The sequence below is a fragment of the Cupressus sempervirens genome, chromosome 4, assembly GCF_028749045.1.
Source record: "Cupressus sempervirens isolate cs-2001-9-10 chromosome 4, ASM2874904v1, whole genome shotgun sequence".
Taxonomy (NCBI): domain Eukaryota; kingdom Viridiplantae; phylum Streptophyta; class Pinopsida; order Cupressales; family Cupressaceae; genus Cupressus; species Cupressus sempervirens.
In genome coordinates this window covers 45,654,890-45,799,068 of record NC_143121.1, presented here as the reverse complement: position 1 = coordinate 45,799,068, position 144,179 = coordinate 45,654,890, and positions in this window count along the sequence as shown.

Here is a 144,179-nt window from a genome sequence, read left to right as displayed (position 1 = left end):
AATTCAATTTTGTGAAGAGTCAAAGGTTCAAATTTCCACTATTGATTATTTAAAGTCACATCCTTCTAAACTAAAGAGATTAGTGGATAAATGTAAAGGAGGTATATCAGACTTGAATCATAATGTGACTATTGAAATTAAAGATGAAACCTTAACATCTGGCTTGTTTAATCAAGAAGATTCTACTATTTTAGCAACCTTCCTTGGATAGAAGCCTGAACCTTTTTATATCTCATTGTATATTAATGGATGTAAACTTAGCAATTGCATAATAGATTCAAGTGCATTAGATAATATTATGCAATACTCCATAGCTAAAGCCTTGGGGTTGAATCTTACTAAAGTGCATGGGAGATGTTATTCTATGGATGCCAAACAAGTCTCTTTGCTTGGACAAATTAAAGATGCACAAGTAGCTCTAGCTTCATTACCAGAAAAGAAACTCATGCTAACTATTCTGGTAGCTGATATTCCTACCAGTTATGGACTCCTTTTAAGTAGAAGTTTTTTCTGAGACTTAGGAGGAGAAATTAAGCTGGTCTGGTCCCAAGCTGTAATACCTATTGGTAATAAAAAGGTCAAGTTAGAACCTGAGGAAAAAGAAAAATTCATAATCTTGAAATCAGATGATCCCAAAGCTCAAATTTTATATCAAGAATTGGAGTTTGGTAATTATATGTTATTTACTGAAGAAGACTCAATGAAGCAAATAGATGAAAATCAAGATGATAAAACCCCCAATGAAAAAAAAGATGTATTAGGCATATGGAAACTTGAATTTGATGGAAGTTGTGCTTCCTTAGGATCTAGAGCTGGTGCAGTATTGATATCCCCAGATGGAAAAGTTGAACCCTTAGCTTTCAAATTAGAATTTGGTAATACAAACAATATAGCAGAATACAAAGCTTTAATATTGGGGATAGTCACAAAAAAAGAAAGAGGGATAACAATCTTAAAGGTACAAGGTGATACTGAGCTTATTGTGAGAAAAATCAAAGGAAAGTACTTAGTGAAGAATCATAAACTGAAGAATTATAAGAACAGGGTGTTGGATGAGATAGAAGGTTTGGATGCCTTCTCCATTAAAGTAGTGCCAAGAGAAATGAATACAAAGGATGAATCACTTGTAGTCTCTGCTTCTTTGTTACTCCCACATCCAGATTTTAAAGATAAGAAATATCAAATTGAAATTATATATCGATCTGCTGTCCCAGATAATGTAGAATCCTAGCAAGTCTTTAATGATGATAAGAGTTTGCAGCTTTTTCTTGAAAATGATAAGGCCAATTTTGAACCTGAGTCTCACGAGGATGATGAAAATAAAAAAAGTGGTGAGGTTCAACTGAAAGGCAATACTATTCCCCCTTATTTTGTAGCTTTGGAAAAGTTATTTAACAGACATGATGCTTATGTTAAGCAGAAAAGAACAGAAAAGGGACCTACCACAGGTGAATATGAGGGATTGAAAATTGGGGATATCCATGGTCCCAAAATGATTAATATTGGAAAATGTTGTTCTCCCGAAGAGAGAGAAACCACAAAGCAATTATTCAAAGAATATAGAGATGTTTTCGCTTGGAGCTATGAAGTCCTAGAGAGTTACAAAGGAGGAGAGGTGAAACATGAGATTCCTCTCAAGCCAGATGCAATACCTTTTTGGCAAAAGCAAAGAAACTATAATCCGAAGGTTGCAGATGCCATTTTTTGAGAGGTTGATAAAATGTTAAAAGCGAGAATCATTTATCCTATCCATCACTTGACCTAGATAGCCAACATAGTACCTATTAGGAAGAAGAACAGAGAGATAAGGATTTGTGTAGATTTTCATAATTTGAATAAAGCATCTCTCAAAGATAATTTTTCTCTCCCAAACATGGACCATTTGTTACAAATAGTTGCAGGACCTGAGATGATGTCTATGCTCAATGGCTTTTTAGGATATAACTAGTTCCAAGTAGAAAAGAAGATCAACATAAAATAACGTTTGCAACTCCTTGGGGTACATTTTCATATCATAGGATGACTTTCGAACTGATCAATGCTGGGGCTACATTCCAAAGATGTATGAGTGAGACCTTCATTGATATGAAAGATCAAATAATAGTCATATACCTGGATGATATCACTGTGTTCTCCAAAAAAAGGAACGACCATATGGAGGATTTGAGAAGAGTGTTACAAAGATGCAGAGAGCATGGGATTTCTCTCAACCCAAAAAAGTTAGTTTTCTATGTAACTGAAGGAAAACTACTTGGACATATAGTGTCACGAGAAGGCATTAAAATTGATCCTGATAGAGTCAAGGCCATCCAAAGACTAAGCCTACCTATAAACAAAATAGGAGTTAAATATTTCTTTGGCTAGGTGAATTTCCTTAGAAGGATTGTTCCCAATTTTGCAGAAACTACTAAACATATAATAGATATGATGAAGGGAAATTCAAGTTTCAAATGGAGTGAAGAAGGAAATCGAGCTTTTCAGAGTATAAAAGCTATTATTACTAATGCCCTTGTGCTATTTCATCCAAATTACAAGCAAGATTTTATTATTTATTGCTATGCTTCGGAACATACATTATCAGCTATCCTTGTGCAGGAGAATGTTGAAGGAATACAAGCTCCCATTGATTTTATGAGCATACCTTTGAAAAATCATGAACTAAAATATTCAAAAATTGAAAAGCATGCTTATACAGTAGTCAGAGCACTTAAGAATTTTCATTTCTATATCTTACATTCATGCTCTTTTGTCTTCATCCCAAACATAGCAACAAAAAGTGTACTAACACAACAAGAATTAGGTTGCAATGTCAGAGGAGCATGGGTGGAAAAGATATAGGAATATGATATTGAGATTAAACCTACCAAGCTAATAAGAGGAAATTCTCTATGCAAAGCAATTGCGGAAAACAAAACTACTGGAGGATTAGAAGAATTGAATGAGAAGCAACTGGTGCTAGCAGTAGGTCTCTATGATTCATGGTTTGAAAAAATTTATTACCTTTTAACATATGGAGAATGTCTAGAAGGTTTGAATACAAAACAAAGAAGAGATCTTAGATTAAAAGTGGCCAAGTATGTGATTTGGGATGGCAAGCTTTTCAAAAATGCTATTGATGGTACATTCCTAAGGTGCGTAGACAAGCCACAACAAGAAAAGTTGTTGAAAGCAAATTTGACTTGGACTTGATTAGGAAGGTTTTAAGCTTGCTTAGGCTTGTGCAAATGATTAGAGGATGGATTAGGATGGTTTAGGATTAGCTTAGGGATAGGCAAGTGGATGGCATTTAATGAGGGTGGGTGAAGGAGGAGATATTTGTTAGCTTTGGCTTGGGTTAGTAAGTCTTAACCCATGTTTAGGGAATGTGACAAGGTTAGGAGGGGATTAGGATTAGGTTTAAAGACATCTTCTAGAAGAGTCTAGACTTTGGATGAGGATAAAGACTTTCTAGAATAGTCTAGAATTTCCTAGGATGAGGATGAAGACTTTCTAGAAGAGTCTAGAACTTCTTAGGGTGAGGATAAATTAGATTTTTAGGAAATAAATAAAGTTTTATTTATTTCAAGGGTTTGGGTTGAGGAGATATTTATTAAAACTTTTTTAATAAACATGAGGATTAATATTTAATCTTAGTTAAATATTTTGAGTTGGGATTAGGGGTAGGAAATGATGGGATTAGCCTTTAATCAAAATTAAAGAAGGATTAGAAGATTTTGGAAGAGGTTATTGGTCATAAGGAAATTGGCCAAGTTTTGGGCAAAAAATAAATTTATTATTTATTTTAGGATTTTTGGTCAATTTATTAATTAAATAATTAATAAATAAGGAAATAATGTTTAAATAAGATTTAAACATTTTTGGGAGGGATTCCTTAATTAAATATTTTTAATTAAGATAAAGGGATTTAATGGCATAAAAATTAATTAATTAATTAATTAATTAATAAATGATGATGTCATCAGGACTTTTTCAGAAAATAAAAATACTTTATTTTCTAAAGGTTTTTAGGTGTCTACATTTTGCCCCTCTTTGATGTGATGACGCAAGTGGCATGGCATCAAAGATAAGAAAATAAGATGCCCAAGGCTAGAGCAGAAGAGGAGAGAATGGACTGTGAGATGCCCCCTCAAGAAGGCAGCGGGGAGAGAAAGCGAGGCTTGGTGGCTTCTTGAAAAATACAAGAATCTGGGATGAGCAAGGAGACTCAAATTGGATTAAGAGAAGAGGTTTAGTTAGCTCAAACTCTTACTATGGGAGATTGATAAAGGGAGAATCAGAGGCACAAGAGGAAGCAAGCTTAAGATCTCAGGGATTGCAGAGGATGAAGGAGCGGAGCGCTATAAAAAAGAATCCAGGATAGGGAGATGGATGAGGGGATTATAAGGATGATGCAATAGGATTTCAAAGAGTTAGATTGGGGGAAGATGGGTTTCGGAGATCCCTAGGACTAGGATTGTGGATCGCGAAAGATGAGGCTTGGTGGGTTGATTTGGATTGGTGGATCCCTAAGACTAGGATTGTGGATCAATAAAGCTAAGAGTGATGAGTGATTCAAAGAGATACTGATGCATCAGCTGGGGTAGGAGAGACGGATGCTGGATATGGATGGGGGATAATGGAGATGAAGGAAAACCATTGAAGCTTTTTGAGCGGGGGGATACTTCAAAGAGAAGTACCACCATGTAGTTGAGCACTAGATTTGCTATAGGACTATTGGTTAATTGCCAAGGTTACCAAGAACATCAAGGCCTTTTCACCAACTATCCAAAGGACTGACAAACTAACTCAAAACAAACACACAAGGAGTGCCCCAGCATCACACATGAATCCTAAAGGAAGCAGTGTGGAAACGACACTGGATAACCCACAAGCAGAAAAGAAAAACAAACGAAAGACCTGATCAAGACCTTACGCTCTAATTGCCCCATTCGCAGCATACCATGATATGGAAGATTGTGGCAACCTTGAGGAGGGAACAAGGAGATTGCTTGGAAAAGATACTTCAAGACCCAAAAGGGAAGATCCCAAATCAAAAGAAAGTGAAAATCCAAAAGAGAACCGTTTGCCAACGAGATGGGTAGGATGAGGTACTAACGGACCAAGATCAGACATGAGGAAAGCTATATCCTGCAAGGACCTATCGGAGAGCACCTAAGCTGGTGGATTTGGATGAGTGATGCGTCTGGCAAGCTATGCGTTGGAATAGCTAACCAAGATGTGTGATGGGTGCAAGATGCTGATCAAGGATGAACTGACACGAACGTTGGATAGATACAATGGTACTAAGCTAAAGAGGATGTACAAGCTGATGGACCAAGATATTGACAAGCTAAAGTTGACCAAGATAGTTACAAGCAGGCAAAAGCTCAGGATGATAGGATAGCAGGATGGTTCGATGTTGTGCAAGATGTGAAAGCTAAGAGTGGGGTGATAGAAAAAGATATGGATTTGGCAGGATGCATCCAATGATGATGAGAGATTTTGTGACCAAGGATAGCTAGAGGAGCAGTATGAGATGGCTGGATAGGATGGTAGATAGCTAGGATTATGATGGATATAAAGAGATCACATTGGGTTTGCATGAGGATAGCCTAGAGCTAGATACCAATGACAAGGGAAGATGGACAAGACAAGATCTCCAAGGAATATAGTGCCCCCAATCAGAAGATAACATGCGGAAGGAAGTCTTATGATGGATGTGATAGGATTGAAGCTAGGATGGAAAAAGCTGAAGGGGCTAGGGAGATGGATGATAGCTGAGATGATTGGCTGAAGCTGCATAAGATTAGTGGATGGTGTGAGATGGAAGCTGGAGGATGGAGGATAGGTGGATAGATTGGAATATGGAGGTGGATGTCAAGAGATGACCAAAAGCATGAGGGTGATAGGCTAAGCTGGGGATGGCAGGATTACGCATGACGCTTGTTTGCCAAGTTTTCATCATGGTACTTGTCCAAGGCGCTTGAATTGCCAATTTTTCACCAGTGGACGCTTTATTTTTCTTTACTTTTTTTTTTTTTTTGACTTTTTGACTTTGGACTTAGCTAGAATGATTTTGGCTTTCTTCAGCTATTTTGGCTTTTTTGGGATTTTTCACTGGTTGTTGGAATGTTCAATTTCGTTGCTAGCTATTGGTACACCGGATGTGTGATTTATGCAATAGATTGGATTAGATGGGGTTGATGGTAGGAGATGGAGGGATGAAAAGGTTGGAAAGGAGCATGAGATGGGTATGCTTGCAAGAGCAACATTGGCACATGTTGGGATGGGTGTGAAAAGAGTATATGGGGGATATATGGTAGATGCAAGCGTGATGGAGGATTTTTGGAAGCGTGCTTGGGGATATAGGCACCCAAGATGGAGTTAGGAGATGGGGGACATGAGTCACTATATGGGGGATTAGCAATGGTGAATGCCATTATGCATTGGGTTTCAACTTTTTTCTTGGGGATCCACATGGTTTTGGATTTTCTTTTCATCGGCTTTTGCATTGTTTTGCATTCTTTGATTGGATTTTGCCTTTTTGGAGTATGTCTTTTAGAATAGACATATGATTGCCTAGGATGTGGATTTTTAGCTTTATGCATTTTGAAGTTGGCATTCACATTGTTGTGGTAAGCTTTGGGAAGATGGTTAGGAGAAGCTTTGTGAGATGGAGAGGATATGAAAGAGCATGTAGGGGGATGATGATGGATGATGTGCCCTGATATGTGCCTTTGTTGATCTTGCATAGGAATGGATGGAATAGGCTTTTTATGATGGCTGATAGGAGGATGGAGGATGGTAGATTTTGGGACATAGGGACCCAAAATGGATTTAGTGGATGAAGGGGGGATATGGTAGGTTGTTTTGGGTTGCAAAGATTGTGGAGGGGGGATGACATAAGATTTCTTGAAGGAGTGATGGGAGGCTGGCATGGTGGGCTTGGAGATAGGCTTGGTTTGGGGGTGTGGTGTATCAAAACCTTTAGATGGTGAGCCTTTGGATACATATCCAAGACCATGAAATCCTAAATTTTTTTGTGCAATAATAGGCTCTCTGATTCCTTGCTCTTGTAGTCCTAAACCTTGACCTTGATAATGCCATCGATTGAGCATTTGAACAAGCTGAGGAAACTTTTTGCTTGCAGAAAATGGTAGAAGTGATTTATTAGGTGTATTGCAAAGGGGAGATACTGTTCTTAATTCTTCTGCTGAGAGAGGGCCACCATGGATGAATGTAAGTGAACCAAGAGGGTAGATTATAGATGGTGGAATAGCTTGGATGGGTGGTAAGATGGAAGCATGGAGCGGGGGAGATGGAAGGATAGGATCTTGATGTAGCTGGTGGGATGACAAGTTATCTTGTAGTGGAGGAGATATGGCTTGAGGTTTTGGATATGGAGGAGATGGTGACTGCACTATGGATGGAAGACATGGTACGATGATATCTTCATTTATGCTTTGGGGGATGTCAACATGCTTTTGGGCAGGATCTTGATAGGATTGGTTTGGAGTGGATGGTGCGATAGGAGGTGAAGGGATGGATTCTTCAAAGGCAGCAGACGGATAGATGGGAGATTCAGTAGTGGAGATGGGGGACATGAAGATGGATGCATAAGGGTCATTACAAGAGATTTGGGAAATGCTTGGAGGCGATGTGGATAGGATTTGGAGGGATTTGACAGGTGATGGGATTTTGATGCTTGCAGGAAGTGGAAGGATTTTAAGCAATTTGATGGATGGTATGGGGATGATAGCTATGGGAGATGGAGGTGATATTATAGATGGGGAAGCTTCATCACTGACTACTTCACATGGTTGGATTAGATGACATGGCTTATCAACTGTTGGAGGCAACTTTTCTTGTATTTCCTCTAGGAGATTCCTTGGAGACTCATGTGTCGAAGGTGGAGGTGGATTGACAGGAATAGCTAGTGTGATGGGGGTGGAAGATTGGAAGCTTGGTTGATGGGGAGATGGAGGGGAAGCTGGAATATCAGATGGCATGACTAGATAGTTTGGAATAACTCTTGGATTTTGGGGGATGCTTGGGGGAATGTTTCTAAGGCTTTCAATATACCCGTCATAGTCAACAAGATTTTCATCATCATTGGAATAGGAGGTGGCGGGAGCAAGGACAATGCGACCAAACACATCATGATAGGATTGGTACTTCATGATTTGATGATGAGTTTGATGGGGATGGGGTCTTGCATATGGATGAACACGAAAGCTCATGGTTGGATTTGGGTTAAGCACAAATTTTGGATTGGCTGATGAAAGATTTCCTAGGGAGAGTCAAAGTTGCATGACAGACCCAAGGAGGATTGGCTGGAGATTTTTGGCTTCCCTGTGGATGGAAGACTTCAAGGGCATGCTGTCAAAAAGTGAGTTTTGCTTTCCTATGCGCTGGATTGGTGGAGATTGTGTCAACTTAAGGATAGACTAATGATCCTATGGGCATGACACGAGATTGACCACTTGTGGATCCCAACCTTTAGCTCAAGGTGATGAGGGATAACAAGTGACAAAGCTAGATTACCCTAGACAAAGCTTTGTCAAAGGGATAACCTTGGTGAGGCTGGTGGATTGGTCGGATTGATTGGATAGCAAAATCTAGCAAAGTGACAACAACTCTTTAAAGCCTTGGGTGATTTTGGATTGGGTTGCTAGCTGGCTGGGGGGATGATTTGGATGGACTTTGGATTTGGGATTGTTCTAAGGCAAAGAACTAGATAGATTCCATTGCAGCGGGGGAGCTTGGATGATTTTCTGATAAGGCAGTGACTACGCTAAGTATGCCTTGAGTTGGGAGATTTTTGCTTTTTTGGGATTTTGACCAAAGTTGGCAAACATTCATTCAAAAGCTATGAAATAACAAGCAGACAAAATTTTGGAGCAAGCACGTCAAACACACCAACATCCTAGGAAGCTTTCTACAAGGATGAAATTTGGTTTAGCTAGGGAGTCCTCGATATACGCAAGGTACGTGAGGCATAAATCCGTAGATGAAACCAAAAAGATGTCACATAGCCGAGAGGAGCGGTAACCCACTTCTCCTCTTTCACTTCTCAAGGGTATAAAGTTCCTTGAGGCTTAGCCCGAGTGACAAAATTTTGATCCCAAGAGAGGTGTCTTTGGATTCACCTCCCGATCTTTATACTCCGTCGGAATGCTGGAGTTGAGGTCATCCCAAGGGGTGATGAAATCCCCAAGCAGGCCTCCTAAAACTAAAAACAAGGTTTTGGATCCTAGTCTTATGCACCCAAGATGGCCTGCAAAGGCGACAAGGGGAGAGAAGATTCAAATAACCTTGGGCTAAAAAGCAGAGTTCTTTTCCAATTGATGATTTAGATTTTTTAAGCTATGATTGAAGACACTTGTGATTATGGCATACAATGTTCATTCCAACTTGATAGCATCGTTAGCATAATGGAAGTCGAGAGATCGTCAACATAAGAAATGCGAGCGCCATTGAAAATGCGTCAAGACCATGCGATGTTCATTGATTGTTAGGCATTCAAGATTGAGTGTGAGTTTGTTTTAATCATGCATTCATAAAAAAACAAAAACTTGATTTTAATCCATGGCACTCAAGAGTGATTTTAGCAACATGCATTCAAAGACAAGTGATTAAACATTCAAGTTTTTTCCTTTGAGCATTCAAGATTGAGATTTTGTGTGTTGTTTTAAGAACTTTGAAGTGCTTTGTTTTAACCTTAGACCATTCAAGATTGTTTTTAGACTCAAAAGTGAAAATGACTCTTTGGACTTTGCTTTTCATTCAAGATTTTGTGTTCTAGTTTGCATGTTTTAAGCCCAAAAATGATATTTCTAGATTGTTTTGATGCATGAAAAACTTAAGAAACATTCAAGATTTTGCAATAAGACATTTGTTTGGAACAAAGCTTTTAGGACAATTTTTTGCAACCATTTAGGACTCTTAGTGTTCATAAGATTTTTTAAAAGAACTTTAGTGTGCACTTAGTGTTGATTTTGAACCTTTTGAAATGGAAACTTAAAGTTCTTTTTAAATTCCCAAAAATAAAGTGTTCCTAACATTGCATGAATGCATCTAAAACCTTGATGTTGCAAAGATGAAAATGATTAGATTGGTTTAGTTTCACTTGTTAAAAGATTTTTTCTTTTTTGCAAATTTTTTATTTTTTAATGAATTTAAGTATGATTTGGGGGTTCATTTTAAGCACTAAAAAGAAGTGTGTATGATTTTGGTTCCTTAAAAAAAAAATGGCCAAGATCTCCCACAAGAAGAAGAAGAAGAAGTAGATGGAATAAGAAGAATATAGACAAGAAGAGGAAGAAGAATTCCCAGTGCTTTGTCCACCTATAAGCTTGAAAAATCTGCAAATACTATGAGATAGACTATGAGTTCCTTTGTCTTCTTCATGCTCATGTGGACCTACAAAACCAATTTATACAATCCTACCAATCACAAAAACAAGAAAAATTAGCCAAAATCAGCAAATGACATACAAAACTTGACTAAAAAAGCTAATGAAGATGACCCATGCGGGGTCCCACCGGGCGTGCCAAAATGTATATGAGCAACGTTAGTATGCTAATAGAAACTAAATTTAAATAAAGCTTCTACAAACTAAACAAAATTCATAAACTTAAAGATAGACTAAGATGAACTCTCAATTGAGAATATGAGCCATTAATGGACTCTCTCAATGAGAAGCTCTCTTGTTGAGTGGCTTTGTCTAAATAGATAGGATGTATGCTCAATATGCTTCCAAAGGCTTCAATGGATGATTGTGGATTTTTGGTGTGGATAGATGGCTTTAGTATGGATTTGGCTCTCAAAATAGCATTATAACTTTACTTCATGGATTGTGTTAAAATGGCTTGGGAGAGGATTCCTTAAATAGGCAAAGGGCTTGAGGGATCAAGGGCTAGGATGCAAGGATGGGAAAAAGCTCATGGAGGGCTTAGATTGCATGAGAGGAGAGCACATGGATTGTGCTTCTTTACAACCAATCAAAGAGTGACACATGTCACATGGTGAGAGGATGGAGGAAAGGGCAAGGATGAGTCAACAAAGGAGGCTCAAGAGATAAAATCTTCATAAAGACCCTCATAATGACTTGTAAGAGCAATAAAAGGGCTTGTAAGAGTCATTTATGACCTAGTGGACTTCATAAAGTTTTATGGTTGAGATATTTTGAGGGTGATGAGAGCAAATTTGACTTGGACTTGATTAGGAAGGTTTTAAGCTTGCTTAGGCTTGTGCAAATGATTAGAGGATGGATTAGGATGGTTTAGGATTAGCTTAGGGATAGGCAAGTGGATGGCATTTAATGAGGGTGGGTGAAGGAGGAGATATTTGTTAGCTTTGGCTTGGGTTAGTAAGTCTTAACCCATATTTAGGGAATGTGACAAGGTTAGGAGGGGATTAGGATTAGGTTTAAAGACATCTTCTAGAAGAGTCTAGACTTTGGATGAGGATAAAGACTTTCTAGAATAGTCTAGAATTTCCTAGGATGAGGATGAAGACTTTCTAGAAGAGGCTAGAACTTCTTAGGGTGAGGATAAATTAGATTTTTAGGAAATAAATAAAGTTTTATTTATTTCAAGGGTTTGGGTTGAGGAGATATTTATTAAAACTTTTTTAATAAACATGAGGATTAATATTTAATCTTAATTAAATATTTTGAGTTGGGATTAGGGGTAGGAAATGATGGGATTAGCCTTTAATCAAAATTAAAGAAGGATTAGAAGATTTTGGAAGAGGTTATTGGTCATAAGGAAATTGGCCAAGTTTTGGGCAAAAAATAAATTTTTTATTTATTTTAGGATTTTTGGTCAATTTATTAATTAAATAATTAATAAATAAGGAAATAATGTTTAAATAAGATTTAAACATTTTTGGGAGGGATTCCTTAATTAAATATTTTTAATTAAGATAAAGGGATTTAATGGCATAAAAATTAATTAATTAATTAATTAATTAATTAATTAATAAATGATGATGTCATCAGAACTTTTTCAGAAAATAAAAATACTTTATTTTCTAAAGGTTTTTAGGTGTCTACAAAGTGAACCATGCTAAGAAAAGATTGTTCAAGTGATGTCATGATCTCACAATGAGAACCATTTTAAAGCTTGGAAAATGATTGCGATAAGCATCAGCGGAAAACCAAAAAAGAGCTTCTTTGAGGTAGACTTTGAAGTCAGTAATCAGTTTTCCAAAAGGGTATATATAAAGGGATTGAGAAAGCCAATGGGCCCCACCCCTCACTTTTGAAGTTAGTTTTGCATTTTTTTTGGAGGCTTAAAATAAAGTGAATAAGGCGGAGGAAGTAAAACAATGAGTATTGGTAGAAAAACAAGTTTCTTCTTCTCCATTGTAGGTTTTTGCACCCAGAAGGTAAAACTTCGCAGAGATCCATAACTGCTACTTATAGGCTGAAACAAGAGTATGTAAGCTGCGTAATGGTTAGATCATTCAAATATCATTGAGTTTGCATAGTGGAAATTACTCAGAGCTCATTAGGATGAGAAGAATAAGCATCGGTGGAAAATTCAGAAGTAGCTTCTCCTCTAGCGAATTTCGAACCAAGAGTTAAATTTTTTGCATAGGCCCAAATAGAGAAGTAGAGTTACTAAGCGGGCCCCATTTTCCACCCACGAAGCCTCTTTTATATTTCTTAGAATTTTTTAGTAAAGTGCTTACGGCTGAAAGGTAAAAGTGAAAGCTTAAGGGGAAAATCTAAAATCTGCTTCTCCACTACAGGTTTTCTACCCTCGAAGACCATTTTCCGCATTTTAAAGAAAGTCATTCTTGCAAGCATGGTAGGTATGTGATTTGATTGCAGATTATTTATGGGCAAGTAAATAGAAATAAATCAGTGGATTGATTAGGTTTTTGCAAGCAGAATTTACCTAAGTGAATTTTTCCCAAGGAAGTACTCCATTCTTGTTTTTCCAAAAGATGGATGAAACGAGAAGTAAATCGGTAATTAATGAGAGTTACCATTGAGCCAACGGAAATAGTGAAAAGACAAAGATAAATCTGTTAGAACCTTTACATCCACCAATCCAATAGATTTACCCTTAATTTCACTCATGTGGCATGATTTATGAAATTCAATGGGCAAATCTAAGGTTAATTTATAAAGACGAAAGTAACAGATTTTCAAACTCCCATTTCACTATTATACTGTTGTACTAAATAGTGCTTTCAAGTAAATTTCGAGTTACAAAGTTTGTTTCTTGTATCAGTTATGACTATTTGGGTTTGTGTTATCATACATCAAATAAAATGGCAACAAGATTTGTGGGCTTCAATGTATTGCGCAAAATTAAGTCAGTGTGGTCGACTAGCACAGATACTTCACTCCATTTCTATGATATGCAAGATTTTCAAAGGAGATTAAGAGTAGAACCAGTTCATCCCATAATGGAGAAACTTCAAGTAAGTGGATTAGTGGAAGCAACTGGGTTTCCTATAGTAGTACAAGCCTCGAAGTTGATTTTGGAATGCATCAATCATTACAACCTAGATACAAAGCAGATCCTATTCCCTGACCAAACAATGTTGATTTCAATTGATCGTCAAGTAGTAGTGAATTGCTTGTGAATTCCAAAATGGGAAGAGTTCTCAAATTTAATGATGAGTAGAGCCATGACTGAGTACTCTTTAAAGAAGATTGTTTGGAGGAGGGAGATCATGCAGTCTTGGGTTTAGAAACCAAGGGGAGCTAAGAGTAAAGTCCCTAAAACTCTTTTTGACACGAACCTCAAACCAAAAATTGTTGACATTTTGGTTCTATTGCATCGACCCAAAGGTGAGGTAGAAGCTTTTAATTTTGAAGAACAATACTTATTTTTGGTGCAAGTTATTTTCTCAAACACATAGTATATTGACTGGGTGTATGAGGTCAGTGAGCATCTTTCTAAGGCTCTCAGTGCAGCCAAGTTTTATAATTCATTTTATATGTCCTCTTTCTTGATATACATGTTGCCTTCTCTTCAATTGTGGTGAGGACTCCCAAGAATTGAGAATTTTTCTGATAATGTAAAAGGTTATGAGTTTTACCCATGCTTGCAATTATAGAATAGTTATGTAGAATACATTCGAGTAAATGATGCATTCACCATGAGGATATCCAAGGAGCTCCAAGGGTGTCTAGAGTGGAGATTCAGTCTAGAAGCAATGGCGACCATTGGTCAATTTGGCAGTTATTTTATTCAGTTTTCATCATTTTCTTATTTGCATCTTGTGGCATTCGATGGATTCCCACTGAAGCTGCCCAGGTATCCAGATGATATGATCATGGTCATGGAGATCATGGGGCAAGTAGTACAAGTCAATGTGTTGAGTGCCAGCCTGAAGAAGAAAGGGTATGAATTCCCTATAAAAGTTGGAGCATATAGTTGTGAAACTAGATCAGATGCAAAGAATATACTCAAAACATTTGAGAGTAAATACAAATTGGAAGAGTATGGAGTAGTAAGGCCCCTGTTTGATCCTAATGGATATGCCAAAGATGTGCTCCAAGTTGGAAGCGTAATCAAACATGTGACAACCATGGAATATTATTGGGCAGATTGTAAGAATGAACCGGAGAGTCGAGATCATGCCTTTGCCAGATTTACAATTTATTAGGTAAAGATGTATGGTATAAATTTAGACATGGAGGGATTGGAAGATAATGGTAAAAATATGTACAGCAATACATATTTGACTAAGTTGAGGAATACTCCCATTAGTTTCAAACCATATGTTTACATAGAAGAAGATTTCAATGTCATGATGGAAAGAATAATTGAAAGGACTAGAAAGTAGGTTGAATGGATAGCTAAGAAAGGTCAGAGTAGAAGTAAAACTACTCAAGCTTCCACACCTACAACTACCATAGCTTCCTCTCAGAGTGCAATTATCGGTGCTACTGCCACAACTGCTCAAGCTCCAGCTCAATCTGCAAGCGGAGGTGATCAACCCTCAGAGAGGAATGTTCCAATAACCCCAACCTATCAACAAGGATCACTACTAGTAGTCGAGACTCAAGCTAAAGCTTAAAAAAAATGGAGGAAAAGAAAGATGGATCTCTTGCTCCAGTCTCACCTCCACATTCTACTCTCCCCCCATCTCCTCAAGCTTCTTGAACTCCATCTCTTCATGTTGCCCCTATCTTATCCCCCCATCGCAGCTCTACTCTATCTATAAGTGCTCCTATTCTTAAGCCTTTTGGTTCTCCTATTCAAATAGTAGAGATTGGAGATGATAAAAGTAGTAGTATAAAATCCACTAAGTTTGATGAAGTTTCCAAGAAAGCTAAAGAAGAAGAGAAAGCTCCAAGTTCATCTTGGCTCCTTTCTTGAGATCCAAAGACCCCCTTTTTTGCAACTACAACAACAACGACTCTAGTAAAGAAGAAAATGTTTAGCATCGAATCACTCAAAACAACCTTCAAAGTGATTAATATAGAGTCTTGGCTTGAGGATACTTTGGACAAGTAGAGGAAAAGAAGAATTGAAAATTTTCCTTCAAAGGATGTTGTATCTCAAGTGGTTCACTCAGGATCTGCCTTAGTAAAAATTAAAAAGTAGAAGGCCTTGTCAATATTGGGACAAGATCCAAAAATAGGGCACCTAAGTATGGAGGCAACAAAACCAAATAAGGCAGGGAGAATTGAAGATATGAAATGAAATGACTTCACTCTGCACTCAATTGACCTTGGGGAAGCTAGACATGATACAAAAGTAGGCCTATGGAAATCGAGTAATGAAGTGATAGAAGAGCAACTGGAGGATCTCAAGTCATCAAAGGTTAGAATGAAAGTAGAAATAGAGGAGTTAAGAAGGTTCATCTGAAAATTAGTTGTTCCATTGGCAACTATCACTGGTGTGCCTACCACTAAAAAATCCTTCAGCAGAAGAGGTACAAGCCTTCATATCACAGCTCCAAAAAGAGAGGCATTTTGGTTAGATTGGAAAAGAATGGATTGACAAGCTTAGTATAGATGGAGCTGTTTTGATTGATCAAATTGGGAATGTTATCCTTCGGTTAGAAATTGAGAAGGGTAATATCACTTCTAATCACAACACTTTGGTCGTAAAAAAGGCAAGGTGCTATGAATGCATTTCTCTCCTAAATATGATCATCAAAATGAAGGCAAAAGAGGTAGTTGAAGCAAAGATTTTGAAGAAGGGAACTGAGCCTCTGCTCAAATGGCTTCAAAACAAGAAATTCAAGCAGGAGATGATTCAAGAGGTAGAGGAAGGACTCAAAGAAACAAAGGAAAAGGTGAAGAAGATCCAAGATAGAGCATTTGAACTCATGTGAGGATTACACACTAACCCACAAAGTAGTGGGCAAGGAAAGGCTCTCATTGAGATAGAAGTAATGAAGAATAACTTCTCCACATACTTGAGTAACCTATCTGGGATGACTTCAAGCAGTCAAAATAGAGTGGTAAAGTTGCAGACACTGAGTGGATTCATGCATGTGGTAGCTGGAGAATTAACAAGTTAGTTGGGTATAGTAAAGGAGTTGGCTCAGGAGCATTCAAAGTGGCTCTTAAGATTCACCAATGTACATGTTCCTAGTCATGAGGAGATGATCCCAATTATAGTGGCTACCATAACATATAGGGAAAAAACTAAAAAGGGAAAGAAGTCTAAATGATTTATTTAACACTCCTTTTCTATTCTCTGAAGTAATTGTTGCAAATTTTTATAAATTTTGAAATCCAACAAATTGGTATCTTGCCATTTGTCATATTCAGAAGATGAACCAAATTAAATTCCCATTGTAACGGTCACTCTCATATCATATATGTATGAAATTCAATGATTAATCAAAGGTTGGAAAATTTTGGTGTGAAGTACTATCTATTGCAAAGACAATTGAATGGCACTTCATTTCAATGATTTTCCATTCTAGTAGGCACTTTAATTAGTTAGTATTTCCTTTCTACATTACAAAGAACTAAGAAAGAATAGAGTTTCATTTCTGCTATTTTTTGGAATTCAAATGGATGTGATAAGTATTGTTATATTTCATTTGATGAAAGGATTCTATTAGTTTTCCCGATTCATCAGTTGTAGTTCAGATTTAGATTTCAACCTATTTTAGTCTTGTGCAGATGGACTTATGAATTCATAAGAAGTGTGGATACAATGAATCCTGCCTAATCCATACAAATTAAAATCAGAATGAAGGAAGAATCAAGCAGGAAAAGAACTCCAAGACTTCTATTTAAGGAGTCACAAAACAAGAAGCAAATGTTGTTGATGCTACTACTACCAAAGACTCAAATTGCAAAGTGGTTAGAAGGGTGTCAAAGAGAAGACATCTAGAAGAAGGAAGAGCACAGAGGCTCTACTTCTACAAGTGGTCAAGAAGAGATAATTGCATTGGTACATTGAGCATGGAGACTCAAGGAGATTAAGCTTGAAAGGAGGATAAGCTATCAGAGTTGTAGAGATTGAAGGCCAAGCAATGGTATGAGTTGAGATGTGATTTGAGATCTGCAAGTTAAGTTGTATGTTGTAGTTAGGTCAAATATTTTCTAATACTCTCTAGAAATTGTATTGGATATGAAAATCCTATGGATTTAGGTTGGTTTAATAGCCATTTGTAAATCCTTTAATAGAGTGGCATTCCAAATGAATGTTCTAAAGTCCTCCAACCATACCAACTTCTAACAGGGTGGTTAAATCCTCTAACAAGGTCACATTTAACAATGTGTTGTAAGCCTTTAATAGGGTAGGCCTTTCACAAGGCATCACTTTAGAAGTGTGAATTGAGTAGTATGTTACTGGTGGTTTTTCCAAATTTGGTTTCCACGTAAATCATTGTGTTATGTGTTGAACTTTTATGTGTTATGCTTGCATGTTGATTTACAATAACTTGCTAATTAGGAGAGTTAAAGCTTGGATGAATGAATTATTGAATGGGCTTCAATAGAGATTGAATCCTTCAATAGCTAACAATAGATGTCCTTGAAGAATTGTATCTTGAATGACCAAATGCTTGAATTCTTGATAATGTCTACTCATGAAAAGTAGATAATTACTTCTCTCATAGATAGTTTGTGTAAACTTGATAGATTATATATGTCAAAATGAGGGGAAAATGCTTCTTTATATAGGGATCTAGGGCACAAACTTCTAGAGAAGGTGGACATAGGAGAATTAAATCCCAATTAATCTTAACTCCTAGAAATAGACTTAAATTAAATGAAATTTAAGATTGTACCATTTTGAAACTTGAAATAGTCAACCTAGAAGTGAGAAAATGAAACTTTCTAAAGATGGATATCTCGAAACTCCTAGAACATGAAAACTAGACTTGGGGTTATAGACGAGGTCGACCCTACCCTAGGTTAGGGTGGAGGTCTTCCTACACCCTTCACGTCATCCTTCACCTAGAAAGTCAAAGTCTTCAATTTTCATAGATAAAGTTGTCAGAAAGAGGCTGAAAATAAGGAGAGAGAAGCATAACAGGGGAAACAAATATATCCATGCAATGACCTATTCAAGGCACTTGACATGACCTAGACCATTTATTCAAAGGGCTAAACACTCTTATCATGGAGGTTATTCCATTTTAAGATGATATAAAACCATATAAATCCTTCCTTAATTTACAAACCAAATGTTCTTTTCCTTGAATTTCAAATTCTTGTGGCTAAGTCATATAAATCTCTTCATTAGTTTCACCATTTAAAAATGCATTCTTAATATCCATCTAGTGTAGAGGCCACTTAGAATGTATTGCAAATACTATAATAGTCCTCACTAATCTTTTCTATTGGAGCAAAATTTTATGTGTAATCAATTCCCTCTTTTCATTAATACCTTTGGCCACTAGTCTTTCCTTAACTAAGCATGATTAGTTAGTGCTAGCTGAGAATTCAAGGGTTGAAGACCGAATTTAGCTTCTTTCACCTACCTAGGTAAGGAGCATTTAATGAAGACCTAAAATTAAAAATTGATAAAAGAGATAATCATAGTTTCATTTTCACTACAAATTTAGAATTTTCTATAGAGTGCAACATTTCCCAAAGCTATTAGGCACAACTTTGTTGAAGGAAACTCTTAGTCAAAGAAAAAAATTTCAAGTCCTTCACCAACCAAACAATATGAAAATATCTTCTAGTTCAAAGGTCAAGAAGGGATCAGAAATGTTGGTAAAGAGTTTGGATTGCATTTCTCTAAAATTCTAGCTATATCTTGCAATTGTCAAGGAAAAGGATCCTCAAGGTGCTCACTCGTCTATCCCTCCAAAGGTAGTTCTTAGTCATGACATTAGGTCATATTATCATTTCTCTATTCAAGATCTAGGGAATATTAATCTAGAATAGGCATATGGTGTGTTGTGCAATAATGATGTGTTGAAGCTAGAGCACAAACATCCAGAGGTCAAGGGTTTGACCCACATCATCTACATGCCAAGGAAATTCTGAGTCAAATGGATGAGGCTCATACTTATTTGAGTTCATGACATGTCATTCTAGTTAGAGTAGACCTATCCCATCATAAAGAAGATGATTCAAAGGATAACATGATATCCAAAGAAAAGAAAAGCTAAGGCTACTAAACCCTAGGTTGATAAGACTTGACAAAACTAACCCTAGCTAAATGGGATGGAAGAGGTATGGAGATGAATAATGTGTCTAACATGGAAATCAATTTTGGCATCCATGTCATTGCACACAAAATCTATAGTTCAAGTATTTCAAATAATGTGTCATGTGAGGTAGTAGACTTGGCATGCAAGGTTGTCAAGAAGAATCTATCATTTGACCTAGCCTATCTTCAACACACCCAATTGAGAAAGAATATGGAGAGTTTTCAAGCTTCGAAGAATAATTCATGTATTTCAGTTCACTCTGCTTCTTTTTTTTCTTTTATGTAGATAAATTATTTCCTTCAAAGGGAAATGTTATTCGGAAGAAAGATACCCCAATTCTATATCAGATTAATGAATTCATAAATGAGATGGGTGAGAACTTTGAAAGCATCATGGATGTATACTTTGATAATTTAAAGAAAAGGATGTAGTATAGGATTAGGATCCCTAAGAAGTTGATACAAGATTATGAGCAGGATATATGCTTCCTAGTTGACTATGACAGAGTTCACATATAGGCAGTCAAACCTAGGATTGCATGGGTAAAACCTGTTAGAAACAAAAATCCACAAAGATAACTGGGGAACTAGAACATTTATCTTCTTTAAAAAAACTTAACCATTCAACCAAAGTAAAAAACAACCATAATAAGATGCACATAGATAATTACACCAGATATGTTGACTAGGGAAACTGTTGATCAGTGGGAAAACCCTAGTGGGAATGATGACCATAAGTTGATGTACTAATATAAATATTCCTTGTTAGAGAATGGACCCTATTAAGAGTCTATTAAAACATTTAGTACATAGAGTCCCTTTAAGGAGACTTTGAATCCCTATTAGGAGATTCCAACTTTGTTAGGAGTTGTGCCAATCTTGTTTGGAGTTGTAGTACAATGTATGCAAGATGAGCTCACTACCTAAACATATAATTTCAACTACAAGAAGAGCTCACTACTCAAACATGCAATTTACTATTATGTTCTTCTTTCCTTTTTTTTTCAACCAAACCAATCAGTTTTGGACCTTTTAGACCAAGTCATGAGCCTTATATCCAAATATCAAACCTTGGATCACTTAGCAAAACCTTGGAAATGAAGTTTCCTTCACCTCTACTCTGCTCTACTCAACTTCACATTCTACTCTTACTCTTGCTTATAATATTTCACATCCATAATATTCCATAACATACCATATACTCATGATAAAGGAAAATTTCCTTTCTTTATATCGAGTCCTCAAAACAATTCCCTAAGTCAGCTATTAGGCCTTATCAATTAATAATTATAGGACCACATTAAGAACATGTTACACTTAGTGATAACATTAATCTTCTACCTTGCAACATGAATAACTTTCTATATACATAATATTATGATGATTGAACTTAGCCACATCATCACCGACATGTCGTGTTCACATCCTCAACCTTAATTGTTAGAATATCAACTCTGATAAAACATATAACAAGTTTACCTAAACATTCCTCCATAAACTCTATCTCAAAATAGACATCACTAAAACTTACATAACTTCTTTCAGATTTATCATTTTTTTTTGACATTAACTGCATATACTAGATACATAGAAATATCTCCCATAACCTCAAGTAGTTAGAATACTCAACTAGTCATGTATACCAACTTGATCTTTCTGATGTTCTTCTATCAAATACCATAGAAAAATACTATATTGACATCAATGACAAACTGAACCATGAATGCAACATATCATCATAGTAACATGTTTTCAATACTCCCCCATAGGAATATCATTAGCATTCATGCTTCAAACAATCTCTAAACAATCTCTCCCTTTGACAGTGATGCCAACATAGATAAAAAACATCTAGTTCCAAGAATACAAAAAGACTATTCATCTTATATTTCAAATCCTCTTCATCAATCATTCTCCCCATTGATATACCTCAATGTGCTTTCTGTCAAACTATGATTCCATGCTGTACTTCTTTCAAAAATACTATACCCATGCCAAACTTCTCCCAACTGTCATGCTATACATCTTTCAAACATGTTTTTTTTCATGCCAAACTTCTCCTCCATTGAAATCAATGTTAAAGGTTTCAACAGCCAACTTTATTCCATCAAAATCTGTGACAGCTAATTCTTACTTAGCTCAAATGTCTAAAGACACTATTCAAAAAAACATCTAACAAGAATCCTAGATGACTCTTTCCATCACAAATACTCCCCTATATAGGAAGCATCAACATTTAGTCCAAATAATAATGGTGTTCTATTACATTGGACTGATGTACTCTTGCATCTTCTACTCTGATGTAGGAAGGGGCATTACCACAAGCATACCTCACAAATACTCAAAAGTCTCTTTGGGAAGAGGCTTAATGAATGTATCTACAATCCACTCTTTAGTGCTCACATACTCTAATCTGATTTTCTTTTTTACAACTTTCTCTCTCAACATGTGATACTTAATAGAAATGTGCTTTGTGTTGATCTCATATTGGTTTTGACAATTGAGTGTTAACACACTTAAGACATTTACTTAGTTGATGCTGAACTAGTAATGCATGCCGAGTATAATATCTAAATATAAGACCATGCTGAGTTGCAATGAGTGTCAAGTCACTCATGTGCCAAGTTACTCAAGTGTTGAGTAGATAGACCATGCCAAGTGATTCAAGTGCCAAATGAATAGTAGATGCCAAGGAGTTTAGGCACCAAGTCAAAAATAGAATTATAGTACATGCTAAGCATCAATAACTTCAAGTGTCAAGTAACACAAATTGGACATATTTGTTTGTGATTGCACAAAAAACCATGTAAACCATTTTCAAGCTGACCTAAGGATAGATTACAATCTTTTGGAGATAAGGACAAATCTATTTGTAGAATTCTTATGTATTTGCATGCAACCAATCATAAAATAGGAAGGATTAAGTGGCAAAAATGGATGAATCTCAGTTGTAGATTCATACCTAACCCTAAGCCACCTAAGTTTTTTTAAGGAGGGAAAAACCCTAACTTTTTATGAGAGATAAGAGAGTTGAGAGCATTGTGAAGGGGTGAATGATCGAAGGTGCAAATAAGATAGTTTGTAGAGAATTCAAGGTGACTTAGCAGTGAGAGTGAATTGTAAAATCAGTTAGAGAAGAACAAAGGATAGATAAAGATACAACATTGATACATCTACTCATAAAGGATCAAGAAGGATATTGTGTGGATTTGATCTTTAATTAAGCAATCTAGAGCCAATCACAAGATCTATGGTGAGACATTTTGATAGGTGATTTTAGTTAAATCTCCTAAGTAGAGTGGTTCTCAAAAGCCTTATCAAATCCTTTAATAGGATGACATTCCAAGTGAGTGATCTGAAGTGCTTTAACCAGGCACACTTCTAATAGGGTGTTGAAATCCTCTAACAAGGTGGGACTTAATAGTCTTTATAAGCCTTTAACAGGGAAGGCCTTTTCATAGGGTAAATCAAGTTTCATGGTCAAACCATTGTAACCTTAATTAGCTACACTTTATTGCTACAATAGTGAAGATATGTGGGTGTCATCCCCACCCTAGTTTTATCTTCTCATTTAGAGGGTTTTTGGGTAATCATATCTGGTCTCAAAGAATGTGTGTTTAATTGCTTACATGTTTTAGATGCATTTACTTTACTTGTTATTTTAGTATGTTAATGCATATGATGTATGAATGGGAAAAGTTTTATGGGTGAAAGTTTAAACTTCTAATTCACCCCCCCAATTGTTTACCTTCCCTTCTTGTAATTCCAACAATTGGTATCAGAGCCTAGTTCTTAGAAGTAAAAGCTTTGTAGCTTAGAGGAAAGATCTTGAAATGGAAGTCTACAAATTGGGAAAGACCATTGAGAACCTGGAGATTGAGATACATCTTATAATACATCAACTGAATAAAGCCAGAGATGCCTTGAAGAGTTCATTGAAGAGAAGGAAAGAGATTGCTATAGCAAAAAATGACACACAATACAAAGAGATTGACACCACAAAGCTATTTGTAGATGGTAACTCAAGTGAATTTGATGTAACAATTGTAGATCTAATGGAGAAGAATAGAGCACAAGCTAAAGAAATTAGAAATCTCAAGTTGGAGCAAGGATCACAAGCCATACTACTATGTGAGGTGACTGAACAAAAGACTAAAGCCATAGAAGGAAAGGGCATGATTGAAGAAGAAAAAATGATTCTGGCAAATGGATTGGAAGAGAAGTCAACAGAGCTATCTAGGATCTCAAACATGCAATTGGATACCTTGAGCCAAATGATGAATGCTCATCATGAGTTGAATGTCAAGGTGGAATGACTTGAAAAGAGAAAAGGAATTTTTTGAAAGTTTCAACAAGCCAAATGAAGCCATCAAGCACTTTAAGCAATTACTAAAATCCCCTAGATCCAACAAAGATACATTAGGATTGGACTACACAAGCACTGGAGAAGGAGAATCATCCAAGGCTACTGAATAAAAGAACAACAAAAGTAAGAATTCCAAACCTACTTGTCATAATTGTGGTAAGAAAGGGAATACTACTAATGTGTTTAGGAGCAAGAATGAAAATTAGAATGCTAAGCCTAAGAACATGGTCCATTGTCATAAGTGTAATAAACAAGGTCATAAGGCACATGAATGCAGAACCAAAACTACGCTTGCACCAAAATTTGAAGGATATTGCTACAACTGTTAGAAGTATGGACATAAAGCCTTTGAATGTAGATCCATGTCCATGGTCATCAAGCAAGCCAACAAAGGTAGAAGCTATGGAAATTCTTATAACGAGGTTTACAATACAAGATATATCTGTAATTATTGTCAAGAATATGGACATGTACTTGAGAATTGCATTAGGACTCACTTTAGTGGTAATTACAAGAGGTGGTTGAGTCAAACCACATTCTTTAGGTATTTGAAGACTAGTCATATTAGTTAACATTTTCCAACTAGGCCCAAGGCAACAAGTTGTGAATTTGATAAAGGAAAAGGTAGGGAAGATGTTGAACACATCAAGAATGAGATGAATAAGACATGGAAAAAGAAGGATGTTTTTAGTACATCAAATGCAGAAGGGATCACTTCACCAAATGGGTCAAGTGGTCACAACCCATAAAACTAAGCAAACAAGAGGTATGTGGGACTGATACTTAAAGTGTTGTCTCATACATCAGTTCCAAAAGAAGTAGGTACTAAAAGGATTACATTAGCATGAATGAAGAAAGTTAAATCTTTTAGTTTTCATGTTGTTGTTGAGCATGAAAAGTTTTCAATATATGCCAAGAGAAATACTAGTTAGTGCTAAGCTGCGAAACTAAGTCAATTGATACCGATCCTATAGTAGATTTTTGAAGGGTACATATCACTTTTCTCTCATTTCTCATCATTTCAAATTCAAGAAAGAGCTAAACGTTTAGAAGGAATTTCAAAAGTTTGTTTGAAGTGACTACAAAGATCACAATGATGATTGCACTCACATTCTTCAAATCTCAAAGGTATTTATTCATAGCTCAAGCTAAATAGTTTTAAATTTTTATAAACCCTGGTTTGTCAAATAGCATCCAACTTAAGGAACGTAGAGAGACAAGAAGTTTTAAATGTTCAATTCATTAGCAATGAAGTGAAGCAACTAGATTTTAGAGCAATTCTAGATGTTGCATATAAATAAGACCCATTAGGAACATTATCCATGATTCCCCCTAAAGTTATTATGGTTCAAGATGTTAGAAAATGTTATGACTGCAACATAGGTGGAATTAGAGATATGGAGCTAAGGGAAGCATATGAAAAATTGTGTGAAAATGACATCTTAAAAGAAGAGTTCAAAATCCTAGGAAGAAAGGGTTTGATGTGTGCCTTAGAATTCCCCACTATTTTCAAAACTGATTGGATAAGAATAGTTTTGAGCATAATTTATAATGGATCCTTGATGTAGGAGCATCCAAAGGTATAAGGGCAATCTTGTGTCACCCAAAAAAAATCTACTTAGACTTAGTTTTTGTTTCATGTGTTTTCATTTCTGGATACCCATTTGGGTCAAATAAAGGTTCCAACTCTCACAGTTCAACTACCAGTGTTCTAGGATAGAGTATTTGAACACCTTGGGATATGTGTAAATGCCAAAAAAATAGGAGTATGTAATTGAGCCATCATTTTGGTGAACTAGGAGGTGTAAATTGGCCAGATGAATGTAATTGTAATTTAGAGCATTCCAGAAAAAGAATTAGGATAAAAAGGCCCCACGGTTTCAAAGTTATCGTAGTTTTTCGAGTTTTGGAGACCTCTTAAGAATGCTTCAAAGTTAGGTAAGGGGAATTAAATGACCTCAAAAAGGGCCAAAAAATAGGGGATGAGTGAAGTTGGTGCATAGGGCTATAGAGCACTTTGAGAGCTTTCTGAAAATGTAAACAGTTCATCAATCGAAGCTACAGTTCAAAAGTTATGCCTCCCGAAAGTTTGGTTACCATTTTTGGATTCTTCTAGATTTGCACCAACTTCTAACGCAGCTTTTAGACCCTTCTTCTTGGTCGATGGATGCCTACTAGCACTTTCTACAATGTATTCCTAGTCCTTAACCCTTCGGGGTCTATTTAAGGACATTTTTGGCATTGTAAAAGGTAGTTCGGAGTGGAGTTTGAGAGGAGGTACTAAAAGGAGAAATTATCTCTAGATTTATGTTATTGTAAGCCCATAGGGCATGTTATGAAGTCTATTCTCTTTGTATTGAATGTACTAGCTTATTTTCACACTTAATACAATTTCCCTTTTCCTGTTGTGTCCATTCTATGCTTGGGTTGTGTCTCTGTCAAGTGGTATCAGAGCTGGTTTTTCTGAGTGTGTAGATAGAGCACCGACTGTGATGCAGTTTACACCAAGACAGTGTGGTTGTGGGTTTGAGTTAAGAAGATGCCTCCATGAAGAGAGCATGGTGGAAAGGCAAAAGCTATTAATCTTGAGGAGGTTAGAGCCCTCCAAAGGTAGGTACAAGCATTGCAAGAGGAGCTTCGTAGAAGAACAAATGTTGTTGCAAGTGACGACAGTGAGGATGACAATGAACAAGAAGAAATTGGACCAGAAGGGGAATTTGACGAGAAAGTTCTAAATCAGGCAGAGGAAAGGCTTTTTAGGGCCATTAATGAATTTGGGAAAAGACCTACAATTGATGTGGGTGTATTTTTAGGAAATCTGAAACCAGATGAATTGATCGACTGGAAGAATACTTTGAGTATGAGGATATAAGGGACCCAGATAGGGTTAAGTTTGCAAAGGCTAAACTGAAAGGTCATGCCAAAATCTGGTGGCAAGAGGTTCAATTGGAAAGAAAGAGAAGAGGAAAGGAGAAGATCACAAGGTGGGATCGCATGGTGGACAAATTGAAGAAGCAGTTCATTCCTATGGACTACGAGCTTGATTTGTTTAAGAAGATGCATGGGCTAAAGCAAGTAGGAAGATCAGTCCAAGAATATATAGAGGAATTTTATCAACTTTTGATTATAGTAGTTCATGCAGAAGAAAATAAGGAGAAGGTTACTCGTTATATCAGTGGGTTGCGACCTAGCATCCAGGAGGAATTAAGTCTTGTAAGAATGACCAACATTGAAGAGGCATACCAGTTTTCCCTATGAGCTGAAGAGAAGCTGAATAAGAGGTTTGAAGGGAGATAAAGAGGGTGTGGTCAAGGAGGAAGGGGAAGTGGTATGTCATCTCGAGGTCAAAATGAAACACAAAAAAAAAATGAAGATGTGGGTACTAGCAGGAACCAGAGGAATGAGGGTTTCAACCACTCTCATGATCAAGACTCTGGAAATCAAAGAGGAAGAGGTAGAGGATGTGGACAAGGAAGAGGAGGCTTTCATGGTACCTATTTCCATTGTAATTAGGAAGGTCATCAAGCCTTTTAATGCCCTTAACGATAAGGATAGACAGATAGGAGAGCTGACGGCCAAGCTAGGAATGCTCATGTGGATGAGGATGCAAAAAGAGGAGAGACCTTGGTAAATGAAAGGGTCCTACTAAGTGGTGAGATTGAACTAGGACCAAGGAGGAGTTTGTTCCATACCAGATGCAAGTGTGAGGTTAAATGTTATGACATGATCATTGATGGTGGTAGCACTGATAACTTGTATTAAAAGAGATGGTCTCTAAGCTGAAGCTCAAGAGGGAGAGACATCCTCAGCCCTATCAGATTGCTTGGGTGAAAGATGATCATAAGGTCCTGGTAAGTGAACAATGTCCTGTGAAATTCAAAATTGGGAGTTACCATGATGAAGTTCTCTATGATGTTATTCCAATGGATGTTTGCCATCTATTTTTGTGTAGACCATGGAAGTTTGATAGACATGTAGTACATGATGGTCATGCAAACACATATTCTCTAACAAAGGATGGAGTTCACCACAAACTGAAGCCCATGAAAAAGGAAGGTGAAAAGGTATGTAGCAGTGCTAGGATTTGTCTTGTTGATGGAAGGAAGTTTTTAGATGGAAAGAAACATCAGTGTATGTGCTATGCTTTGATTCCTAGGAAAGATAAAGAAGGTAGTAGTGAAATACGACTTGAAGTTTCAGATTTACTAGGTGAATTTAGAGATATTATCTCTGATAATGTTCCAGAAGGATTACCACCAGTAACAAAAATTAGTCATCAGATAGATCTGATTCTAGTAGAAAGTTTGCCTAACAAGGCTGCTCATAGGATGACTCCTACTAAAACAAAGGAGCTAAACAGACAGGTTCAGGAGCTGTTGAGGAAGGGCTTGATTCAGGAGAGCCTAAGTCCTTGTGTAGTACCTATAGTATTGGCACCAAAGAAGGATGGATAGTGGAGGATGTGTAGAGAGTCTTGAGCTATAAATAGGATAACCATAAAATACCAATTTCCTTTGCCAAGGATGGATGATCTCATGGACTACTTGAGTCAAGCTCAGTACTTCACAAAGATAGATCTCAAGAGTGGCTATCATCAGATACGGATACAAGAAGGAGATGACTGGAAAATAGCCTTCAAGACCAAGGAGGGTCTTTATGAGTGTTTAGTCATGCCCTTTGGATTGACAAACTCCCCAAGCACCTTCATGTGACTTATGAATGAGGTACTTAAGAAGTTCTTGGGAAAATTTGTTATTGTCCATTTGGATGATATTTTAATTTTTAGTAAGACTTTGGAAGAACATTTACGGCATATTCATAGTATCCTTGAAAGGTTAAGGGAAGAGAACCTGTTAATTAATTTGAAGAAGTGTATCTTTGCAAAAAAGGAGTTAGTCTATTTAGGGTTTGGTATATCACCTGAAGGTCTCAAAATGGACCCAGAGAAGGTAAAAGCCATCTTGGAATGGCCTACTCCAAGGTCTGCTACTGAGGTAAAATTATTTCATGGTCTGGTTAGTTTTTACAGGAAGTTTATTAAAAAATTTATTGGCATATGTGCACCCCTAACTGACACAGTTAGAGGGGATAGAAAAGAGTTCAAATGGACTGCAGCAGCTGCGAGAAGTTTTGAATTGCTAAAGAAGAACGTGATAGAACAACCTGTGTTGGCACTTCTAGATTTTAGAAAGGTGTTCCAAGTGGATTGTGATGCTAGTGGCAGTGCTATTGGGGCTATATTAAGCCAAGAAGGTAAGCCTATCGCATATTTTATGGGAAAATTGAATGATGCAAAGAAGAAGTACTCTATTTATGATCAAGAGTTCTATGCAATAGTTTAGGCCTTAAAGAAATTGAGTCCTTATTTATTGCCAAAGGAATTTTTTTTGTATACTGATCATCAAGCATTATAGTACCTAAATAGACAAGGTAAATTGAATCAAAGGCATATGAAGTGGGTAGAGTTCTTGCAGAGTTATACATTTGTGTTGAAGCATAGACGTGGAAAATCTCACAGGGTTGCAGATGCACTAAGTAGGAGACAATTGTTGCTTATAGTAATGCAGGTTGAAGTAGTTAGGTTTGATGAACTCAAGAATTTGTACCCTGAGGATCCTGATTTTTTTGAATCATGGAAATCTTGTAAAGAGCCTATTGTTGTAGATAGAACCAAGTGGTTATACTATTTGATTCAGGATGGCATGTTGTTCAAGGGTAGTCAATTGTGCATTCAAAGGAGTTCCATGAGGGAAAATCTGATTAAGGAGAAACATAGCAGAGGGATGACAGGACAATTTGGTTGAGATAAAACCATTGCCATTCTTAGAGAACGTTATTTTTGGCCTCAGATTTCACAAAATGTGAAGAAGTTTGTACAGAGTTTCCAGGTTTGGCAAGTTACCAAGGGATTTAGTCACAATACTGGACTATGTCAGCCATTGCCTATTCCATCAAGGCAATGGGAGGACATAAGTATGGATTTTGTTCTTGGATTGCCAAGGACAGAATGTGGTAATGACTTAGTATTTGTGGTGGTTGATAGGTTCTCCAAAATGGCACATTTCATTCCATGCCACAAAACTCATGATGCTATCCATATTTATGACTTGTTTTTCAGAGAGGTGGTAAGACTACATGGTCTTCCAAGGAGTATAGTTTCTGACAAAGATACTAAATTTATGGGGTATTTTTGGAGGATGTTGTGGAAGAAGTTGAGAATAGACTTAAAATTTAGTTCAACACATCACCCATAGACTGACAACCAAACAAAAGTGGTAAACATAAGTCTGGGTAATTTGCTAAGATGTTTAGTTGGAGATAAGCCCAAGCGCTGGGATTTGATTGTACCACAAGAAAAGTTTTCTTACAATAACTCTATAAATAGGAGTACTGTAAAATCACCATTCCAAATTGTATATGGAAGTAGCCCAAGGACTACACCAGAATTGAGGAAGATAGAGCAAGGGGAGAGGACAAGTGTTGAAGCTAAAGTATTTGTTGAACATATCAAGCGTCTACATGAGGAGGTTCAAGCACACATTACCAAGATGAATCAAGAGTATAAAGCTAGGGCTAATCAAAGGAGAAGACATAAGGAATTCCAAGTAGGGGATCTAGTCATGGTACACTTACAAAAAAGAAAGATTTCTAGCCGGTACTTACAACAAGCTAAAAATGAAGAAATTTGGCCCCTGCAAAATTCTGAAGAAACATGACTTAGCAAATGCATATGAGGTGGACCTGCCAGATGGTGTTCACATTTCTCCTATTTTCAACATTGTAGACTTAATAGAGTATCATGATGATGGTGCAGATGAGGAGCTGGTGTTAGAGCAATGTCCAATTCCTGCTTCTAAGAAGGAGGAGATAGAAGACATTCTGGATCATCGTGTGGGTAGAAGTACCAGAAATAGGCAGTATGAAGAGTATTTGGTGAAGTGGAAAGGATGACCAATAGAGGAATCAACCTGGATTTCAGCAGCTAAGGTTTCCCTTTTGGGATTTCCTCTACCATTCATAAAGTGACAGGGTCACTTTTCAATCTACCCTGGGTGTCTAATGCAGGAGCATCCAGAGGTATAAGGGCAATCCTATGTAACCCAAAAAAAAAGTACTTAGACTTAGTTTCTATTTCATGTGTTTTCATTTTTGGATACCCATTTTTGTCAAATAAAGGATCAAACTCTCACAGTTCCATTATCAGTGTTCTACGATAGAGTATTTGAACACCTTGGGATAAGTGTAAATGGTGAAAAATAGGAGTATCTAATTGAGCCATCATTTTGGTGAACTAGGAGGTGTAAATTGGCGAGATGAATGTAATTTTAATTTAGAGCATTCTAGAAAAAGAATCAGGTCAAAAGGCCCCACGATTTGAAAGTTATCACAATTTTTCGGATTTTGGAGACCTCCTAAGAATGCTTCAAAGTCAGGTTAGGGGCATTAAATGACCTTGAAAAGGGATGAAAAATGGGGCTTTTGGAGCCTTCTACTTTTTTGGTGGATGCCTAATAGCATTTTCTACAATGTATTCCTAGTCCTTAACCATCTAGGGTCTATTTAAGGACATTTCTGGCATTGTAAAAGGTAGTTCGGAGTGGAGTTTGAGAGGAGGTAGTAAAAGGAGAAATTATCTCCAGATTTATGTTATTGTATGCCCATAGGGCATGTTATGAAGTCTATTTTCTTTGTACTAAATCTACTAACTTATTTTCACACTTAATACAATTTCCCTTTTCCTGTTGTGTCCATTCTGTGCTTGGGTTGTGTCTCCATCAAGTGGTATTAGAGGTTGTTTTCCTGAGTGTGTAGACAGAGCACCGACTATGAGGTAGTTTGCACCAAGACTATGTGGTTGTGGGTTTGAGTTAAGAAGATGCCTCTATGAAGAGAGCATGGTGGAAGGGCCAGAGTTGTTAATTCTGAGGAGGTTAGAGCCCTCCAAAGGCAGGTACAAGCATTGCAGGAGGAGCTCCATAGAGGAACAAATGTTGTTATAGGTGATGATAGTGAGGATAACAATGAAGAATAAGAAATTGGACTAGAATGGGAATTTGAGGGGGAAGTTCTAAATTAGGCAGAGGAAAGGCTTTTTAGGGCCATTACTAAATTTGGGAAAAGACCTACAATTGATGTGGGTGTATTTTCAAAAAATCTGAAACCAGATGACTTGATTGACTGGATCAATGAACTAGAAGAATAATTTGAGTTTGAGGATATCAGGGACCCAAATAGGGTTAAGTTTGTAAAGACCAAACTGAAAGCCCATGCCAAAATCTAGTGGCAAGAGGTTCAATTGGACAGAAACAGAAGAGGAAAGGAGAAGATCACAAGGTGGGATCGCATGGTGGACTAATTGAAGAAGCAGTTCATTCTTATGGACTACGAGCTTGATTTGTTTAAGAAGATGCATGAGCTAAAGCAAGAAAGAAGATCATTCCAAGAATATATAGAGGAATTTTATCAAATTTTGATTAGAGTAGGGCATGCAGAAGCAAATAAGGAGAAGGTTGCTTGTTATATTAGTGGGTTGCGACCTAGCATCTAGGAGGAATTAAGTCTGGTAAGAATGACCAGCATTGAAGAGGCATACCTATTCGCCCTACGAGTTGAAGAGAAGCTGAATAAGATGTTTGAAGGGAGACAAAGAGGGCATGGTCAAGAAGGAAGGGGAAGTGGTAGGTCATCTGGAGGTTGAAATGAAACCCAAAAGAAAAATAAAGATGTGGGTACTAGTAGGAACCAGAGGAATGAGGGTTTCAACCGCTCCCATGATCAAGACTTTGGAAATCAGGATGAAGAGGTAGAGGATGTGGAAAAGGAAGAGGAGGCTTCTGTGGTAACTATTTCCATTGTAATAAAGAAGGTCATCGTGCCTTTGAATGCCCTCAATGACAAGGAAGGACAGATAGGAAAGCTAAGGGCCAAGTTAGGGTTCCTCATATGGATGAGGATGCACAATCATCACATTCAGAGGATGCAGAAAGAGAAGAGACCTTGGTGAATGAAAGGGTCCTACTAAGTGGTGAGATTGAACCAGGACAAAGAAGGAGTTTGTTCCATACCAGATGCAAGTGTGAGGATAAATGTTGTGATGTGATCATTGATGGTGGTAGCACTGATAACTTGGTATTAGAAGAGATAGTATCTAAGCTGAAGCTCAAGAGGGAGAGACATCCTCAGCCCTATCGGATTTTCTCGGGTGAAAGATGATCATAAGGTCCTGGTAAGTGAAAAATGTCTCTTGAAATAAAAAATTGGGAGTTACCATGATGAAGTTCTCTGTGATGTTATTCCAATTGATGTTTTCCATCTATTGTTGGGTAGACCATGGTAGTTTGATAGACATGTAGTACATGATGGTCATGCAAACACATATTCTCTAACAAAGGATGGAGTTCACCACAAACTAAAGCGCATGAAAAAGGAAGGTGAAAAGGTATGTAGCAGTGCTAGGATTTGTCTTGTTGATGGAAGTAAGTTTTTAGATGGAATGAAACATCAACATATGTGCTATGCTTTGATTCCTAGGAAAGATAAAGAAGGTAGTAGTGAAATACGACTTGAAGTTTTAGATTTACTAGGTGAATTTGGAGATATTATCTCTGATAATGTCCCAGAAGGATTACCACCAGTAAGGCAAATCAGTCATTAGATAGATCTAATTCCAAGAGCAAGTTTTCCTAACAAGGCTGCTCACAAGATTACTCCCACTGAAATAGAGGAGCTAAATAGATAGGTTCAAGAGCTATTGAGGAAGGGCTTGATTCAGGAGAACCTAAGTCCATGTGCAGTACCTACAATATTGGCACCAAAGAAGGATGGAGAGTGGAGGATGTGTACAGATTGTCGAGCTATAAATAGGATAACCATCAAATATCGATTTCCTTCGCCAAGGGTGAAAGATCTTATGGACTACTTGAGTGGAGCTAAGTACTTCACAAAGATAGATCTCAAGAGTGGCTATCATCAAATATGGATATGAGAAGGAGATGAGTGGAAAACAGCCTTCAAGACTAAGGAGGGTCTTTAGGAGTGGTTAGTCATGCCCTTTGGATTGACAAATGCCCCAAGCACCTTCATGCAGCTTATGAATGAGGTACTTAAGAAGTTCTTGGGAAAATTTTTTATTGTCTATTTGGATGATATTTTAATTTTCAGAAAGACTTTGGAAGAACATTTATTGCATATTTGTAATGTAAAAGCCATCTTGGAATGGCCTACTCTAAGGTCTGCTACTTAGGTAACATCATTTCATGGTCTGGTTAGATTTTACAGGAAGTTTATTAAGAATTTTGGTGGCATATGGGCACCCCTAACTGACACAATCAGAGTGGATAGAAAAGAGTTCAAATGGACTGCAACAGCTGCGAGAAGTTTTGAATTGCTAAAGAAGAAGGTGAGAGAACAACCTGTGTTGGCACTTCCATATTTAAAAAGGTGTTCCAGGTGGGTTGTGATTCTAGTGGCAGTGCTATTGGGGCTGTATTAAGCCAAGAATGTAAGCCTATTGCATATTTTAGTGAAAAATTGAATGATGCAAAGAAGAAGTATTTTGCTTATGATCAAGAGTTCTATGCAATAGTTCAAGCCTTAAAGAAATGGAGGCATTATTTATTGCCAAAGGAATTTTTTTTGTATACTGATCATCAGGCATTATAGTACCTAAATAGCCAAGGTAAATTGAATAAGAGGCATATGAAGTGGGTAGAGTTCTTGCAGAGTTATACATTTGTGTTGAAGCATAGAAGTAGAAAATCTAACAGTGTTGTAGATGCACTAAGTAGGAGATAGTTATTGCTTACAGTAATGTAAGTTGAAGTAGTTGGGTTTGATGAACTCAATAATTTGTACCCTGAGGATCTTGATTTTTTTGAAACATGGAAAGCTTGTAAAGAGCCTATTACTGTAGATAGAACCAAGTGGTTAGACTATTTGATTCAGGATGGCATGTTGTTCACGGGTACTCAATTGTGCATTCCAAGGAGTTCCATGAGGGAAAATCTGATTAAGGAGAAACACAACGGAGGGATGGTAGGAGATTTTGGTTGAGATAAGACCATTTCCATTCTTAGAGAACATCATTTTTGGCCTCAGATTTCACATGATGTGAAGAAGTTTGTACAGATTTGCCAGGTTTGTCAAGTTGCCAAGGGATTTAGTCAAAATACTGGACTATATCAGCCATTTCCTGTTCCATCAAGGCCATGGGAGGACATAAGTATGGATTTTGTTCTTGGATTGCCAAGGAAACAATGTGGTAATGACTCAGTATTTGTGGTGGTTGATAGGTTCTCCAAAATGACACATTTCATTCCATGCCACAAAACTCATGATGTTGTTCATATTGCAGACTTGTTTTTCAAAGAGGTGGTAAAACTACATGGTCTTCCAAGGAGTATAGTTTCTGACAGAGACACAAAATTTGTGGGGTATTTCTGGAAGACTTTGTGGAAGAAGTTGAGAACAAACTTGAAATTTAGTTCCACACATCACCCATAGACTAACGGCAAATCAGAAGTGGTAAACAGAAGTCTAGGCAATTTGCTGAGATGTTTGGTTGGGGATAAGCCCAAGGGATGGGATTTGATTCTACCACAAGAAGAGTTTTCTTACAATAACTCTATAAATAGGAGTACTAGAAAATCACCATTCCAAATTGTATATGGAAGTAGCCCAAGGACTACACCAAAATTGAGGAAGATAGAGCAAGGGGAGAGGACAAGTGCTGAAGCTGAAGAATTTGCTGAACATATCAAGCATCTACATGAGGAGGTTCAAGCACACATTACCAAGATGAATCAAGAATATAAAGCTAGGGCTGATCAAAGGAGAAGACATAAGGAATTCCAAGTAGGGGATCTAGTCATGGTACACTTACGAAAAGAAAGATTTTCAGCCGATACTTACAATAAGCTAAAAATGAAGAAATTTGGCCCCTGCAAAATTATGAAGAAACATGACTCAGGAAATGCATATGAGGTGGAGCTATTAGATGGTGTTCACATTTCTCCTATTTTCAACATTGAAGACTTAATAGAGTATCATGATGATGGTGCAAATGAGGAGCTAGTGTTAGAGCAATATCCAATTCTTTCTTCTAAGAAGGAGGAGATAGAAGACATTCTAGATCATTGTGTGGGTAGAAGTACCTAAAACAGGCAATATGAAGAGTATTTGGTCAAGTTCAAAGGATGGCGGATAGAAGACTCAACCTAGATTTCAACAGCTGAGGTTTCCCATTTGGGATTTCCTCTACCATTCATAAAGTGACAGGGTCACTTTTCAATCTACCCTGGGTGTCTGATGCAGGAGCATCCAAAGGTATAAGGGCAATCCTGTGTCACCCAAAAAAAATGTACTTAGACTTAGTTTCTATTTCATGTGTTTTCATTTCTGGATACCCATTTGGGTCAAATAAATGTTCCAACTCTCATAGTTCCACTATCAGTGTTCTAGGATAGAGTATTTGACCACCTTAGGATACTTGTAAGAGTCAAAAAAATAGGAGTATGTAATTGTGCAATCATTTGGTGAACTTGGAGGTGTAAATTGGCAAGATGAATGTAATTATAATTTAGAGCATTCCAAAAAAAAAATCAAGTCAAAAGGCCCCACGGTTTGAAAGTTATCGCAGTTTTTGGGATTTTGGAGACCTCCTATGAATGCTTCAAACTTAGGTTAGGGGCATTAAATGACCTCAAAAAGGGCTAAAACATGGGGGATGATCAAAGCTGGTCAATAAGGCAATAGAGTGCTTCAAGAGCTTTTTAGAAATGTAAACAATTTGTCAATCATAGCTACGGTTATAAAGTTATGCCTCCCAAAAGTTTGGTTACCATTTTTGGATTCTTCTAGATTTGCACCAACTTCTAACACAGCTTCTGGAGCCTTCTACTTGGTCGGTGGATGCCTACTAGCACTTTCTACAATGTATTCCTAGTCCTTAACCCTCTAGGGTCTACTTAAGGAAATTTCAGGCATTGTAAAAGGCAGTTCGGAGTGGACTTTGAGAGGAGGTACTAAAAGGAAGAATTATCTCCAGATTTATGTTATTGTAAGCCCATAGGGCATGTCATGAAGTATATTTTCTTTTCACTGAATTTACTAGCTTATTTTAACACTTAATAGCTTATTTTCACACTTAATACAATTTCCCTTTTCCTTTTGTGTCCATTCTATGCTTGGGTTGTGTCTCCATTAAGTGGTATCTGAGCTGGTTTTCCTAAGTGTGTAGATAGAGCATCGACTATGAGGAGGTTTGTACTAGGACTGTGTGGTTGTGGGTTTGAGTTAAGAAGATGCCTCCATGAAGAGAGCATGGTGGAAGGGCTAGAGCTATTAATCCTAAGGAGGTTAGAGCCCTCTAAAGGCAGGTACAAGCATTGCAGGAGAAGCTCTGTAGAGGAACAAATGTTGTTGCAGGTGAGGACAGTGAGGATGACAATGAAGAAGAAGAAATTGGACCAAAAGGGGAATTTGATGGGGAAGTTCTAAATTAGGAAGAGGAAAGGCTTTTTAGGGCCATTACTAAATTTTGGAAAAGACCTACAACTGATGTGGGTGTATTTTCAACAAATCTGAAACCAGATGAGTTGATCGACTTGATCAATGAACTCGAAGAATACTTTGAGTATGAAGATATCAGGGATCTAGATAGGGTTAAGTTTGAAAAGGACAAACTGAAAGGCCATGCAAAAATTTGGTGGCAAGAGGTTCAATTGGAAAGAAACAAAAGAGGAGAGGAGAAGATCACAAGGTGGGATCGCATGGTGGACAAATTGAAGAAGCAGTTCATTCCTATGGACTATGAGCTTGATTTGTTTAAAAATATGCATGGGCTAAAGAAAGTAGGAAGATCAATCCAAGAATATACAGAGGAGTTTTATCAACTTTTGATTAGAGCAGGGAATGCAAAAGCAAATAAGGAGAAGGTTACTTGTTATATCAATGGGTTGCGACCTAGCATCTAGGAGGAATTAAGTCTGGTAAGAATGACCAGCGTTGAAGAGGCAACTAGTTTTCCCTATGAGTTGAAGAGAAGCTCAATAAGAGGTTTGAAGGGAGGCAAAGAGGGCATGGTCAAGGAGGAAGGGGAAGTAGTAGGTCATCTAGAGGTCAAATTGAAACCCAAAAGAAAAATGAAGAAGTGGGTACTAGCAGGAACCAGAGGAATGAGGGTTTCAACCACTCCGGTGATCAAGATTTTGGAAATCAAAGAGGAAGAGGTAGATGACATGGAAAAGATAGGGGAGGCTTCTGTGGTAGCTATTTCCATTGTAATGAAGAAGGTCATCGTCCCTTTGAATGCCCTCAATGACAAGGAATGATAGATAGGAGAGCTTAGGGCCAAGCTCGGGTTGCTCATGTGGATGAGGATGCACAATCATCACATTTAGAGGATGCAAAAAGAGGAGAGACCTTGGTGAATGAAAGGGTCCTGCTAAGTGGTAAGATTGAACCAGGACAAAGGATTTTGTTCCATATTATATGTAAGTGTGAGGATAAATTTTGTGACATGATCATTGATGGTGGTAGCACTAATAACTTGGTATCAGAAGAGATGGTCTCTAAGCTGAAGGTCAAGAGGGAGAGACATCTTTAGTCCTATCAGATTGCTTGGGTGAGAGATGATCATAAGATCCTATTAAGTGAACAATGTCTCATGAAATTCAAAATTGGGAGTTACCATGATGAAGTTCTCTATGATGTTATTCCAATGGATGTTCGCCATCTATTGTTGGGTTGCCCATGGTAGTTTGATAGACATCAGCTAGGATTTGTCTTGTTGATGGAAGGAAGTTTTTAGATGGAATGAAACATCAGCTTATGTGCTATGCTTTGATTCCTAAGAAAGATAAAGAAGGTAGTAGTGAAATACCTCTTGAAGTTTCAAACTTACTAGGTGAATTTTGAGATATTATCTTTGATAATGTTCCAGAATGATTACCGCTAGTAAGGCAAATCATCATCAGATAGATCTGATTCCAGGAGCAAGTTTTCCTAACAAGGCTACTCATAGGATGACTCCTACTAAAACAAAGGAGATAAATAGATAGGTTTAGGAGCTTTTGAGGAAGGGCTTGACTTGGGAGAGCCTAAGTCCATGTGTATTACTTGAAATATTGGCACCAAAGAAGGATGGAGAGTGGAGGATGTGTACAAATTCTTGAGCTATAAATAGGATAACCATCAAATACCGATTTCCTTTTCCAAGGATGGATGATCTTATGGACTCCTTGAGTGGAGCTCAGTACTTCAAAAACATAGATCTCAAGAGTGGCTATCATCAGATATGGATACGAGAAGGAGATGAGTTGGAAATAGCCTTCAATACAAAGGAGTGTCTTTATGAGTGGTTAGTCATGCCCTTTGGATTGACAAACGCCCCAAGCACCTTCATGCGGCTTATGAATGAGGTACTTAAGAAGTTCCTGGGAAAATTTGTTATTGTCCATTTGGATGATATTTTAATTTTCAGCAAGACTTTGGAAGAACATTTATTGCATATTCGTAGTGTCTTTAAAAGGCTAAGGGAAGAGAAACTGTTAATTAATTTGAAGAAGTGTATCTTTGCAAAAAGGGAGTTAGTCTATTTGGGGTTTTTTATATCAGCTGAAGGTCTCAAAATGGATCCAGAGAAGGTAAAAGCCATCTTGGAATGGCCTAATCGAAGGTCTTCTATTGAGGTAAGATCATTTCATGGTCTGGATAGTTTTTACAGGAAGTTTATTATGAATTTTAGTGGGATATGTGCACCCCTAACTGACACAATCAGAGGGGATAGAAAAGAGTTCAAATGGACTACAGTAGCTGCGAGAAGTTTTGAGTTGCTGAAGAAGAAGGTGATAGAACAAGCTGTGTTGGCACTTCCAAATTTTAAAAAGGTGTTCTAGGTTGATTGTGATGCTAGTGGTAGTGCTATTAGGGCTGTATTAAGCCAAGAAGGTAAGCCTATTGCATATTTTAGTGAAAAATTGAATGATGCAAAGAAGAAGTATTCTGTTTATGATCAAGAGTTCTATGCAATAGCTCAGGCCTTAAAGAAAGGGAGGCATCATTTATTGCCAAAGGAATTTGTTTTGTATACTAATCATGAGGCATTATAGTACCTAAATAGCCAATGTAAATTGAATCATAGGCATATGAAGTGCGTAGAGTTCTTGTAGAGTTATACATTTGTGTTGGAGCATAGAAGTGGAAAATCTAACAGTGTTGTAGATGCACTAAGTAGGAGACAGTTGTTGTTTGCAGTAATGCAGGTTGAAGTAGTTGTGTTTGATTAACACAAGAATTTGTACCCTGAGGATCCTAATTTTTTTGAAGCATGGAAAGCTTATAAACAGCCTGTTGCTGTAGATAGAACCAACTAGTTAGACTATTTGATTAAGAATGGCATGTTGTTCAAGGGTGGTCAATTGTGCATTCCAAGGAGTTCCATGAGGGAAAATCTGATTAAGGAGAAACAGAGTGGAGGGTTGGCAGGACATTTTGGTCGAGATAAGAATATTTCCATTCTTAGAGAACATTATTTTTGGCCTCAGATTTCACAGGATGTGAAGAATTTTGTATAGAGTTTCCAGGTTTGTCAAGTTGCCAAGGGATTTAGTCACAATACTGGACTATATCAGCCATTGCCTATTCCATCAAGGCCATGGGAGGACATAAGTATGGATTTTGTTCTTGTATTACCAAGGACACAATGTGGTAATGACATAGTATTTGTGGTGGTTGATAGGTTCTCCAAAATGGCACATTTCATTCCATGCCACAAAACTCATGATACTATCCATATTTATGACTTGTTTTTCAGAGAGGTGGTAAGACTACATGGTCTTCCAAGGAGTATAGTTTCTGATAAAGATACTAAATTTGTGGGGTATTTCTGGAGGACATTGTGGAAGAAGTTGAGAACAGACTTGAAATTCAGTTCAACACATCACCCATAGACTGACGGCCAAACAAAAGTGGTAAACAGAAGTCTGGGTAATTTGCTAAGATGTTTAGTTAGAGATAAGCCCAAGCGATGGGATTTGATTCTACCACAAGAAAAGTTTTCTTACAATAACTCTATAAATAGGAGTACTAGAAAATCACCATTCCAAACTATATATGGAAGTAGCCGAAGGACTACACCATAATTGACGAAGATAGAGCAAGGAGAGAGGACAAGTGCTGAAGCTGAAGAATTTGCTAAACATATCAAGCATCTACATGAGGAGGTTCAAGCACACATTACTAAGATGAATCAAGAGTATAAGGCTAGGGCTGATCAAAGGAGAAGACATAAGGAATTCCAAGTAGGGGATCTAGTCATGGTACGGTTATGAAAAGAAAGATTTCCAGCTGGTACTTGCAACAAGTTGAAAATGAAGAAATTTAGCCCCTGCAAAATTATGAAGAAACATGACTCAGAAAATGCATATGAGGTGGAGCTACCAAATGGTGCTCACATTTCTCCTATTTTCAACATTGCATACTTAACTGAGTATCATGATGATGGTGCTGATGAGGAGCTGGTGTTAGAGCAATGTCCAATTCCTACTTCTAAGGAGGAGGAGATAGAAGACATTCTTGATCATCGTGTGGGTAGAAGTACCAGAAATAGGCAGTATGAAGAGTATTTGGTCAAGTGGAAAGGATGGTCGATAGAAGACTCAACCTAGATTTTAGCAGTTGAGGTTTCCCATTTGGGATTTCCTCTACCATTCATAAAGTGACAGGGTCACTTTTCAATCTACCCTAGGTGTCTGATGCAGGAGCACCCAGAGGTATAAGGGCAATCCTGTGTCACCCAAAAAAAATGTACTTAGAACTAGTTTTTGTTTCATGTGTTTTCATTTTTGGATACCCATTTGGGTCGAATAAAGGTTCCAACTCTCACAGTTCCACTATCAGTGTTCTAGGATAGAGTATTTGACCACCTTGGGATATGTGTAAATGTCAAAAAAATAGGAGTATGTAATTGAGCCATCATTTTTGTGAACTAGGATGTGTAAATTGGCCAGATGAATTAATTGTAATTTAGGGCATTCCAAAAAAAGAATCAGATCAAAAGACCCCACAGTTTGAAAGTTATCACAGTTTTTCGAGTTTTGGAGACCTCCTAAGAATGCTTCAAAGTTAGGTTAGGGGCATTAAATGACCTCAAAAATGGCCAAAAAAAGGGGTATGAGCAATGCTGGTCCATAGGGCTATAGAGCGCTTTGAGAGCTCTCTGAAAATGTAAACGGTTCGTCAATCGGAGCTACGGTTCAAAAGTTATGCCTCCTGAAAGTTCGATTACCATTTTTGGATTCTTCTAGATTTGCACCAACTTCTAATGTGGCTCTTGGTGCCTTCTACTTGGTTGGTGGATGCCTACTAGCACTTTCTAGAATGTATTCCTAGTCCTTAACCCTTAGGGGTCTATTTAAGGACATTTTTGGCATTGTAAAAGGTAGTTCGGAGTGGAGTTTGAGAGGAGGTACTAAAAGGAGAAATTATCTCCAGATTTATGTTATTGTAAGCCCATAGGGCATGTTATGAAGTCTATTTTATCTGTACTAAATGTACAAGCTTATTTTCACACTTAAAACAATTTATCTATTTCTATTGTGTCCATTCTATGCTTGGGTTGTGTCTCCATCAAGTGGTATTAGAGGTTGTTTTCTTGAGTGTGTAGACAGAGCGCCGACTGTGAGGCTAATTGCACCAGGACTATGTGGTTGTGGATTTGTGTTAAGAAGATGCCTCCATGAAGAGAGCATGGTGGAAGGGCCAGAGCTATTAATCCTGAGGAGGTTAGAGCCCTCCAAAGGTAGGTACAAGCATTGCAAGAGTAGCTCCGTAGAGGAATAAATGTTGTTGCAGGTGATGATAGTAAGGATGATAATGAAGAAGAAGAAATTGGATGAGAAGGGGAATTTGATATGGAAGTTCTAAATTAGGCAGAGGAAACACTTTTTAGGGCCATTACTAAATTTTGGAAAAGACCTACAATTTATGTGGGTGTATTTTCAAGAAATCTTAAACCAGATGAGTTGATCGACTAAATCAATGAACTGGAAGAATACTTTGAGTATGAGGATATTAGGGACCCAAATAGGGTTAAGTTTACAAAGGACAAATTGAAAGGCCATGCAAACATTTGGTGGCAAGAGGTTCAACTAGAAAGAAATAGAAGATGAAAGGAGAAGATCACAAGGTGGGATCGCATGGTGGACAAATTGAAGAAGCAGTTCATTCCTTTCGACTACGAGTTTGATTTGCTTAAGAAGATGCATATGCTAAAGAAAGCAGGAAGATCAGTCCAAGAATATACAGAGGAGTTTTATCAACTTTTTATTGGAGTAGGGCATGTAGAAGAAAATAAGGATAAGGTTGCTTGTTATATCAGTGGGTTGCGACCTAGCATCCAGGAGGAATTAAGTCTGGTAAGAATGACCAGCGTTGAAGAGGCATATCAATTTTCCTATGAGTTAAATAGAAGCTGAATAAGAGGTTTGAAGGGAGACAAAGAGGGAATGGTCAAGGAGAAAGGGGAAGCAGTAGGTCATCTAGAGGTCGAAATGAAACCTAAAAGAAAAATAAAGATGTGGGTACTAGCAGGAACCAGACTAATGAGGGTTTCAACCGCTCCTGTGATCAAGAGTTTGGAAATCAAAGAGGAAGAGGTAGAGGATGTGGAAAAGGGAGAGGAGGCTTCCATGGTACCTATTTCCATTGTAATGATGAAGGTCATCATGCCTATGAATGCCCTCAACGACAAGGAAGGACAGATAGGAGAGCTAAGGGCCAAGCTAGGGTTGCTCATGTGGATGAGGATGCACAATCATCACATTCAAAGGATGAAAAAAGAGGAGAGACCTTGGTAAATGAAAGGGTCCTACTAAGTGGTGAGATTGAAATAGGAAAAAGGAGGAGTTTTTTTTGTACCAGATGCAAGTCTGAGGATAAATGTTGTGACATGTTCATTGATGATGGTAGCACTAATAACTTCCTCAGCCCTATCAAATTGCTTCTGTGAAAGATGATCATAAGGTCCTGGTAAGTGAACAATGTCTCGTGAAATTAAAAATTAGGAGTTACCATGACAAAGTTCTCTGTGATGTTATTTCAATGGATGTTTGCAATCTATTGTTGGGTAGACCATGGCAGTTTGATAGACATGCAGTACATGATCGTCATGCAAACACATATTCTCTAACAAAGGATGGAGTTCACCACAAACTGAAGCCCATGAAAAAGGAAGGTGAAAAGGTATGTAGCAGTACTAGGATTTTTCTTGTTGATGGAAGGAATTTTTTAGATGGAATGAAACATCAGTGTATGTGCTATGCTTTGATTCCTAGGAAAGATAAAGAAGGTAGTAGTGAAATACCACTTGAAGTTTCAGATTTACTAGGTGAATTTGAAGATATTATCTCTAATAATGTTCCAGAAGGATTACCTCCAGTAAGGCAAATCATTCATCAGATAGATCTGAATCCAGAAGCAAGTTTTCCTAACAAGGCTTCTCACAGGATGACTCCTACTAAAATAGATGTGCTAAATAGATAGGTTCAGGAGCTGTTGAGGAAGGGCTTGATTTGGGAGAGCCTAAGTCAATGTGCAGTACCTGTAGTATTGGCACCAAAGAAGGATGGTGAGTTGAGGATGTGTACAAATTCTAGAGCTATAAATAAGGTAACCATCAAATATTAGTTTCCTTTGCCAAGGATTGATGATCTTATGGATTTCTTGAGTGGAACTCAGTACTTCACAAAGATAGATCTCAAGAGTGGCTATCATCAAATATGGATACGAGAAGGAGATGAGCATAAAATAGTCTTCAAGACCAAGGAGGGTCTTTATGAGTGGTTAGTCATGCCCTTTGGATTGACAAATGCCCCAAGCACCTCCATGCGGCTTATGAATGAGGTACTTATGAAGTTCTTGGGAAAATTTGTTATTGTCTATTTGGATGATATTTTAATTTTTAGCAACACTTTGGAAAAACATTTATTGCATATTCGTACTATCCTTGGAAGGCTAAGGTAAGAGAAACTGTTAATTAATTTGAAGAAGTGTATCTTTGCAAAAAGGGACTTAGTCTATTTGGGGTTTGTTATATCACCTGAAGGTCTCAAAATGGATCTAGAGAAGGTAAGAGCCATCTTGGAATGGCCTATTGCAAGGTCTGCTACTGAGGTAAGATCATTTCATGGTCTGGTTAGTTTTTACAGGAAGTTTATTAAGAATTTTAGTGGCATATGTGCACGCCTAACTGACACAATCAGAGGGGATAGAAAAGAGTTCAAATGGACTACAACAGCTGCAATAAGTTTTGAATTGTTGAAGAAGAAGGTGACAAAACAACCTGTGTTGGCACTTCTAGATTTAAGAAAGGTGTTCCAGGTGGATTGTGATGCTAGTGGCAGTGCTATTGGGGCTATATTAAGCCAATAAGGTAAGCCTATTGCATATTTTAGTGAAAAATTGAATGATGAAAAGAAGAAGTATTATGTTTATGATCAAGAGTTCCGTGCAATAGTTTAGGCCTTAAAGAAATGGAGACATTATTTATTGCCAAAGAAATTTGTTTTGTATACTGATCATCAAGCATTACAATACCTAAATAGCCAAGGTAAATTGAATTAGAGGCATATGAAGTGGGTAGAGTTCTTGCAGAGTTATACATTTGTGTTGAAGCATAGAAGTGGAAAATCTAACAGGGTTGCAGATGCACTAAGTTGCAAACAATTGTTGCTTACAGTAATGCAGGTTCAAATAGTTGGGTTTGATGAACTCAAGAATTTGTACCCTGAGGATCCTAATTTTGCTAAAGAATGGAAAGCTTGTAAAGAGTCTGTTGCTATAGATAGAACCAAGTGATTAGACTATTTGATTCAGGATGGCATGTTGTTCTAGGGTTGTCAATTGTGCATTCCAATGAGTTCCATCAGGGAAAATCTGATTAAGGAGAAACACAACGGAGGGATGACAGGACATTTTGGTCAAGATAAGACCATTTCCATTCTTAGAGAACATTATTTTTGGCCTCAGATTTCACAAGATGTGAAGAAGTTTTTACAGAGTTGCTAGGTTTGTCAAGTTGCCAAGGGATTTAGTCACAATAATGGACTATATTAGCCACTGCCTGTTCCATCAAGGCCATGGGAGGACATAAGTATGGATTTTGTTCTTGGATTGCCAAGGAAACAATGTGGTAATGACTCAGTATTTGTGGTGGTTGATAGGTTCTCCAAAATGGCACATTTCATTCCATGCCACAAAACTCATGATGCTGTCCATATTGCAGACTTGTTTTTCAGAGAGGTGGTAAGACTACATGGTCTTCCAAGGAGTATAGTTTCTGACTGAGATACTAAATTTGTGGGGTATTTGTGGAGGACATTGTGGAAGAAGTTGAGAATAGACTTCAAATTTAGTTCCACACATCACCCAGATTCTGACAACCAAACATAAGTGGTAAACAGAAGTTTGGGCAATTTGCTGAGATGTTTAGTTGGGGATAAGCCCAAGGGATGGGATTTGATTCTACCACAAGCAGAGTTTTCTTACAATAACTCTGTCAATAGGAGTACTAAAAAATCACCATTCCAAATTGTATATGGAAGTAGCCCAAGGACTACACCAGAATTGAGGAAGATAGAGAAAAGGGAGAGGACAAGTGCTGAAGCTGAAGAATTTGTTGAACATATCAAGTGTCTACATGAGGAGGTTCAAGCACACATTACCAAGATGAATCAAGAGTACAAAGCTAGAGCTGATCAAAGGAGAAGACATAAGGAATTCCAAGTAGGGGATCTAGTCATGGTACACTTATGAAAAGAAAGATTTCCAACCGGTACTTACAACAAGCTGAAAATGAAGAAATTTGGCCCTTGTAAAATTCTAAAGAAACATGACTCAGGAAATGCAGATGAGGTGGAGCTTCCAGATGGTGTTCACATTTCTCCTCTTTTCAACATTGCAAATTTAACAGAGTATCATGATGATGGTGTAGATGAGGAGCTAGTGTTAGAGCAATGTCCAATTCCTGCTTCTAAGAAGGAGGAGATAGAAGACATTCTAGATCATTGTGTGGGTAGAAGTATCTGAAACAGGCAATATGAAGAGTATTTTGTGAAGTGGAAAGGACAGCCGATAGAGGACTCAACCTAGATTTTAGAAGCTAAAGTTTTCCATTTGGGATTTCCTCTACCATTCATAAAGTGATAGGGTCACTTTTCAATCTACCCTAGGTGTCTGATGTAGAAGCATTTAGAGGTATAACGGCAATCCTATGTCAACCAAAAAAAATGTACGTAGAAATAGTTTTTGTTTCATGTGTTTTCATTTTTGGATACCCATTTGGGTCAAATAAAGGTTCCAACTCTCATAGTTCCACTATCAATGTTCTCAGATAGAGTAATTGAACACCTTCGGATACGTATAAATGCCAAAAAAATAGGAGTATGTAATTGAGCCATCATTTTGGTGAACTAGGAGGTTTAAATTGGCTAGATGAATGTAATTATAATTTAGAGCATTCCAGAAAAACAATCAAGTGAAAAGGCCACACGGTTTGAAAGTTATCGTAGTTTTTTAGATTTTGGAGACCTCCTAAGAATGCTTCAAAGTTAGGTTAGGGGCATTAAATGACATAAAAAAGGGCTTCATAATGGGGGAAAAGTGAAGCTGGTCCACAGGGCTATAAAGTTCTTTGAGAGCTTTCTAGAAATGTAAACGATTCATCAATCAGAGCTACGGTTCAAAAGTTATGCCTCCCGAAAGTTTGGTTACTGTTTTTGGATTCTTTCATATTTGCACCAACTTCTAACGTGGCTTTTGGAGCCTCCTACTTGGTCAGTGGATGCCTCCCAACACTTTTTAGAATGTATTCCTAGTCCTTAACCCTCTGGGGTCTACTTAAGGACATTTATGGCATTGTAAAATGCAATTCGGAGTGGAGTTTGAGAAGAGGTACTAAAAGGAGAAATTATCTCCAGATTTATGTTATTGTAAGCCCATAGGTTATGTTATGAAGTCTATTTTCTCTGTACTAAATGTACTATCTTATTTTCACACTTAATACAATTTTCCTTTTCCTGTTGTGTCCATTCTATGCTTGGGTTGTGTCTCCATCAAGTGGTATTAGAGCTAGTTTTCTTGAGTGTGTAGACAGAGCGCCGACTGTGAGGTAATTTGCACTAGGACTGTGTGGTTTTTGGTTTGAGTTAAGAAGATGCCTCCATGAAGAGAACATTTTGGAAGGGCTAGAGTTGTTAATCCTAAGGAGGATAGAGACCTCCAAAGGCAGGTACAAGCATTGCAAGAGGAGCTCTGTAGAGGAACAAATGTTGTTGCAGGTGACGACAGTGAGGATGACAATGAAGAAGAAGAAATTGGACCAGAAGGGGAATTTGATGAGGAATTTCTAAATCAGGTAGAGGAAAGGGTTTTTAGGACCATTACTAAATTTGTGAAAAGACTTCCAATTGATGTGGGTGTATTTTCAAGAAATCTTAAACCATATGAGTTGATCGACTGGATCAATGAACTAGAAGAATACTTTGAGTATGATGATATCAGGGACCCAGATAGGGTTAAGTTTGCAAAGGCCAAACTAAAAGGCCATGCAAAAATCTTGTGGCAAGAGGTTTAATTCGAAAGAAATAGAAGAGGAAAGGAAAAGATCACAAGGTGGGATCGCATGGTGGACAAATTGAAGAAGCAGTTCATTCCTATGGACTATGAGTTTGATTTGTTTAAGAAGATGCATGGGCTAAAGCAAGCAGGAAGATCAGTCCAAGAACATACAGAGGAGTCTTATCAACTTTTGATTAGAGTAGGGCATGCAGAAGAAAATAAGGAGAAGGTTTCTCATTATATCAGTGGGTTGCGACCTAGCATCCAGGAGGAATTAAGTTTGGTAAGAATGACCAGCGTTGAAGAGGCATACCAGTTTGCCCTACGAGTTGAAGAGAAGCTCAATAAGAGGTTTGATGGGAGACAAAGAGGGTGTGGTCAAGGAGGAAGGGGAAGTGGTAGGTCATCTGGAGGTCGAAATGAAACCCAAAAGAAAAATAAAGATGTGGGTACTAGTAGGAACTAGAGGAATGAGAGTTTCAACTGCTCCTGTGATCAAGACTTTGGAAATCAGAGAGGAAGAGGTAGAGGACATGGACAGGGAAGAGGAGGCTTCCATGGTACCTATTTCCATTGTAATGAAGAAGGTCATCATGCCTTTCAATGCCCTCAATGACAAGGAAGGCCAGATAGGAGAGCTGAGGGCCAAGCTAGGGTTGCTCATGTGGATGAGAATGCACAATCATCACATTCAGAGGATGCAAAAAGAGGAGATACCTTGGTGAATGAAAGGATCCTACTAAGTGGTAAGATTGAACCAAGACAAAGGAGGAGTTTGTTCTGTACAAGATGCAAGTGTGAGGATAAATGTTGTGACGTGATCATTGATGGTGGTAGCACTGATAACTTGGTATCAAAAGAGATGGTCTCTAAGCTGAAGCTCAAGAGGGAGAGACATCCTTAGCCCTATCGGATTGCTTCGGTGAAAGATGATCATAAGGTCCTGGTAAGTGAACAATGTCTCATGAAATTCAAAATTGGGAGTTACTATGATGAAGTTCTCTATGATGTTATTCCAATGGCTGTTTTCCATCTATTTTTGGGTAGACCATGGTAGTTTGATAGACATGTAGTACATGATGGTCATGCAAACACATATTCTGTAACAAAGGATGGAGTTTTCCTCAAACTGAAGCCCATGAAAAAGGAAGGTGAAAAGGTATGTAGCAGTGCTAGGATGTGTCTTATTGATGGAAGGAAGTTTTTAGATGGAATGAAACATCAGCATATGTGCTATGCTTTGATTCCTAAGAAAGATAAAGAAGGTAGTAGTGAAATACCACTTGAAGTTTTAGATTTACTAGATGAATTTGGATATATTATCTCTGATAATGTTCTAGAAGGATTACCACCAGTAAGGGAAATCAGTCATCAGATAGATGTAATTTCAGGAGCAAGTTTTCCTAACAAGGCTTCTCACAAGATGACTCCTACTAAAATAGAGGAGCTAAATAGACAGTTTCAGGAGCTATGTAGCAAGGGCTTGATTCAGGAGAGCCTATGTCCATGTGTAGTACCTACAGTATTGGCATGAAAGAATGAAGGAGGGTAGAGGATGTGTACAGATTCTCAAGCTATAAATAGGATAACCATCAAATACCAATTTCCTTTGCCAAGGATGGATGATCTTATGGAATGCTTGAGTGGAGCTCAATACTTCACAAAGATAGATCTCAAGAGTGGCTATCATCAGATATGGATATGAGAAGGAGATGAGTGGAAAAAAACCTTCAAGACCAAGGAGGGTCTTTATGAGTTGTTAGTCATGCCCTTTGGATTGACAAACACCCCAAGTAGCTTCATGTGGCTTATGAATGGGGTACTTAAGAAGTTCTTGGAAAAATTTGTTATTGTCTATTTGGATGATATTTTAATTTTTAGGAAGACTTTGGAAGAACATTTACTACATATTTGTAGTGTCCTTGAAAGGCTAAGGGAAGAGAAACTGTTAATTAATTTGAAGAAGTGTATCTTTGCAGAAAGAGAGTTTTTCTATTTGGGGTTTTTTATATCAGTTGAAGGTCTCAAAATGGATCCAAAGAAGGTAAAAGCCATCTTGGAATGGCCTACTCCAAGGTCTACTACTAAGGTAAGATCATTTCATGGTTTGGTTAGTTTTTATAGGAAGTTAATTAAAAATTTTGGTGGCATATGTGCACCCTTAACTGACACAATCAGAGGGGATAGAAAAGAGTTCAAATGGACTATAGCAGCTATAAGTTTTGAATTGCTGAAGAAGAAGGTGAAAAAACAACTTGTGTTGGCACTTCCAAATTTTAGAAAGGTGTTACAGGTGGATTGCGATGCTAGTGGTAGGACTATTGGGGCTTTATTAAGCCAACAAGGTAAGCCTATTGCATATTTTAGTGAAAAAATGAATGATGCAAAGAAGAAGTATTATGTTTATGATCAAGAGTTCTATGCAATAGTTCAGGCCTTAAAGAAATGGAGGCATTATTTATTTCCAAAGGAATTTGTTTGGTATACTGATCATCAGGCATTACAACACCTAAATAGCCAAGGTAAATTGAATTAGAGGCATATGAAGTGGGTAGAGTTCTTGCAGAGTTATACATTTGTGTTGAAGCATAGAAGTGGAAAATCTAATAGGGTTGCAGATACACTAAGTAGGAGACAGTTGTTGCTTATATTAATGGAGGTTGAAGTAGTTAGATTTGATGAACTCAAGAATTTGTACCCTGAGGATCTTGATTTTGGTGAAGCATGGAAAGCTTGTAAAGAGCCTATTTCTATAGATAGAACCAAGTGGTTAGACTATTTGATTCAGGATGGCATGTTGTTCAAGGGTAGTCAATTGTGAATTCCAAGGAGTTCCATGAGGGAAAATTTGATTAAGGAGAAACATAGTGGAGGGATGGTAGGACATTTTGGTCAAGATAAGACCATTGCCATTCTTAGAGAACATTATTTTTGGCCTCAGATTTCACCAGATGTGAACAAGTTTGTACAGAGTTGTCAGGTTTGTCCAGTTGCCAAGGGATTTAGTCACAATACTGGACTATATCAGCCATTTCCTATTCCATCAAGGGTATGGGAGGACATAAGTATGGAGTTTGTTCTTGGATTTCCAAGAACACAACACAGTAATGACTTAGTATTTGTGGTGGTTGATAGGTTCTCCAAAATGGCACATTTCATTCCATGCCACAAAACTCATGATGTTGTCCATATTGCAGACTTGTTTTTCAGAGAGGTGGTAAGACTACATGGTCTTCCAAGGAGTATAGTTTATGACAGAGATAATAAATTTGCGGGGTATTTTTGGAGGATATTGTGGAAGAAGTTGAGAACAGACTTGAAATTCAATTCCACACATCACCCACAGACTGACGGCCAAATAGAAGTGGTAAACAAAAGTCTAGACAATTTGCTGAGAAGTTTAGTTGTGGATAAGCCCAAGGGATGGGATTTGATGCTACCACAAGAAGAGTTTTCTTACAATAACTCTATAAATAGGAGTACTGGAAAATCACCATTCCAAATTGTATATGAAAGTAGCCCAAGGACTACACCAGAATTGAGGAAGAGAGCAAGGGGAGAGGACAAGTGTTGAAGCTGAAGAATTTGCTGAATATTTCAAGCGTCTACATGAGGAGGTTCAAGCACACATTACCAAGATGAATCAATAGTATAAAGCTAGGGCTGATCAAAGGAGAAGACATAAGGAATTCAAAGTAGGGGATCTAGTCATGGTACACTTACAAAAAGAAAGATTTCTAGCCGATACTTACAACAAGATGAAAATGAAGAAATTTGGCCCCTGCAAAATTCTGAAGAAATGTGACTCAGGAAATGCATGAGGTGGAGCTATCAGATGGTGTTCACATTTCTCCTATTTTCAACATTGAATACTTAGTAGAGTATCATGATGATGGTGCACATGAGGAGCTAGTGTTAGAGCAATGTCCAATTCCTTCTTCTAAGAAGGAGGAGATAGAAGAAATTCTAGATCATCGTGTGGGTAGCAGTACCAAAAATAGGCAGTATGAAGAGTATTTGGTCAAGTGGAAAGGATGGTCAATAGAGGACTCAACCTAGATTTTTGCAGTTGAGGTTTCCTATTTTGGATTTCCTCTACCATTCATAAAGTGATAGGGTCACTTTTCAATCTACCCTGGGTGTCTGATGCAAGAGCATCCAGAGGTATAAGGGAAATCCTGTGTCACCCAAAAAAAATGTACTTAGATGTAGTTTTTGTTTCATGTGTTTTCATTTTTGGATACCCATTTGGGTCAAATAAAGGTTCCAACTCTCACAGTTCCACTATCAGTGTTCTAGGATAGAGTATTTGAACACCTTAGGATACATGTAAATGCTGAAAAAATAGGAGTATGTAATTGAGCCATCATTTTGGTGAAATAGGAGGTGTAAGTTGGCCAGATCGATGTAATTGTAATTTAGAGCATTCCAGAAAAAGAATCAGGTGAAAAGGCCCCACGGTTTGAAAGTTATCGCAATTTTTTGAGTTTTGGAGACTTTCTAAGAATGCTTCAAAGTTAGGTTAGGGGCATTAAATGACCTCAAAAAGGGCCAAAAAAAGGAGGACATGTGAAGCTTTTCCATAGGGCTATAGAGTGCTTTGAGAGCTTTTTGAAAATGTAAACAGTTCGTCAATCGGAGCTACGGTTTAAAAGTTATGCCTCCCAAAAGTTCGGTTACCATTTTTGGATTCTTCTAGATTTGCACCAACTTCTAACATGGCTTATGGAGCCTTCTACTTGGTTGGTGGATGCCTACTAGCACTTTCTAGAATGTATTCCTAGTCCTTAACCCTCTGGGGTCTATTTAAGGACATTTCTGGCATTGTAAAAGGTAGTTCGGAGTGGAGTTTGAGAGGAGGTACTAAAAGGAGAAATTATCTCTAGATTTGTGTTATTGTAAGCCCATAGGACATGTTATGAAGTCTATTTTCTCTGTACTGAATGTACTAGCTTATTTTCACACTTAATACAATTTTTCTTTTCCTATTGTGTCCATTCTATGCTTGGGTTGTGTCTCCATTAATCCCTATGGCTAGAAGGGGGGCCAATAAATATTTAAAAGAGAATAATTCGTAGGGTGACTGGTTTTCCAACCTTAGATCAGCCAAAGACTCTACAAAGTGGCTCTAAAGAAGTAATAGAGAAAAATATAGGTGCAAAGTGGAATAAGCATGGAATGAAAATAGATACCATAATTGATCCACTAAAAAACTTTGTAGTAAGGTTTATTTATTATAAGTTTTCTCAATGAAGAAAATTGAACAATGTACCCTACATTGCAATGGATGTGAGATATAAAATTGTGAAGAAAGATCATACCTATTATCTAGCTGAACTTCAATTGCAACAAATAATGGAGAACCTAGGAGCAATTAGGAAGAGTAAGAGTGCTCAATGAAAATTTGGATCAATCCTAATTTTCATATTTTTCTATGTACAAAACACATTCCCATATTTTGGTTGAATAGGATGGAAGACAAACATGATAGTTGCTGCCTAGATAAATGAATACATTGAGTAGATGGGTGAGAACTTTGAAACTATCATGACAAGCTATTTTGAAGACTTTAAGAAATCTATGAAGAAAAGGATGAGAATAACTATTTCCTTGGTTGAACAATATTACAATGACATATGCTTTCTTGTTGATATTGATTATACTTATGTACAGGCAACCATACATAGGGTAACATGGCTAAGATCCTTAGGATGTGAGGTTAATGTTGATGAAGCTTTGAAGAAGTTGATAAAATAGCCAAAATATTTTGAAATTATGATGTGATGAAGTGCAAAGTAGAAATGGAGTTGAAGATAGCCTCCACACTGAATAAGAAAGAGAAATTGGTGAAGAAATTAAAGGCCAAATTTGGTGAAGATGTTGAAGGAGATGAAGAGGTTGAAGAGGAAGAATAAGATAAAATTAAAGAACCTCTTACATTAGCCCAAGGCATCGATGAGGATAAAAAAGAAGAGGGTGTTGAGGAAGAGGAAGTAGAGGAAGTACCAATACATGCCAAGCCTAAAAAGAGAAAGGCCAAGGGACAACCTATGACCAAAGCAAAGAAAGTTGCCAATCCAAGACCAGCAAAGCCAATAGCACTAGCCACCAGAGTAAGCAAAAGAGCCACCACTCAAAAGGCCAAGGAGAAATTTAAAAAAATAGAACAAGGAGGTTAGGATCAAAAGAAGTAAAGAAGAAAATATACTGCTCAACCATATTTAGATGAAGAAAGAATTGAATCAGAAGATACTGGGCAATTCAAAGTGGTAAGTTATACACCACTTTCTGATCTTGAAAATATCTAAGAATGTCAAGAATAATGTAGATTTCTCTAGTTTGAAAATTTTTTATTTTGAAAAACTTGGAGGGGAAGAAAAGACTTTAGTTGAAGAATCAATATATGCAATGATGTCCAAATTAAAGAATACTCCACTCGAGTTTGACAATACTCTACCAAAAGGTCTATATAAAATTGTTGAACAAAAGTGACATTATTGTCTAAAGTTGGAGAAACAAATTAGACAATCTAAATTAGCACAAGTTATGCCAAAATTGGAAAAATGACAGATTATCAAGGAAAACAAGAAATATGATGGAAGATTTGCACCTAAATATAGAGCCTTCAACATTCTTCAAAAAAACATTGAAGATGCTGTGAAGAAATCCACCCAAATGTGGAAATTGATTTATGGGTTAACAAATATCAAACAAGGAGAAGAAGATCCCTTTAAGGGAAGAAAGAATGGTGATGAAAATGATGATAAGGAGGATGACAAGGATAAAGAAAATATTGTTGAAAAGTTAACACAAAAGAAAGATGAATAAATGGAAATAGCTGAAGAGAAGCAAGAAGAACAAAGTATGTAAGACACACAAATGTTGAGTGTTAGCCCTCTACATGACACCAATTTAACTGTAGAAACTTAAATTTTCAAGGATTTTCTTGACATTTTAAATCAGAACATCAATCCTTTAACTATAGAAGATCTAAAAAAGATACTAGACCAATCTACACTTTCGGAAAGTTTATGTGAAAACCCAATATTGGTTAGTGTGGATGAACTTCAAAAGGCAAAGGATGACATCACAAGGGATAAGATGAATACACAAGAACCACCTACTACCATCCCTTCATCTACTAGTGATCAACCTTTGATTCAAACATCAGTAGACACATCTACAAAGGTTGACTCAACTGTTAAAAGTGATTGGTTGAATAGAGAGGGACTGCAATAGAAGAGAAAGAAACAACAAATGATCAACCTAATGCACAAATGCAAGGTGCAAGTCCAATCATTGTGATTGACCAAAGAATATTTGAAGAAATTAAGGATGCACCAAGGGAAAAGGAGCAAGAAACCATACAAGCATTGGTAACTTTACCAACATTTGACACTCCCACAAAAGTCCTTCAAAAGTCGAGCATGAAACCTCTACCCCTACTAATTTTAGCACTAGGCTCAAGCTCCTCTAAGATTCAAAAGTTAATTCACTATGGAGATGTAACTTTAGATGAAGAAATAGTGACACTAGAACAAATAAACATCTTGCAACAAGCTTTAGAAAGAAGAAACACCAAGAAATTCTTAGAAAGGAGTATAGAAAAAAGCAAGCATTACAAGAAATTAAAGACATCTTGTTAGATGCATTTGAACATCTTGCCTACTCTAGAAAAAACCAAGCCACTAATGGAATAGTTGTCAAAGATTATGGAAAAGGTTAATGATGAAGACCTACATACAAATGCCAAATTTTTTGAATGGTCTGAAAGAAAGTTTCAAGGAAAAGTGAATGAAAAGATATCTGGTGATATAACATTGTCAAAAATTGCTTTGGAAAAGAAGGTCGAGGATGTGAAGAAGGTACTTGAGAATATTTGTTAATTATACACCAAACTATGTAATCCAACACTCTTCACCCAAGATACTAGACATAGAATATTGAGCCTAGAGAGGAATTTAAGCACATCTGATACACAGCTATCTAAGAACCCAACTCATAGTGAGAAGCATTTCCACGCATTGCTATAGAGTCAAATAGTTGTGTTAAAAACAAAAGAGGCTAATATAAGAGCCATATTAACACAAATTTAGGCCTCTCTCACCCTACACATGGAAATCCTCCAAAATGAATTAGGCTATGCAAAAACTTTGTTGAAGAAAGATCTCAATCTTTCTACATTAGATGACCTAGTACACCTTGCAACTAAGCTTGTAATCCAAGTGAAGTTATTAGATGTTGCATGTGACAATTGCGATGCAACTCTAAAAATAATCATGGAAGTCCATAAAACATTTTTGGACAAATACATTATAAATGTATAGATCTTTTTGACATAAGTGTCAAAAAAGGGGGAGATAAAATAAGCAAGGTGGAGATAAATAAGCAAGGGGGAGATAGATTACAAGGAGGAAGTAAACATGTAAGAAGAAAGGGGGAGAGATACAATTGAATTGAACAAAGAGATGAATAGAGAAAAAGAGGAAGCATGAACAAAGGGGTAGCTAATTAGATTTTGACCCCAGTGATATACATTATGAGAAATACAATTTAGAAATAGAAATAGAGTAGATAAGATATCAACTAAAGGCAAAGCATAAAGAGTATAAGTGCATTGAAGACAAAGAGTATCAGTCAATAGAGACAAATCTACTCAAAATGGAGAACAAATTATGGATACAAAATAGACACATTAACATAAAGGGAGTTACACATTTTTGAGGTACATAAGTTATTGCAAAATTTTGAAAATTTTGAAGTTTTGTATATAAGTCGAGTCATGGTTATGTTATACTCAAGAATAATAGATCTTTTTTATATATTCAAGTGTTTTTTCTTGGAAATCTCATTGAAAAGATCATTGTTGAAGAGTGAAGGAGATTGATTGCAAAAAAGGGAGATCGTTGTTAAAGAATATTTTCAATCATTGTTTTGTCATTGATGTAAAACCTACTATTTGTTGGAATGATAACTACTTATAAGATCCAAGTACTATCACTTAGTTGATTGATGAAGAGGATTTAATTAATAAGATGTAATAAAAGCACCTAAGGGAAAGGTTGAGTTATGGTATTGTAATGAAGTACAAGAATTAGTTAAGACAATGGTTAAATTATGTATTGATAATATACTTGGAGAAAGAGAGATTGGTCACACTTAGAAACATTGGAGGAATAAGTTGAAACAAGGTTCACTGCAAAGCTTGACTAAGTTCAATAGTGAGTGCCAAGTAAGCTAGTTTAAGCCAAGAAATTTTTAGTTAGTGCTAAGAAAATGGAAAATCTAGTGTGTGCTAAGTGATATAGAAGGATTTCAGCATGTTAAGGTATCGAGGGAAGTAACAGGTGCCAAGCATTAGAAAAACTTAGTGGATGTCAAGTGAATCCACAATAGGTGTTGAGCATCACTAAAATGTAGTTGATGTTAAGTAACACAGTATGTGTCGACCACCAAAATTTCAATAGTGTCAAGCTGTTGCATTATTGAAAATGTTAAAGATTCACCAAATCTAAGCCAAAAAAGTTAGTACATTGAATTTTGTGAACCAATTGGAGGATAAAGATGATGAGATGGTGGCACAAAATTATATGTAAACCATTTTTTAGCTAATTCAAGAGAATTCTTCATAATGTTTCTAGAAGGAACAAGATGTCGGTTAGATTCAATGAATCCTACCTAATTCATATGAACCAAAATTAAAGGAGGGAACAATTGAGTGAGAAAAGAAATTCTAGACTTCTATTTAAGGAGTCCTAGGCCAAGAAGAAAAAGTTGTTTGTGTGCCAAATTATGAAGTGGTTGAAGGGTGTCAAGGAGAAGGCATCTAGGAGAAGGAAGAATAGAGCACATAGACTCTGCTTCGCTAAGTGGTCAAAAGGAAGATTGCATTGGTACATTGAACAAGAAGACTCAAGGAGACAAAGCTTGAAAGGAGGGCAAGCTGTTAGAGCTGAAGAGACTGAAAGCCAAGTAATGTGAAGAGCTAAAGAAGTGATCTAAAATCTGAAAGATAGGTTGTCAAATATTATCAGATCAAAACCCCTTATTGTTACTCTCTAGTAATTGTACCAGTTAGGGTAAAAATCCTATAGACTTAGGTTGATTTAACAACCATTTGTAAATCCTTTAATAAGGTGGCATTCCAAGTGAATGTTCTAAAGTCCTCTAACTAAGACCACTTCTAATAGGTTGGTTAAATCCTTTAATTAGGTCGCATTTAATAGTGTGTTGTAGAATTTAATAGAGTAGGCCTTTCATAGGAAATCACTTCCAAAGAGTGCGAATTGAGTAGCATGTTACTGGTGTTTTTTCCCAAATTTGGTTCCATGTAAATCACTATGTTATGTGTTGATCTTTTCATGTTTTAAGCTTGCATGTTGATTTACAGTAACTTGCTAAGAAAGATAGTTTAAGCTTGGATAAATGAACAGTTTAGAATTCTCACTTTATTTGGCAAAAAAGTTTTTATTGGAAATTTGGACCTTGAATAATTGATTCACCCCCCTGTTAGTTATTCTAAAGCATTTCTAACAATTGGTATCAGAGCCATCTATTGATTTAGTTTAAAGTTACTAGAAGTAGAAAGGTCAAGATGTCCAAGAGAGAAGTTCCCAAGCTTAATAAGATAACTTTTCTGGATGGAAAACCTTAATGAAATTGCACCTTGGATCAATAGGTGACTATGCAAAAACCTCAATTTGAGTAAAACATGTAGACCCAGCTGGAAACTCTCTGTAGATGATTTGAACAAAAGGAAGGAGCATAATTAGACAATGCTAGAGATTGCCTCTACACTCAGTTATGCTGAATTTGATGACATCAAAGGATGTGATACTCCATTCAAGATGTCTAAAACCCTTTCAGATATCTATGAAGGAGATCAAAATGTTCAAAGGGAAAAGAGAGAAAGCCTCAAAGGAAAGTTTGATGACATGAAATTGGAAGAAGGTGAAAATGCAGCTCAATATGTTTCCAGAATGAAAGAAGTGGTAAGTGCAATAAGGAGATTGGGTGGTCAATTGGAAGATGATACTATTAATAGAAAATATTTAAGAACTTTTCTCCCCATTTATACTATTATATTTTCAGCTATCCAAGAGCTAAGGCGTGTACCAGGAAATACACTAACCTTTGAAGGTATAGTGGGAAGACTCACTACTTTTGAGTTGTCCAACTTTGATAACTACAAGCCTGAGAATCTTGAATCTTCTTTCAATGCCAAGATGATATTGAGAGACACTTAGGAGGTGAAATCAAAGAAGAAGAGTGGAAAATAAAAACATGCATCCAGTGATAGCAACACAGAAAAAGAAGATGTGGAACAATTAGAAGCACTGTTGTCTAGAAATTTCCATAAAGGCAAAGATAAATTCAAAGGTAGGCTCCCTATCATTTGTTTTAATTGAAATGAAGTAGGACATATTGCTGCAAGGTGTACATGAAAGAAAAACTACAAAGAGGGAAACAAGTACAAGAATAAAAGAGAAGATGATAGTAGAGATTACAAGGGCAAAGGCAAAAGATGTTATATTATTGAAGAGGATTCTAATGAAAATGAAAATGAAATAGTCTATGTAGCCATGAAGGATGAATTAGATGAAGATGAAGCAACAACATTGGTAACTTGTGTGAAAAATAATGACAAGAGACAAAAGTAAGTTTATTGCCTTTACTCAGTACGATGGACATAGTGTTAGATTTGGTAATGATGCTCCATGTCAAATCAAAGGAAAAGGTTCTATTAAACTTATAGAGAAAATTTCATGTGATAATGCATACTATCTTGAAGGATTGAACTATAATTTGCTGAGTGTGTCACAGTTAGGCAATGTAGGTTGCAAAGTAGAATTTGGAAATAAAACTGCCAAAATCTATGATAGTGATGGAAATTTGATAGGAAAATGTGAACAAACTAGGAGTAATCTATTTTACCTAGATATGGAAGATGCAGCCTATCTTATTGTTAGACTTGATGATGTGTGGTTATGGCATACAAGGTTGTGTCATGTTAACTTTGACAATCTGATTAGCATTAGCAAAAAGAAGGAAGTAAGAGGTTTGCCTAAGCTAAAGAAACCTGAAAACACAATGTGAAAACAATGTCAATTAGGGAAGATGACTAAGTCAAACTTCAAAAGCAAAATCTATACTTCCAAAGAAGTACTAGAATTAGTGCATACAAACTTATGTGGCCCAATAGAAGTAAAAAGCTACTAGGAAGATAGATACATAATGCTATTTGTAGATGACAACCATGTTCTTAAAGAAAAAATCTAATGCATTTCAAATATTTGAGTGGTATTTGGCCAAAGTTAAGAAGGAAACAAGAAAGAGTCTAAATTTTCTGAGATTGGATAGAGGAGGAGAGTTTACACCAAAAGAGTTTGAGATATTTTGCAATGACAAAGGAATCAAGAGAAAAACATCAACACCAAGAACTCCCCCATAGAATGGCATTGCAAAAAGAAGGAATAGATCAGTAATAGACTATGCCAAAACATTGATGATGGAAAAAAAAGTTGCTTTGAAGTATTGGAGAGAAGTTGTAAGTAATACTATATACACCTTGAATTGAGTACAAGCCAAGAAAGGTACCAATGCAACAACTTTTGAACTATGGTATGGTCACTCACCTAATGTAAAATATTTCAAAGTATTTGGTTGTAAATGCTATATTCTTAAAGATATTAGAAATGGCAAGTTTGATGCAAAGAGTGATGAAGGCATATTCCTTGGATAATCCACTAGAAGTAAATCATATAAGTGTTTGAATACTAACAGATACAAGATTCTGGAGAGTGCAAATGTAAATTTTGATGAGCATGTAGAAGTCCAAGTTGATGAATCCAAGAAACCAAAAGATTATAGATCAAATGAGTTGATTGTTGTCATATTACACATTGATGTAGAGGATATTAACTTTAGGTTCATGCCTAAAGTAATCAAAAGTACTATAGTTCCAAATCAATCACAAGCAAGGTGACAGAGGGAGAAAATGGAGTACCTACTAATGTTACACTTGCATATTAAGATGTTGATATAGTATGTCTTTAGCATTGTTGTTAAAGAGGGAGAAGAATGAAGAAACTAATCAACAACATTTAATCAACAACATTCAATTAGATAGAGGGAGAAGAAGTAGAACATGATCAATACATACAAAGGGAGAAATAATGTAAGAGGGAGTTAGGAGTAGCAGAAAGTAAAGATATGCAAAAGGAAATAGCAGCTCAAAGGGAGAAAATAGAGCAAACAAGAATCAATTAGAGGAATCAGAGAACAAAGAGGGAGAAGATAGTTTATCAAAATAATAATTCAAAAGGAGTCATAAGTTAACTAATGTTGTTGATAGAATGAATAGTTTTGAATATAGTTTTCTTTTTGGAATTTGACTTACTATTCCAACCTAGTTAACATTTTGGTAACATGGTTGAATAGTTTAGTTTGATGGTTGATCAGTTTGGTTTTCCATCAATGTCAAAGAGGGATATTGTTGGAAATCTAAATGAAAAGATCATTGTTGAAGAGTGAAGGAGATTGATTACAAAGAGGGAGATTGTTGTTAAAGAATGTTTTCAATCATTGTTTTGTTAGTGATGTCAAACTTTCTATTTTCTAGAATGACAACTACTTATAAAATCCAAGTACTATCACTTAGTTGATTGATGAGGAGGATTTAATCAATAAGATGTAACAAAAGCACCTAAGGGAAAGTTTGAGTTATGTTATTGTAATGAAGTACAAGGATCAATTAAGACAATGGTTAAATGATGTATTGATAATATACTTTGAGAAACAAAGGTTGGTCACACTTATAAACACTAGAGGGTTAAGTTGAAACAAGGTTTACTATAAAGCTTGACTAAGTTCATTAGTGAGTGTCAAGCAATCTAGTTTAAGCCGAGCAAATGGAAAATCTAGTGTGTATCGAGTGATATAGAAGGAGCCAAGCATGTTAAAGTGCCAAGTATTAGAAAAACTTAGTGGATGCTCAGTGAATCCACAATACATGTCAAGCATCAGTAAAATGTAGTTGATGTCGAGTAACACAGTATGTGCCGAGCACCAAAATTTCAAGAGTGTCGATTTGTTGCATTATTGGAAATGTCAAAGATTTTCCAAATTTGAGCCTACAAAGTTGTTACCTTGAATTTTGTGAACTAGTTGGAGGATAAGGATGATGAGTTGGTGGCACAGAATTTTATGTAAACAATTTTTGGGCAAATGCAAGAGGATTCTTCATGATGTTTCTAGAAGGAACATGATTTGGGTTAGATTCAATGAATCCTACCTAATCCATATGAACCAAAATTAAAGGAGGGAAGAATCAAGTAGGAAAAGCAATTCCAGAGTTCTATTTAAGGAGTCATAGGCCAAGAAGCAAGAGCTACTAGTGTGCCAAATTGTGAAGTGGTTGAAGGGTGTCAAGGAGAAGGAAGAATAGATTATAAAGAATCTACTTTGATAAGTGGTTAGAAGGAAGATTACACTAGTAAATCAAGAAAGAAGACTCAAGGAGAAAGAGCTTGAACGGAAGGCAAGCTATCAAAGCTGTAGAGATTGAAATCCAAGAAATGTGAAGAGCTGAACAAGTGATCTAAAATCTAAAAGATAAGTTGTGAATTGTAATCAGGTCAAAACCCCTTATTGTTACTCTCTAGCAATTGTATCAGTTAGTATAAAAATCCTATGGAATTAGGTTGGTTTAAAAGCCATTTGTAAATCCTTTAATAGGGTGGCATTCAAAGTGAATGTTCCAAAGTCCTCTAACTAGGCCCACTTGTAATAGGGTGGTTAAATCCTTTAACCAAATCACATTTAATAGTGTGTTGCAGCCTTTAACAGGGCAGGCCTTTCACAGGGCATCACTTCAAAAGAGTGAGAATTGAGTAGCATGTTACTGGTGGTTTTTACCAAATTGGGTTTCCACATAAGTCACAATGTTATGTGTTGATCTTTTCATGTGTTAAGCTTGCATTTTGGTTTGCATTAACTTGCTAAGTAAGAAAGTTTAAGCTTAGATGAATGAACAGTTTAGAAGACTCACTTTATTTGGTGAAAAACTTTTAATTGGACATTTAGACCTTGAATAACTGATTCACCCCCCCTCTTAGTTATTCTAAAAAAATTCTAACATTTTTGACACTCATGTCAAAGGGTGAGATTGTTGATCTTAGATTGGTTTTGACAATTGAGTGTCAACACACTTAAGACATTTACTTAGTTCGTGCCAAAGTAGTAATGCATGCCAAGTATAATATGTAAATACAGGACCATGCCAAGTTGCAATGAGTGTTGAGTCACTCATGTGTTGAGTTACTCAAGTGTCGAGCAAATAGACCATGTCAAGTGATTCAAGTGTCAAGTGAACAATAGATACTGAGTAGTTCAGGTGTCGAGTCAGAAACAAAATTATAGTACATGTTGAGCATCAATAACTTCAAGTGCCGAGTAACATAGATTGGACATTTTTTTTGTGATTGTACAAACAACTATGTAAACTATTTTCAAGCTGACCTAAGGAAGATTACAATCTTTTGGAGATAAGGAATAATCTATTTGTAGAATTATATGTATTTATAGACAACCAATCAAAAAATAGGAAGGATTAAGTGGTGAAATGAATGAATCTCAGCCATAGATTCATACCTAACTCTACACCACCTAAGTCTTCTTAAGGAGGACAAAGCCCTAAAATTTTTACGAGAGATAAGAGAGTTGAGAACATTGTGAAAGGGTGAATGATTAAAGGTGCAAAAAAGACAGTTTGCAGAGCATTCAAGTTGACTTAGTAGTGAGAGTGAATTATAGAATCAATTAGAGGAGAGCAAAGGATAGATAAAGATGCAACATTGATAAATTTGATCATAAAAGATCAAGATGAATATTTTGTGGATTTGATCTTTAATATGAAAATCTAGAGTTAATCAAAAGATCAATGCTGAGACATTTTGAGAGGTGATTTCAGTTAAATCTCCTAAGCATAGTGGTCCTAATAGGCCTTATCAAATCCTTTAACAGGGTCACATTCCAAGTGAGTGATCAAAAGTCCTTTAACAAAGCATACTTCTAACAAGGTGGGACTTAATAGTCTTTGTAAACTTCTAACATGGCTGGCCTTTCATAAGGCAGATCATGTTTCATGGTCAAACTATTATAACCTTAATTGGCTATAGTTTATTGTTGCAATAGTGAAGATTTGTGGGTGTCATCCCCACCCCAATTTTACCTTATGTTTTGGAGGTTTTTTGGGTAATCATATCTGGTGTCAAAGCATGTATGTTTAATTACTTACATGTTTTAGATGCATTTACTTTACCTATTATTTCAGTATGTTAATGCATGTGATGCATGAATGGTGAAAAGTTTTATGGGTGTAAGTTTAAACTTATGATTAACCCCCACTAGTAGTTTACCTTTCCTACTTGTAATTTCAACACTTTTTCCTTGAATGCAACACTAGATTCTTAGACATATTTATCATGCTTGTGTTGTCACAATGTATGACAATAGGTTCACTAATTTCTATCCTTATATCCTTCAACATTTGCTTCATGCAAACAACTTGATTGCAATTGTTTGCTACTACAACATATTCTACTTCTATTGTACTTTGTGATGTATAATCCTATTTCTTGGTTAACCAAGAAACTAATCTTCCTCCAAGAAAGAAGGCTCCACCACGAGTGCTCTTTCTGTCATCCATATTGCCCACCAAATTAGCATCAGTATAAACACTTAGAGTAAAATCATTATATCTATCATACCACAATCCAAACTCATATGTTCCTTTTAGATATCTAAATATCCTTTTGACTACTACATAATGTGCTTCTCTAGGATTAGCTTGAAATCTTCCAACAATTCCAACTACATTTACTATATCCAGCATTGTGTGAGTTAGATATTACAATCCTCTAATCATATATTTGTACTTTTTTTTCTCTATAGTAGGTGTATAATCCTTTGTAGATAGGTTGTGTACAATTATCATAGGTGTTCCAATGGGTTTTCATGTTTCCAAACCAAACCTTTTCAGTAATTCCTTCAAGTACTTGGTTTGAGAAATAAACATTCCTTCTTTATTCTGTACAATTTGTGATCCTAGAAAATATTTTCCTATTATACTCATTTCAAATTCTTTCTTCATCTCTTCAGAAAATTTTTCACTTTGATCATCATTTCCTCCAAATATAATATCATCAAAAAATATTACCAAAATCATCAAACCATTATAAATTTCTTTCCAACATAGATTACTGTCTACCATACCTTTGCTATAGCCAAGCTTTGTCAAATGCTTGTCCAACCTTGCATACTAGGTTCTAGGTGCTTGCTTCAAGCCATACAATGCTTTCCTCAATTTTCATACTATGTCCTTGTCATTTGTAAAAGGATAACCATCAAGGTACTCAATGTACACTTCTTCTTAATGCTATCCATTAAAAAATGCTGACTTGACATCGATCTGATACACTTTGAATTTATTCTGTGCTACATAGGCTAGGAATAATCTTACTACTTCTATTCTAACCACTAGAGCATAGGTCTAATCATAGTCTATCACTTCTTTCTATTAGTAATCTTTACATACCAATAATGCCTTGTTTCTTACAAATTTTCTTTGTTCATTCATCTTGTTCTTCGAATATCCATTTAGTTCCTATCACATTCTTATCAACTAGTTTGGGGACCGATTCCCATGTCTCATTCTTTATAACCTAATCCCCTTCCTCTTTCATAGATTGTTTCAAATAATCATCTTTACATGCTTCATCTACATTCTTAGGTTCAACTTGAGATAAAAAACATAGTTCTTCATTGACTCTGGTTCTTATCATCACACCTTTATCTTTGCTTCTGATGATTTTCTTAGATGGGTGATTCTTTATCATATTCTTTCCTGAAGTATGAGTTTCTATCTCAACTCTTGGCTCTAATGAAGGTTCTAAGCTTTGTTCCTATCTTGGTTCTCCTTCATTTTAAAAATCATTGTTAGTCTCAAGAAATACCTCATCATTCCTTGGCTTAATAACAATGTCATCATTTGAATTGTAATCAATTGTTCTCTCATGTATCCTAAATTTCTCATCAAATCTCACATTTGCACTTTCCATAATAGTCTTAGTTCTCTAACTATAACATCTATAAGCTTTTATTTTTAATTAATAACCAAGAAATATACCTTCATCACTTTCAGAATCAAAATTACCAATATCATGATTTCTTTTGATATAGCAATTACTAACAAAAATTTTGAAATACTTAATGGTAGTTGAGTGACCAAACCACAATTTATAAGCAATCTTGTTTGTGTCTTTCTTGATTTGCACACTATTCATAGTGTAGATTTTTGTATTCATAGCTTCTCTCCAAAACATCTTAGATACATCATTCTCAACTAACATAGCTCTTTCTACTTTTGTGACTGACCTACTCCTTCTCTTTGCAATGCCATTCTATTCAGCGGTTCTTGGAATTGATAATTGTCTTTTGATTCCATTTTCTTCACAAAACATGTTAAACTCATTTGAAGTAAATTCTCATCCACTATCGAATATTAAACATTTAAGATTCATCCCATATTCATTCTCAACTCTATTCTTGAATATCTTAAACTTATCAAATGTCTTAGGTTTCTCTTTAAGAAATGCAACCCACATCATTCTAGAAAATTCATTAACTAGAATCATAAAATACCTTTCACCATAGAATCCTTTAGTCTTTTTATGACCACTAGGATCTATGTTTATAATCTCCAATTTTTTTGTACTAGTAAACTTCTTGCAAGGAAAAGAAGTTCTATTATGCATTGCCAACACACATTCCTTGCAAATTGTGTTAGTAGGCTTTACAATCTCAGGAAAATCTCTAACTACAAACATACTACTAATATTCACAATAATTTTAAATTTTATATGAAAAAATCTCTTGTGCCATAACCAGCTATTATCTACCTTTGCAACCAAACATATCATTTTAGTAGGATTCAACTAAAATACATTACCTCTAGATCTAGTTCCTATTCCAATTACCTTTCCATTTTTATCTCTGATCATGCATGTCTTGTATATGAAATACAAATAATAACATTTTTCCACTAGTTGTCCAATACTCAAAATATTGTGCTTTAAACCATCAACAAAATATACATCCTCAGTGTTAGTTTTACAATCAAGAGTTATAGATCCAATACCTTTAACTTGGCAAGCTGCATTGTTTCCAACTCTAACAATGCCTCCATCTTGACTTTCAAAGTCAAAAAACTTGTTCATATCACCAGTGATATGATGCAAAAAAACATTGTTAATTATCCAATTAGATTTCTTCTCAACCTATGACACCAATGCTACTTTCTCTAGACTTTCTTCTTTAATTGCTAGAAATCCAATTTCATCATCACTAGCACTTAATGCTTGTTCATCAGAATCATTTTCTTCATTTGCATAAAAAAACTCTCTATCTCTTCTATATTTTTAATTTCTTTTATAATTTCTCTCTCTTTTAGGACACTTAGATGCATAATGACCATATTCATCACAAGTCCAACATTTAAAGATTTTCTTAACTCCTTTTTCTCTTCCTACCAGAAGGGGTACTCCTTCAATCTTTCTGTCTTCCTCAGATTTGTTGATGCTAGGAAAATATCCTCTAGCACTTGTCCTCCTTGATAAAATAGGTCAAATATTTAAGGCATTGAAAGCTATCTCTATTCTGGTCAACTCTTTGGACTATCTAAACTCATTCTAAACTGCTTCAAGTCTTCAATATCCTCCACATAACATCATCATCTTCTTTGGTTCCTCCTTGAGATTTAATATCTATAGTAATTTTTGATATCCTACCTACATATGTTCTTACAAATTCATCTTCTATTATTTTAGCATCTTGAAATGCACAAATCCAACTTTGTAGTCTCAACTTCTTAGAATGTGCATCACCTTCAAAACTAGTTTCCAAAGCTTTTGAAATCAAATGTGTAGAAGCAAGTTATTTTACTAGATTCTATTCAATTTCAAAAAGTGTAGTAAATAATTATTCTCTAGCTCTCATATCACACATAAAAAGATCTCTTTCATCCTCAATACAATTTTCCAATTCCTTTTCAACAATGATTGTCTTCACTGATTTTGTAAAGATCCAATATCCCGAACCCATACAAAATAAATGTGTCTTCATCTTTTCCTTCCATCTATCATAATTGGTTCCATCAAAATTTAGGCTATCTTTCTTGAAAATTCTCGCCATGGCTCTCTAAAGTTGTTAAAATTTAGCTTCAAGGACTTCAAGCTTTGATACCAATTGTTAGAAATGATAGTCCACCAAGCTAACTAAGAGAGGGGGGGGGGGGGGGGGGGAGGTGTTGTGGGGGGTGAATCAGTTATCCAACAATTAAAATATTTATCTTATTTAAAAAAACTTAACCATTCAACTAAAGTAAACAAAAACCATAATAAAATGCACATAGACAATTACACTAGATATGTAGACTAGGGAAACCATTGATCAAAGGGAAAACCTCAGTGGGAATGATGCCCACAAGATGATGTACTAATATAAATACTCCTTTTTAGAGATTGGACCCTATTAGGAGTCTATTACAAAATTTAGTACATAGAGTCCCTGGTAGGAGATTCCAACTCTTTTAGGAGTTGTATTACAATGTATGCAAGATGAGCCCACTACCCAAACATGCAATTTCAACTACAAGAAGAGCTCACTACTCAAACATACAATTTACTATTATGTTCTTCTTTCCTTTGTTCTATGAACCAAACCAATCACTATTAGACCTTGTAGACTAGGTCACAAATGTTAGATCCAAATATCAAACCTTAGATCACTCAGCAAAACCTCAACAATGAAGTTTCCTTCACTTCTACTCTGCTTTGCTCAACTTTGCATTCTATTCTTACTGCTGCTTATAATATTTCACATCCATATAATTCCATACCATACCATATACTCATGATAAAGGAAAATTTTCTTCCTTTATACTGAGTCCTCAAAACAATTCCCTAAGTCAATTATTAGACCTTCTCAATTAATCATTATAGGACCTCATTAAGAACATGTTACACTTAGCGATAACATTAATTGTCTACCTTGAAACTTGAATAGCTTTCCATACACATAATATTTTGATGAGAGAGAACCTAGCCACATCATAACCAACATCTCTTCTTCACATCCTCAACCTCAATTCTTAGAATATCAACTCTGCTAAAAAATATAACAAGTTTACCAGAACATACCTCTTTAAACTCTATCTTAGGACAAACATCACCAAAACTTACATAACTACTTCTAGACTTATCATTTCTTTTTTCAACATTAACTGGATACACTAGATACTTAGAAGTATCTCCCATAACCTTTAATAGTTAGAATACTCAACTAGTTGTGCATACCAACTTGATCTTTATGTTGTTCTTTCGTCAGATACCACAGAAAACTGCTATGTTGACAGAAATGAAAAACTTAGTCATGAATGTAACATATCATCATAGTAACATGTCTACAATACACCCCTATAGGAATATCATCAACATTAATCCTTCCAACAATCTGATGTAGAAGCATCCTAGTTTTCTTTGTAATCCTGCACTCTTTGTTCATTTTGCTTGCTGGTACCGAGTTCTTGTTGGTGCTGAATGATTTTCTTTAGGTGTCAATTTCCTATTGATGCTGAGTATTCCTTTGGGTACTTAGTTCTTATTGATTCCAAGTGATCCTTTGGATGTTGGGTGCTAGGCTGATGCCAAGTGATCCTTTGGGTGTTGAGTGCCAGTTTGCTGAGTAGTTTGCATCTGGTTCTTGTTTGAGCCAACTTTTCTTGGATTTAATTTTGGTATAGGTAGTTAATATCCAGTGTGAGCTAACTTGTGGCTATACTTGTAAGAGTTTATTAGTTGGTATTTTGAGGAGGCCAACTTGTGGCTTTCTTGTTCAAGAATCTTCTATAAGCCATTTTGGCAAGTATTTAAAGGGGTCTAGGATAGAGTTTATGGGGCTAATTTTGGAAGTCAGTTAGAGGGAGCAAGTTTAAGGAGATTAGAGAAAAGAGACTTGAAGATTAGATTGTGAATATCTGGGATCTAATTGTATCTAGCCGTAACCCAGAAGGCCTTACAGCTAGGCATGTATGCTGAATATTTGATGAATCAATAAAGATTCTAGTTCTCTCTTTCCTTGGTGCTATTATTTGTGTTGTATTTTCCACTGTGTCAACTCTCTTAGGGTGGTTTGGATAGTTGAGTGTGCCCTAGGCCATAGCCATTCACCTCCTCCTTACATCAGGTGGTATTAGTGCTTGAGGTTCATCCTTGTGGTGATTGGATCATGTAGAACCCTCAGTGAATTTGGGTTGTAGGGTGGCAGATCTGTAGATTTGACTTATAGCTTGTAGAGGGTTACGTTCTTGTAGGAACCTGATTTGTGAAGATGGTTCAAGGTAGAGTAAATTTTGATAATGCTATATTGGATCAACTGAGACAAATTGTAGCTAGATTAAGAGTTGTGGAGATAGCCTAGAGGAGAGGAGCACATCTTCATGATATAGGTGTTGATGAAGCAATTGTAGAAAACACTAATCTAGAACATGAAAAGTACCAAGATGAAGAAAGGTTGTTGATAGTGTTGTCTAGAGATAATTCAAAGCCTATTGTGGAAGTTGTTCCTTATGATGGGAAGTTAGATACCAATGTTGTATTGGATTGGATCTCAGATATGAGGAGGTTCTTTGAATATGAAAATATTCTTGATAATAGAAATGTGAAGATTGTAGTCACTAGGTTGAGAGGTCATGCCTCACTATGGTGGGAGCATTTGCAAACTAATAGAAAAAGGAGAGGAAAGGAAAAGATTAGAACTTGGGTAAATATGGTGAACAAGGTAAAGAACAAATTCCTTCTTGCTGATTACCAAGTTAACTTGCTAAGAAAGATGCAAAATTTGAGACAAAAGGAAATTACTGTGAAAGAATATACTGAGGAATTCTATAGATTGGACATCAGATCTAGACATGTGGATGATTATGTTGAGAAAATTGTGAGGTATATAAATGGATTAAGATCTAGAATTCAAGATGAAATAAGTTTTATGAAATTAGAGAGTGTGGAAGAAGCATATCAATATGCCTTGAAAGCTAAGGATATCTTGACAAAGAAGCATGAATAAAGAAAAAGAGGTAGAGGTGGTAGATTCTAGAGAGGCAGAGGTAGATCTTATGGAGAAAGTAGCAAATTTGACAATTTTGTGCAAGAAAAAGGTAAATTTGAATGGAAGAATGAAGAAAAAGGAAAGACCGAGTAGAAAGGTGTTAATTCATACCAAGGAGATACTAATTCTTACCAAGGAAGAGGTAATTCTTATTCTAGAGGTGGTTTTCATGGTAATTGTTTCAGATGTGGTAAAGAGGGACATAGATCTTTTGAATGGAGATCCTCTGAAAGTGGGCAAGGTAATAGAAATGTTGTGATTCAAGGAGATGATGAGGGTTCACCAAGTGGACCTAAAGCTAGAGAAAATTTGATGGTGAGAAGAACCTTGTGTGATAAGGGAAGTGATGAGGAACTTGTTTTAAGGAGAAGTCTTTTCAAGACAAGATGTAAGATGGTTGGAAAATAGTGCAAAGTGATCATTGACAGTGGAAGTTCTACAAATTTGGCATCAGAAGAGTTGGTTGTAAAGTTGTAGTTGTAGAGACTGAAACATCCTAAACCCTATCATGTTTCATGGATCAAAGATGAGCATAAGATATTGGTAAGTGAGCAATGTATTGTGAAGTTCAAAATTGGGCATTACTTTGACGAAGTTTTGTGTGATATTATTCCTATGGATTGTTATCATATTTTTTACCTTGGAAATATTATAGTTATGCTATACATGATGGAATATTGAATCAATATACTCTTTGGGTAAATAGGAGGAAGCAAATATTGCTGCCTTTGATTGGAAGTCAAGATGAGGTAAATTTTACTACTGTGAAAGTTTGCATGGTTAATGGAAAACAATTTGAAAAGGAAATGAAAAAGAATCAAGTTTGTTTTGCTTTAATTCCAAGGAAACTAAGTTGTGTCAATAATAGCCGAGTGCTAGAAAATAGTGTTAAAAGAGTACTAGTCCATGGTGACTGAGTGACAACGTAAACTAATGGAAGCCAAGTACTAGAATTGTTGAATTGCTGAATGAGTATAAAGAGATTGTTGTAGAGGATATTTCTAATGGTTTACCTCCAATGAGAAGTATAAGTCATTGTATGGATCTGATTCCTAGAGCTTGTTTGCTGAATAAAGCACCATATAGATTAACACCTATAGAGAATGAAGAACTTAACAGACAAGTGAATGAGTTATTGGAGAAAGGTTTGATCAAAAAAAGTTTGAGTCAATGCAATGTACCTACTATATTAGCACTTAAAAAGAATGGAGAATGTAGAATGTGTACTAATTCTAGACCTATTAACAAAATCATAGTGAAATATATGTTTCCTATACCAAGGATGGATGACATAATGGATTTTTTGAATGGAGTAAAGTATTTTACCAAGATTGATTTGAAGAGTGGCTATCATTAGATTAGAACTAGAGAAGGTGATGAATGGAAGATTACTTTTAAGAAAAAAAATGGTTTGTATGAATGGTTGGTTATGCCTTTTGCTTTGACTAATGCACCTAGTACTTTCATGAGGTTGATGAATGAAGTTCTCAAAAGATTCTTGGGTAATTTTTTGATTGTTTACTTGGGTGATATTTTGATATTCATTAAGACTAAGGAAGAACATCTTGAGCATATTAGACAAGCATTATAGAGGTTGAAAGAGAAGAAGTTGCTGATTAATTTGAAAAAGTGTTCTTTTATGCAAGAGGAGATTGTGTATTTGGAATTTTTGATTTGAGTAGATGGTTTGAAGATGGATCTTGAGAAGGCTAAAATAATTTTGGAATGACCTACACCTAAGAATGTGGGTGAGGTAAGATCATTTCATGGTTGGCTAGTTTTTATAGAAAATTTATAAGGAATTTCAGTTTTGTTTCTAATGCTATGACTGAGACAATGAGAAGGGATAAAAAGGAATTTAAATGGACACATGGAGCTGATAAGAGTTTTGAGACTTTGAAATAAAAGGTTGTTGTCTTGCCTGTTTTAGCTTTCCCTGATTTCAATAAGGTATTTCAAGTTGAATGTGATGCAAGTGGTAGTGCAATAGGAGCTGTATTGAGTCAAGAAGGAAAACCTATTGCTTTCTTTAGTGAAAATTTGAATGATGCTTAAAGGAAGTATTCTATGTATAATCAAGAGTTTTATGCTATTGTTCAAGCCTTGAAGAAGTGGAGACATTATTTGATTCCTACGGAGTTTGTGTTGTGTACTGATCATAAAGTTTTACAGTACTTGGGAAGTCAACATAAATTGAATCAAAGACATATGAAGTGGGTTGACTACTTGTAGAATTTTACATTTGTAATTAAGAATAAGAGTAGAGTTACTAATAGATTTGCTAATGCATTGAGTAAAAGACGTTCCTTGTTGACTGAAATGAAGGTTGAAGTTCTTGGTTTTGATGACATGAAAGAGTTGTATGCTGCTGATCCCGATTTTTATGAGGCATGGAGAGAGTGCAAAGCACCAAGCCTAATAGATAACATTAGTAAGTCTAATGAATATTTCATTCAAGAAGGTATGTTGTTCAAAGGTATTCAGTTGTGTATTCCTAGAAGTTCTATGAGGCTAAATTTGATTAAGGAAAAGCATAGTGGTGGATTGGCTAGACATTTTGGAATTGATAAAACACCGAGTTTGTTGAAGGAGAAGTATTATTGGCCTCAAATGTATAAGGATGTTCAAAAATTTGTGAAGAGTTGTAGAGTTTGTCAAGTTGCAAAAGGAGTAAATCAAAATATTGGTCTTTATACACCTATTACTATTCCTGAGAAACCTTGGAATGACATTAGTATGGATTTTGTCCTTGGATTTCTTAAGACAGTGAAGGGGTATGATTCCATATTTGTGCTAGTGGACAAATTTTCTAAGATGGCTCATTTCATACCATGTAAGAAGGCATCTAATGTCAAGCATGTTGTTGAGCTTTTCTTTAAAGAGATTGTGAGATTGCGTGGGTTACTAAAAAGCATTATTTTTGACAAAGACGACAAGTTTGTTGGTTATTTTTGGAAGACTTTGTGGAAGACGATGGGTACTAAGTTGAAGTTTAGTTCTACATTCCATTCAAAAATAGATGGAAAGACAAAGGTTGTGAATAGAAGCTTGGGAAATTTGTTGAGATGTTTAGTGGGAGACAAGCCAAGTAATTGGGAAATAGTGATAGCACAAGCTAAGTTTGCATATAATAATTCTATGAATAAGAGTACAGTAAAAACACCTGTTTAGATTGTTACTAGAATGTAGCCTAGAGGATTATTAGATTTTAGAGATGTTGCTGGTGAAGAGAAGAGAAGTGCAACATGAGAAGAATTTTCTAATTTTATAGAGTATTTGCATAAGGAAGTGAAGTTGAGGTTGGAAAAAAGTAATCAGAAGTATAAGAAGAATGTTGATCAGTCTAGGAGACATCATAATTTTCAAGTTAGTGATGAGGTGATGATTCATTTGAAGAAAGAAATATTTCATGTTGGAACATACAGTAAGCTGAAGATGAAGAAGTTTGATAGTGGTAATGCTTATTTAGTTGAGTTGCCTGATGACATGGATCTATCTCCTATATATAATGTTGCTGATCTATATAAGTATCATGAGTTAGATGATGAAGTTGTTGTACCTGATGATTATCTTAAGAAGCATATTGAAGAGGTTGAATAGATATTAGAACAAAGAGTTGGTAAGAGTATGAGAGAAAAAGATTCCTATGAGTATTTGGTGAAGTGGAAGAATAGACCTATTGAAGATGCTACATGGATTTCTCAATCTGATTTGGATTTAGCTCAGGTTGTGACACTTGCATGATTCAGGAGAATCATTTCTCCAACCCTAGTTGTTTAATGTAGGAGCATCCTAGGTTTCTTTGCAATCCTGCACTCTTTATTCATTTTGCCTATTGGTGCCAAGTTCCTGTCGGTGTCGAGTTCCTGTTGATTCCAAGTGTTCCTTTGGGTGCCGAGTGATCCTTTGGGTGTCAGGTGCCAATCTAATGCCAAGTGATCCTTTGGTTGCTGAGTGCTAGTTTGCCAAGTAGTTTTTGTTTGGTTCTTGTTTGGGTCGACTTTACTTGTATTTAATTTTGTTATAGGTAGTTAATATCTAGTGTGAGACAACTTGTGGCAGAACTTGTAAGAGTTTATTAGTTGGTATTTTGAGGAGGCCAACTTGTGGCTTTCTTGTTCTAGAATCTTCTATAAGCCATTTTGGAAAGTATTTAAAGGGGTCTAGGATATAGTTTAGGGGGAAATTCTTGAAGTCAGTTAGAAGGAGTGATTTTAAGGAGATTAGAAAAAAGAGACTCGAAGATTGGATTGTAAATATTTGGGATCTAATTGTATATAGTCGTAACCTAGAAGGCCTTACAACTGGGCATGTATGCTAAATATTTGATGAATCAATAAAGATTCTAGTTCTCTCTCTCCTTAGTGCTATTATTTGTGTTGTATTTTCCACTGTGTTAACTCTTGTAGGGTGGTTTGGATAGTTGTACGTGCCCTAGGCCCTAGCCATTCACCTCCTCCTTACATCACAATGTCTCAAAAAAACCTCTATCATATGATGGAATATTGATAATACAAGAGACATTGTTGAGGCACTCATCAATGAGGCAGTGGATCCCAAAGCTACTTATTTTGGGACATATAATGATGCTAAAAAAAAATCTCACTTAGGATTTAGATTCCTCAAATTCTAAAGGGAGGAAGAAAGAGGCTAGAAAGCATTGGAAAGAAACTTGCCAAAACAAATTCACCTCTCAAACTCACTAAAGGAAAGGATAATGATGTAGAAGAGGAAGAGGAAGATGATGAGGAAGAGGAAAGTGAAGAAGAAGAAGAGGGAGTGGAACCTCCCAAAAATAAGGTGAAGACTGTCTCCAAGCCTCCACCAAAGAGAACTACAAGGTCTACTCTTGTGATCACTACCTCAAAGCCAAGAAAACCAAAGAAGAAACTAAAGATTTAGGATAGGGATAAAGATAATGAAAATACCCCAATTATATTTTTTGAAGAAGGCACCCCCTACCTCTGGGAAACAACTAAAAATAATAAGGGAAGGAAGGTGTATGGTAGGATATAAATATTTCAAGTATGACTCCCACAGAAAGGATGACAACAAACAGATTGAGAAAGCATTAGTTGAGAAAATGGCAAGATGAAAATAGGAACCTTATAAACTTAAAGGGAATGCTCTTGAAAATCTATTGAAGGCTATTTCACACCATTGGTACAATGCAACAAAAATAGAGAAGGACATCAAAGAGAGAACCTTAAGAAAAGTGACGCCTAATCTCTTTGACAAAGAAATCAAGGAGGTGATATCTAATCATGAAGATAGATAAACTCCTAGATTTAAAACTTTCCAAATTTTACCCAATAACATAGAAGATATTGTGCATTCTACAACAAACATGTGGAAATTTTTTATTGATATCAAGGAAGAAGGAGCTTTTCTATAGATTTATACAATTGAGGATTTTAGTGTTGAGAAGATTACTGCAGAGGTCATGGCATCACTTCCCTCCACTCCAACAAAGATAGAATTTGAGCAACAATTAGTTGAGTTGAACATAGTTCAACCTAGTAGTGAAGTAAATACTATCACACTTTCACTAACCTCTCTCCTAGAGGTAATCGAGAAATAAGGTCCCTCAGTCTCAATTGAGGTATAGCAGTAGGAGGACTCGATTGACAAGGGTAAACAAATCATTCCTTCTTCAACAATCAAGAGAAAGGGCAAAGGGAACATAGTTAATGGCCTTGATCTTAATGAGGATATTGTTATTCCAAATTGGCACCAATCCAATCTACCTACTAAGGAGATGGATATTTTGGGATAACTATGGAAGAAAAGAGAAAAGAAACGAATGCTAAGGGCTAAAAGAGATAAGAGAAATTTTTTGGAAGACATCAAATAAATATCTATAGATGCTCTATCTATAGAGGTAAATGATAAAGTCCCTATCATTGATCAATTAATTGATATTTTTCACAAGTTCAATGAGGATACTAATTGGGAGGATACACTCCTTATGAAAGCTAAAAGAAAATTTGAGAATAAAGTGCTAGAAAATATAACACAGAAAATATCAATTGATCAAGTAGAACTATCTACTTTAATTTATGCATTACATATTGTTGCAAATAATGTTGTATCTTTATTTTTAAAGTTGATTGATTCCACTAACATTACCATGGAAATAAAAGAAAAACTAGCCAAAGTTGTCATGGACTCGAAGGATAGTGCAAATCAGTTGGTACTCAATTCAAGCTCTAGTTCAATTTATTTTACAAAAATCAAATTTTTAATAGATCTTTAGGCATAAATACTAAGGGAAGATGCCATAATAAGAGAAAAATTTATTGATATAAAATGTATGATGCTTCCTAACATGGACACCATGCAGAAGAGAATGGATTATGCAAGGACATTAGTCAAGGACACAAATCTTTCAATTGTAGATCATATGTATGAGTTATTAGTAGAGCTTTAGATTGATTTACACATTTTGAAAGTGTTACAATATAATTGGGACAAGAATTTGTCTATAATTTTAAAAGTACAACATGACTTTCTTTCTCATTTTGGTATAACCTTGTAAATTTTTGGCATTTGTAACAAAAACAAGGGGGAAAGTATACAAGGAGAAATAGTATAGTATACAAAAAGGGAAAGTATATAGAGAAAATAAAATACACATTCTTATATAAATGTAAAGGGAAATATGTACAACATGAAAGATATGTTAAATGAAGGAAAAAAAAAAACAATTTTTTCAAAAACCCAAAAACAAATTTTGCAGTTTAAATCAAGATATAGAGTCTTTAGCACAAATTGAGCTAGAGAATGAAGCATAATCAAAGGGGGAGTTTAGCTGAAGAAATTTTAGTTTTCAGGTCTTATGTATGATAAGTATTTTTGTCACTAATTCCAAAGGGGGAGACTGTTAATCTCATTGCAAGATTTATTGTCAATTAGTGTCAAAACACTTAATCATAATGGAAAGACAATAGTAACCAAGTTTCTAGTCTGCAGTGTTAACTAGGCTCACAAAGGAACCATGAAAAGTTAACTATTAAGGAAGCAAGAAAAATCAACCAAGTTATTGTTTCAATCAAGTTGACAATGTCCATTGAGCTCTAGTGTGAACTGAGTTAGCAAAGTAGTTTTATTCCAAGGTGATAATCAAGCTGGCAGAATAGTGCAAACTAAGTCAACAGTTTCTCCTAAGTGATCAACATGAATTGAGCATCTAGTATTAGGAAAGTGCCAGAGTTATCCCATGTGATATTGGTGCCTGAGTAAGCCGTTGGACTTGAGTTACAACATTGAGCCGACTTGGTAATTATTTTGAAATTAATTTTGTTATAGCCAACCTATGATGGAATTATTTGGATTGATATAATACAAGGTATTTTGTTCATACAATTATTGACAATTCATTGTATCATCATTCTAGCATTAGTGAATATGGAAGAGAACATTGTTTAGAGGCTACAAGCATTCCAAGGAAAGGAAGAGACTCATCTATCATAGTTAGTTAATTAATTTACTTCAAAGGATATTCACCAGTAATCAGAGTTTCATTTCAGAGATCAATCCACTTATTCATCCTAATAGGTGCATTAATACCAAATACCCTAATAGTCCTTTGCAGAAACTCCTAATAGAGTACACACTTAATAGTATTGTACAAATCCTTTCACAAAGTGGATTTAACAATCCTTATTGCTCTTAATTGAGTAAGATCATCAGAAGTGATCAATTGTAAGCCTTAATAGGCCAACTTTATTACTATAGTAGTGAAGCATTGTGGGTGTCATCCCCACCCCAGTTTTATTTCTACTTGGAGGGTTTCTAGGTTACCAAATATTGTGTTATGGTGTTGTTACTTTACAATTTTATGTTTCATGCATGAAAGTAGATTAGACAACTTAACAAAGTAGTTTAATTGAAGAAGTTTGAGTGGTGCCTAATTCAACCCACCTCCCCCCTCTTAGTTACCTAATTTGCATTGCATTTCCAACACCTACATCTCAGTTTGTTGTTCAAAATAGTAGTCAAATTTTCAACATATGGTGAGCATTCAACAACTCTTGGTACACACTCACATGCAATGCTATGGGTGTGGAAAGTTTCACCAACTGATTGATTTAAAACTAAAACAAATTGTTGAATGCATAATCAAATGAAGTTCCACCATTCATGTGAAAAAGAAAGAAATTCTAGATGTAAGTGTGGCTATAGCACTCTGGAAAAATATTGGACAAGACCACCTATTTTACTAATGAAAGTAATGTGAAGAGAACACCTTCATCTATATAATGCATCAGACATTATCCCAACAAAACCTACATAGCCCCTTTTCCAAAACCAACAATCACCCTATGCATATTACATAAGCATTCTTCAAGGATGACATTTCTTAAGTCGGTGCCTCAACAATTTAACCTCAATTTATGAGATTCTAGCCTGCCATCAATCAACTAAAATGGTAGAAATGATATGATTGAAATATGATTTCTATGTTGGAACTTGACAGTGAATCACAATAGAAATAAATTGATTGAATTTAGTACAAGACAATCCACACATGGAAAATAAAGTAGTAGTATCATCTCACCCGATCCCTTATCATTCTGGCCAACAAAATAATTGTATTGGTATGAAGACTAGCTGAAGAATCTTTACAAAATACAAAAGAAACTTCCTCATCCTGTTGTCAATAGAAAAAAATACTTGAAACAATATAACTCTACAGAAAACAAAATGGTTGCAGGAACAAAAAATAACAATTTGCATCCTTCAATCACCTCTAGAAGTATACAAGTCAACCTAAAACATTCTACCACAACAAACCTTGAAAAAATAAATGTAACCTCCGAAAGAAACACAAACCCCACATAAAAAATGATAACACATGTATTTGGTATGGAACAATTTAAACAAACCTTGGAATCGATTTGCCAGGCATAATACACAACAACAAAATTTTAAGGAAAATAAAACTACCAAAAGGTGTAATAGAGACACATTAGATGGTTGGACGACACCTAGAAGAAATGCCAACATGCCATGACATTACAAGCCCATAGCAGGTTACATATCCAAGTGTAGCACATCCCACGATGATACTAGGTGGGCCATAATAGCTTGATGGGAGATCCTGCACATTGTAAACAACATCATGGCCATGATAGGAGTTTTGGTCTTTGCTGTAGTGATAAACACATCCCTTCTGGCCAAACATCACATTAGATGGTTGGTGAGAAAGAAGCTCACATAATAGACAGAAAGGGTACACATTGGGCATAATAAAAGATGAAATTGAATGTCAGACACATAGAAAGGGAATGAAGGTTATAATTTAGTATATCAACTTACATGCAGGATACCACAAAAACCTTTCACAAATGACTTAGTTGTGCTTGGAAAAGTACCACACTTGCCACATTTGGGTGCCTGCAACCTTATAGTTCTTTAGGTGCTCCCTAAGATCATTTTGTTGAATTTTTCAAAATAAAAAAAAATGATCAACAAGAAAAACCATGGTAGCCAATGAAAAAATAAAAATTTTGAAATGGAAAATTCATTTTAATAGAAATTAGTGAATGGACCATAGTTTATAGCATTTTTTTTAAAGATTTTACACAATTTCCAAAGTTTCAATTAATGTTGAAAGAGACATGAAAACTTTAGTCCAAGCTTTAGTTGATAGGGACTAACAATAACTTGCACAATTTTACACTTCTTTGGTGCAATTTTATGACACTAGCTAAATAGCTAAATATTTGGGCAATAGATATGTAGTTATTTATTTAGATATCTTACCAAGGAGCAATTTCTATACTTAGTTTTTTTTTTAAAGCCTCCCTAGGTGAATTATCTAAATAACTGGCTGGATAGCAATCTCCAAATATTTGTACCAGCTCATAGCTAGTGGCGTTACTTCCATCAATTCTTTGTTTTCCCTAAAACCTATGTACTTCTTTGTTTATATTGATGCTACCCCATACAAATGTATGCATTCTCTTTTTTTTTTATAGGATAAAAGATTGTCAGATCAATGCGCTTAAGTAACTTGTGTGAGCCCTATTAATCTAGTGAGTAGCTCATTAAAAGCTCTCTTCAATTTTTATTACTAATTTCACCATTTCTTGAATAGTGATCAACCTTATAATAAATTTTCATCTCTTTTCCTAAATGATTAAATTGATCAAATAAATTCAAGGTTTCACAATAGTGCATTCAAATTTATATAATAGATTCGTGGAAATATTATGAGATTTCAATTTTAAAGTGAAAATATAAAACACATTACTATTTTTATTTTTAAATATGGTAAATGGGTAAAAGTACAAACATGTGTCACCCGTTTACAAAAGAAAAGGCTAACGTCAAAAAAAGTGTTAAACTTCAACAATGTAAAAGTCATTTTTGTTTTGAATTTTAAGTTGGTGTAAATTGATGAAATGTGTATAAATGGATAAAGTTTATGTATGTTATTTTTAAAAAAAAATTAAAAATTGAAAATAGTAAGTTTTTATAATTTTCTATGACCTTTTTTAACAGTGTTAAATATTGACCAAATTAGGGGTTATAGTTCCCACAACATAAATAATTGCAAATAAATGTATTCTCATCTAAATTTGAACTATGTTGTTGAAGACGTGTACCTAGAACTATCAAAAACAAAATTTCAAAAATATTGTATATTTGGTGTGTTATAGCTATTTAAAGTTGAACTTATCATAATTTAATGGTTTTTTGTTCCCACCATCTTTTCACTACTAAATCTATCATAACAATTACAAATATTATATATTGTTGAAGAGGACTCTCTCCTCTAGAACAATTGACAATTTTAATTTTTTTTTAAATTATTATCTACTACAAGCTCTATCTAGTGGTATTTTATATATTTTTTGAAACCCTAATTCTAATGATGAAATTGGCCTCTAAAGTGTTAAGTTCTTCAGAATTGCAAAAATCATGAAAGAAAGTTCCACATAGGATGCCACCTAGACAATTTTGGCTAGATCCAATATGCTCGTACAGATCCAGCCAGATCCCTTTTGACTAGATTAAGTCAACACAAAAACCAACGAGGGCAAGGTCGCTAAAAAATCTCTAAATTGAATATAGTTAAATTAATCAAATAATAATATATCTTTTATTTGTATTACTATTATTTCTAATGCAAGTATTTCATGTGTTATTTTAAATATATTTGATAAAAATAAATCAAGATTTAAAAATATACAATATAAATAAACATTTAATTAATATAATCATTTAAATTTTTTAATTAAGAGATATATTTTAAAATATGTATTAATTTTGAATATTAAATTTAATTTTTATTATAACAGAGCCCCTTGTATTGTTTTACTTTTTATTAATTCAAAAAAATAGGGTTTCAAATGTATTGTTTTATTTTTTTATTGATTCAATAAAATAGATTCTTTTATTTTAAAGGTAAAGTTTTATTTTTATATTGTTAAATTTAATTTAATAAAGTTTAAACTATAAAATAGGTTTTTTATCTGAAATGTAATATTTTATTTTATTAATTGTTATAATTAATTCAATAAAATATGTTTTTTAATTTATTTCAAAGGTAAAGTTTTATTTTTAAATTTTTATTTTTAATTGAATAAAGTTTAAACAATAAATTGAGTTTTCAATTTGAAATATAATGTTTTAATTTTTTAATTGTTATATTTAATTCAACAAAATATGTTTTTTACATTATGAAAACTATACTAAATTTATCAAATAGTTAAATTTTTTAATTTTTTAAATATATTTAATAAATTCTTTGATCTAAATTTAGCAACATGGTTTAATGCAACTACTTGTCTTAAGATTTTGTAGCATTACAGACAGTCAAATATAATAACCTTCTAATGTTGATAGTTTTTCATAAATTGTCTATAATCTACTAGTATTTAAGTAATTAAATTTGGAAATCTTTTGTATGCAGGTGATATCAAGCTCTCTATGAAGGTTTTTGTGCAATGGGGAATAAAGTGAAAAGAGCAAAACAATATGATTGAGTCGGAGATGACTAGAAGAAAGAATGAACAAAATGTGATATAGAGCTAGCAATTGAAGATCCATTGATTGAAGTTGAAGAGGACCCTATTGAAGTTCTAGGAAGTAGTAGGACATTTGGAAAATATGGTTTAGGGTTTGAAAAATTGATGGAGATGGACAACAACTTTCTTTTAAGAGAAATTGAATCATCTAAACACGTGATGCCTAAAAGTACAATTAAGCTACATCTAAAAAATATGTGGGAGGAATTTTTTGAAAATAAATCTCTGATTGGTAAAGTACAATTATTTGTCAAATTATTTAGGAAAAGAGAAAAGAGTCCTATCCTAGAGTTGTTAGGTGTGAACAATAAGAAAAGCTCTGGAGATAATGTGAAGGCAAAAATAGTTCATAATTTGAGAGATGCATTAAATGCTATTGATAACATAAGTCGAGTAGCTGATTTAAGTTTTGCATTGAGAGCATTGATGACCATGATTACAAAAAAGGACTTGTCACAAGAAACCAAGTTCAAGCAATTTCTGAAATGCTCAATCTATCTAGAAGAACTATTCAAAGATACATAAAAAGGAGAAATTTTCTTGATGAGAACATTGAAAAGAACTGGGTTAATATTTTTCAACTTCCTCAAAAGGATATAATTTCTGAAGATGATAGAAGATAGGTTGTTGTATATTGGACCAGCCAGTCACATGTTTCTTCCAATAGAAGAGACACTATACAGATCAAAGATGAAGAGACAGGCATGATAATAGCACATCTAAAACACTTTGTAGACACAACACAAAGTGAATTATTTGAAGCTTTCAAAAAAGAATTTTCAAATGTGAAAATTTGCCAAAGAATGTTTGAGAGGTTCTACCCATGTTTTGTACACATAAATAAGGTACGTTAAAGTTGTTGTCAAAATCATGTTGAGTTTCATCTTTATTTGCAATCTTTTGGAAAAGCTATGGCAACACTTAAGCTAGATGTGATAATTCCTAGAAGCAAAACATAATTTGTCAAGTCTTTGTTATGTGATAATATTGAAGAGTCAGATGAATTGAATGTAGAATGCATAAAAAATGCATGCACAAATTGTGGAGAGTTGCAAAAATTTCCATATGAAATGGACAATATCTATGTTTCAACACCAGTTGTGTGGAATAGATTTGAGTATGAGATCTATAGAATAAGGAATGGAGAAGAATTTAAAAAATAGCTTTAAAGGAGAGGAATTTTCCATATGGTGAGTTTATGGATAAACTCAAAACTATGATTTATCCACACATCTAGCATTATCATGGTGCAAGATGGCAAGCCAAATAGTTTCAAGCTTCAAAAAATTGTTTTCCATAAGGATGTATTCTATCAATTGTAGACTTTTCTAAAAACTATACCTTTTCCCCTCTGTTGGTGTAAATAAGTATTTATTATTTACAATTACTTAAGTTTACTAAGTTTAATGCATATTTTAGTATTTATTTATTAGTCTCCTAGGAGTATGCATACTCTTATGAGTTGTCATGTTGACAACATAGGAGTTTGCACTCTAATTATGCACATGTTTTCTACACTTAGGAGTTAGCACATTATTTGAGCACATGGTGTCTACAACATTCTAGACATCTCATAGTACTTATCCTCTTACTATGGACGATATGTGCTTAGTTGTCATGTTTATCTGTTAGTACATTCTAGATGCATCTTAGAGGCCTTTATATAAAAGCTCTCCTAGTGTGTATGCTTACATGCTTACATGCTTTTGATAATAGAAAACATTCTCATATTGATCATACTCCTTTTCTATTTTTGTGCTTGTGTTTTTTCTAATTAATCTTGGTTGAATTCTACTCTAAGGAAAATTCTTATACCCTCAATCTAAAATTCAAGCTAAATATTATCACTTAGATCAAATTGCAATTTTTGTACAAGTTCCCTATAGACATGCACAATTTGAGGTGGATGGGGTAGAAAGTGTTGATCCAAATGAATGCATTATCATCAAGGAGGTCTATATTTATCTTAGTGATGATAGGGTTCATGATAGGAGCTATGTAGCTCATTGTTTTGGAATGTTCTTTGATGATCTTGCAAATTGTGGGATAAATGTTTCAGAACATTGGATTTGGTCTAATGGTTGTCCTGTTAAGTGTATTTGAAAGTTAAACTTTAAAATTTCATGCACATATTTAATTAAAATATTAATTAATTATACATAGATTTTATTACTCATAAATTTATTTTAATTTTTTACCTAGGGCAATTTAAGTATGTAAAAGCATTCAATTGGCTTGCAACACAACATGTGAGATTAAATGTTAAGTTTCTTTAGAACTTCTTTGAAAGTGGTCATGGAAAAGGAGAGCATGATGGAGCAGGAGCCTATGTAAAGCGTGCACTTTGTAAACATGAACTTTCAGGTATAATTTATTGTTATGTACTAATCAAATTTGATGTATATGACCATCTGCTAGATAATTATTTTATATTTTATTAATATTGATCTACAATTTTCTTTTCTATATAGGTGCAAAGATAGACAAAGCAAATCAAGTTGTTGAATGGTGCAAATCTTATTTTTCTCCTCGTGATACAACATATAATAAACATTTTTTTGGGAAGTGAAAGGTAAGATTTCCATTTTTCTTTGACATGATTACTAAATAATATTTTGATTATTGACATAGATACTTTCCAATTTAATGTGTTATAGATATTGATCGATCAAATCCTTACAATTGTCAACCCATTGTTGGAATTAGAAGATTGCATCAACTGCTAACTACTGGACAACACAAACCTCCAGTAATTCAAGTAAGAGAAAAATCATATTTTTGTGATGTCTGCATTAAAAACAATGCAATGGGTCAATGCAAGAATATTGTGACTGGCTATCTCTCTGAATGGACATGGAAAAACATAATGAGAAGTACCCCTTATGAAGAAGATGATAATGACATAGACATTTATAATCCTATGTATTCAATTTATTATGAACATGTTTCTAATTTAGTTGTTCCAGGTGAGTTTCTACAAACATGTTTCATTTTAATATTAATTTGCCTTCACATATATTTATTTATAGTTTCCATTATTTTTCTACATTTGTAGGTGACATCTTTGCTATGAATGTGGATCTTGAAAATGTGGAAGGTGTGGATTATTATTTACTTAGATGCATGAAAGTGAAAATCAAGTTGACTAAACCATGTATAGATGATGATAGCTAGTCTTATCAAATCTTATTTTGTAGGCACCTATTATTAGCAAACAAAAATTGACCACAATGGTGTTCAATTTATTGAGTACATGCCTCGCCAAAATATTTTGCATTATAGCCACTTGGTTTTAGCCGCAAAGATTCAGTTTGACATTATGCCAAAAAAATGACATAGGAAACCAAAGTGGAGGTTATATATCGAGGACCATGAAAAGTTGTTGGAGATAATTAAAGATAAAGAGGATCTCGACCATATGTATTAACAACTTCCTGAATGATCTAGATAGGTTTAATTAAACCTCTAGTAATTTCAAATTTATATATACATTAATTATTTTTCAATATTTATACATGTTTAAAGACCTATGCATAGATTATTGATGTGTTTATGGTTAACATGTGTTAAATTTATGATTTCACATTATATCTAAGATTTATGATTGGTATCTAGAGATCATTTATGCATGATGTTTATGATTTGACATAGATTAATGTATTTTCCAACATATCCATGATGTATGTGTTTATGTCTGATATCTGGATTGTTTATGCTTTTATGTTTGACATGTCGATAAATGATTATATGATTTGATCTGATGATTATTTATCTAGATGAATTTATATAATTTGTATGTCCTAATAGATGGTTATGATTCAATTTAAAATGGTTATAGACATTTTTATTATTTGATTTGATTATATACATAGGATGGAATTATATGTTTTTGATTTCCTAATAGATGGTTATGACTTGATTAAATATTCTAATTATATGATTTGAATTTTTATTAATGTAAGGTAAAAGATCAAATAATGTAACTAATTCCATACATTTATATTTTTCAAAGATGTAATTGAAAAATAATTAATGTAACTATTCACATATATCTATTTGAAATCATACATGCAAGTTTAAAATTATTAAAATGAATGGTGATCTAGTTCTAATATCTAATTAATGGACCATAAGTTATTGAACTAATATAGAATTAGCAAATTCATAAGGAATCTTACCAATGTCATGAAGTTCTAACAAAATATAACTAATTTTCCAAATAATCAAATACCTAATGTCATAACTAATCTAACTAATCTATAACCATAGACCACATATAATCTAACCAATCTAGAACTAATAGGTCATCATAAGTAACCTAACTAATGTCATAAAAAATCTAGCTAACATATAACTAATTTTTTATAAATAATCTAACTAATGTATTAAAATAAACATGGTCACATGACTCATGAAAAAATCATATATGTCAACTATAAATGTAAACATTCACATAACTCATGAAAATATAAAATATGTCAAATATAAATGGAAATGGTCACATAGATGTAAATGTAAAATGGACAACTATCAAATATGTGTGTTGTAAATGTAAATGGTCAACTATCAAATATGTGTGCTATAAATGTAAGTCCCATAGCTATAAATCTAGAAATGATATCATCATAAATCAATATCAAACATCATGTATATGACATTTATGAATATCAAACATGATCATGTCATGCTCCACAATGTGATCAACTAAGATGAGATGATGCACCCTGTGTCCAATATAAGAACAAATGTATCATGAGCATGTCTAAAAATTCAATTTAAATAATAACATAAGTACAATTAAATTTACTTGCGACTTAGGATGACTAGGGTTGACATTTGTCTATCCATCTCCACACTCACAAGCTGCAAATGTAGTCTATATGTAATAAAAGAAACAAATATGTCAGAAGTTATACTTTACTAAAGTTTTAAATGATAGATCTGTAGGTCCAATTAAATAGACATGTTTATGAATTTTTACCTCTTTTTACTACTACATAGGATGTGTAGGTGTCTGCAAGTCCTCATATGCCATCATCATCACAAATATATGCCTACCTATCTCACTCAAGTCTGTATCACTAAAGATCATATCTTTGATGTCAAGTGTAGGATCTATGAGCATATTTATGAGGAATAAACATTGTGGTGGGTGAAACCATGTCTCGGTAAGGGGGGCTACATCCTCCTCAACTATGGTCTATGGTGGAGCTGTAGCTACAACATATATGTTCTCTTTCCCCCGACCACCATTTGCCTCTAATGTACCTCTGATGACACTAGTCACATATGATGGTACAACACTAAGTGGCGGTTTGGTCAACAACTATACAGCTTGATAGGTTGAAAGAAGATCATTAGACAAACATGTACCCATAGCCCTCAAGCAGTCCACTGAAGACTCCATAGAGACATCTACTAGAGATGGGGTGTCAACCTCATGATACATATCATCACCTAAAGATGATGTAGCAATGTAACCACCTATAGAAGTAAATCATGACCGTGTCATGTATCTATGCAATCAGTTAGAAAACATCTCATGTACCTAGGTAGCAATAGTGGCACTACTCTCGTACACATCTCTATGCATATCATCGGCCACTCTATCTCTAGTTTCAACTAACTCTAAACATTTTGGCATCTAGGTATCTAAATTTATCTAAGAACCTACCCTTACCCTACCCAACATGCCAGAGATATTAGTGTAGTAAACCTCTCAATGAAGATGAAATTGTACAAACAATTGTTTGCAAAAATAGAAAGGGAACTCATCCTTTTGGGGCCACATGTGATGTGTGGCCAACCAACAAGGATACATGAAAGGTGCCACCAATGGATTAGTACACCTCGTAGCATGGTACCCTTTAAACTTTTTCAAAGGTCAATAATGTGGGAATGTGTTCTTGACACTCTCTACTAAGACCATCTCATCTATCTCCCTCCATCGCAAGCCACCACCAATAGAACATGATAGAGCACTATAAAAAGTGTCCAAACTAACACTATCATAAGGGTTAAAACCCTTGATAGTGTGCATCATGCTAATAAGCTCATCTCTAATCACAATCACCTTATCCCTATGCTATAGGGTAGGTGAAGCCTGTAGACTCTGATCAATCATATCAAGCGCACTCTATAAGCATTGAATAGTATCACTGAATAATGTCTCCCTTTCCTAGGTACTAGTAGTCGATCCATGGGATGAACCACTATGAGGATGACCATGTACACTAGACTCTCTAGAATTAGTACCCCCTAATGCCATAATGATGAAAGATATAAATAAACAAAACTAGATAGATGATAATAGAGATCTGCACATGCATACATATACATATATATACATAGATTATTATATAAACTAATTTAATCAAACCACACTAAATGAATATTTCTAAACAAACCTATTGTAGAAAATATAAAGAAATGTTAACTACATGACATTTTTTTTCAAGAGTTAGAGAGTGGTTTAGGGTTTAGAGTGATGGGGTTTAGGAGTTAGAGAGAGATAGAGGGGAGAGATGAAGTTATGTTAGGGATTATGGATTAGAGTTGGGGGAGATGAGGTTATGAGAGAGTGAGAGAGTGAGATACGAAGTTAGGGTTTACAAAGATGGGGTTTAGGATTTAGTGAGTGGTTTAGGGTTTAGAGAGTGGTTAAGGGTTTAGAGCAATGGGGTTTAGGAGTTAGAGAGAAATAGAGGGGAGAGATGAAGTTATGTTAGGGATTATGGGTTAGGGTTAGGAGAGATGAGATTATGAGAGAGTAAGATATGAAGTTAGGATTTACAAAGATGGGGTTTAGGAGTTAGTGAGTGGTTTAGGGTTTAGAGTGATGGGATTTAGGAATTAGAGAGAGATAGAGGGGAGAGATGAATTTATGTTAGGGATTATGGGTTAGGGTTGGGAGAGATGAGGTTATGAGAGAGTGAGAGAGTGAGATATGAAGTTAGGGTTTACAAAGATGAGGTTTAGGAGTTAGTGAGTGGTTTAGGGTTTAGAGAGCAGTTTAGAGTTTAGAGCAATGGGATTTAAGAGTTAAAGAGAGATAGAGGGGAGAGATGAAGTTATGTTAGGGATTATGGGTTAGGGTTGGGAGAGATGAGGTTATGAGAGAGTGAGATATGAAGTTAGGGTTTACAAAGATGGGGTTTAGGATTTAGTGAGTGGTTTAGGGTTTAGAGAGCAGTTTAGGGTTTAGAGAAATGAGGTTTACGAGTTAGAGAGAGATAGAGGGGAGAGATGAAGTTATGTTAGGGATTATGGGTTAGGGTTGGGAGAGATGAGGTTATGAGAGAGTGAGAGAGTGAGATATGAAGTTAGGGTTTATAAAGATGTGGTTTAGGAGTTAGTGAGTGTCTTAGGGTTTAGAGAGTAGTTTAGAGAGAGAGAGAGAGAGAGAGAGAGAGAGAGAGAGAGAGAGAGAGAGAGAGAGAGAGAGAGAGGTTTTCATTTTATATGGTTAGAGAGTGGTTTAGGGTTTAGAGAGCACTTTAGGTTTAGAGAGTAGTTTAGGTCAACATATTTGGATTTAAAGTTCAATATAGGAGTTAGAGTCTAATCTAATTCAATGTGAGAGTTTGATTTCAAATTTGATTATATTTAATATTGTGATTTAATTACATTTAATGTTAAGTTTTGCTCCTACTTAAGGTTCAATGTTAATGTTTCAGTTAGAATTTATTTGTGTTCACGGTAAGAGTTAAAGTCTAATTTAGTTCAATCTATTGGTTTTAGTTATGAGTTTACAGTTGTTTCTAAATCTTTACCTTTATAATAGATTCTAATGATTTGTAATAAAAATAAAATAAAAATATCTAAATTCTCTAATTTACATCTAACTAATTTTCTATATAGTTAATAATTTTTTTCTATTGTTTTCTAAAGTTTCAAAACTTTCTAATTGTTGTAGTATTTTTTAAATTTTCTAATATTTTCAAGTTCTAATATTTTCTAAAGTTTTAAATTTTTCTAATTGTTATAAACCAATTGAATCTAAATTTTCTACATAATTTTCTACTATTTTCTATAAATAATATTTTATAATTTCTCTGATAATTTCTAAGTTTCACTAAATTTCAATACATTTTCTAAACTTCATCTAATATTAGTGTACTTAAAAATATAAACATATAATAATATATATAATTTTAAATTCTTTAAAACAATATACATTAAAAACTATATTTCTACCTAAGAAAACATAAAATAAAACATATTTAACATATTATACACATTAAAAACCATATTCCTACCTTAGAAAACATATAATAAAACATAAAACATATTAAAAAATGAGGGGGAATTATTGACATGCCTGATTTGGTCAAACATCTCTTGTAGCTCTTCCTGCTCCGTAGTTCCTGAAAGTTCAATTAATGAAAATGACACATAGATTTGTCTTTATGCAAGTTATACACTTTATGGGTTTCCGAGCAAAAGGGATCTGGCCAGACGGGGTCCAGTTGAATCCCTTTGGGCTGGATCTTTGCTGAGTTGTACATGCCACTTGGTGCACAGTCGACAGCACATGTTTATGGCCGAATTCAATCCCCCTAGAGCCCATTCAGCTAGATCAAGTTTGGTTGGAATGTCAAAGTTAGCCCCAAAAGTGACATAGATCTATACTTTCACCCAAATGATAATTATTTTTATAATATTAATATTTAATATTAGGATTAGTATAGTTTAGAATTTTAGATATTAAAACAAATAAATAAAATGAACTTAAAAATTATTTTTTAAATACAAAATATTCTTAATTTGGAATAATTTTATTTATTTTTAAATGTACTAGAATTAAAAAATCTTTTTTGAATATAAAATATTTATAATTTATTAAAAATACATAATTTTTAAATAAATAAAAGAATTTAATTTTATAATAAAAATATTAAACTTAAAATGAATAAAAGCTTGATTGTTGAATCTATTTTAAAATTTAAATTTTTTATTTGTTTGGGAGGAATACATTTTGCATTAATTATTAATTATTAATTTAATTTTTAATAAATTTGCTCAGATAAATAAAAATGATAAATATAAAAAAAATAAAATTTGAAATTTATAATTATAAAAATATTTCTTAAAAAAATAGGAATAAATAAATTGCATGTTAAACATATAAAAATAAAATATAAATAATGATAGTATTAATTTTTATTTTTATTTTGATCAGTAAATTATTGAGGCCTTGTATATTATATTAGTAAGAATAAATGAGAAGTTATACAATTCTCCATTCAAACATGCACTAGTAGGAAAGAACAAACTAAGAAAACCTTCAGTCTTTCCTAGGACCAAGGTGCTATATAGAATATAAATGTAAAAGGGGCATACCCCTATATATATATATATGTGTGTATGTATGTATGTATGCATGTATGTATGTATGTATGTATACATATATATATACACACATATATATACATATATATATACATATATATATATACACACACATATATATATACACACAAATATATATACATACATACATATATATATATATATACATATATGTATATATATATATACATACATATATATATATATACATATATATACATACATATATATATATATATATACATATATATACATACATATATATATATATATACATATACATACATACATACATACATACATACATACATATATATATATATATATATATAATAATAATAATAATAAATAATAAAATAATGCATTAACCTAAGTAAACTTAAGTAAAGTGTAATAATAATTAATTACACAAATACCCCCCCTTAAGTGTAACTTAGGGGAATGCACTTAAGCTCACAAAAGCTATGATGAAATGCATGATGGGTCCCAACTACTAGGCCATGTTAGGTACCCATGTACAAATGCAATGCACTAAATGTTATGTAATGCAATGCAATCTCTTTGAAAATGAAGAAAGAGAGAAAACCTCATGGGAAAAACCCTCCCCCAAAAAGAGAGATAAGTACAATAAAGAAGATGCATGTATGGATGTAGTAATCAAGACCCACCCATGATGGCATACATCATGCATATACAATAGAGAATCCCTCCATGAAATCACCCCCTTAGTGAAGGATATCCTAATGATGAGTGCTTGAAGACAAAAGAGAATGCAATGCCTACAAACAACATTTCTCCCTTTAGGAAGAAGATACACCAAGTATAGGTGAAAGTATGCTTCTCACTATGGATAGGAAGATGGAAGAGGGATCCATATGAAGTATGTTGTGGATGTTGCCTCTGAAGTCTGCTCATATGTTGACAAGTCCTTGATGAATGTAGATGCCACGAACCAATCTGGTGGATGCCCAAAAGAAGGTGGCAAACAAGGTAACATGTCCATGTATGAGAGTGAATAAAACTTCAAAGACAAGGAATAATCCTGATAGGAAGATATGGGAAGAGAAGTAATGTAGCCTCCCCTCAATGATGAATGCACATGCACAAAAGAAGCTCCTTGATGATTGGAGAAGTTACACCATGAAAACTGAATAATGTTCCTCCTTGTAGGAAGAAATGGTGCCATAGGTGTAGTTGAGAATGCTCCCCAACTTGTAGAAAGAATCCTCAGAAGTTATGATGTCTGAGGAAACTAGAATACAATCTCCAAAGATTGGTATGTCTTCTTTGAAGTAAAAGAGTCCTTCTCCATCTGCTAAAAAAAAGTGTCCAAACTCATTTCAGTCTCAAAAGAAAGATCAAGTGGTTGAGGCTCAGAGTGTTCCCTCACAAAAAGTGAAGAAGAAGTCTCCTCAACAAAGAGAATATGGATGTCATTAGTGATGTCTCCCACATCTTCAATGTAAGACTCCACAAATAACACTGAAGTGTCTGGAAGGAAGTCATCCCATGAAGTTGAAATAGGAAGACATGGTAATTCCTATTGCACTAAATCTAGAGCATCTGTGGCTAGAACTAGATCAATAGAAACAACAGGAGCATTAGGATATGTGATCTCATTTGGAGTTGAAGGTACCATCTTTGTAGTGACTGAAGATAGAATGTCTTTTGGAAATGGAGGAACTGTATGATCTCCATATGCTTTCCAAAGAGATATCCAAATATCATAAGGATCAGTGAACTTGTCAATGACATTAAAGCAAGAAGCATTGAAACTGAAATAAATCACTGACATAATTATTTTGATAGTTATTAGATCATCAGAGGGAAATTCTTTAGAACATAGATAAGGAAATACTTCCTTATGCTCTCTTCTTAGATGATCAATTATCAAGGCACTCCATTTGTGATAGTTCCTTTTTGTCAACCTCAATCTTATACCAAACTAACATGTAAAAAAAAACTTAATGAGATCAATAAATGTATGCACCTCCCAAAAAGAAAAAATAAGAAATCAACCCCTCTCTAATGTATAATTTTGACACTTTATACTTTGTGCGATTACAATAGCCACTTGACAATTTTGGCCTTAGTGGACTTCTAATTTTGTTGTTTACAACTTCCTCTTGGTATTCAAATCTGGTGCTTAGCAATATAGCTCAAATATACAACAATTTTGAAGTTTGATCAAAGCAATACAATGCAAAAAGGACCTATTTCTGAAAGTGGTATTTCTGTCCACACAGGCCTATAGTCTGATTGTAAATATGGAAAGTAGATGAAATATTATTCACTTTTTGAAAAAATGGAACCTAAAAATGTGTCCAGATGAGCCCGTACAGAGCATTTGAAGTTGCAAAATGTAGGATTGGATAGGTACAATTGCCAAAAACTAAAAATTCAAACTAATCCATCCACCAAAACTAGAAAATAATAGCACCACTAAAAAATTCAAGAAATTCTAGCCAAAATAAAAAAAAATTACACCTGATTTGGAGCTTGGATGAATGAGATATGGCCTCTCAAAGTCAAACCATCAAATCAAAACTAAATATGGTGAGGGGTCTGATCAGCAAAACACTATGTTAATTTGACATCCAAACAACTATTGTAGCAGTAAAATATAACCTATTGGTGACAATTAAAAAACTACCAAATTTAATGCCATTATTGGATGACGCTAGCAAAAATATGGGTCTGCATGGCTGACGTGGTAGATGACATCACTGTATAGATGTGTTAACTTGGTTTCTTACTATGTTCAAACTACATGACTAGGTAGTTGAGTCATTTGACTATTGTTGTGATGTCACTTGGATTGGCAGAAGGTTTGAATGGTGTTGATGGAGGGAGTTAAAAGATCAGCGGGTGTGGGATTAATCCCACATCCACTATGTTGCCAACTAAAATGTGTTTAAAAACATAATTTTGTAGGTGATAAAATAAATGAGGCTGTCGGATTATGTGTTGCAGCCATGGGTTTATGTTGTAAGCTAGAAATGTTGAAATAATCATAATGTGTGTTCATTAGACTATGTGGTGGTCGGTCAATATAGAATATGTCAAAATTCACAGAGAATATTCCACCATGGGGGCTGGGATGTCCACCTAATTCCTACAAAATATAATTCTCTGTAGCAAAAAAATAATCCAAAAATTGCAGATGGAAATTGTAGAGAAAATAAATACAGATCTAAAAAATAAATTCGCAGACCTAATAGATCATACCAAATTCTGCAAATTAGGCCTTCAGGTGCTAGTTTGCAAATTTTTTTTGCCTCAAATATGACTATGGCCTAGGGTAGGCAAAATTATAGTCAAAATTCACCAAATCAATGCTTCGGATGCAATGAAAAAGTCTACTTTGGCTCTAGATGCTCCTAATAGATGTTCATACTCTGGATCTGAATCGAGATCCTCCAAGAGGTGAAGCAAGAATGGTCTCTAATGGCTATAAAATGACACTCCTATGGCTCTGATACCATGTAAGAGTTTCATATAGCTTTGATACAATGTAAGAATTTTCCTTAGGGAAAAATGATCCCCATATCAAGAAATTCAAGCACAAGCACAATATTGACCAAATGATGTATGATCATAACAACAATATGAGAATTAATAATGTTCTTAGATGTACATATACACTAGAAGTGCCTATATATAAATCCCTCTAGAATGACTAGGAGTTATGAAAATAACAAGCCTCACAACTAAGTGTAATCTTTCCTTGGTTGTATTTATTAAATGGGGTAAACCAAGGTATAACTTATATTGTTTTTCCTCTAGTCCACATGTGAGGACAAGTCTTTTTTGTAATTCCTTTATTAAGGAAAATAGTTTATTCCTCCTTAAGAGGGTTATGACACTTGTTATGCACACACTTATGAATGTGGCAATAATTCGCATGGGAGTTAAAAATAACTCCTCTTCTCATCTCTTTATAAGAGATGCTTCTCTCTCATTCTCTACAACATATAATCACTATGTAGAACTTGTAATGAGCCTTTGGCTCCACTTTATCTTAGTGTCTCTCTCTCATCATTCTTTAGGCTTTTGCCTCATTCATATAATTCACAAGGAGTTTACTTTGCTTTCCCCTTTCAAAATCTTTGTCTCCTCTATTGTGTTGATCTTGGAAAGCTCATGTAAAGTATGGTAACTATATTCATTACAAACTCTCTTGGATTAATTTATGATTATTCATTTTCATTCATTTCAAATTCATTATTTCTAACATGGTATTAGAGGTTCTTAATCCTTTTTTTGAATTTGTGTAAAGGTTAACACATTGAAGACCTTTTGAGAGGAGAAGAAAATGAAAACTTCATTCCATATTTTTTTTGTAGATTTTTATTCAATCAATAAGTTAATTTTTTAATTTTAACTCTCTTCGGATGGTTTATTGCCAAAGAGTTTTTTCTTTTATCATCTATTTTTTTTCCTCTCTTATTTTTGGAAGGCTTGCCACCAAAAATGGTAGAAAGAACTTGTTCTACTTTCATTGTTCTAACATTGTTATTTGCAAGCTTTTTCTTTCATTTTCTTACAAGAAATTTTCTGAATCTATCTATTTGGTTGCAGGGTTTGAAATTATAACTTTTTTAAAAATCATTTTTCATATAAATGTATTTAGGATTAAAATCACCTGTTTTCCTTCTAACGTCACAGGCTATAGCCATGCCCATGACCCAATGCCATGTGATATATACACTTTTATTAACCCATAGGCAAACTAAGTATTGATCCACTAGATAGTGCTAATTTATTTGATAAGGTGGTTAGAAATATCAAATTCTAGAGGTTTTCTTGGTGGTGCATCTTCTCTAACTAAAGGCACAACTTTTTTTATTCCCATTACATGTCAATGCATAGAAATTTGTACAAGGCATATATAAGTTGTGAGAAATTGGCTAAGATGCTGGTATAGATTTGTCATAAAGTCTAGGCTCACTGTACATCATTCGACTATAAGCTTTGAATTCAGAGGAACAAGGATTATTATCAAATATTGGAAATTGTCTATCATGCTTTGGAGGACATAATTCATTGCACATCACCTACAGTTGTCATATAACATATGCCACATCTTTAACTAGAGTATTACTATTGATTCCTTTGTTAGAGGCGCTATTTTTGGTTCTGTTGTATCAATCTAAGGTAATCATTCTGTTTGAGGATTTTTCTTATTGCCATAGCTTTAAATCATAACCTTATCCTGTTTGCTAGAAAATGGCACATGGATTTTATTATTGGAGATGCTTTAGTTTTTTTCTACTTCTGTTCCTGATGCATCCATCTATCTACCTATTTTCACAATCTTTTGTAATGCCATTTTTTTGGTTATTATTATTTATATCACCTTCTTCAGCCTCTCATTATAATTTCCTTTCTAAGTCATTTGAATTATTCTTGCTAGGGTTTCCTTCAATATGTATATAAATATTGTTGACCAAAGGTTTTTAGTAACAAAAAATCATTTTAAAAAAATTTTAAAAAATTTTTCCAACCATTTCTAAATAAATTTTATTAATAGACTTTACCCATTTTTAGTAGAGAATCAGTTAGTTGTATCGGACCTTCCAAGTTATATGTTTGGCTTAAGAACTAAATTATTTATTGTTGGGCTCAATTTCTTTATTTCTATATGTTGGTCTCTGTAGTCTATTAATTTTTTTGCCTTGGCAAATTTGTCTACCTGCAAATGTAGCTCTTTCTCTACCACCAATTTTCATTGGATACCTGCGCAAATTATTCTCTTTTGCCCATTCCCATTTATTCACCTTTTCCTTTTTCATAATTCTATCATTTTTATTCTAGATCTATGTAAGGCCTTTTTTAGTTATTATTATTGTCATCTCTTTTCTTCTACATTTTTTGTCACATCAAAATTTGTAACTTCTATGAGAACACTTATGATCTACCATAACCACCCATAAAAGTAATGTGCAACATAGATTTTCTTTCTGCTCCATGCAAAGTGTTCATTCTTCTTTGTTTTGATGATTGTTTGAGAGCTTCAAATCAGCCTTAAATGAATTTCAATTTATTGAAAGTTTTTTATAATATTATTTTAAGTTTTCTACATTTTGATTTATTCTAAAAGATATACCTTTTATTTTTCATTATTATTTACTTATTTTTTACATTTTCATTTAGTCTATTTTATTATTTTTAATTTTTTAAAAATTTTAAATTAAATATTATATCTCTATGTTTTAAGATTAAAGTTTTAAATTTTAAAACCTCTTAAGTATGTCTTATCTTACAATCTTTAACTTCACTTTTCATCTTTAACTTATCTTTCTTAAATTGTTCTTCTAACATAAAAATTCTAACAATTCATTATGCTTATCTTTAGAAACCGTTCTGTCAATTCGTTATTCTTGTTTTCATATTTCAAATTATCATTACATTCTCTTCATGATATTGCTGCACTTTTAAGCATATCCATACTATTTTTCTTTGTCCTTATATGCAGCATTGTTTTAAAGGAAGTTCTTTATAATTTATCATTTTAGAAAGTTTGACTAAAACAAAAATACACAATGAACAATATTTTAAAGAAGATAGAGAATTTTGACTATGATTATGGTAATATATCAAAAGTCAACACCTCTTTCAATAATAGTTTGCTGGAGAGAGAGAGCCCTATTCGAATTTGAAGAATTAAATGCATTTAGTTTGCTTGATTCACTTTGGCCTGGGCTCTATTTGCCAAAGAAGAAGAAATACATATGTTTTCACTATTTCATAATCAAGCAAGCTCTTATTCCTAATTAAGCCATGTAGCACTATTTTATTAATGTTTACCATTTAAAATAGCTTCATTAAAAGCCACGTAGAAAATGAGCCATCATTATAAAATTCCAAAGAAGAGAAGGAAAGTTAGACCTTTGTTCAATTTTTAATATTTTTATAATTCTCATAACTTGCAGTAAATTGCTCCAAGTAAAACACGTATTTCAATTTAATAAAAAAAATATTTGAAAGGCACCTTAATTAGATGGTGTTGTTTTGTCTTTAAATAAAAAAATTTTTTGGAGGAGACTTTTAGTTTTAGTTATGTGGTTATAATGATAGACCATATTAAGAATATATTATATAATTGTAGGTCAAGACAATAGTTGTGTTTCTTAAAATGCCAATTTTGTCTTTTGTAAACTATAGATATTTCAACCATTTTCAAAGATTTTTCTTTTACAACTTCTAAAAGTTAAAATTTCATATTAACATTTTTAAAAAGAAAAACCTTTTAGAACCCTAACCTAATTAACATCCTTTTTTCTTGGATTTTTTCATTTTTTTTAGCAAAACAAAAGCCTTTTCTTGGGTAACTAAGTTTGGATTGTTTTATTAGTTTCAAAATCTTGCACAATGTTCCAATTAATTTAATGTGATTTTAGTAAAACCTCAATTTTTTTGGATTATGAGTTATCATACACATTTTCCTTCAACTTTATTGTGATCTTTTGATGTAAACATAGTTGCACTTTTATGCTTTTATAGCATCGTTCTATGCCCATGTTGGCACTTTATGGTTTTATACCATTGATTTACATGTTTTATATGATTTTTTTTTTGAGTTTCATAGGGAGCCAATTTTTTCAAGGTTAACTACGTAGGTCCCCTCAGTATAACTAATACATAGTTTCCTTATCTAGCCCATGGAGTATCCCTCCATTCTATATTCGTGTGCACTCATTTTATATGGTGTTTCCCTCCATTTGGTTCTATTTGTTCTACTGTGAAAGGATGATATGTTATATGGAGTTTCCCTCCATTTGGTTCTATTTATTCCACTTTGAAAGGATAAGATCTTTATGGAGTTTCCCTCCATTTGGTTCTATTGGTTCCACTTTGAAAGATTGATATTTATATGGATTTTCCCTCCATTTGATTCTATATGCTTTACTTTGAAAGGTTGATATTTATGGAATTTTCCTCTATGTTGTTCCATTTTGTTCTTCAATAAGAGGATATTATTATTGGAGTATTCCCTCCAAATTCAAATGATTTGATCCAATTTGAAGGAAATATATTGTTAAATCTTCATAATCCATTCCTAACAAAAATCACGATAATACTAATTTGAACAACGTGTCTCTCTTTTTACTTTATTTTCATATATTAATGTGATAATGATTTGCATACTTTATTGCTTAGATCATGAGTCATTCATGTTATGGAGGAACACCACCATTAACTTGCAATGGGATGATTCATTAAGTGGAACATCTATATCCACGTGATTGATGCAATGTTGTTGCAAGTATCACTAGTTGGCCTTGTCTGTGGTCATTAGTACATTAGTATAATATAATTTTCATGAGAACATTGATCAAACTTCTTTTGTGCTTATTGATAATATTTTGAGCACATACTTTATCTTGATACCAGGTTGTCTCCATTGCTTTGTGGTAACATGTTTTATTTTCCTCATTGTTTCTCTATGGGAGCTTTCTTATCCTTATTCAAAAGGATTTCTAATTTGAATATAAGATGAAATACTTCTTGTGGATAGTTGTCTTGTTTATTGTGTCTATTTTTTTTAGGTAATCCATCTAGACACATATAAGACAACATTATTTGGTGTACTTTAATGACCTATCCACTTCTCTCTTGGCTCTACAAATATCTACCTAAACTCACAAGAGACCTTTTGCATAATTGAAGACATTCTCAAAGATCAAGTTGCTACTATTTAGAATTTCATTGTAAAATATTGGGTTTAATACGCTTTGATGTAATTTCCCCAAGTAAATATTAAAGGGGGGTGTTAGAATTTGTAATCTTTCCTTGGTTGTATTTATTAAATGGGATAAACCAAGGTATCTCTTATGTTGTTTGTCCTCTAGTTCACATGTGAGGACAAGTCTTTTTTGTAATTCCTTTACTAAGGAAAATAGTTTATTACTCCATAAGAGGATTATGACACTTGTTATGCACACACTTATGAATGTGGAAATCATTCACATGGGAGTTACAAATAACTCCTCTTCTCATATCTTTATAAGAGATGCTTCTCTCTCATTCTCTACAACACATAATCACTATGTAGTTCTTGTAATGAGCCTTTGGCTCCACTTTATCTCATTGTCTCTCTCTCATCATTCTTTAGGCTTTTGCCTCATTCATATAATTCACAAGGGGTTTTCTTTGCTTTCCCCTTTCAAAATATTTATCTCCTCTATTGTGTTGATCTTGGAAAGCTCATGTAAATTATGGTAACTATTTTCATTACAAACTCTCTTTGATTAATTTATGATTCTTCATTTTTGTTCATTTCAATTTTATTATTTCTAACACACATGTCCACCAAGAGTGGATTATCCTCCATTGAGCATAGAATTTAGTGTGATGATTAGAGGATAAGATTTACATAGGTTTGTCATGTAAAAAGATGTTGTAGACACCATGTGCTTATTTTGAGTGTGAATAATTGTGTTGTCTACATGGCAACTAAGTTGATTATGCAAACTCCTATGTTGTAGACACCATGAGCTAAATTAGAGTTGCTTATTCCTACGTGTCTAACCTAATAAATAATAAAATAATGCATAAACCTAAGTAAACATAAGTAAAGTGTAATAATAATTAATTACACTAACAAACATAACTAAGAGACTAGCCAAAAAATCAAAGCAATAAGCAGTGCCATATTGATGAAAAGTTATACAAAATGATGAAAAGATAGAGAGGAAAACCTATCACCAAAGCATAAAAGGAACCCTACAGTCAGAGTGAGGGAAACAATGATACACCAAAAGGAAATTGAGAGCCAAGGCTAAGGAAACAAGAGGAACAAAAGAAACTAATGGGGCTATAGAGAAGAAATAAAAACTAGAGAAAATGAAAGACACCAGCATGAATACAAAGGTTTGTTACTGCTGCTATCCTGAGAAAAATAAAATGAAAAGAACAAAGAAAAAAGAAGTAAAAAACCAAAAAGGGAACCTATTTAAGGCACACAAACCCAAATTGGGGTACCTAAAATTTACATGGAAGCATTGGAGACAAGCACTCGAAATGGTAACACATGTCACCATCTTGGGACACCTAAAGGACCTAGAGCCAACAAAAATGCAAGCTCTCAGAAAAATAGCACATGTCACCATTCCAGAGTTCCAAGAACATCAATGGAATGAAAGAGAAAAAAAATTAGAAAGGTGAAAAAAGTCACCAAACCAAGGAACCAAGGAGTCAGAAGGAAAAAGCAAGGAGAAGCTCCTGGAAGGGAGACATGTGTCACTAATCTGGAAGATCCTCAGAGAAAAGGAAGGAAAAAAGGGGAAAGACACCCAGAAAGGGGACACATGTCTCCTAATAAGGAAACTTAGGGAAGAAGAATGCAATTAGGGAAATCACCCAAGCTCAAGCCAATAGGAAGGAGAAAAAGTGGAAAGGAAGAAAACAAGGCCACTTGCACAGTGGCACCTAGGAAAATGAAGTGTAGAAGAGAGACGAAGGATGATGCAAGATGAACTTAGATATGGACAAGCGGGGGAAATATGAAATAAACCTACAATTTTTTCATGTTGAAAACAAAAGATCCCAAAAGGAAGATGATCATGCCACATGGATGGCCCAGATGCAATTGCAAATAGCAATAGGGCCACTTACTCAATGGGACATGTATGCCAAATGAGCAAGAAAAAAGGTATGTGACAAAAAATGTAACAACACTGGGAGGATAGGTGTCCTATTTTTGGATCCTCCTTCCACTTCTTGGATACTAAGTTTCATAAAGCCCCAAAATGCATCAAATAAAGACACGTAGCCTAGAATCCTCTTGCATTAATTTGACTGAAGAAACTAGGTACCAAAGGTTTGAAATGAATCAAGACCATCAATGAAATAAAATTTGAAGGTTAAGATTCAGATGCAAACAAAATATTAACACCTAAGGCTTAAATATTCCTTAATTTAGGATACATGTCCTTTGACTAACATCTGGCCATAGGTACAAAGGAGTGATCGATGGATAAGACTCAATTTTTGTCCAATATGAGGGATGAGAAATCTAATGACTAGAAGCCTCTGAAACTATGACAAATATACTCTTTCTTTTTTATTAAGTTAGATATCACTTTTTCCTATTTAGTGTGCTCTATATAATGAATTTAATGTAATCTATGAAAGCCCAAAATATTTAAAGGGGATTGGTGGAAGTAACCAAGGGTATAAGATAGTAAACAAAACATCCTTAGGAAGACATAAAAATATCCTAAGGTAGAGTAACCATGAACAATAGGAAGTGTAGACCTCTAATGCATGAAACATGCAAATGTTAGTGTTCAACCTAACTTTGAAGCTATACAAAAAATCTAGATTTTTTGAGTGGAAATGGTCATAAAAGATACAGAACTGAGTATTTAAAAACTTGAGAATGAAGGATCTAGAAGAGTTCAAAAAAATGATCAAAATGCATAGTCAAGTATGACTATTTGCCACCAAGATTGGCACTTAGTTTTATGATTTCAAAAATTATTATTATTTAAACTCCTAGGGATATTTGATTACAATGGTCTAGGAATGATTGATAGAAATATACTAATGATAAAGTATAATGTTAGTTCAAGATTTTATAGGGTTTGATATATTAATATATCCTCACCATCTACTCCTTTGTTTCCTAAATAATCTACTTTTTGATTACCTTCTTTGAATATATGTTCAATTCTAGTTTCTTCTATAATTTCATATAGTTTGATAACTTCTAATTTTGAATTCAACACCCAATTCAGAGTCTTCCTTTTTCTTAAGGCATTGGTAACAATTTGGGAATCCCCTTCCATTATTAGTTTCTTAAAATTCCAAGATTTATACTTAGTTGTAGTCCCTCTTGAAGGGCCTCCAGTTCTGCTAAATTGTTCATAATAATCCTTGTTAGCTTGGCTCTTTTAGTGATCAATTTTCTAGAATCCAAATTAATAATACATCATATTCTTGATTTTCCAGGGTCCCCCTTGATGCTTCATCAAAGTTCAATTTTCACCATCCTTTCGATGGCAGATCCCTTTTACAATTTTTCCTTGTTTCCTAATTACGCTTTTTATATAGTAATGGTGGATTGATAAGATTTCTCTAGTTTCTTTTCATTTTACCATCCCATTCTATGAAGGACCCTTCCTCTTTTATGATTTTCCTTAGGTGAGTATTCATGACTTCTATAATACTTGCTTCCATTTTGTTAAGTAATGCTACTATATTCATTTTTGACTCATAGAAAATATTCCTATTCCTTTCTTTCTAGATTTCCCACATCAAAATGGGTGGGATAATGTTCCAAAGTTTTTCATATATATTAAAGGAGCTACCATTAGGCCAACCTATCAAATGGCTCTCTAGGTTTCCCGACTATGGTGATGTCTAGCAAAGGTTTTGTCAGAGCCATTTACAACATTCCTTTGTGTACAAACATTGAAATAATAGATTTTCTATTAACTCACTTTCTTTTTTACATAAATAGCATCCCAAGGGTCCATCAATACCTATTTTCCTATGTCTATCTGCTATTAATATCCTATTTTGAAGTGTTTCCTAGAGGAAAATTCCTAATTTTGGTAGGCAAGTTGAGTCCCAACAGAGTTTAAGGGGCATCTTAATCACTTCCCATATTTGTGACTAAATTATTATATTATATCTTTTTCTAACATTGCATGTTCCATGTTTAGATGCTCCCCATATGAGTTTGTCTCTTCTATCTTTATGATTAACCTTTCTCTTTCAAAGAATATTATCTAAAGTCTTCCTTTCTTCAAGGTCAAATTCTATATTTTCTAATGATTTCTAAATCCACTTGTCTTCTCCATTTTCTTTCAAAAGGCATTCGTAGTTGCTTACTTTTGTCCCCCATGTGTTAAGAAATGTGCTTTTTATATTAGATGGTATGCCTAAGCTAGCTAGGGAGGGAAGACCATCCCATGAATCCCCCTAAAAAAGTGCTACATCTCCCTTACCTATGTCCCACATGATATATTTACTAATCAGATGTTGACATTTTGCAATAAAATTCCAACTTTTTTCTCCTTTTAGTAAATTGTGCATTCTAAAGAGGGAAGTAGGATCTGCTTCATCTAAATACTTATTGTATAGAATTTTTGCCCATTTTTGTTCCCATTCTTTATAAATTTTCCATACAAATTTTGTTCCTAAAGCTTCATTTTGCCAATTGATATTTTTAATGGCTAATCCCCCAAGCTCCTTAAGTTTGTAATATTTTTACCATTTTATTAGTGCCAATTTCTTTTGTTCTTCCATTTTATTCTAGAAAAAAATTCTAAGTTGTCCTTCTAGCTCTCTATTCACTTTTTTAGGGAGTGAGAGGCAAGATCATTGATATGTGGGAAGGGCTGAAAGTGCTACTTTAATTTTTGTTATTGTGTCTGCTTTTGTTAACTATTTTAATTTCCAACTTCCAATTTCCTTGTCCATTCTTTCTAGAATATTTTTCCATCCTTTATTGTGTCCCATGCCTTTTTCTAATTCTAAACCTAGATATTTACATGGAAATGATTTTTTTTGTATCCCATAATATCACATATCTTGTTTTCTAGTTCAAGTTTAGATTTAATAAATAAAATCTCTAATTTATCTATATTTACTTTTAGACTAGATGCAACCATGTATCTATGAATAATATGTTTGAAGTTTTAGGCTTCTTTAGTAGAGCCATCTCCTGGCAGAATTGTATCATCAACAAATTGTTGATGAGTGATGTTTGGAATGTTATTAGTGAATGTAATACCTTTAATTATACCTTCTTCTTGTATTCTTTTAGTTGACCTCTCGAAAGCTTCTTCCATAATAATGAACACGAATGGTGACAATGGATCTCCTTGTCTAATGCCTCTTGAGATATCGAAGTATCCTTTTTGGGCTCCATCGATGAGTGATATTTTAGGAGTTGATGTAAAATTAAAAATAAAGTTAATCTATTGTTGAGAGAAACCTAAGGCTTCTAATGTCTTACATAGGAATCTCCAATCCACCATATCATATGCTTTCTGCATGTCCAATTTCATAAACATACTTGCCTCTTTATTCTTTGTTGTAGAATGTATCATTTCTTGAAAAATGATTATACCATCTAAAATGGATCTTTTGTGTACAAAACTTATTCTTTCTTTTGATATGAGTTTAGGTAGTATAACTTTAACCTGTCTAGTTAATTCCTTTGAGATGATTTTATATATCATGTTACAGAGAGCTATAGGTCTGTAATCACTCAGAACTTTTGATTCTTCTTTTTTGGGTATGAGAGTAAAGAAGGTATGGTTGACCTCTATTAGTGTTGAACCACCATTTCTAGAGGCTTCTATAGCTTTCCATAAGTCTAACCCAATAATATCCCAACATTTTTTTATAGAAGAAAGCATGAAATCAATCTCGCTGTGGTGATTTAACAAGATTTAGGCTAAAAAGAGGAGCCTTGACCTCTTCTAAAGTTAGAGGTTTGTTGAGAAATGTGTTATCTTCTATAGTAACCAATTTTGGTATAGATTCTAACATCTTATTTTGAGTAGATTCATTACAATAGTCATAATTGTTTAAGATGTTTTTCAAATAATCTACGAATACTTCTGTTATATTTGTGGGATTTTCAATAACATTACCTTTTGGATTTTTAATCTTTGTGATTTTATTTCTATCTCTATTACTAGTAGTGTTGTTATGGAAAAAAATTGTATTACAACCCCCTTCTACTAACTATGTTTCTCTTGATTTTTGTCTCCAAAAGATCTCTTCTTTTGCCAATATTTCCTCCTATTTTGAAATTAATTCTTTTTTCTTTTATGTATTTCTCAGTAGTCATTCCCTTTTTTATCACTTCATTGTTTAGTGTTTTTTAGGTTTTCTTCATTATCTAATTTTTCTTAAATATATTATTAAAGTGTGTTTTGTTCCATTTGAGTATATGTTCTTTGATCACTTTAATTTCTAATATAAAGAAATATATTTTTGACCCTTTGAAATCTACTTGGGACCATCATAGTTTAATTTATTCCATGAAACTATTGTTAAGAAACCACAATTTTTCACATTTAAAAGGATTTCTTAAGGGTTTTTTTGGTTTAGTTAATTCCAACTTTACTGGATAATGATTTGATCCTATTAGAAATAGGAATTACCAAGAGGGGGGCGGGGGGGAGGTGAAAATGTAATCGACAAGCTTTAGTCACCAACTTAATATTATTTATTACTTTAAACAGTACATAACAAAGTAATAAAATAATGTTGAATAGTAACAGTAACCATACACAAAGATAACTCATAACACCATATTTTGTTAACTAGGGAAACCCTAGCCAAGGGAAAACCCTAGTGGGGATGATATCCACTAGATAATATACTGATATATAGGTTCCTTGTTAGAGGATGGACCTTGTTAGGAGTTAATGAGAAAATTCAATATAAAGAGTCCCTATTACGAGACTTTCAATCCTTGTTAGGAGATTTCAACCCTATTAGGAGTTGTGCCAACCTTGTTAAGAGTTGTAGTCTAGTAGATGCAAGATGAGCCCACCGCCCAAACATGCACTTCCAATTACAAGAAGAGCTCACTCCTCAAACAAGTAATCAAAATTCTAGAATGTAGGTACTATAACTTCTTCCTTAGTTCAATCTTTGATTTTTAGCTCAATCTCAAATCACAAAATAGCTTCTCAAAAACTTCACATATATTGCTTTACAGAAAGTTTGCATATCACAATACTTGGACACTTTAACAACTTACTACACAAGATAACGCACTTGAATTCACAAGATGTCCTTTGTATAAATACCATGCCTTTTCATAAATTGTTGCTGGGTTGGCTAGGGCCACAATGCATGCCTCCAACTTAGAGTAAACATCTAAGGATGTTGGCCCTAATTGGTCAAGTGATTATTTTGTAAACAAAATAATTCCTTTCCTTTAATTCCACTATCTTGTTACATTGCTAAAACATGAATATCTCTTTTCTGTGCAATCTGTACTTACTTTTGAGGTTATACATGTCATCATCAATATGTACACTATCTCCATCTAACTGCACTAGTCATAATTTGAGGTCAATAACAAGTTACAAACAAAATAATACACCATTGTATACTGAATTCATACATACACAATTTCTGAGTACCAAAAGCTGAGTATCTTTATTTCTGAGGTTTCCTATAAGCATGTACATCATGTGTTTCCATAAATGAAAACAATTAAATATTTCCATTAGCTAATTCTCAAAAATCTCTTCCTTTGGCATTAATGGCAACAAAATAGGCAAAATTGGCTAAGTATCAAAAACTTAAAATAAATAACACAATAACATTACATCTATTACAATTTGTCCATCTTACATATGCTCCCCCTTACAATATGATTTCATACTTTTCAATATTATTTTCTCCTCTTTACCTGATTTACAATTTACAATTTTCTTATGTAATTATCACCCTTTGACATCAGTGACAAAGGTTAAAATGTCAAAAAGTATCCAAAAATTGTCCACCTAATGTCAAAATCTTAGTAAACATCTACCTTAAACTAATAGTATCTTCATGAAATCATCAAAAAATTCCCTAAAATTGTTCATGCCTTTTGTCCACACATCTGTAGCTGATTCAATAGAGGTGAGAATTTCACATAAGGCATATGATGCAATCTCAACTGCATTAAGGTCATAGCATAAAAAGTTAGAATGAGTGTCCTTGGCCTTGACACATTCCTCCAACTACTTCTCAACAATAGATATTTTTAGAGCAATAGACTCTTTGAAATGCACTACTCTTTTCAAAATTTGTTCCTTTTGAAATTACATTTTCTTGATATCATTATTAGTACTGGCTAGTTGTCCTTCAAAATTATCAATTTTAATAGTAGGATGCTATAACTAGCTAGATAGAGCATCTAGCTCACTCATTTTTCCTCCAATCTGACTGTCAATATCCTTTGTTACCTTGTGAAATAAAGTACACTTAATATATAGTATCTTTCCATCCCATTAATACTTCCAAATTTCCTTGATACAAGTATCAAGACTTATCAAATAATTCTTAATATTCTAACAAATAGTGCTAAACAAGTTGGATCCATGTGAGATCTATGCCTTTGTTTCTACAACATTCAACAAATTCATGAATTCCTCATCAAAATATTTCAACACTCTTATGCTCTCTATTTAAGATCTACCTCTATGTACTGCACTGCCAAAGTACTATGTAATCTATCAGTAACCTCCATCAAGGTTCTCTACAACCTTTTCACTGTCTTGTTCTTCTCAATAAGTGTAGAAAAATATGAGATCAAGTTAGTTTGATCATCATCATCAGTTTTTAGGCTAGCAAGAAAAAGTGGAGTAGATTACCTCTTTGACTCTTCTTTCTTCTTCCTCTTCCTTTTCACTTTCCTTTCTTTATTTTTCTCTCTTCTCTTCTTCTTCTAATATTTTCTTCTTATCTTCCTCTATTTTCTTTTTCTTTTCTTCCTCTACTTTTCTTTTCATCTTATCTTCAAGCAATTTCTGCTTGACCTCTTCCATTTTCCTTTTCTCTTCCTCTTAAAACCTATTTTCCTCTTCAATTTGCTTCAATTGATCTTCAATGTCTTCGGTGCTAGGTTCATTCTGTTTGGAACTCTCAAATAGGTTTGTATCATCAATGTTAATGATAACATTGATCTTATCTATCTGCATCATGTCACCACTCACTAAAACTTTTGAGGTCATGGGTGTTGGTGAAGGTGTTGCCTTGGACTCTGCCAACATCTGACTTATGACTGTCATAGTTTCACTTCTTATCTTATCTTTCTCACCCACCATAAATAGGAATGGTCTTACCTTGTTTCTTAAGTAAGGTGCTAGATTGTTCAACAATCTCTTGATTTCTTCTTCATCATCAGTCTTGCATATTGTTCTTAACATAGACTTCTAAAGTTCTATGTCCTCTTCTCGAGCTGGTGCCTTCTTTTCTATGAGTTTGTCATAGACTTTTTGGTTTACTATGCTTTCAATATCCTTGATTTTTAGATTATTGGCTATTATGTATCTCACAGTAGAGATATCAATCTAATCTTTCTCAAAGTTGTTATAAAAATCATAAAAAAAATTCATCTATACAAAGTTTCCTTCACTAGAATTAGCTAAATTTATCTTCTCTATCTTTGGCTTCTAGGGTTATGAGCTTTTCCTGCTGACAGCTTAGGAGTAGTTACCTTTTCTATCTATTTCACTCAGACACCAAAGGAAAGTTTGCAAATTAGGAGTGTTAACCAAGCTCACTCAATTAATAAAGGAAATGTTGGATGGAACCAATGCCAATTGAGCTCACTCAATTACGAAAGGATCTATGCAAGTATGTAGTGTTAACCGAGTTCACTTGATTAACAAAGGAAAATCATTTTTGAGTAAGTACCTACTGAGTATGGTTGGCTAAGAAAGGATTTTCTTATTTTGGCATATTAAGTCTAATTAATATATTTGTTGGTACTAGTCAATTAAGAAGATGAATATTAATTATTCTAAGTTGTGTTCTAGCTGACTTGACAATATGAAAGATATAAGTATAAGGTCAAGTTGTTTATTAGAAATATATAAAAAGGGAAAAGTGTGTAAAATTTGATGATGCCAAGAGGAAGTGAATTAGAAGTATGAGTAGAATATCCTTGTGGAGCTAAAAAGATAAATTTGATCAGAAAGGATCAAGTATACAAACCAAAATAGAGATATATAATCAGAAAATCAGTTGCATCAAAAGTTAGGTCATCTGATTTTTACTCTCTAACCATTGTAGTAGTGATCTAAATCTCTTAACAAAGTTGGCTTAACAGCTATTTGTAAATCCTCTAAAAAAGTGGCAATTCTATTGAATTGTCTAAAGACCTCTAACAAGGCCACTCTTAATAGGGTGATTGAATCCTCTAACAAGGGCACACCTAACAGTATGTTTTGTAACCTTTAATAGGGTTGGATCCTAATAGGGCTCACTTCAAAAGAGTGAAAATGGTAACTAGTTACAATTGGTGGTTTTTCCCAAATTGGGTTTCCACATTAAATTTTGGTGTCTAATGTGTTTATGTTATTTCCTTTCTATGTTTGCAACTAGGTTAAATTAATGATAATCACAGATAACATCTTAATATTTTCATGTTAAGTGCTTGTCGAGAAATTATAATGTTTATTGAGTTATAACATTTCTTTGTTTGCCAAGCATCAACAGAATTATTTTGCACTAACATCTAAGGGATCTGGGATTTATTTTTATAGTAACTAATTCACCCCTCCTCTCTCGGTTACTCCTCTTATATTTACAACAATTTGTATTAGAGCATTTGGTGCTTCCAGAGAAGGTTTCAAGGACCTAAGACAAAGATCAGGATGTCTTATAGAAGAGAGATTCCCAAGTTGAATAGAGACAATTTTGCAGCATGGAAATGACTTATGAGGATACATCTAGCAACTATTAGTGACTAAATTTTTAAATATCTTGATGTTGAATACAAGACACCCACTACAACATTATCAATTGAAGATATTTCTAAAAAGAAGAATCATAATATCATGATAATTGATATTGCATCTGCTCTTAGTTATGTTGAATTTGATGAAGTAAAAGATTGTAAAATAGCTCATGAAATGTGGACCAAATTGAAAGACATTTATGGAGGAGATGACAATGTAAGAAGAGTTAAAGTAGAAAGTCTTAGAGGTCATTTTGATCAGATGAAAATGAGAAAAGATGAAAACATTGCAAAATATGTGGAAAGAATTAAAGCAAGTTTGAGTGCAATCAAAGCATTTGGAGGAGGCATTGATGACAAAATAGTTGTAAGCTAGGTACTCAGAACTCTTCTTCCTATTTATGCAATCAAAGTGTTTTCTATTCGAGAGATGAGATGTGATCCAAATAAAAAATAATTTTTGAATGCTCTAGTTGGAAGATTGACATCTTTTGAGTTAGCTAACTATGATAACTATGTTCCTAGTTCCAAAGGTATTTTGTTTGCATTTGAAGCTAAACTCTCACTCAAGAAAAAGAGTAAGAATTCAAAGGCCAGTCAATCAGGAAGTGAAGAAGAAGAAACAAAAAAAAGTTCATAGAGTGATCTTGAAGTTCTTGAAGCCCTACTTGCAAGAAAGTATTCCAAAGACAAAAGAAAGTACAAAGGTAAGGTTCCTCTGATCTATTTTTCTTGTGATGAATTTGGTCACATTATTGCAAGGTGTCCAAATAGAGAAAACAAGGATGAAAAGAAAAACAATAAGAACAGAGGCAAGAAGGATTTTAAGAACTACAAGGAAAAAGGTAATGAATTTTGTTTTATGGCCAAAGATTCTAATAACAATGAAGATGAAATGGTATATATTGCTATAAAAGATGAGTCTGATGATGAAGGAGATAAAATGTACTTATCTCTTATGTTAACAAAAATGATACAAATATTATTGACAGTGGTTGTTTACATCATATGACTGGAGATAAAAAAAAATTTGAGCACATAGAATATTATGATGGTGGTAGTGTGAGATTTGGAAATAATGAACCTTGTAACATAAAAGGAAGAGGATGTATCTCTTTGACTAAAGAACTTGTATGTGACAATGCTTATTGGGTTGAAGGATTAAAGCATAATCTACTGAGTGTGGAAAAGTTGAATAAAATCATATTCAAGGTAGAATTCATGGATGAAAATGCCAAACTATTGGATGGGAAAGGAAATCTAGTTGGATTTGGTAAGAAAAAAAAAAGGTAATCTATTTTATCTTGATCTGAGTGAAAATTCATGTTTTATTGCTCAAGTAGAAGAAATATGGTTATGGTAGAAAAGACTATGTCATGTAAACTTTGATAATCTAGTTAAGATCAGAAAACATAGATGAGTAAGAGGTATTTCTAGTTTGAAGAAACCTGATATGGGTCTATGCAAAAATTGCCAAATTGGTAAGATGGGAAAGACTAGTTTCAAAAACAAGAACTATCATTCAAAAGAAGTATTAGAGCTTGTACACACAGACTTATGTGGACCTATTGGAATAGAGAGTTATAGTGGAGATAAGTTTTTTAATCATTTTGTTGATGACTATTCTAGAATGATGATTGTAATGTATCTAAAAGAAAAATTAGAAGCTTTTCAAAAGTTCAAATGGTATCTCGTAGAAAAAGAAACTTAAAAGAGATTGAGATGTTTAAAATTAGATAGAGGTGGTGAATTCATCTCCAATGAGTTCAATGAATTTTGCATTGATAGAGGGATTAAAAGACAAGTATCAACCCCTGTTACACCTTAGCAGGATGGTATTGCTAAAAGAAGAAATAGATCCATCATGGATTGTGCAAGAACATTGATGATAGAAAAGAATGTTGCAATAAAATACTAGAAAGAAGCTATCAGCACTATAGTTCATACCTTGAACAAAGTATAGCTAAAGAAAGACTCAAATCAAACTCCTTATGAACTATGGTATGACTACAAACCTAATGTAAGTTACTTGAATGTATTTGGTAGAAAATTTTATATCTTGAAAGAATCAAGAAAAGGAAAATTTGATGTCAAAGGTGATGAAGGAATATTTATAGGATACTCATGGATTAAAGCATACAAATGTTTGAATTTATCTACTCATAAAATCATAGAAAGTACAAATGTGAGAATTGATGAATTTGCATAAAAGAGTGAAGAAGAAAGCAACAAAGAGCTTAAGGATTATAGAAGATTTATTTACTATGAACCTGATACCCTACCAAATCTATTTGGAAGAAAGGAGGCTTCAACTCCTGAGTCCTAAAAATCTCCAATAGTTATCGAGTTGTAGATAGTGCAACCCAAGTCATAGTCTAAAGGACCCGAGACAGAGCCTACTGAGCTAGAGAAAATTGAGTCTAAAGAACCCAAGTCATAGACATTGGGACCAAAGCTTGATACTGAAGTTCAAGATGAAATTAGTGAAACTCATTCCAAATCCAAAGAACCTATGCTAGCAAGACATGTCAGAAGGCATCATACACTTGATCAGAACATTGGAGACAAATCTGATGGAACAATGACAAGAAACATTTTTAAAGGTACACGTTTACTTGCTAAATTTGAACCTAGAAATGTTAAAGATGCTATGGATAATTAAAGTTGGATTGCAGCAATGAATGAAGAAATAGAAAAAATAGAAAAGAAAAAAACTATTAGGGCACACTTGGCACTGTTAGGGCACACTTGGGTACTTGCATGACCGTTTTGGGCCTCCAAAACTACACTTTAGGACCCCAAAACCGCGTCTAGGAGTCTCTTGACCTACCCATTCTGCACTTGACCCAAAACCGTATCCTGCACCCAAAATCCCCTTTTTCATCATAGGCATTGTCCATATCACATATCCACTCAGCATCACCATCATTTCGAGTCCTCAAAACATCATTTTGAACCCCCAAAACCTTTGAATTTAGTCAAAAATCTAGACAAAGTATAAGTCTTAGAGTATCTCCTAGTGTTGACGAATAATGGATCTTGACTAGTCTTTTTACCTCTTTTCTTATCATTTTCTTTGGTCAAAATCTATCTATGTCTTGAAATATTTGACCTTTTCATCTTTTATCAATTTGATCTTTTCATCTTTTATCAGTTTTTGGGCAAGATCCAAAGTCCTTTATCACAAGGTTCAACTCTTAGGAAAAATACTTTCAAAACGTTTTATCTAAGTTCAAAACTTTCCATATACCCTTGTCATAGCATAATCATATCCCTAGCATCCCCAAACATCATTTTGACTTACCCTAGTGGTATATCCCCTTCATATTGCATTGATCAAAATCCTTAGCATCATTTTCACTACCAAACCCTATCAAATTGTCCATCAACCAAATTACCTTCTTGAGCATTTACCCTCATTTTTCATGTCCCAAACGTCATTACGAACCCTAGAACACCATCCTTTGTGTAGTATACCTTGCACACACCAACCTTTAGTATCCCTAGAAAGTCCAAAACATAACCCTAATTGTCATTTTGCATACCTTAGAGTCATTTTCATCCCCTCTAGTCAAACTTCAAAACATCACCTTGCATTTGCATTTACATAACATCCCTAGGACATTTGCACTTTTCACATCAAAAACATAATTCATCTAGCATTTCCTCACATTGCATAACATTCCTAAACACTTAAAAATCCCAAAAACACTCATCTTTCATACCCACCACTCTAAATCACCCAAAACTTTCAAAAATTCCATTGCATTCGCACTCTTAGTTATCATGCCAGCACTTACTAGGACACAATCAGCTTAGAGACCCAATGAACTCTATCAACCTTTGTTTTCTAAGGCACATGCAAAACTAAAACCTCTTCCAAGACAAAGAAAGAGCAAGAAAATCCAACAAACCTTTGACAAAGACCAAATCGAGGCATCACAACCATTTCTAGCATACCCCTTGAACATGTATCTACAAGATCCTCATAATCAAGCTATGGCACAACAAACCTTGAACAATGCACTTACCATGATATTTCCTCCAAACACTTCCCCCACACATGGGATGGTTCAATGGAGTCCTGATTTTGAACCTATATTCATGAAAATGCCACCAGGAGGAGGAAGTGTACCAACCTCACCTAAAGATGAACAATCACATTCCTTTGAATTCAGCCAACCTAACACATCAAACATACAACAAGGTACTATACACCTAAGTGATGACTCTAACACTGATTATGGCATCAATGATGAAGAAATGGCTAGGGCATGTCAAGAAATTTTTTTTTGCAAGAACTTCAAACGTTTGGTAGCCCAAGAAATTGTCAAATTTAACCCAAACTTGGAAGGTCCTAACTCCAAAAATCAAACCAACACAACTATTGAAAACATACAACCCATGATAAATTTGGAGTTAGATAAGGGGAAAAAACCTTTGGAGTTTTCAAACACAATAATGGCACCTATAAGGTCTCGTCAAGAGTCAACCATCAAAATCCTCCAAAGTACATTTGAACACATCAATGTTAACCCCTTGTTCAATGAAATACCACCAATCCCTAAACACCCCAAAAGGACATTAAGACTTGATTTTAGTCACATGATGCAACAACAAGATGCACGTAAAGAGACTTGTGCTCTAGGGATGCCAAAAATGCCTCCTTTGGAGGCAAATCAACAAAGTACACCTTTGCTCCTAACTTTACCAAGTGCTATGACATCAAATGCTATGGAGCCTCTCATAAGTACAACATGTGAAACATCAAGCTCAACCATCCCTATGGGCACACAAAGGAAAAGTCTTATTGACATTACACCCATTTCCAATAGAAATGCATCTCATAGTCAAGTCAATATGATGTCGCAAGTAGGAACATCTGAAACACAAAGTTACCAAAAAAACAATACAAACATGACGTTCAATTCTCAAGGACCTAATCAAACCCTATGACAACAAAAACCTACAATGGTACAAGGACTTGACACTTCCAAGGTGCAATCAATTCTACATCTACTTGACACACATCCCAAACAACAACATCAAACACAACAACAACAACCACAATTGGGGCAAACATCCAACATTCCTAACATGCAATCCCATGTGAACCCACTTGAACTAGACACAATTTATCAACAACAATTTCAGCAGCAATTCCAACAACAAAAAATGATGTTCGCTAAACAACAAGAGAAACTCAAGCAACAATTGGAATACCAAAGATGCCTTGAGCGAAAAATTGCATACCAGCAAGATTTTTTACAACAACAACATGTGCCAGAAGAACCTCAACAAATACCTCTACAACAACAAGCATGCACATGGTCTCACATACAACCAACAGAGGTATCCCAACAACAACCACAACACACGGCACAACAACAACACATGGTACAACAATCACAGTCAATCGCACAACAAGTGCCACATCAAATACCACAACAAGTTCCCCAACAACAGGGACCTTTCTATCTTCGAGGTGCCAACATACCTCCACCACCTAGTGACACTTCATCAGACTCATCAGACACAAAAATGTCAGAACCAAGTAGACATAGTTCTCGCCATAGCAAACGGTCTACTCATAGACACAAAAGACTTGAAGGAAAGACCATCATGCAAAACCCCAATGAAGAACTATTACAACAATTCAAACAACTTTCCAAAAAAGTTGAGGCATTGGGAGTTCAAAAGAAACATGCTCTATATACAAAAAGGGACCTACATGCTAACCCATTCAATAAAAATCTGTATATGCCTCCATTCCCAAAACACTTTGAAGCTCCACAGTTTGAAAAATACTGAGGAAAATGAAACCCTATTGATCACATCCGAGAATTTTGTGCTTCATGTACCGAACTCAGTGATGAGCCCACTCACCTTATGAGATTTTTCCCTCATTCTCTAGCTGGGCCTGCACTTGAATGGTACTCCAAACTTCCTGGTAATATCAAATCTTGGTCAAAGCAAGCAGACAAGTTTATCTCCCACTTTGCCTTTAACATTAAAAATGAGGTGACACTTTCTGATTTGTGCTCAACTAAATAGAAGATACGAGAATAATTCATCACATTCTTACTACGTTGGAGAAGCTTAGTTAGTCAATGCTCGCTAGACATTCCTGAAGAACAAGTAAACTTGTGCATTGAAACTTAGTCCCAGACTTAATGTATGAAATCAAAATCAAGATTCCAAGCACCATTTCTAAACTAATGAAAAAAGGGGCTAGTATTGAAGATGCTCTTATCCATAAGGGAATCCTCAAGATAAACAAAGAAAATACAAACACCAACTCATCTAATAACAAGGAAAATTTTTTCTCCAAAAACAAGAATGTGACTAATGATGGCATTGTGGATGCCCACATGATTAGCACAACACAACCTCAATTGACTTTGAAAGGTGTAAACCCTACAAATTCACAAACTCCTAATCAAACAACATGTCAAAAATAGAAAACTAAGACTTCCACACAAGAAAAAATACATCCTAGAACCAAGGATAGAAAATTCACACCATTGGGGATACCTCTTGAGACTGCATTACAACAGTTACTGAGTAATAACTTCATGCAGCTACCCCCAATCAAAGATGAACCCTTAACTAAGGTACATTGGTGGGATGACAAAAATTATTGTGATTACCATCGCACCAAAGGACACAAGACTTCATCATGCTTCCAATTGAAACATGCAATACAAGATCTTATTGACGATGGTGTCATCACAGTTGATCCATCACTATTAGCATCCAACTCTGATCACACTATTTTCAAATATCCTTTGGGTAATCATGACAAAGAGAAACCCTCAAGTTCAAACTCAAACTCACAAGGTAATGTGAATTACACACACATCGGCTATGACTACACCATCAATTGCTTTAATGAGTCTGACTTCCACATATCCACATTCACATTGAAGGTTGAAGACCATCGTTGTGTTGTCACTACACACCGTAGCAAGATCACCCTACCTAGACCCCCATCTAGACCTACTACTTCTACTAGACTTGGACCCCCAAGTAGACCTACAGCTCCTACTTCATCTGATTATAGCCTTGTTGAACAAATCAAAAAAACCCCTACACAAATATCCATTTTGGACCTACTGCATGCATCTCCCCAACACCAGAAGATCTTGGAGCAAGCCCTTAAAGAGTCAATAGTCCTTGATAACATTGATGTTGCCCAGTTCCAAGCCATGGTGGGGAACCTATCTGTGTCACAACATATCACTTTTTCACCCTGAGATATTCCTAAGGACAAACCTAACCATAATGATCCCCTTTATCTCAAAGTCTTCATCCATAATGCCAAAGTCAGACGTGTCTTAATAGATGGAGGAGCAGGATTGAACATCTGTACTCTTAATGTTGTCAAAAATTTGGGTTATTCTGAAGATGATGTAGATCCCTCTCAAAGAATCATAATAAAAGATTATGATGATGGTGAACGCTTCTCCAAGGGCATCATCACATTACCTATCAGAGTTGGTCCAGCTATTGAAGATACATTGTTCCATGTCCTAGATATAGAAATGAATTGCAACATGATACTAGGATGCCCTTGGCTTCATGCTATGAAAGAATTCCCTTCTACATATCATCAATGTCCTAAGTTTTCCTATAATAACATGGAGGTTACCATCCCTAGCGATCCATATCCTTTCCAATTTTGTGCTAATCTAAGAGATGCTACTGCATTCCAAATCCCAACAAACAGTGAAGCACAACCCACAAATCCCTCTAAGTATGTAGATGCCAATATACTACTCAGTAAAGCCAAGGAAAAGATGAAGATTGAAGACAATGGGTGTGGAGAGTACTTTATCTCTCAAGTCTCTCACATTAGGGAGTCACCACTTTCTCCCATTAGCACAAAGAATGATACTTCTATCAATGAGAATACATCCATATGTATTGAGAAAGAAAAAGTAGAATGAGAACCCACTTTGATATCTCCTAGAAAGTATGGACTTGGGTTTACCATCATGCAGAAACAAGGTTATGATGGCTATAGTGGTCTTGGATCTCAAAAACAAGGAATCATTGAACCTATCACTACAGAAGGAACACCTCCTAGTTTGGGGCTTGGATTTAAACCATTACGAATAGGTCCTCCTAGTACTATGGTACCTACGTGTAAGACTATGGATGTTTTGAATGATGAAAAGGCATCTAAGGATATCCCACTTGAAACCAATAATCCCCTAGTTTCTGAGCATAACCCCAATGACCCAGTTGAATCAGTTACCCATATATCTACCTTCAACCAAAGCCCATTCAACATTGATGATGACATCTCCTCAAGTTATCCTGAACCTTTGGATTGGGACCAACGTGGACCACCAATTTTTGATCGATTTGACAATGATGACACTCTTATAATAGAATTTGAAGGCATTATGACTAAAGACCATAAAGAAGCAGTTTCTCCTAAAAAGAACACATTAGCATATTTTGGGGAGCCAACTCCACTTTCTAGTTACAAAGCAAAAAGAGAAAGAAATAACAAGCATAGGTCTCTTGGTGAAAATTGAAAGGCACCATTAGACCATAAAAAATCAAAAGCTAAGAAGCTCCCAAGGATAAAAAATGAAAAATATGATGCCACAAATATCAGTGTTCTAGTGTTCAACATGCCACAAAGTCTTTTGGAGCTCTCTCAATCAGCATTCATGTGGAAGGTCGTTGGTCTCAACCCTCCCAACCCTCCCTTATATCCCTTTGTTTATCCTCCAATCTAGCTACCTAATTTGTCCTACAACCAAAATCATTCCTTTATCTAACAAGCCTTTGCATATGTCATCATCAGTGACATCCCAGAAGACATTTCTATTGACCCAATTATCCTTAGATGCCTTGATTCACAAGAGATAGACATTGTCTTACATATAGTACACGATGGTATCTCTTGAGGCCTTTCTAGTGGTTTGATTTTAGCTACAGACTCAGAACAAATCCTCCATAGTTATGGTCAGTCATGGATCCAGAGTTCATCAGCTAGTAGTACCAACAACAGATATCTTCTTAGCATTTGTCAGCGACATTCTTGATTCCATCTAAAAGTCCTGAAAAAATACCAAAAAAATAGTAAAAAGTCATGAAAAAAACAAAGAAAAAAAAGTGAAAAAAGTCATGCAAAAATGGATGCCTTGATGAAAACCTGGCAAATAGGTGTCTTGGCACAAAAATTTGAGTCAAGAGAAAAATTCCATCCAAAAGTGAAAACCTGGCAAACAGGTGCCATGTGTAATCAGTGTTGCTCCTCCATCTATCAGGATTCCATCTAGTCTTTTCTCCCTCTGTCATTCCTTGCTCATATCCTTCATATTGCAAGACATCCTTGGTCCCTTATCATGGCTCATGAACTAGTTAATGTCCTTTGTTACCTTGCCTAAGCATCACTAGTTTGTACACACACTTTGTCATTGGCCTTTGTACATAGTTTGCATCTTGTCTGGGGGCATATTACCTACATGGTGCATGAGTTTGAATTTGAACTAGGGGCATATCCCTAAGTTCTTTCTATCCATTGGACCTATCACATAACAGATTGGAGCTAACACTTGTATATGCTTATACGATCCTGAAAAAATCCCTAAAAATCATAAAATATCTTGAGAAAATCACTAAAAATCACATAATGTCCTGAGAAAATCACTAAAAATCACATAATGTTCTGAAAAATCCTAAACATTCAAATACGATCCTCAAAAAATCACTAAAAACCATAACATGTCCTGAAAAAAGCCCTAAAAATCATAAAATGTCTTGAAATAAACCCTAAAAATATAAAATGTCTTGAAGAAATCAGTTACACAAAAAAAATCAAATATCCCCACAAAAACCCTAAAAATCACAAAACCTGTCAAAAATTTGCAATAAACCTTTTACATACTCACTGTGGATAACCACCCCTTTTATGTAAACACTTGCACTTTGCAGACTGAAAATCAAAGCACTACACTTTCAAGACAATGACACTATCTGACCAATGTGAACCAACAATCAATCCAACATGTCACTATGAACTTATCAACTGAATCCAAAACCAGTACTATCACATCATCAACATGTCAAACCCCACCTAAACACCTAAAACACTAAAAAGCAAGTAATAATGGACAAGGATAGCTATTGGCTCACACTATTTAGTGAGTGATTTATTTTTTGCTTTGTTTTTCTTTGATCATGTTCCTATGCCACTCGATGATATAAAACTAATCTATGAGGGTGGTCAGGATGGTTCATGGTCATCTTTTTCCATTACTATCTGTTACAATGTACATTTGAGAGTCTAGGGCATGTACATATTCCTTAGAAAGGACAAGGTCATTCTCTATTTGCATCGTGCTTGTTTATGCAAAAGGCTTGCATTTGCACTCTGGCCCTTTATGCCATGATGCATTGCATTCCATTTGCTAGATTAAAATAAAGCTCCATTTGACATATAGTGCACTTTCTACAAGAAAAATTCTTTCCATCATATCTCCTCATCTCATCTTTCTTCTTCATCTCATTCTCCACCACCATAATCATGTCTTCCGATGCACCAAATCATCTTCATCTCGCATTCATGCATTCCTGCATCATCCTACACTGTCAATCAACTTTCTGTGGCTTTCCACCTGGTTCAACCTTAGTCTGACATTTTTCTCATCATATTTGACAAAAAATGACCATTTTTTATGATTTCCCTCATGTTATGACATCTTGCCATCATTTTGGGCATGCACGCACAGTTTCAGGTCATTCTGAGTCCAATCGGGCTGATTCTGGGCCCCGGAGCCTTTTAGGGCATAGTCTGCACTTTTAGGGAATAGTTGGGGTTCCCAACTGCATCATTGATGCACTTGGTCTTGCCAACTATTTCATTGACACACTTGGTAGAGTTTGAGCACACTTGGGAACCTAGGTTATCCAGAACTGCTCTTGAAACCCCTAGGTTGCACTCTGGAGGCCATAACTTTTGTGTTTCAGCTCTGATTTGTGAATTGTTAGTTGCGTTGGACTCAAATATTTCTTGTGAAAAAAATGAGCTATAATTTTCATTATTTGGTCACTATATGGAGTGTTAATCCTTGCAATTACTCTTGGGTTCCTAGTTGCCCCCCGTCATGTTGATTTTGGCCCCCAGAGCCTTCTCGAGCACATTTTTGCACTTTCTAAGACCACTTGGGCTTCCCAAGTGCATCATTGATGCACTTGGTAATTTCATGGCACACTTGGGCTTACCAAGTGCATCAATGATGCACTTGGTTGAGTTTTGGGCGTAGTTGGGGACCTAGGATACCTAGAACTGCTCCCAAAGCCCCTATGTTGCACTTAGGAGCCCATAACTTTTTCATTTTAACTTGGATTTTTAATCCATCAGTTGCATTAGATTTGTATCTTTTTTTTGGACAACATGAAATATCATTTTCATCATTTTGTGTTTATCTTGAGTGGTAACCCATGCAATCACTCTCGGGCTCCCGATTGACCCTATTTTGCACTCTAGACCTCATAACTTTCACATCTTAGCCCTGATTTGTGATCCATCAATTTCTATGATCTTTTATCTCTTTTGGTTGATAAATTGACTTATCATATTCTTATCTTCATCCATTTCTTGAGGGGGCATCCATATACATCATCCCTACTGGGGCATGTTGTGGCTTTCTCATCAATTATTCTTTGATACAACGCTCTAAATCACATTGTATCAAAGAGGGGAAAAATATAGACGCTCAAAAATGGTTTGCATCTATGAATTTATCACTTCTTCATACTAATTTGTCCTATTTTATCATTCTACTAACTTTGATCTTTTGGCTAGATTGACCATATTTCGTCATTTGTATCCCCTTTCACATCAATTTTATATCAACTCGAAATCACCCCAAATTAACTCGAAATCACTCAAAATCAGTCCTAATCAACCCAAAACATATCAACATCCCAAATCAATCATCATTTATCTGCTCCTAGGCATTGTTGTGGCTTTTAGTGTCTTGGAAACCTATCAACTTATCAATCTTATCAATATGACCTTAGTACTGTCATGGCTCTCAGTGCTAGGTCAAACTATCATTCATGTCATTCAATCTTTGACATTGTTGAGGCTTTCAATGTTAGATCATGGCATCATCAACCATTTTAATAACATTGACAATGTCCATCGATGTTATTATGATCAAACCTTATCAATCAATTTCAATATTGTAGCATTTACAATGTCGGTTAAATGTTACATATCAACCAATTCATGTGTCCTTGGCATGTTATCAACTTCAATCAATCAATCTAATCATGGCTTTGATCTACTATTCATCATCTTATTCCATATCCATCATCATTACATTGTCATCAAAGGATACTGTCGCATTCATTTAATCAATTTGGCCAATCATCTACTAATTTTCTCTATAGGATTAAATAACCCATAATTTAATCCTATTCTTTCTAATTATTCTTCCTCATTACCATCCTCAATTAATTAATTTTATTAATTAATTGATTCATTATCTACAAACCATGGAAATTTACAATTTCCTAAGTTCTATTTTCCATCATTAATTCCATTTTCTACTAATTCTTATTTTGTGTAATAAGAGGATTTTTAATTCAAATATTCCATAAAATATTGCATCCTCATGACACTTGGATATGACACCTCGTGGATTCTACTTTGACACTTGGCTAAGACTTGTCATAATCAAATATTCTTATTCTCTTACGCATGTCTCTATTTGGCTTCTTTGTCATAGATTCTTGGCTTTAAGTGGGTTGAGGTGTCTTATGATGCATCATAGATTCTCTTCCACGTTTAGCCATGTTTGACTTGCATGTGTCATAGAATCTCACAATTGGCATATTTTTTCATATGCATCATGGATTCTCAAAGGAATCTCTTGCCACATCGCACATCTATGGGTGACAAATCCAATGCCCTCACTTTGAGTGTTGATTATAAAATGAACACTCTTTCTCTCATTTCGGGTCCTTGTCCTCTTGAAGTCTTGGAAGCCTTTAGGTCCTAATTTCTTTTAGATTTCTCACTCCATCTCTCACATTCAAATCACAACTTCAAGTATTCTCATGGCATTATCCATATCATATACTTTTGTTTCAATTTTGTGCGCACTATAGGAAACTTTGGAGCTACAATCATTTGGAGAAGAAAGAAGGACATGGGAGCTACAAGAAAAAAGGGGGTTTCTATTGCTTTCTTTATTAGTTTGGCTTTCATGGTAGACTAGTGGGTGCTAACATATGTAGATTGAGTTTTGTGATTTTCTCATAGTATGTTATGTATTTAGACCATTTTTCTAGTCCTACAACACTTTATACTATAGTAGTGAACATTTGTGGGTGTCATCCCAACCCTAGTTTTAACTTCTCCTTGGAGGGTTTCTTGGTAACCAAATATCTCGTGTCATACATGTGTTGAATATTTTACTTTCATGCTATGGATTTATATGCTTAATTTGGTGTTTCATTTTATATGCATAGATTATGAGATGGATGTGTGCTGAGCTTGAAAGTTTTAAGTGCTAATTCCTCCCCCTCCCAGAGTTTACTTCCCTATTGTATTTCCAAAAATTGGTATCAGATCTCAATTCTTTGGAAGTAAAGCTTTGTAGCTTTCAGGAAATATCTTGGAGATGGAAGTCTAGATGTTGGGAAAGACTATTGAGAACTAGATGATTGAAATACAACTTGCCCAACATTAGCTAAATGAAGCAAGGGATGAGTTAAAGAGATCACTGAAAAGAAGGAAGGAAATTTCTATTGAAGAGAATGACACACAATACCAAGAGATTAACACTACTAAATTATTTGAAAATGGAAAATTGAATGATTTTGATGCAATAGTTATAGATTTGATGGAAAAGAATGGAACCCTAACTAAACAGGTTAAAAATCTCAAAATATAACAAGAAGTCTAATCAGTACTGCTATGTGAGGTGACCATGTAGAAAAAGAAAATTGAAGAGGAAAAAGTCATGATTGAAGATGAAAAAAGGATTTTGACCAATAGACTGGAAGAGAAAACATTAGAGGTAACTAGAATTACTAACATGCAATTGGAAACTTTGAGTCAAATGATTATTACAAATCATGAAGTGAATGCAAAGGATATTGAGATCACAACACTAAAGTTGCAGAATGAACAACTAAGAAATGATCTAAAAAGAGAAAAGGAGTTTGTTGATAGTTTCATTAAAACTAGTGAAGCTATCAAGTACTTTGAACAATTGATGAGATCCCCTAGATCCAATAGTGATACTTCTGTATTGGGTTACACTAGTATTGAAGAAGGAGAAGCATCCAAAAGTGGTGAAGAAAGAAGTAACAAAGGTAAGAACTCCAAACCTATTTGTCATAATTGTGGTAAGATAGGTCATACTTCTAATTTTTATAGGAGCAAGACTACAAATCAAAATTCTAAGCAGAAGTTCATGGGTCATTGCCACAAATGCAATAAACAAGGACATCAGACACATGACTACAAAATGAAGACAATAAGCACACAAATATTTGAAGGATATTTCTATAACTATTAGAAGTATGGACATAGAGCATATCAGTGCAGATCCAAACCTAAATGGTCATCAAACAAACAGACAAAGGTAAAGCACACTGACAACTCTTATAATTGGAATTATAATACAAGGTATAGTTGTCACTACTATGAAGAGTATAGAGATGTTGCTATAAATTTCATAAGAACACATTTCAAAAGTGACTACAAAAGGTTCTTGAGTCAAACAACATGTTTTAGTTATTTGAAGACTGGTCACATAAGTAGGAATTGTCCAACAAGGTCAAAGGCATTGAGCAGTGAGATCAAAAAAAGAAAAGGAAAGGAAGATGTTGAGAATGTCAAATATGAGATGGAAAAATGAAGAGGTATGTGGGGGCTAACATTTAAAAGTATATACTATACATCAATTCCAAGGATTTAATTTTGAAAGGATTACATATGCATGGAGAAAGATGGAAAGTATTGTTAAAAATCTAGAAGAAATATTTAAGTTTTGTTAGTTTTCATGTTACTAACATTCATGAAATGATTCACTATGGTTGCTAAGTGAAATGTTAGTTGATGCTAAGCTATCAAAGGTGATAGTGTTGATCGAGCTTGTAGTGGTTGCTAAGCGTAAAGAGAAGTTCATGGACACCAAGTGATTCAAAATCTTTATTGAAGCTGAGCTTATAGTTGTGTTATCACTAAGTATTAAATGCAAGGTTTTAAGGTCTATATAATCAATTTCTACTCATTTGATTGTGTTCAAATTTGAAGGAGAGCATGAAGAGTGAAAAGCAAATTGAAAGAGATCATTCCAACATTTGCAAGCTGAATTCAATAGTCGCTCGACACAATCACAATAGATTTGAAAAGGTATTTATCATGTGTTGAGCTACATAGTTTAAAATTTTGCACACCCTAGATTACATTATGGTGTCTGGTTCTTCATCTCCTAAGGTTAAAGAGCATAAATTTTTTTTGAATGTGCAATTTCTAAACAATGAGATTAGACAACCAAACTTTAGAACCATCCTTGATATTTCTTACAAGCAAGATCCATCAGGTTCTTTATCGATGGTACCACCATGAGTTTTGATGATTCAAGATGTAAGATGTTGCTACACATGCAAGGTGGGTAGTATAGGAGACAGGGAAATTAGGGAAACCTATGGAATATTATGTGAAAATAAAGCATTGAAGGATGAATTCAAAATAATAGAGAGAAAAGGGTTGACCCATGCCCTAGATTTTCCAAATATTTTCAAGATTGAATGGATAAAGATAGTTTTGAGTAGAATTCATGATAATTCTATATGGCTGGATAATGGACCAGTGAAAATCACAAAGAAAATTGTACATAGAGTAATAGGGTATCCAACACTTGACCAACCTAAAACCATGAGAGTGAGTCTAAAGAGGTCATCGAGAAGAATATAGGGGTAGTGTGGAACAAATGAGGCATGACAATTGATACTATCTCAGATCCTCTAATTGTATTTACAATGAGGATAATAGCACATAAATTCTACCAATCAAGAAAGTTAAACAATGTACCATGTATTGCTGTTGACATGGGCTATAAGATAGTTAAGAAGGATTATACCTATGACCTTGCCAAGTTGCAGATGCAACAGTTGTCAAAAAATTTGCGAGAAATAAGGAAGACCAAAAGTACACAATGTAAATTTGGTTCAATTCTTGTATGTATCTTCTTTTATGCACAGAATACATTCCCCACATTTGGTAAAGTTTCCTAGAAAATAAATAGATCTATTGCAATGTAGATAGATGAATTTATTAAGCAACTAGGAAACAATTTTGAGTTGGTTATGACCAACTATTTTGAAGACTTCAAGCAATCAATGAAGAAAATACTTAGGATACCAGTTTCACTAGTTGAGAAAAATTTTGATGATGTTTTCTTTATAGTTGACACTGATTTTACATATGTTCAAGCTATTGTTCCAAGGGTAAAGTGGCCAAGGCCACTTGGCTATAAAATCAATGTTGATGAAGCCTCTACAACAAAAGCAACACTACTTGCAGAAGATGTAGATGTTAAAGCTACCACCTTTGGGAACTATGATGTGGCCAAATCTAAGACAAAAATGGATTTGAGTACTAACTTGGTCATAAGGAATAAAAAAAATATTGTCAAGAAGATAAAAGAGAAATTTGGTAAAGGAACAGATGAAGAAGAAGAAGAGGATATACTAGCTCAAGCACCATTGGTCTTAACTCAAGGTCAAGGAGGAGATCAAGTAGAAGAAGTAGAAATTGAAGGTTTCAAGGGAGAAGAAGTTATTCAAAAACCTAAGAAAAAGAAGAGGAAAGCTAAGAATCTAGTCGTTATCAAACCAAGAAAGGTTGCAAAACCTAAGCCTACAATTCCCTCTACAAGAGCAAGCACCAGGGCTACTACCAAGATGGCTCAAGAAGTAGATAAGACAAAAGAAAAGAGATCTAGACTAGCTAGTAATGAACAGGAGCCTGAGAAGAGATCAAGGAGAAAATACATAGCTCCAATTGAATCTGATGAAGAGAACATAGAATTTAATGAGAATAGCCAATTTCAAGTGGTAAGTCACTGTCCTTCAGACTTAGACAATATATGTGAGAACATAAGAAATAATGTTGATTTATCTAGTCTTACACATTAAATTTGATACAATTGGAAAAGTTGAGATGAACCAAGTAGAGGAGTCAATATATGCCATGATGGCAACATTCAAACAAACACCAATTGAGATTGCCAACTCTCTACCAAAGGAATTATTTGATAGAGTTGAGTAAAAGTGGCAGTATAGTCTAAACATAGAAAGACAAATTAGAGAGACTACACTTGCACAAGTGATGCCAAAATTGGATAAGGAAACAATGGCTAAGGCATTAAAGAAGCATACTGGAAAATTTGCACCAAAATATATGGAATTCAACATATTGCAAAACAAGGTTGTGGATGTTGTGCAAAATACCACTTTGATTTGGAAATCATTAAATGGTGTGACAACAGCCAAGGAAATAATGTAAGCACTTATTGAGGTAGGTGAGTAAAAGGATGAGCATAAATAGGTAACTAAGGTAATCATAGTTGACACTGAGATAGTTATACAAGAGGAAGGCACTAAAACACAGGAAGATATACAAGCACCAACTGAGGAAGAGTAGCTAATAGAATAGAATGTATAAGATACACTAGTGTTGAGTGCTAGTCCTTAACATGAGGTGAACATAGAAAGTGATAGTGTAAATATAAAGGATGTTTCTGATACTATCACTCAGAACATCAATCCTCGTACAGAGGAATATTTGAAGAAGATGTTTGTTGAATCCACTACCGACGCTAATCTTTGTGAAAATCTTGTACTAGTGAGTGTTGATGAAATTGGCAAGTAGACAAGGTATTTGTAGGAGAGGAAGTACAAACTATAGAGACATCAACAACCCCTCTTGAATTCACATTAATGCAACCTGCATTACCCATTGTGGTATATCAAAGGAAGGAGACAACAACTTATGTTGTTAATGCATTGATGCAAGGTACTCCAGTCTCAGTTAATATAAAGGAAAGTGAACATGACAAGGGTGACACAATTGAAGAAAATTAAGATGAGATAGGAAGGAATGAATGAAAACAAGTTCTAATAGGTCAGGTAGATACTCCTACACCTACAACACAAGATCAAGGTGCAACTGAAAATGAGGAGAAAACAAAGGACAAGACTAAAGAGCTAGGTATGACTATAGAGCCTAAGGAGCAAGTTGCAATACACACACTGGTAACTCTAGAAAAAAATTCTACTCCTCTAGCTAGTCAAGCTCTTCATAGGCTATGTATAGAAGCTATACCCTTATAATCATCAGAGCCAAGTCCAAGCACATATAAGGTAGATGAAGTTGCATCATTTGTTGATGTGAACTTAGATGAAGTGATTGAGTTTCCCAAGTTTGATTTTTCTCTATAGAATAGATGAGCATACTCTAGGATGCTTTTGCAAAGAAGAAGAATAAAAAATAACTCAAATAGGATCATAGACAAAAGAAAACTTTGATGGATATCAAGGGCATTTTTATTGATGCATTTAGTCTGCTAACACCAGAAGCCACAAAACCTATCATAGAGCAGCTAACCAGCTTAGTGGAGAAGCTAAATGATACAAACCTATATTCAAATGTTAAACTACTTGAATGGTCTAAAAGAAAGTTTCAACATAAGGTTGATGAAAATATATCAAGTGTTATTGCACTATCATAGGTTGAGTTAACAACCAAAATTGATAGTGTAAAGAAGGTACTAGAGAATAATTTCTCTTTGTACACCAAATTGTGTAATCCCACACTCTCACAAAATAAATAAGGAGTCATAAACTGATTTTGGAGAGTTATATATCATCATTTGGTATTACTCTACCAAAGTCTCTAGCTTAGAGTGAGAAACATTCCAGGAACCTCCTCAACTCTCAGAGTCAGTTAGTAGTATTACATAGATGAAGAAAACATCAAGGGTAAACTAATCAACATCCACTCTATTTTGAATCCACATATGGAGATATTGAACAAGGAACTATCCTTTGCAGAAACACTCATGAAGAAATATCTGCATCTTTCTACTCATGAAGGCTTAGTTCACCTTGTTGCTAAGCTGGCCATCCATATCAAGTCATTGGAGGTAGCTTGTGATAATTGGGATGCTACATTAAAAATCATGCTTTAGGTCCACAAATCATTTTTGGACAAATACACTCTCATTGTATAACCCTTTGACATAAGTGTCAAAATGGGAGAGAAAAGAAATGAGGGAGAAATAAGAAGTATGGCATAGATACTACTTTTTGAAGAAAAGAGATGTCAATGATAGCAAAAGATTACATCTACTTAGTAGGAGGAATAATTTTGATTAAGATAAAGAAAAACACAATCACCTTAGGGGGAGTTATTGAATTTTGAAATAGTATTGATAAGTCATAAGCTTTTGCAAATTTTTGAAGTTTTTGAAATTTTGTATGCATATGGATATTATCTGAGTTATGCTTGAAAGGTTAAAGGTTATTCATACATGATCAAGTATTTTTCCACTCATGTCAAAGGGGTAGATTGTTAATCTTATTTTAGCTTTGATATATGAGTGACAATATACTTAATTCATTTTACTTAGTTCATGCCAAACAAGTAATACATATCAAGCATCAGTAGTTAGATAGTGTATGCTAAGTGATAGATATTTAGTATGAGTTGAGTAACTAGTACGCATCAAGTCACTCAAGTGCCAAGAAAATGGTATGTGCTGAGCTATTCAGATGTCGAGTGATCAGTGGATGTAGAGTCATTTAGAGGTTGAGTTACAATATTGAAGTTGTAGTTGATGCCAAGCATCATGGACTTCAAGTGTTGAGTTACATGGTTTTGACATAGTTGTTTGTAATGGTACAAACTTCTATGTAAACCATTATTGGGCTGACTTAAGGATTTTTTTTTGATCTTTGATGATAAGGACAAATCTTAATTATGAATCCCTATGCATTACATGCATCCAATTAGAAAAAGGGAAGGATTAAGCTGCAATATGGGTGAATCACTGTTATTGATTCATACCTAACCCTAAGTCACCTAGGTCTTCTTAAGGAGGAAAAACCCCATACTTTTTTATGAATTCTTAAGGAGAATTGAAGAGAGTTTTCATGTGCAAATAGAGAATTCATGGTGACTAAGATGTTATGAATTGAGTTACATTATAGAATTAGTTAAAGGAGAATAGGGGAAAGGAATCAAAGAATAGCAGAGATACATCTGATCAGAATGGATCAAGTATACATCAAGATAAAGGTGATATGACATCAAGCAATGGAATGCTAATGGAAGGATCATTGTTGAGACATTTTAATAGGTGAATTATTTAAATCTCCTAATAGAGTAGTCTTAATAGGCTATTGTAAATCATTTAATAGGGTGCTTACTTGATTGCAAGATAAAGTCCTCTTACTAGGCACATTTCTAACACTTCTAGTAGTGTGTTGAATTCCTTTAATAGGTTAAGATCTAACAATCCTATAAGCCTTTAATAGGGTAGATCTTTCCCATGGTAGATCATGTTTTATGATCAAACACTGTAACCTTCATTAGATACACTTTATTGCTATAGTAGTGAAGATTCATGGGTGTCATCCCCATCCCCATTTTACCTTTTCCTTGGAGGGTTTCTAGGTAAGCAAATATATTGTGTCATACATGTGTTGAATATTTTACTCTCATGCTATGAATGTATATGCTTAATTTGGTATTTTAGTTTATATGCATAGATTATGATATGGATGTGTGGTGAATAGTTTTTGAGGTTGAAAGTTTTAAGTGTTGATTCACCCCCCCACCCTGAAAGTTTACTTCCCTATTCTATTTCCAACATCATTTTCACTACAAATTTAGAATTTTCTAGAGAGTGCAGTTTGTTGAAGGAAATTATTGGTTGAAGACAACAACTTCAAGTCCTTCATCAACTGAACAATATGAAAACATCTTTCAGTTCAAAGGTCAAGAAGGGCTTTGAAGTATTGGTAAAGAGTTTGCAATACATTCCTCCAAAATTCTAGCTATATCCTAAAATTTTTGAGGAAAAGGATCCTCAAGGAGCTCACTCATCTATCCCTCTAAAGGTACTTCTCATTCACGACATCAAGTCATTTTATCATTTCTCTATTAAAGAACTAGGGAATCTTGAGCTAGATTAGGCATATGACATATTGTGTTATATTTTTGTGCTAAAGCTAGAGAACAAACATCTGGAGGTCAAGGGTTTGACCCACATCATCCACATATAGAGGAACTTCTTAGTCAAATATATCAAGCTTATACTTATCTTAGTTCACAAAATGTCATTCTAGTTGGAACAAACCTATCCCATCAAAAAGAAGATGATTCACAGGATAATAGGGTATCCAATGTTAGAAAAAGCCAAGGCACTAAAGCCCTAGGTCAGGATGACCTGATAAAGTTAACCCTAGCTAAATGGGATGGTAGAGGCATGAAGATGAATAATGTGTTTGACATGGAAATCAAATTTGGCATCCATGTCATTGTACACAAAATCTACAATTTAAGCTATGCAAAAAACATTTCATGTGAGGTAGTAGACCTAGCATACAAGGTTGTCAAGAAGAATATATCATTTGACCTAATCGATCTTCTACAAACCCAGTTGAGCAAGAACATGGAGAGTATTCAACCTTCCAAGAATAATTCATGTAAGTTCAATTCACTCTTAGCCCATTTTTTCTTTTACATATAGATATTCTTTCATTCATAGGGAAATGTTGTTTGGAAGAAAGACACCCCAATTATGTAATAGATTAATAAATTCATAAATGATATGGGTGAGAACTTTGAAAGCATCATGGATGTTTACTTTATAATTTCAAGGATGTAGAGTAGGCTTAGGATCCCTAAAACATTGGTAGAGGATTATGAGTAGGATATATGCTTCCTGGTTGACTATAACAAAGTTCACATACAACCAGTCAGACCTAGGATTGCATGGGTAAAACCTCTATCATATGAGGTGAATATTGATGATACCAGAGACATTGTTGAGGCACTCATAAATGAACCAATGGATCCCAAAGCTACTTATTTTGGAACATATGATGAAGCTAAAACAAGAATCTCACTTGAGATTTAGATTCCTCAAATTTTAAAGAGAGGAAAGAATAGGCTAGAAAGGAGTGGAAAGAAACTTACCAAGACAAATTCACCTATTGAACTCGCTAAATGAAAGGGTAATGATGTAGAAGAGGAAGAGGAAGAGGAAAGTGAAGAAGAAGAAGAGGAGGTAGTGGAACCTCCAAAAAAGAAGTTGAAGATCCTATCCAACCCTCCACCAAGGAGAAATACAAGGTTTACTCCTATGATCATTATTTCAAAGCAAAGAAAACCAAAGAAGAAACTAAAGCTTTAGGATGAGGATGAAGATGATGAAGATGATGAGTACAATACACCAATTACATCTTTGAAGAAGGTAGCCTCTATCTTTGAGAAATAACTAAAATATATAAGGAAAGGAAGGGGTATGGAAGGATTTAAATACCTCAAGTATGACACTAGAAGAAAGGATGAGAATAAACATATTGAGGAAGCATTAGTTGAGAAAATGGCACGATGAAAATAGGAACCTTTTGAACTTAGAGGGCATGCTCTTGAAAATATATTGAACCCTGTTTCACACCATTGCGACAATGCAACAAAAATAAAGAAGGACATTAGAGAGAAAACCTTAAGAAAAGTGATGCCTAATCTCTCTAACAAAGAAATAAAGGAGGTAATAACTAACCATGAAGATAGACAAACTCCTAGATTTAAAAATTTCCAAAATTTTTCTAATAAGATAGAAGATGTTTTGCAGTCCACAACAAACATGTGGATTTTTTTCTTGATATCAAGGAAGAAGGAGCTCTTCTAGAGATTTAGACAATTGAGAATTTTGGCATAGAGAAGAATATCACACTTTTAGTAACCTATCTCCCAAAGGTAACTGAGCAACAAGGCCCCTCAATCTCAATCAAGATATAGCAGTAAGAGGACTCAGTCGACAAGGGTAAACAAATAATTCCATCTTCAGCAGTCAAGAGAAAAAGAAAAGGGAGCATAGTTGATGGCATTGAACTTGATGAGGATATTATTATTCCAAATTTGAACCAATCCAATCTATCTACTAAGGAGATGGATATTTTTGAAGAACTATGGAAGAAAAGAGAAAATCAATGAATCCTAAGGGCTGAAAGAGATAGGAGAAAAGTCTTTGAAGACATCAAAGAAATATTTGTAGATGCTCTAGTTATAGAGGTAAATGATAAAGTCCCTATCATTGATGAATTAATTAATATTGTGCACAAGGTTAATGAGGACACTAATTGGCAAGATAAACTCCTTATGAAAGGTGAAAGGAAGTTTGAGAATAAAGTGCTAGAAAATGTAGCACAGAAGATATGAATTGATCAAGTAGAACTATCTACTTTAATTTATGCATTAGAAATTGTGGTAAATAATGTTGTACGTTTAATTGTAAAGTTGAGTGACTCCACTAACTTTACTAAGGAAATAAAAGAAAAATTGGCCAAAGTTGTCATGGACTTGAAGGATAGTCCAAATTAGTTGGCACTCAATCCAAGCTCTAGGTCCATTCATTTTACAAAAACTATATTTTAAATAGATCTTTAGGTAGAACTACTAGGGGAAGAGGCCAAAAAAAGAGAAACATCAATTGATATATCGGGTATGATACTTCCCCACATGGACACCATTTAGAAGAGAATGGTTTAGGCAAGGACTTTAGTCAAGGACACAAATCTATCTATTGTAGATCATATGTATGAGCTATCAACAAGACTTTTGCTATAATTTTAAAGCTACACCATGATTTTCTTTCTCATTTTGATATAACCTTGTATGCTTTTGGCATTTGTAACAAAAACAAGGGGGAAAATATACAAGGGGCAAAGAAAGTATACAAAAAGGGAAAGTATATAGAGAAAATAGAATGTACACACTTATATACATGTAAAGGGAAATATGTACAACATGAAAGATACGTAAAAGGAAGAAAAAAAAACAATTTAAAAACAAAAAAAAAGTTTTTAGTTTAAACCGAGTTGTAGAGTCTTCAGTGCAAACTGAGCTACACAATAGGGCATAATTAAAGGGGGGTTTTGAGTGAAGAAATTTTATTTTCAAATCTTATTTATGATAAGTATTTTTGTCACTAGTATTCCAATCTCTTGTTTTAATCAAGCTCACAAATGAACCATACAAAGTTAACTATGTAGGAAGCAAGAAGCATCAACTGAGTTGACAGTTCACACTTAGTTGTAGTCTCAACCAAGTTGACAATGTCAACTGAGTAGTTTTATTCCAAGGTTATAATCAAGTTGGCAGAACTGTGCAAACCAAGTCAATAGTTTCTATCAAGTGATCAGCATCAACCGAGTATCCAGTATCAATCGACTGCCAGAGTTAGCCAAGGTGATAGTAGTGCCTAAATATCTTCACCATCGCCCGAGTAATCCATTAGACCTAAGATACAACACTAAGTCAACTTGGTAATTATTTTGGAATTAATTTTTTTGTAGACAACTTGTAATGGAATTATTTGGTTGGATATAAGTATAAGGCATTTTGTTCATCTAATTATCAATATTTCATTGTATCATCATTCTAGCATTAGCGAATATGGAAGAGAATATTTTTTAGAGGCTACAAGTAGTCCAAGGAAAGGAAGAGACTCATCTATCATCTACTTCGCTTCAAAGGATCTTCACCAACAATCAAATTTTTATTTCAAAGATCAATCCACTAATTCATCCTAATAGGTGCGCATCAATCCAAAATCTGCTAATAGTCCTTTGCAAAAACTCCTAAAAGAGTACATACTTAATTGTATTGTACAAATCCTTTCACAAGGTGGACCTAAAAATCCTTATTTCTCTTAACTGAGTACAATCATCAAAAGTGATCAATTGTAAGCCTTAACAGGCTAACTTTATTACTATAGTAGTGAAGAATTGTGGGTGTCATTCCCAACCCAGTTTTACCTTCTACTTGGAGGGTTTTTGGGTTACCAAATATTGTGTTATGGTGTTGTTACTTTACAGTTTTATATTTCATGCATATAAGTTGATTAGACAACTTAACAAAGTGATTTAATTGAAGAAGTTTAAGTGGTTCCTCATTCACACTCCCACTTGCCCCCACACCCTGCCCCACCTCTTAGTCACCTAATTTGCATTACATTTCGAGCATCTACATCTTAGTTTGTTATTCAAAATAGTAGTAGACTTTTCAACATATAGTGGGCATTCCACAACTCTTCATACACACACAAATGCAATGCTCTAGGTGTAGGGAGTTTCACCAACTAATTGGTTTACAAATATCTATGTGCTTGCTTCAACTATTATTTCACATACATTCCTTTTCTTTATATCCATTAGAATTCCATTTTCTTCCCAATTTTGTCATATACCTTTCTCATTGTCTTTTGCTAAATTCTGAAAAATGCTCTATTCTAGTGTACTTAATATTAAATCTTTTCTTTTTGGGATAGTATCTAATGCATTATCTGTGTGTTCTTTTGACTCCATTGTTTCTATGCTAGTTTAAATTTTGAAAGGGTCTGATCCATTTGCTAGAGTTTCCTAGAATTTATAACTCCATTTTTTGACTTTTTTCCCTATGGTGATATTTCTCCATTGAGATGAAGATGCTAGAGGAACTAATCCTTTTTTATTATATTCTTCACTATCTTCTATATTTGATTCTCCATTGTTTTCTCTATTTTCTTTTGAAGCTATTGTTGTTCTAGATATCCCTTTATGTCATATCAAGGTGCTCATATCCATCTTTTTAAGGTCCTCTATGTTGAAAAGCAAAGAATTCTCTCTATCCTCAATATTTTGTATCTTTTTTTACTAGTGGTCAAGATCCTTTGTATTTTTATTCTAAACTATCTTGATTTCTTCTTCTTGATTCTGATCATTTTTTAGTTGTTGCTTTTCCTTTTCTATGCTTTTTGTGAATTTTTTTTTTGCATCCTTTGTAGTCTCTAATCCTTTTTAGTTTTAGTATCTCTATTTGATCTATGGCATCATTGATTTTAAATGTTATTTATTCATTAAGTTTCTTAATACTTCTAATATAGTCTAATGAATTATAGAAATCTAATAAGATTGATTCTCCTCTATTTCTATCAGTTCTACTTCTGGTTGTTCTGAGTCTTCTTTTAACCTTACTACTTTCCACTTAATGAATTGAGGAGTTTGATTCCTTCCTTATATCTCCTTTCTATAATCTTATTGATGTCTTCTTCTTCTTCTTCTTCTTCTTTATTTTTTCTTGATGCTTCTAAGTATGCTCTGAAAGATCTTTGGCTCTATTATCTCACCTTCTCGAACCTCCTTATTATTAGTTACTATTAAATTGTCTATTTTGTTCTACATATTGATCTCTCCTCTATTGCTATCCTTTTCTTTTGTGGTCAACTCTGGTTGTTTTTTCCTGTGTTATTATCCAATCTAATTTCTTCAAAGTTTGAACTTTTTTAGGCCCCCTTCTCCCTTGAGATATTTTACAGATATGATTTTTCCTAGGTATTTGGTGAAGTTGATTTTATATAATGACCTATTTGTGATAATTTTAATTTTATATTGGTCATGGAGTTCTAGTTTTAAGTTTACTAAGAGTTTTACTATTGTGGATTTGGAATAATGTAGCTCATAACCTTTAATTCCACCTAGTTTCTCTCCAATTTGGATGAAGATACTAATATCACATAATTCAGCTGGAATTTTATTTAAAGATACCCATATTGGAAGACTAAGTGAATTCACAGCAATTTCATTAAAGTTGGGTTTCCATTTCAAAAATATTAGACTATATCTAGTTCTGAGTTTGAGAGAATTTTTAAGCAAAAGAGCCCTAAAACTTAAATCTATGCAATGTAGATACACTAAAGAATCTGAAAGGAAAGAAATACTTACCTTTTTAGAGTCCATAGATTTGAACCATTTCAGCATTTTGGATCATTCTATTTTCGGCCCCTTCCATATAGTGTACAAACCATTTTTTTTGAAATCAAACCATTTTTCTTCATTAAACTTAATTTTTATGACATCTGTGGTATCCACTTTTTCTTTTTCTTTTTTGTTCTTGTGTGACTCTATTATGCCTAGTGTGGCATAATAAAATTAGGGTTGATAAGATAGTGTTGATTTATCTACAGGGACAAAATTTTGGTGTAGATTTTGAATGAATAGCAAGGAGAGGATTAATGGAGACAATATTAGCTTTTTAGACTTTGAATGGTTTAGGGTGTCTCTTAGAGTGATTTAGGGTTTTCCTATCCTTATATCCATTACTGATTTCATGTTGATTGTTTGCTTCATGGATGATTTGATATCTATGGTGCACTTTAATTGTGTGATCCTTGCATACCTAGCTTTCTCAAAGAAAATAGCTTGATTTTTCTATCTATCTTTTTCTCCTTCACCATGATTCTGTAAAATTCTACCTTGGAGGCTTCTATTGTTTTTTTACTTAAGATCTATCTATTTTAGGGCCTCCTTCCTTGGGAGAACTTGCTTCCACCCTTCTTCAATGTTACTTTCATTTCTTACAATTTTGTGCATTTGTGGATTAGGGTTCTGTGTAGTCTTCTTGCATGTTTTTTGACTATGTTTGGCTAATTCTCTGATTCATTCTTCATGTCGCTCAACTAAAATCTCAAATCGGTTTCTTGGGGAGAGTTGTTTGACCATAGGTTTTTTCCATGCTATGATATTCTTTGATTTCACAACATGTCTTTGTTTGCTTGGGGAGCACTACCATCAAGATTTAATGTTTCTTTTATGATTTTCTTGAAACTTCCTACTATTCACAATATTTGCATTTTTCACTTTATCTTCCATAGTTGCTAAAATAATAATAATAGTATTAATACAATAATTTATTATTTTTAATTTATTTAAACATATGAATCATTTCTTTTTTATAGGTAAATAAATAAATCATTTCAATCAAATTTGCCTTCACAAGTATAAATATATCTCATATAAAATATTTAAAAATAAAATATATAAAGGTTTAAATGTTATTGTTGAAATAAAAATATTAATAGAGAAATAAATAAAAATCTTTGTATTATCAAATGTACATAAACATCATATATAATTATTCTATTGTTAGGATAAAAGACATACATATCTCTTAACAATTCTTACATAACAATTATCTATAGTTCATCTAACATATGTAAAAATCATAGAAACTAAGATTATTTAAGAAAAGTAAATCTATAAAAAAATTCAAATTATAAAATTCTTAACTAAAATGGAAAATACATTTGTATTAAATAGAAAACATTTTTAAATTGTAAAACAGAATGTAACTCTTATTTTTTAGTAAAAAATATATTGAAATCTATTTCAAATTAATATTTTTTTATTATAATATATAATTTATTGATTTATTTATAGTTTTTTTCACCTAGTAATCCAAATATACCATTTTCAAATATTTAATAAAAATATCATATCATTTAATTTTTAGTTGTGCTCTTAGTACAAATATCAAAATACCAATATATCTACCGATTAAGGCCAACATAAGGCACCTCAATGTTGGGATAGGCTAATCTCCAAACAAAATGCACTGGAGACAAAATAGAGTCCAACTTTTTTTTTTTTGAGATTCATGAAAATATAGTGTTTTTTTTTTCAATTTTTTTGTTGTTTTTTACTACAAACTATGCAAATCATGAAAATCAAATGCTGAAATTTTCAGAAAAATACATAACATTTTTTATGACTTCAACGTAGTTTGAACTATTTGTCATTTTTTGAGGTTGATTTCTACATCAACCAAGTTTAAACTCCACATGTAATTCAAATAATGCAAGCACCCCACCTAACACTCTTCCAAGACACAATGAGTATCAATCCCTTCAAATTTTATGTAGGTAGTCATGGTCATACTTGTTCATGTTTTCCATTATTTTCTAAAACATACAAGATATTTTTCACCCTCGTCCACACAATGAATTGGAATTTCCTTCAAGTTATCCTTCATTCTATATTAGTGGTGCTCAAATCCATAGAAAAAGAACAACATTCATTGTGTGTGGTGTGTAATAAAAATGCTTTGGGAAACTATTCTTCTTCTACTCTTGCACATTAATGGAGATGGTTGTTGTCATGACCATTTAAGAGATTCCCTTTTGCATTTCAAGGCTTTTGTTCTTCATCCCTCCAATCGAATATTGAACTCATGACATGGTCTCAATTGTTGTGAGTGGAATGAAATCCATGCTATCCTCAGATGCATCATGTCATTTATCTCGATCTCCAACCTTCATATGAGGCTTATTATTATGGTGACTGTACTAATCTCAAAAGACCTCTCACTAATTCAACTATAGATGTTTGAATATATTTGATTAATAACAAATTAAGTGAGAAAATACCCCCTTCCATTGGCCAACTCTCTGAAGGGAAATGAGAGCACCCTAGAAAGTCATCTAAAATTAGTATGCACATTTAGTATCCAATAGTTCCTTGAACAACTTCTAATAAGCAAATACAAGTGCATACTAATATGCCATAAAAGTGGAAACAAACATAGTTGATTTCCCACAATTAAACTCTTAAAAAAAAGTGATTGCAATTTACCTATCTAAATAAATTTCATCAGCATTACGACATACAAATTATTATTCTACAATCATAGAACTAGATGAATGAGATAGAATAGAGAACACAGATATAAGTGGGGAAAACCTTTCCAGGTAAAAAACCCCACCCTCCAAAACATCAAGCTAATGTATTATTCAGCAACAAGTTATAATACATTTTCAACCTTCACATGGAGATTTACATCTTGCTCCATTCTAGAGAAAATGTGGCAGCATAACCCTATGCAAATAACTTCTCATCTCTCTCTTTTAATTCTCTACAACAATGCTTTGTACTTGTAGAGTTTTCATACAAGAGGAAACATTTTCTAAAGAATCTACATTCAATGCATCTACAAATTATTTTAGAAACTTCCTTATGCACAACCCTTTCATACAAAAAAATATAAGAGAATAAATCATCAAAAAATAGAAGCTTTCTATTTTTCTACTCCAAATCTTTTCTTGTGGAAGAATCCAACTTCATTTAGCAAATTTCCAAGAAAGCACAAATAAAGAAATAAATCATGGTAAGACTAAGTCACCTTATCCCAACAATCTCCCACTTGTTAAAGACCTTACATGATTCAAACTAATGAAACTAGATCATCACAGCCATTCATGAAACCACATAAATCTTAACACATGCTCTCGTGCTCCAACGAGACACTTGTTCAAATAACACAAGCATAATATCCTAGTGATAAAAAAGGATAGACAACACTACCACCACTATACTATGCTCATGAGCTACATAGAAGCATAAAAAATATCAACTTCTTAGCCCAACAAAACTATGAAGTCATCCTCCAGAAAACAAGATAAAACATCAGATTGAACAACAACCAAATTGATTTTTCCAATCCAACTAATAAACCCATGAGATTGAAAATAGCATCCACACTAAATGTTAACCCATCCAATCACACATACCACAAAGGTATCCAACACCAAAAAACTCATGCCAGCAAGATAACCAACCCATAAAGTGCAAACTAGTTGATGAAGACAAAACACATACAAGAACTCCCACTACACGGGTAATGTCAAATCTAAAAAATCAAAATCATACCAAGTCTACTGATAACAATGCAAAGAAATTGAAACCATGTAGTACCAAGGACCATCCACAAAGACATCCAAATCTTGTAGCAAAAACACTGCAAGAAACATCTCTCTCATCCAATCTCCACAACTCTCTCCTATTCTCCATATCCAAAAATGAAAAGAGATAAATGAACCACCTTGTCATCACAAAAAATAATGAAGTAGAACTGATAACAAATGACCACAAAAGAGTGATCACCATAGCTCCAATAGATCTCAAAAAGAATGTTATGTAAACCAAAACATCCAAGAAGATAATCAAGACCAAACAAAGAAACTAAAAATCATAAGCATGTAGAATGTCCTCCTACAAACACTACTAAATGTAAATTTTGCCAAGTATGATCTCCTTCACAACCTCAACAGATAAAACATATCATGATATCATGAATCTACATGGATGTAAGCCTCTCAAAGAAGATCAAACAACTCCATTCCCATTTTAGGAAATCAGCCCACTACCATCTCCTATTGTCATCATAAATGAAAATACACCTCAAGGAGATAAACATGTTATCCATCTCTCATAATGAATCCTCTAGAACCATCTAACTATAGCTCAAGATCCATAACTATGAAAGAAAAAATAAAGCACCTAAAAGTAACATTGGGAAATACCTCTCAAGTGATAAACTACTAAGTAGACCAAGAGTGGGGAATGAGAAAGCTCCTCCAAGATATGCAAGTCATCTTGTGACTTATCCAAGAACAATCTACTCATAGGTCTCT